The 144179-nt window shown below is 40.8% G+C and overlaps 1 protein-coding gene, 2 long non-coding RNA genes and 1 other non-coding gene across 13 annotated transcripts in view; 2 read left to right on the top strand and 2 right to left on the bottom strand.

Annotated features, from left to right (window-relative positions):
* Nucleotides 1-23938: 23938 nt before the first annotated feature.
* LOC114808323 lies at nt 23939-24076 on the bottom strand. The gene has a single exon (XR_003756169.1). It is a non-coding gene; the product is annotated as a small nucleolar RNA SNORA7 (small nucleolar RNA).
* Nucleotides 24077-32839: 8763 nt separating this feature from the next.
* On the top strand, nt 32840-63756 carry LOC120638171. Its single transcript, XR_005659677.1, has 3 exons — nt 32840-33110; nt 59938-60056; nt 63083-63756. It is a non-coding gene; the product is annotated as an uncharacterized LOC120638171 (long non-coding RNA).
* An 832-nt stretch (nt 63757-64588) lies between these two features.
* LOC120638167 lies at nt 64589-84781 on the bottom strand. The gene is made up of 2 exons (XR_005659670.1): nt 84662-84781; nt 64589-64929 (listed from the first exon to the last, which is right to left on the bottom strand). It is a non-coding gene; the product is annotated as an uncharacterized LOC120638167 (long non-coding RNA).
* Nucleotides 84782-89753: 4972 nt separating this feature from the next.
* The window catches only part of ELAVL2 (ELAV like RNA binding protein 2), a 151515-nt gene continuing 97089 nt past the window's right edge, over nt 89754-144179 (top strand). For 8 of the 10 annotated variants that reach the window (XM_029055790.1, XM_039910828.1, XM_039910827.1 and 5 more), the window contains exon 1: nt 95048-95141. The gene's annotated coding sequence lies outside the window, so the exon portion shown is untranslated. Of the gene's footprint in view, nt 90249-95047; nt 95142-144179 lie in introns of those variants that run through there. The other 2 variants (XM_029055793.2, XM_029055786.2) reach the window with 1 other exon arrangement.

Raw genomic sequence — 144179 nt, 5'->3', positions numbered from 1 at the left:
TCACTCCCTTGGTGAACTCATTCGCTGTCACGGCTTGGACTACCATCTCTACGCAGATGACACGCAGAACTACATCTCCGCTCCTGTCCTCTCCCCCTCCCTTCAGGCTCGCATCTCCTCCTGCCTCCAGGATGTCTCCACCTGGATGTCGGCCCGCCACCTAAAACTCAACATGAGCAAGACTGAGCTCCTCATCTTCCCTCCCAAACCCGGTCCTCTCCAGACTTCCCTATCACTGTGGATGGCACGACCATTCTTCCTGTCTCTCAGGCCCGCAATCTCGGTGTCATCCTTGACTCGTCTCTCTCGTTCACCCCACACATCCTATCCGTTACCAAGACCTGCCGGTTTCACCTTTACAATATCGCCAAGATCCGCCCTTTCCTCTCCACCCAAACGGCTACCTTACTGCTACGGGCTCTCGTTATATCCCGGCTAGACTACTGTGTCAGCCTTCTCTCTGATCTCCCTTCCTCCTCTCTCGCCCCGCTCCAGTCTATTCTTCACTCCGCTGCCCGGCTCATCTTCCTGCAGAAACGCTCTGGGCATGTCACTCCCCTTCTTAAACACCTCCAGTGGTTGCCTATCAACCTCCGCTCCAAACAAAAACTCTTCACTCTAGGCTTCAAGGCTCTCCATCACCTCGCCCCTTCCTACCTCTCCTCCCTTCTCTCTTTCTACTGCCCACCCCGCACGCTCCGCTCCTCTGCCACCCACCTCCTCACCGTCCCTCGGTCTCGCCTATCCCGCTGTTGACCCCTGGGCCACATCCTCCCGCGGTCCTGGAATGCCCTCCCTCCTCACCTCCGCCAAACTAATTCTCTTCCCCTCTTCAAAACCCTACTTAAACTCACCTCCTCCAAGAGGCCTTCCCAGACTGAGCTCCCCTTTTCTCTCTACTCCCTCTACCGCCCCCCCTTCACCTCTCCTCAGCTTAACCCTCTTTTCCCCCCATCTCCCTCTGCTCCTCCCCCTCTACCTTCCCATCCCCTCAGCACTGTACTCGTCTGCTCAACTGTATATATTTTCATTACCCTATTTATTTTGTTAATGAAATGTACATCACCTTGATTCTATTTAGTTGCCATTGTTTTTACGAGATGTTCTTCCCCTTGACTCTATTCAATGCCAATGTTCTTGTATGTCTGTCTCCCCCGATTAGACTGTAAACCTGTCAAACGGCAGGAACTGTCTCTATCTGTTGCCGACTTGTTCATTCCAAGCGCTTAGTACAGTGCTCTGCACATAGTAAGCGCTCAATAAATATGAATGAATGAATGAATGAATGAATGAATGAATGAATGAATGAATGAATGAATGAAAGATCAGAAAGGAGACTGATGCAGTATTCTAGTCAGGATATGATGAGAGATTGTACCAACAAGGTAGCTGTTTGGATGGAGAGGAAAGGGCAGATCTTGGCAATGTTGTGAAGGTGAGACAGGCAGGTTTGGTTGATGGATTGGATGTGTGGGGTGAATGAGAGAGCAGAGTCAAGAATGACATCAAGGTTGCAGACTTGTGTGACGGGAAATATGGTAGTTCCGTCTACAATGATGGGAGAGTCAGGGAGTTAATCAGGTTAGACACAGTCCCTGTCCTACTTGGAGCTCACAGTCTAAGTAGGAGGGAAAACAGTAATATTTGTTAATCATTTACTATGGGCCAGCACTGTACTAAGTGCTGGGGTAGATACAAGATAATCAGGTCCCACATGGGGATCACAGTCCAAGTAGGAGGGAGAACAGGTATTGAATCTCCATTTTGCAGATGAGGGAATTGAGGCACAAAGAAGTGAAGTGACTTGCCCAAGGTCACGCAGCAGACAAGTGGAGGAACCATAATTAGAATCCAGGTACTTAACTCCCAGGAATGTGGTCTATTCTCTAGGCCACACCTCTGCTCTCTAAACTATTCCTGTAGCTGTCTAGCAGCAAATATCACATTAGTAGCACCACACCTGCATCAAAAGCCCCTCTGCCTTTCAGGATTTTTTTTTCATCAGCTGGACAGTGAGTTCTGACTAGAATTTCCACTCAGTGGCCAGGAGAGATAGCCCACAATGGTTGTAACATGAGGCACAATTGCCATCCCCTATAGATGGATAACATGAACATCTGTGAACACCTGTAGCATTTCTTTCCCAGTGGTGCCCAGCAGAAAGGTAAGCTTGTACCCGCCATACTGGTGCACCTCCACAGAAATGCCAATGTCTTCTCTGTCTGAAACTTGATTTATGGCTTTCAGTACTTTTGACATGACCGTGAGGCTGAGCATCTTCCGGAAACCATGCTTAGTCAATAGCAAACATGGATCAATGACAGGATCTCTGTTGAGGAAAAAGTGGTCTACCAGCACACTAAGCAGCTGGCACAAGCCTGACTCCACCAGATGAAGGAGAAGTGGTGGATAGCAAAATCTGTGAAACTGCAAGAAGCAGCTGGCCACAAGGACAAGAAGTTTTTCCAAGAGCTCTCTGTGGTCTATGGGCTGAAGTTCCATGGTGCTAATTCTATCCCAAATGATGAGGATGAGTCACAACTGCTGACAGATTGTGTTACTGTCCTGTAGTTCAAACTTCTCAATCGTCCATCAACAATCTTAGATCCAGCTATAGGTTATCTGCAGCAGTTTCCTATTATTAACCATTTTGCATTTCCTTCAGCCATATATACCTTATTTATTAGCATGATTGCCTCCACAGCATAATCCACCCCACCCACCCCTGCCCTGGCTGTCAATTGATTTTTGAGGAAGAAATAAGATATTTTTGTAAACAGTCATAGCAGGGTACAACCGGGTAGGGAAAGGCGAAAGATCAGAACATGCTAATGTTTGCACATACAAGCTCAAGCCGGGGAGGGAGTTTCTTCATTGAGACATAGAAATTCAAGGTTAAGAAGAGGAGAAAGGATGGGTGTGGGTTAATTTGTTGAGTGCCTATTGTATGCAACACTTGGGAAAGTCAAGTGAAAGGGACTCAGTTTCAAGTGCCCTCTTACCTTTCTCCACTTTCTCTCCTTTCCTCTTCTTTTTTTGCTTCTATTTTTCCTCCTGCTCCTTTCATTGCTACACTTAATTCTTAAATGAGTTTATGTAATAGTATTTCCCATGTTTGGGTGTTGCAAAAATTATGTTTAAAAGTTGGGCAACTATGGGAGCAAATACGGTACTCTTTAACATTTTTATCTATGATTTGGATGAAGGAATAAGGACTCAGTCAATCAATCATATTTATTAAGCACTTACTGTGTGCAGAGCACTGTACTAAATGCTTGGAAAGGGACAATATAACAGAGTTGGTAGACACATTCCCTTCCCAGAACGAGTTTACAGTCTAGAGGGGGAGAATACATAAGCACTGTGGGGCAGAGGGAGGGGTGAATAAAGAGTGAAAATCCAAGTGCAAGGGCGATGTAGAAGGGAGTGGGAGAAGAGAAAATGAGGGCTAAGTTGGGGAAGGCCTCTTGGAGGAGATGTGCTGTTAATAAGGTTTTGAAGGTGGGGAAAGTGATTGTCTATCAAATATGAAGAGGGTGGGCAAGTGGTAGGTGGCTAGCTAGACAAGATCGAGGTACAGTGAGTAGGTTGACATTAGAGGACCCAAGTGTGTGGTCTGGGTTGTAATAGCAAAGCAGCAAACTAAGGTAGGAGCGGGCAAGGGGATTAGATTAGGGTGGCCAGAGGTAAGACGTGGGCAAGGGGTCAGCAGTGATATAGATAAGATGGAGGCACAGTGAGTAAGCTGGCATCAGAGAAGTGAAATGTGCAGGCTGGGTTATAGTAGGAAAGCAGAGAGGTAAGATAGGAGGGGGAAAGGCTATTGAAGGCTTTAAAGGTGAGGGTAAGGAGTTTCTGCTTGATGCAGAGAAGAATGGAAAACCATTGGTGGTTCTTGTGGAGTGGGGAAACATGGCCTGAAAGGTTTGGTAGATCTTTTCATCTGGGTAACAGAGTGAAGTATGGACTGAAGTGAGGAGAGACAGGAGGCAGGGAGGTCAGTAAGGAGGCTGATGCAATAATCAAGGCAAGATAGGATAAGTGCTTGCATTAACATGGTAACAGTTTGGATAGAGAGCAAAGGAAGGATTTTAATGATGTGAGTTTTGAATCAACAGGATTTGGTGACAGATTGAATATATGGGTTGAATGAGAGAGATGAGTCCAGATTAATGCCAAGGTTATGGGCTTGTTATGCAGAGAGGATGGTGGTGCTTTCTACAGTGACAGGAAAGTCATGGGGGAGGAGAGGGTTTGGGTGGGAAGATAAGAACATCTGTTTTGGACATGTGACGTTTCAGTTGTCTGGGGAACATCTGAATAGAGATGTCTGAAGGCAGGAGGAAATGTGGGATTGCAAAGTAGGACAGAGGTAGGGGCTGGAGAAGTAGATTTGGGAATCATCCACACAGAGATGGTAATTGAAGCCATGGTAGTGAATGAGTTCTCTGAGGGAGTGAGTGGAGATGTAGAATAGAAGGGGACCCAGAACTGAGCCTTGAGGGACTCCCACATTTAAGGGGTGGGAGGCAAAGGAGGAGCCCACGAAAGAGACTAAGAAGGAGTGGCCAGAGAGATAGGAGGAGAATCAGGTGAGTGAATCCATGTCAATGAATAAATGTCACAAATGATCTCCTTGCAAAATCCACTGGCCTCTACTCCATCCTAATCCTCCTCCATCTCTCAGATGCCTTTGACACTGTCAACCACCCTCTTCTCCTGAAGGATTATCCAACCTTGGCTTCAGTGACATTGCCCTCTCCTGGATTCATCTGTCTCATTCAACCCACTGAATCCAGTTAGTTCAACCTTCACAACATCACTAAAATCCTCCCTTTTCTCTCCACCCAAACTGCTACCACTTTAATCCAAGCACTTATCCTATCATGTCTTGATCGCTAAATCACCCTCTACGCTGATCTCCCTGCCTCCTGTCTCCCCACTCTAGTCCATACTTCACTCTGCTGCCCAGATCATTTTTCTACCAAACATTTCAGTCCATGTTTCCCCACTCCCCAAGAACTACCTATGCATCAAACAGAAACTCCTTACCATTGGCTTCAAAGCACTCTAATCCCCTTGCCCGCTCCTACCTTAGTTTGCTGCTTTGCTATTACAACCCAGACCACACACTTGGGTCCTCTAATGCCAACCTACTCACTGTACCTCGATCTTGTCTAGCTAGCCACCTACCACTTGCCCCCATCCTGCCTCTGGCCTGGGACACCCTCCCTCTTCATATCTGATAAATGATCACTATCGCCACTTAGAAAATCTTATGAAAAGCACATCTCCTCCAAGAGACCTTCCCCGACTAAGCCCTCATTTCCTCTTCTTCCACTTCCTTCTGCGTCACCCTTACACTTGGATTTTCACCCTTTATTCATCCTTCCCTCAGTCCCTCAGCATTTACATATATATAACTATAATTTATTTATTTATATGAATGTCTGCCTCCTCCTCTGGACTCTAATCTCGTTGTAGGCAGGGAACATGGCTACCAACTCTGTTATACTGTACTCTCCCAAGTGCTTAGTACAGTGCTCTGCACATAGTAAGTGCTCAATCAATGTGATTGATGGATGGATTGACTGAATAAGCTCATTAAGTTGCATTTGACCCTAGAGTAGGACTATAACTAAAAACAACCTAAAAACAAGTGAGTTATAAAGTATAAAAAGAAAGAAGGACCAAGTACAAGGTGGTATACACTTAGGGAGGAATGAATGAGAGAAGGGGGCTTGAGAACTTGGAAATTTTGCAGGAGGGATAGGATCAATCCAGTCAACAGTTTGACCATTCACAGGGGCGGTATATATGGTGTGCCTTGCATAAATACTCAGCCCTTGCCATTGATTGATTAATTGCCCCTGATGGCTCACACTGCCATTTATGGGGACAGTGGTAAGCTGTGACGGGGCAGGGATCTCATCACCCAGCCTTAAAGAGAACAATTAAGTTTAACAGTCCCATTTTACATATAAAGGGAAAGGAAAAAAAGTTACTTCACATCATGAAAGGTTGCAAAACTTGTAAGAGAGCCCAGGTCTCCTGACTTCCAGCTAAGTGTTCAGTCCATCATGACTACTCTTTCCCTCTTCTCTAGGATCCATATCTACTAGGATCATTCACTTCAATTTGCATTCAATTCATTCAGTCTTGGAAGCAAAGAGCAATTTTTTGGATTGTGAAATGCGCTCCAGACTCACTTCATTTCATGAGAAAGAATTTTTGTAAGTGGGAAATGTTGAATTAAATCTCGTTTTGAAGGAAAATCAGAGGACATTGCTATTGGACAAATTCTCTAGTACCTCAGTCTCATCTATACTGCCCCCATTTTCCCTTGGGCCTGGGATTCCCTGCCTCTTTATATCCAACAGTCCACCACTCTCATCACCTTCAAAACCCTGATAAATTAACATCTCCAAGAGGCCTTTCCCGACTAAGCTCTTTACTACCTCTATTCGCTCTCCCCTCTGCATTGACTATGCACTTGGCAGTATAATCCTTAATCACTTCGATACTCATCCCATATTCTTATACACTACTATTTCTCCTGTCCCTAATCTATTTTAATGTCTGTCAACTCCTGTAGACTATAAGCTCCTTGTAAGCAGAGATCACCTCTACCAACTCAGTTGTATTGTTCTTTCCCCAATGTTTATTTTGGTCCTCTGCACACAATAGTTCCCAATAAAGACCATTGATTGATTGACTGGAGGGATCCATGGGGTCAAGGGAGAGTTTTATTTTCTTTTTTTAAGAATAGGGATATATGGGTATGTTTGAAAAGCAGTGGGGAAAGAGCCTTTAGAGAGTGAGTAGTATTCATTAAATCTACTTTCCCTGACAATACCGAAACTTTCTACAACCATGTTCTTCACAGCTGGGCTAATGAAATCCACCCACAGCTTCCAAAGCACAGCATATTCTACATCTATCCAACCATGTAGGACAGCACTAGTGACTAGGGTTATAAAGTTATTGAACAAATTTACCCATCAAATACTGAGGTTCAGTTACAAGGAATGAATAAATACAAATTAAATGATTGTGCTTCCCTAGTAAAAAAGAATATGAGGACTGAATTGAAATTTTAAGTAAGTTTTAATATAAAATTCTGTTCTTCAGTGTGAGAAAATGATACTATTGACAGTGAGCTTTTCAGTGTAAGAATGTAGTTGGAAAGGCCAATGTGTGACAAATAATTCCTTTTTTTAATGGTATATGTTAAGTGCTTACTAAATGTCAAGCACTGTTCTAAGCACTGGGGTAGAGGCAAGCTAACTAGGTTGAATACAGTCCCTTTCCTACATGGGGTTTACAGTATAAGTAGGAGGAGAACAGGTATTGAATCCCATTGTACAGTTGAGGAAACTGAGGCCCAGAGAAGTTAAGTGACTTGCCCAAGGTGGCACAGCAGGCAAGTGGCAGAGTCAGTATTAAAAACCAGGTCTTCTGGCTCTGAGGCCTGTGCTTTATCCACTAGGCCATGCTACTTCTGAACTAGGCCAAGCTGCTCCTTTCTTACCACATGCACAAAGAGTGCCCCTTGTTGAACTGTAACATTTGCTATGCTCAGTACTTAAACTGTTTTGATTGCAATTTTCTGAGTGCTCCTAAACTCAAAGAGTCACCCTATTCTTAATTATTGCCATTACAATTCCACATCATTTTAGATTTTCCTTCACTGCATCTTTAAAACAATTTTTCTTCCTTTCTGTTTACTGTCCCCCTCTTTTCTCACCATTTTGATAACCTCATCTAATCCATTTTCCTGGTAATAATAATGAGGAAAATAATAATAATAATTTTGGTATTTGTTAAGTACTTGCTACTGTACTAAGCACTGTTCTGTACTGTAATTCTATCAAATCAGACACAACCCTGTCCTACATGGGCTTTACAGACTAAGTAGGAGGGAGAACAGGCATTGGATCCCCATTTTACAGATGAGGAAACCAAGGTGCAGAGAAGTTAAGAGACTTACCTGAGGATATACAGCAGGCAAGTTGCAGAGTTGAGCTTAGAACCCAAGTCCTCTGATTCCCAGGCCCACGTTCTTTTCACTAGGCCACGTTTCTTCTGATGCATCTCTTCCAGAGAAGGAGAAAAGTGATAGCATAGCATCAATACTGGTGATATGATGATGATACAGGACTTCATTGTTTGTGATCCTGTCTTACTAGTCAATGTTTAGTATAGTGCATATAGGTGGCATTGGCTAATTCCAAGTTTCTGAACCATAAAGAGGTTTGACCATTCTGGTTGATCTCTGTATTTCAATTTAATCTAAATGCATACCTTACGGATGCTACATTCTACCTGGGAATCTCCCCAAGGACACACTAACTACAGCTATATTCTTGTAAATACATTCAATTCATTGACACTGATGGAGTTTCTGGGCTGTGTGCAAGGTTTTCCAGGTGCAGGCTGGTAAAGTAACCTGTTTCCCTCCAGCTGGTTATCAGTTCACAGCATGTTTCTGGTCTAAAAAAACATTTCCTAATCATCTGCATAGTTTCAGAAGCCTAAATGAAGGCACATCTCCACCAAAAGGCATTCTCTGACTAAGCCCTCCTTTCATTTTCTTCAACTCCCTTCTGCATCATCCTGACTTGTTCCCTTTATTCATTCCCCCTCCCAGTCCCACAGCACTTATGCACATATCTGTAATTTATTTATTGATATTAATGTCTGTCTCTCCCTCTAGACTGTAAGCTCAATGTGGGCAGGAAATGTGTCTGTTATATTGTTATATTGGACTCTCCTGAGTGCTTAGTACAATACTCGGCAAACAGTAAGTACTCAATAAACCGGACTAACTGATTTACAGAAGTTTTTGCATGAAGATGTTCTTTGCTTATTGAGTTGGAAGTTGCCCAGGGAATCAGAATCACCTGGCTTCCAGTTTTTTTTTTAATTACAGCCTAGTCAAAGGCTGCAAAGAATGCATTTAGCAAAGATGGACACATTATACAACCTTGCTTGAAATGTTCAAATGCTGTTGCCCATCTGTAATCTTTTGTGGTTCTGTAGCAGTATTAATGGGCCCATATGTACTCTCCACAGATGCATGGGAGTCCTGGGTTTGATGGATTAGTAGTAGAGGGACACCTCCATTTGCAATTGCCGCTAAGAAAATAGCAATCATATGAGGTTGTGCTAAGTTTCTTGCAGATTTCTTCATTCTCCAGTTTAGCATTCAGCCACTCCTCTTTGACTTTATCTTTCATGAATGCTTGGAGCATAGTAAGTGATGGTTAATTAAAAAAAAAAAAACAAGTCACACTACTGGGTGATGATGATATGGTCCAATATTTGGATCTTGGATGCAGCCAAGATGTCTTATTCTCTTTCAGTAAGCAAAATACTGTGTTGGTGATTACAAGCTGGTGCTCAACACTTTCACGGAACAGGAATGGGCCGTTGTTATTTACCTTTTCAATAATATTTGGTCCAAGCAGTTTTCTCTATTCAACATCATTGGAACATGTGAAATAGTAAAATAATTGACATTGGTGAGTCAATAAAAATTCTTGTACAAACCTCATTTTTCCCTATGGTATCAGTGATGGTGGGATATACACACTGATTACTGTAACACGACTTTTCTGTTTTAGAGGAAGAAATCAGGACAGTAGATGCCCACCAAGGCCACTGGAAAAGTTAGGAAAGCTTGAAAAAAATGTGATTATCTGCTTGTAACCAATACCTTCACCTGTGAACCTTCCTTCAGAGGTGGGAAGACTTCTCCATAGAAATTTGTATCTTCCATCTCTTTAGTTGTATTATGCTTGGTGCTGAGATGGACTGACATGTCAAATCCATTTCTGGTTAGCTCACATTCAGGAACTGCTATTCTCCTTATTAGATGACTGCTGTTTTCATTGCCACATACTGCCCTGATGTTCCGATAGGGGACTGTTATTTTCTTCATGTTCGGATGTCTGTTTGCTTCTATCCCATAAAAAGGAAAAAGAAAACACTTATGCACGATTCACTCACCCATGGGCTTGTTTTTTGTTTTTGTTTATTTTACCATTTATTGGACTAGGCACCACTACAAAGAGGGAGAAGTTGTTTTCACTACCCTTTTGGGCAAAAATTCTAATATTGGAAACTACAAAGAAGGAAACAACTTTGACATTTAAATGTTATTGCCATGCAGAGCTGACTTCTGCTGTTAAACTGAAAGACAGCCTTCTAATGAAAAGGCACATTTGTCTGTTGAAGTTCAAGATGATTTCAATGCCGATTATTTGTTCATTTACTAAATAACATAAGGAAAAACCAACCAAGTGATTGTTCTAGGGTAGCAATTCCAATGATAAAACAAATTTCAGCATAAACCTCAAGTAGAAAAGATAAATACTGCATTAAAGCACCCCAACCACTATTCAACGTTTTTTTTTGCACTTTCAAAAAACAACATGAAGGATCTTGTAATAAAACATTTTGAGAAAAAGGTAACTACAAAACATTTGATGAAACACAGAATGAAGCATGAAATGATTTTGTACTAGCATTTCATTAAAATGTCCATATGCTATTTGAGCATCCTACAATATATGCAAGTTTTTGAAGGTTATAAGCTCCTTTTGGGCAGGGATTGCATCTGTGATATTGTACTTTCCCAAGCTTTCAGTACAGTGCTCTCCACAAAGAAAGCATTGGCTGATTTATTGATCACTCAATTGATCACCTGAGTTGGGGTGTGAATGAAAGAGGAGGGCGGAGGGCATAAGGCTTACTGACTGAATTAATCAAACAATTTATAGTATTTGAGTACTTATTCTGTGCAAAGTACAGTATTCAGTGCTTGAGAGAATACAATATCATTAATAGACAGGATTCTTGACCTCAGTCTGTACCTTTTAAGCATTTGTTATTCATTGCTTCCAAGCCCCAGAGCACACATGTGCATGTCCTTGTACTTTCCCATTTCCTTGTACTCTCCCATTTCCTTGTACTCTCCCATTTCCCCTAACTGTAATTTATTTTAATATCTGTCTCCCTTTCTAGTCTGTAAGTTCCTTGTGGGTAGATATAGTGTCTACCAACCTCTCCCAAGTGCTTAATAGAGTGCTCTGCACATAGGAAGTGATTAATAAATGCCATTGATTATTAGAGTGAAGTAAATGGGCTGGGTTTTAGTGAAGGAAGACGAACGTTGATTCAGTGCCTTAAAGCCAAGGGTAAGGAATTTCTGTTTTATGCAGAGATGGATAGACAACCATTGGAGGTTTATAATGAGTGGGGAGACATGCACAGAATGATTTTTTAGAAAAAATGATCTGGGCAGCAGAGTAAAGTATGGACTGGAGAGGGGAAAGTCTGAAGGTGGGGAGATCAGCAAGGAGATTAATGCACTAGTTGAGGTTGCAGTTTGGGTGGAGAGGAAAGAGCAAATTCTAGAGATGCTGTGAAGGTAGAACTGACAGGATTTGGTGAGTGATTGAATATGCAGATTGAATGAAAGAGAGAGATAAATTGAGGATAATGCCAAGGTTTATGGGCTTGTGAGACAGGGAAGATGGTGGTGTTGTCTACAGAGATGGGAAAGTCATAGGTGGGACGGTTTTGGGTGGGAAGATGAGGAGTTCTGTTTTGGATATGTGAAGTCTGAGGTGTCAAAGGGTCATTCAAGTAGAAATGACCTGAGGAAATCAGAAGTTCCAGACTAGAAATTGTAGGGATTAGTGAGGAATGCCTCCTCGAGGAGGAAGTGGCTTTTCCATAGGGTTTGGAAAGTAAGGAGGTTATTTCTCCCAAGATCTTCAAAGAATGTGAATTTTAAAAAATCACAAACTGAATCATCAACACGTTTTTTATATATTGCTATTGAAAGTATATGCTCAGTATAAAAAGTTTGTCATTTAGTCATTCTCATTTGCTCATTTGATACCTCTGATATGAGCTGTATTTATTTCTTTGCTCTGAAACTTCTTTGTTGACTGAGTATCCCAATCTAGTGCACAATTCTCCCACTGCCAGAAGTTAGGTACTTTGGGGGAGCATTAACTCTTTCAAAACTAGAAGGGGACAGTTTGTCTGGGGGTGTGTATATAGCTACCTTTTCTACTTGAAGATGATGTTGCTAACCATCAGATCCTATTAATCAATCAATGGTATTTATTGAGTAGGTACTGTGTGCAGAGCAACGTACTAAGCGCTTGGGAGAGTACAAAATAAAGATTTGGTAGACACAATCCCTGCCCTCTACATGCGCGGATGAGTCTAAAAAGACCTGTGCTTGGCCAATAGTTCCCCACCATGCTGATGCTTTGCCACATAGCTCCCTCTCTCTTTTCTAATCTTTCCATAATCTCTATCAAAAAAAACCTCCTCTCCTGATTTTTCATTCAATAGTATTTATTGAGCGCTTACTATATGCAGAACTTTCTATATGCCCGGCTGATAAATCAGCTGCAGTTTTTTTTAATAATATCTAAGTGCTTACTATGTTCCAGGCACTGAACTAAGCACTGGGGTAGATACAAGATAATCAGGATGGACACAATCCATGTCCCACAGGGTGTTCACAGTCTTAATCCCCAATTTACAGATGATATAACTGTGGCACAGAGAAGTGAAGTGAGTTGCCCAAGGTCACACAGCAGATAAGTGGTGGATTAGAACCCTTGTCCTCTGATTCCCAGGTCCAATGCTCTTTCCACTAGGCCATGCTGTTTCTAACAATTAGTTTCTAACAGTCAGCTGTTATACCATATGGTTTTTAGCTGTGCTTCCTACATCTTTAAAATATTTGCTCCATCCTCTCTATTTGCATATGCCCAACGTCAGACAGCTCACTATACAACAGCTGCTTGGGTATTCCCATATCATCCATTCTCCTCACATGTCTCACCCAGTGCTGAACATTGCATCAATGCTAGTGAACTAATTTCAATCAAGTATGCCACAGTTCATAGTTCTGCATACCATTTGATGTGGATTATGGCTCACAGGTGTAATATTGGACACACACACAAGCATGACAAGTGGCAATATGAAAAATTTAATGAGGCCCAGTCTCAAAGTGATCTAGCAACTAACTGATCCATAGAGGAACAAACAGTGCAAAATTTCTGTCAAGGCAGATCTCCAGAACCTGTTCTGGAGAGTGGGTATCTTCGGGGAAAACACTGGGTCCTCTTAGTTCTAGGAAGGGTACAGACAACGAGGCCTGCAACAAGTAGGTTCCTAGTCACAGCAGAAACTTTGGAGCAATTAGAGAGCCCTGAAGCTGCATCATAGCTGAGGTGAATGGAACTGTTGAGGATTACACATCAACTCCCCAATCCTCAACTCCCATGCTATCATAACTTACATAAAGTCTTTATGAACCCATTTGCGCACAGAGATAATAGAGTCCCCCATCAGAAATGACAGATGAGCCTCAGTCTGGAGACTTCAGGACAAAGAACATGCACAGGGGAATTGATTATAATGCTAGTGGTTTAAGCAGTGCCACTCACACTCTCATTTTTTATGGTATTTTTAAGTGCTTACTATGGGCAGGATTAGAACCCAGATCCTTCTGACTCCTAAGCCCATGCTCTATCTACTAGGCAACACAGCTTCTCATTCCTGCCACTAATGTTCCCACTGGGGTACAGAGTGCAACAAGCAAGTAAGCAGGCAAGGGTACAGCTTGTTGTAAAGTACAAGTGGAGTCTTCATTTATGTAATGTAGCCACAGGCTGAATGAGGCCTAGAATCCAGGTCTCCTGATTCCCAGAGCAGCTATGGGCCAATGGCAAGTTTCTTTTACACACAGAGAAAGGATTTTGCTGTCAGTGGTGTCATTTTCAAAAGCCAAGGGCAGTCCCATAGCTGGCACCTGTTGATAAATATTACATTATCAGGCATTTTATCAACTAGAGAGTTCTAGTAGCCAGAATTTCTGACATTTTCCCAGTGCAAGAGCAATCTTAGCAAATTGATTCCTTGTGGAGATTACCCCCATCCAGCAAGAGGCATTACAATAAGTATTATATAATTGAGGCTCGGTGTGCGCGCGCGCACACACACACACACACACACACACACACACACACACACACACACGCACTGCCCTCGGGCATTCTGCATAATCACTCCCTGGGGAGATTTATTTAAGACCAGGTTGTCAAGCAATCAGGTGAACTTGCTAATAGGACTGGCTAACAACTTGTCTTTCAACAAAAGCTTCAGGACCTGATTGGGGAACTAGACATCCAGAAGCTTGTTTCCGCCAAATATTTGAACTTCACTTGGCTAAGTTAAGAACTGAACTTCTCAGAGTCCCTCCCAAACTATTCCCTCCCCCAACTTCCCTAGCACTGTACACAACTCCATCCTCCCTGTCTCATGCAGCAAACCTGATGATATCTGTGATTCATCTCTCTCCAACCCACACATTAAATCAATTACTAAAACTTGTCAATTCTACTTTCCTAACAACACCAGAATTCATCCTTCCTCTCAATCCAAATGGCTACCATGCTAGTCCAAGCACTTGTTTCATCATGACTCAATCAATACATGGAACTTATTGAGCTAAAACCATGTGCAATGCATTGTACTGTTTTGGGGAGAGAAAAATACAAATAGATTTGGTAGACATGATGCCTTATCATAAGAAGCTTACAGTCTAGCAGGGGAGACAGATATTAAAATGAATTACAGATATGGGAAATGGAGAGTATAAAAATACATACATATGTCTTGTGAGGCTTGGATGAATATCAAGTGCTTAGGAGATACAGCTAAAAGTGCATAAGTGATGCAGAGGGGAGGAAAAATAGGGGAAAAACTTGCTGTGGGCAGGGAACATGTCTAACCTATATTGTACTCCCCCAAGTGTTTAGTACAGTGCTCTGCTCATGGTAAGTGCTCAATGAATATGATTGATTGACTGATTGAAAAGAGCATCTAGTTAGAGAAGTGATGGGGTCAGATGTGCAGGTGGAGGGGATGGATTTTTGAGAGAAGGCAGGAGATCTCTTGAGACACTGCTGGGAAAAATGAGTTGAAGAAGGGGCAGGAAGAAGGAGGAACTGGAGAGGAGCATGGGTGATTTTAAGGAAATTATGCCTGATAGTTTCAATTTTCTCAATACTAATAATAATTATGGTATTTGTTAAGTGTTGACAATGTACCAAGCACTGTTCTAAGCACTGGGGTAGATACAAGGCAATCTGGTTTTATACAGTCCCTGTCCCACATGGGGCTCACAGTCTCAATCCCCATTTCACAGATTAGGTAACTGAGGCACAGAGAAGTTAAATGACCTGCCCAGTGTTACACTGCAGGCAAGTTATGGAGTCAGGATTACAATCCAGGTCCTCTGACTTGTAGGTTCCCCAAGGTCAAGCTGCTTCCCTAGCCAAAGAAACTGTAAATGCACACAAATACATGGCAAATATATAATCACAAACTCAGATGAATGTCCCTATATATCAGTCTCATTCAAGATGAACAATATTCATTCTAGTCTTCCGTGTCACCTTTGGGAAAAAGAACTAACTTCAGCTTGTTTTTAGCTCAATTTGTACATGAAAGGAACATATATTATTCTATTTTTTGACAATTTAAAGAGATTACTGTTTGATTTTAATATAGTGGAAGAGAAGGCAACTTCCATTGTGTGATCTCATCTGGGTATGAGCAGCATTGACCATTCTGCAAGACCTTACAGATTCTAAATGTGGTAGAAAACACAAAGTTGCATCCTTGTGCAGGTTTTAATCATCTTTTTAATCACCTTCAACATCCACCAGACTTTTTTTATTATTCCAAAAGTACTGCCATTTTTAGCATGGCCCCAAGAGGTAGGTACAATACACAAGATGCTTGGCACCATGATTCCTTTCTACTGATGGTCTTCAATTTAATGATTGGAGAAGCAGCGTGGCTCAGTGGAAAGAGCATGGGCTTTGGAGTCAGGGCTCATGAGTTCGAATCCCAGCTCTGCCACTTGTCGGCTGTGTGACGGTGGGCAAGTCACTTAACTTCTCTGGGCCTCACTTCCCTCATCTGTAAAATGGGGATTAAGACTGTGAGCCCCACGTGGGACAACCTGATTCCCCTATGTCTACCCCAGCGCTTAGAACAGTGCTCGGCACATAGTAAGCGCTTAACAAATACCAACATTATTATTATTATGATGCCACTGCCTGGCTTGACTGAGATCAAATGGGGTTTTCTCCTCTCCCCTCCAATTTATTCAATAGCACACCACCACAGGGGTAATGAAGTCCTAAAGATTTTTCTAGCAATTCCTGAAATCAAAACAGCACAGGAAAGAACTTAAAAATATATTCAAAGAGTACATTGTATTAGAAGATGATGAAATTGCAGAATAGCCAACTCTCATAAAGCCACAAATAATATAGTACTTATTAAGCACTTACCATGTGCCAAGCACTATGCCAGGCACCAAGGTAGATACATGATCATTAGATCAGACGCAGTCCCTGTCCTAAATGGGGCTTACAGTCTAGGAAGAGGGAGAATATGTATTTCATCCCCATTTTACAGATGAGGAAACTAAGGCACAGAGCATTTAAGTGACTTGCCTAAACTCATACAGCAGGAGAGTGGCAGATCCAGGATTACAACCCAGCTCTCCTGTGCTCTATCCACTAGGCAATGCTGCTTCACTAAAGAAGCACAGAGTACTATGTGTGTGTGTGTAGGATATTTCAAGTAAGTATAAAGTTGTTTCTGTTACACAGTCTGTGAAGAGCGACAAATGGGAAACAGTTTGGAGTTCAGGTAGTTTAATGTGTGTGTCCTAATGGATTTTGATTTAGACTAAATCCTCCCTAAGTATCTTGATAATCCAAGTCTAAATAATCGATTGCTTTTGATTTCACTTCCTTTCTACCAACATTTGGTTATTCTCCTAGTTACTTGGTCTCACCATTTGAGCCAAAATCAATAAAGGAGTTATTCATCCATTGGATTCTGTAGTAGTAGAATGTTTTGCTGTAAACTAAATTTAAGATCCTCTAGAATGTCATTTGCTCAATGTGGAATTTTAATGCCTGCAACAAATTCTAGAAAATTGTATAATACTTTGTGTATACTTAAAAAGAAATTGTTTCTGAGACTGAAATATTTTTGTGGAAGATGAGTTATTTAACATGATAAAAGCATGATTTACTTTTGTCTCCATAGAGCATGGTGGAAATTATTTAGTTGTATGAGATGATAATGAAAAATCAATTCACAAGGACTATTTCCTTCAGCCAAATTTCATTAGAGAATTGACTTGTTAAATATGAACCTATATGGCACTCAGCTGTTTTACCTCTCAACTTGAATTTTAGTCATTCAGTGTATATCTACAAATAGATCCTGAAGGCTCACACAGATACTATAGCTTCCCTCCAGGAGCTTTAAGTTGAGGGTGAGGGTGGGAGGATGAGGTAAAGATCATTGATTGTGCTGACTGGTTGAAGAGTAATAATAATGTTGGTATTTGTTAAGTGCTTACTATGTGCAGAGCACTGTTCTAAGCGCTGGGGTAGACACAGGGGAATTAGGTTGTCCCACATGGGGCTCACAGTCTTAATCCCCATTTTACAGATGAGGCAACTGCGGCACAGAGAAGTTAAGTGACTTGCCCACAGTCACACAGCTGACAAGTGGCAGAGCTGGGATTCGAACCCGTGACCTTTGACTCCAAAGCCCGTGCTCTTTCCATAGATTCGGTTAATTAGGTAAAGCTTTCTGGAAAGGTATGTCTTGACTTGTGATTTAAGGGAAGAAGAACAGAAAGTATGCAAAGTGGACACTTCAGATTAGACTCAGGTTGGGGGAAGAACACCTTACTCTAAGGGACCATAATGTTTATCATGGCTTTAAATAGGAAAAAAAAATGGTGTTTTCTACAAATCATCATTATTTTGGCAATTTGCTAACCATCTCAAGTATTTGAAATTTTAAACATTTTTATTTTATGTACACACACTCCTAAAACTGACAAGCTGCAACTGAGGTTTCTAAATATAACCATTAAACTGATATCTCCTGGATAATTAAATATAAAAAAATTGAAACATGCAAATAGCAGAATTTTGCTCAAGAATTGCTACCTTCCTTAAATCATTAGAAAGCATCACATATGTTTCCAAATTCAACATGCATATCTCAATCTCCATAGCATATCTTTTTAAATGATTCTTTCTGGATAATTTTGTCTTTTATACACTAAGCAATTTCTATATTAAGACTGATATTTTATATCATGAGATTATAACATATTTTTAAAGGTTAAAAAATTAAATGATTGACTATCTCAACATTTTCATTTTATAAATCCAAAATGTAGATTTCTCAGATTCAACAGTGATCTTTGTGATGCTAAATGGTATTTTCTTTCTGCTTTTTCAAAACAGTAAAAAAAAATTAAGTGGAGGGGGGAATTGTGTGGCACACACAAGTGAGCACAATTAAGTAAACTCTTATTGTTGTCTACTGAATAGACTTGTCACATTACCATTCACAGTTTTGTCTAGTGACAGTGGAATATCAAAAAGATACTGAATAATATAGCAAAAAATCTATTGTGCCACTGAGATCTAATCTTTGAATATAATTGCCTTATTAAAAGATTTGCAAGCTTACTTTTTCTGTGATTCTAAAATAAGCCAAGAAAAGCCATACTGTAAAACTGCAGCCGCCATCCTTATGATGTAACAAAGTAACGTAACTCAAACTGAAAATTAAAACTGTAGTTCTCTAACAATTGCATAGATATTTCCAGTCCAGCAATTATCCTTTGTGGAATGAATGGCATTTGGTAGACTTTTCTGAATTTAGCTTGGAGTGCCTGAGGATCTGCTTATGTAAATATGGATATCCCATTTAGATTGTAATTTATGTTATATGGCATCACATCTAGCTCTCCTTAGTACCTGTTCTTTATAGTTAATAGATTCAGCAGAGATTCCTTTGTCCTTTCTCTCCCCCTCAACCAGTTTGCTGTAAGGCTTCCTAGAGGGAAAACAGTTCCATGATTCAGTGCAAGGGAAAATGTAATTGAGTGATGCTGTTGCCAGTACTTGTTACAAATTGTCAGCTTTAGTAAATAATATAAGTGCATGAAAAATGTCATTGTTACTTTTAGCCTATTGCTTTTTTATTTATTGTCATGGGTTGCTTTTTCACTGTGAAGGAGATAGGGGATTGCTAGCCTTAATAGTCAAAATGGTTGCTTTTGCCCACAGATAATATAATATGAGCTTCCCTGTAATGACTGTGGTATTTGTTAAGTGCTTACTATGTGCCAAGCACTGTGGTAACTACAAGATGAAGAGGTCAGACATGGTCCCTGTCCCACATGGGGATCACAGTCTTAAGTAGGAGGGAGAACAGGTATTTCATCCCCATTTCTCAGGTGATAAAACTGAGGCATAGAGAAGTTAAGTGGCTTGTTCAAGGTCACTCAGCAAAAAAGTGGTGGAGCTGGCATTAGAACCCAGGTTCTCTGATTCTCAGAGCCATACTCTTCCCACTTGACCAGGCTGCTCAATAAAGAAGCGTTAATTCACCTCAGTCTTAGGTTGAGCACACTACTCTTTTCAGAGACCAAATTAATATCCAATTTCATTGTTCTGCAATTTCTAAGTGTCAACAAATACCTTCTGTCTTAAGGGGGATTGTGAAATCTTTAGAGTTTCATCCGGCTTTTAGTACCATACAAGTCAAAGGGATCATTCTGCTACTGAATTCAGGATACCCTCGCTCAGTATTAAATAGCTACAGTTTCCCTTTTCAGATCATTGATTTAATAGTAATCTGGCCATGGAACATACGACTACAACTTTAACCAAATATCATTTTAAAATAACTCTATATAAAGTCTTGCCATTTGATTGACCATCATCCTGATTTATTTATTGAGTGTCAACAATGACCTCTATCTACCCATTTGGGTCCAAATGTAAAGTTCTTGAAACTTCAAATCTTTTGTACCCAATCCAAGACAGATTTATACCCAAGGATTTGAATATACAATTGTAATTTTATCCTTTGCAACAGGAGCAAAGGTACCCCTGGCTACACATTTGCATTTCTGAGTTTGACTAGACTATGCTGGAATAGAAAGAATATTATCAGATTGCAAAGCAGTGGTCCACACTAGGATTTTTTCAAGGGCTATGTCCAGGTATATTGATAGTTCCGAGGGCTGGAGTAATATTTACATAGCTGCCTACACATTACTGCCTCTACATTAATTCCTACACATAGGATGTCCATAATGAGGAAGGGAACATTTGCTTTGGCACATGAATGCTTTTATAACCCACAGTCACTTTAAGGCATGTTTTGAAAGAAATTTAGATGTCTAAATAAATATTCACTGTCTGCATGTATTTATAAACTATATTTAATAAATATTATTTCCTGAGCACCTACTGTAAGCACTGCACTAAGCACTTGGGAAAGTATGATCAAGAGCAAAGATATGGCCCCTACCTTCAAGGAGTTTACAATCTAATAGGGTAGATAGAAACAAAATATTTTTAAAGTACAGCTTTCTCTAGTAAAAATGCTCTTCTTTTAGCACTTCATGATAGTGCAATTGAATTTTAATACTGGAATTTCTGTCTCGTTTTGAGATAATGGTGCAAAGTTTACCTTGGCTTAAGGACCTCCCTTCCTCTTCCCTTCAACCTTTTGAAATGTTTTGACTGACTAGAATAGAGTGATTGAGCTTTGGATAAATAATAGATCTATTTGTTACAGAGAATGACAGGCTCTCCAGTGTGTTAGCACAGGTGTCTTTTGCTGAATAGGATGCAAAAGATAATTCTTTGAAATTTAAGTATTTATATATGAAAATCTAATTCAAAATATTTAATTACTGATCATATTTACGTTGCTATTTCATCAAGTAATAATTGTGTGTTTTAGTCACTATTTCTTAGTATTGATATCATCATCCTCCTTTCTGATCTCCCATCCTCCTGTCTCTCCTCGCTTCAGTCTATACTTCACTCTGCTGCCCAGATTATCTTTCTACAGAAATGCATAGGGCATGCCACTCCCCTCCTCAAAAACCTCCAGTGGTTGCCTATTAACCTTCTCATGAAGCAAGAACTCCTCACTATGGGCTTCAAAGCTCTCCATCACTTTACCCCTTCCTACCTCATCTCCCTTCTCTCCTTCTACAGCCCACCCTGTACACTCCGCTCCTCTACCACTAACCTCCTCACAGTGCCTCGTTCTCGCCTGTCCCACCGTCGACCCCTGGCCCACGTCCAACCTCTGGCCTGGAATGCCCTCCCTCCTCACATCCGCCAAACTAGCTCTCCTCCCCTCTTCAAAGCCCTACTGAGAGCCCATCTTCTCCAGGAGGCCCTCCCAAACTGAGCCCCCCTTTTTCCTCTACTCCTCCTCCCCTCCCCATCGCCCCTACTCCCTCCCTCTTCTCTACCCCCTTTCCCTCCCGAGAGCACTTGTGTATACTTGTACATATTTATTACTCTATTTTATTAATGATGTGTATATATCTATAATTCTATTTATCTATTTTGATGGTATTGATGCCTATCTACTTGTTTTGTTTTGTTGTCTGTCTCCCCCTTCTAGACTGTGAGCCCATTGTTGGGTAGGGATTGTCACTATTTGTTGCCGAATTGTACTTTTCAAGTGCTTAATACAGTGCTATGCACACAGTAAGTGCTCAATAAATATGACTGAATGAATGAATGCATTTGGGGCAGTTATTTGGCTCTTGAGAACACACTGATGCACTTTACATTATTTACTTTAAGAAAGTAGAATTTCATTCAGTACTCTTTCACTTAAGACTTTTTCTTGGAACCAATTTAGAGCACTAACCAGGGTATCCTTGTAGTGAGAGGAGTAGAAGTTAAAACACAAATTTGATAATAGCAAGAATGAAGAAAGATGTATAGGTGAATTAATAACTAGAGTATAGATAAGCCCCTCTTTTCCTCATTTCCCCCTCCCTTCTGCATCACTTTGACTCATTCCCTTTGCCCTCCTCCCCTGCCCCACAGCATTTATGTATATAGGTATATACCTATAATTCTATTTATTTATACTGATGCCTGTTTACTTGTTTTGATGTGTGCATATATCTGTAATTCTATTTGTATTGATGCCTGTTAACTTGTTTTGATGTCTATCTCCCCCTTTCTAGACTGTAAGGCTGGTGTGGGCAGGGACTGTCTCTCTTTATTGCTGAATTGTACTTTCCAAGCACTTAGTACAGTGCTCTGCACACAGTAAGTTCTTAATACATATGATTGAATGAATAAATACACGCCAAGGATACAGCCTTCACTATTTGCTGACATATCTCATTTTATGTAAGATCAGTCCAGACATTTCATCTGATTGCCAAATATGTCAATTATCCCCTGGCCCAACTTCATTGCCCATCCACCCATCTTATTGCTTTCCAGTATTTTTTCACCTGTTACAACTTTAATCCTAGCAAGATCTGCTTGTGTGAGCTGCCACCATATCTCTTCCCACTTGTAGCCCCACCTCCCCCTTTAGCCAAAACCAGGTGGGGTGACAACAGAGGTAAAGACTTAGGGTCGACTACACACTCCCATCCTATCTCGGTTCATCCCTGCCCCCTTTCTTCAGCTTTATCTGGGGCCAGGTGAGTGGATGCTTCCCTGAGATAGTAGATGCATAGCTAGTAGAATAGGAGACGTAATATGAGAGCCTTGTGGGGGACAGTCCAGTTAAGGAATGGGGGGGGGGGCAGAGAAAGAGCTGAGGAGGCTGAGAGAAATAGTGAGAGAGAAAGTGGAGAACTAAATTGACTATTTCATTCTTACTGAAGGCAAAAGCATGAAATGAGCTAAGTTCAAATCTGGATGGTGTTTGAACTGGTTGATCATACTGATTTGGCCAGTGAGTCCACCAATTCAGCCAGTGTTTTCTTCAATATTTACTTTTCTGAATTATGTTTTTTTTAATTGGATCATCTTTTTGAACTAGTGTTTGAACTGGAAAAACATTTTATTACTTTAACATATACTTCTCAGTCATCATGGCCTTGATAGTTTCAAGGTATAATGGCCCTTTACTAGATGAGGCAGGGAGTGACTACAAATCTAACATGAATGGTCACATTCTCAAATAAAATATTTTTCACCTGAAATAGAATTTTTCATCCATCACTCTGATTTTTTCTTTCAAGATAAGATTTCAAGCAGGTGAATGCCCCCAAATAGTATCTTTGTTAAATAACAGTGACTTTGGTGTGGCTGTTTTTAACAGTATCTAAATTGTCAATATCACTATTTTCAATGTAAGTTAATGTGGCATCTATTACTACACTGTGCTATAATAGCCATCAAGCCATCAAAAGAGTTCGATATTGCTGCTTATATTTCACAGAGAAGCAATTAATTAGAATATGGTGAAAATTAAAAGCATTGACTATAACTTTAAAATATGTGACCTATTAGCAACTCAACACCTGGTTAAGACACTAGTTATTGGTTAAGTATTAAGGCCTCTGTCCTAGACCAGTCAGAATGCCTGAGCACTCTATTTCACAATATTTTATCCCTCCAATCTTCAACTTGCTTGCTTTTGCTCTTTGCTGTTTCTTTTCACCCCCTCATGACAGCCCTTAAAGACTGCATTCTAGATGGAGAAGGCAAAATAGGGCTGTGACACCTGGGGTGGGCCAGGGTTGGGGAGGGGATCTGTCTGTATCTGTCTTATGCTGTTGAGTTGTTTCTGACCCATAGCAACACCATGGAAACATCTTTCCCAGAATGCCCCGCCTCCATCAGCAATTGTTCTGGGAGTGTATCCATAGAGTTTTCCTGGTAAAAATATGGAAGTGGTTTACCATTGCCTCCTTCTGCGCAGTAAACCTGTAAACTCTCCACCCTTAACTCTTCTCATTTGCTGCTGCTGCCTGGCATGGGGGAGTTTGACTTGTAGCAGATTTCCTTTCACTCGCTAGCCACTGGCTAAACTAGGAATGGAATGAGCATGCCTCTGCTTGACTCTCCCTCCCATAGTTGAGACTGGTAGAGTACTGGAAACTCTCCAGGTGCAACCCTGAGAGGGATGGGGAGGGGATGCTACTTTGATATTTTTTCAACATCTTTGTTGAAATACTTGGGTAAATTCTGGGCCAATGGCAGTATAGACTAAGTCAGATTACCCTCATGCCCTACTTCTCTTCTGGTCCAGTCATTTTCCTCTTATTATCAATTACTCCCTCCTCCCTTTCTTCTCTTGCTGTTTTTTGTTGTTGTTGTTTTTTCCCAACCTGTCCTAGAACAGTCCAGAAAGGAAAATGACAAGAGCTGAGCACACCACATGCCATCATGGTCAAATGTAATCTTTGGGCAAAATGGGCCAGAGCCAACCCCACCAAGGGTTCACTGTACATTTTTGCTTGAATTGTGCCCTTTAGGACTGACTCAATACCCCCATTTCTCCCTGGTCCTTAATAATAATAAAATTGTGGTATTTATTAAGTACTTACTATGTGCTAAGCACTGGAGACAATCAGTTCAGACACAGTCCCTGTCCCATATGGGGCTCAAGCCCAAGTAGAAGGGAGAACTGGTATTGACACCCCATTTAACAGATGAGGAAACTGAGGCACAGAGAAGTTTAGTTACTTGCCCAAGGTCACACAGCAGGCAAGTGGCAGAGCCAGGATTAATACCCAGTCTGACTTCCAGACCCATGCTCTTTCCAATAGGCCACAGAGCTTCCTTGCTCTGAACACTCTCCTATGTCACAGGCCTGTCTAAAAAAAAAGAAAGAGCCAGAACTGTGGAAGAGAGGAAGGTGTGGAAGGTGCTGCAGGTGTGTGTGTGCTTGCATGTGTAAACATGCACTCTGGCAAGCAACTGGCTACTAATTTAGGTAGATTTACACTGCCCAGGGTCTTAAACAGAACCTATATGACATAGAGACTCCAAGTAGGATCTTAGGACTGTGAAAGTATGGAGTCAATTCTTTTTAATGAATTTTATTTCAAAAAATGATCATGCATCTAGAAACTGCCAGAATGTGTGTTTTCACTACATATTTTGACTAGAATGTTATTCTAGAAATAGGAAATGTTCTTCAGACATAATGAGCCTGTTGGGAATCAGGATGCCAGAGTGATGGAAAAAACAACCTGTGTACATGTCCACAGCATCAGAACCATGAGGACTGTAGAGTTTTTCTTAATGCGAGGGTCAACAAAAACACATCCACTGTGTTATGAATCAATCAATCATTGGTATTTATTTAGTGTTTACAGTGTCCAGGGCATTGTCCTAAGCACGTGAAAAAGTACAACAGAGTTGGAGTACATGTTCCCTGCCCAAGAAGAGGTTGTTGTCTAGAGGGGGAGACAGTATAGAATTGTAAAACTGGGTGCACAGCCAATTCAAACTGCAAAATGCAAATGTTTGGCTGTTCCATTTTCTGGCTTGAAACTTTGCCCTGCTGTCTTCAGTTCTGGCCCTGCACTCCCTTACTTCCTTGGGTTCAATTGAGTTATTCAGTTTTCTGGGTTTTGCCCAAACCAGAATGGTATCTTTTAATGATCAAATTAAGAGCATTGCTATATAGCTTTCTTAAGAGTTTTTTCTTTTTTGTAATGTTTACATGTTTGGTTTGTGAGGTACCAATTAAAGTATCTAAATCAACAATGGTTAGGATTCTGGAAATTGTTAGTCTCTCCTTTCTAATAAATCCATTTTTGCTTTCTCTTTGGAGAGTTTGTGTTTTTAGGGTGTCTTGTAAACCCAACATCAATTTTGACATCCAACCTTGACTCCCAAAATGCCACTTGGATAATTTTATTCATTCTATCTCTGAGAATCCTAAAACACCAAATTTGACAATCCACCAAATAGAGACAATGGATCGTATAGATTACTGGTAATTAAAATCCTTTGATAATCTAAAACCTCATTTCACACTCCTCAACCAGACCTGTAAAAAAAAAAACACCCTATCAAAATGTACTGATTTGAATTTCACCTTTTCCTTCTCCCTAGCATACTCTGGTGGAGGTGCTAAAGCCCAGTAAAATCATCAAAAGACAGAATGCAGGAGTGCAGAAAGATAAGCAAAAGACCTGGATAATCAGATCCAAATTACTCAAAATCTGGCTGTAGTCGCTAGGAAAAAAATAAATTGATGGGTAATGTTTATGTTATTCCCTTTGGATGGAATGCTCCCATTTCATCTTCACAGCATCACATCCCTCGCCTCTTTTGTGACTAAGATTAAAAACTCATCTCCTAAATGAGTCTCAAATTAACCCTGCTTGACTATGAGCATTCCAGTCATTTCCACTACTCCCCAAAACACTTATTGATCTTAACCTCATATGTATGCTTCTATCCTCATGCAATTTTTGAATGTTCCCTGGTCCATTAAACTTATTTCTCATGAGAGATTATAAACTCCTTGAGGACAACTGTGCTTTGCTTTTCCTCATTTAACTTCCTTATTGTCTAAAACAGCACTGTGCCCACAGTGATTGCTCAGTAAATATTGGTGAATGGATGAATGACCCCTGTTTATACTTAAACTTCAGTTGAAAGGATTAATCGGGTGACAGTACAGCTAAACCTTGGTGAGCACTCTTAATTGGTTCCATGAAAATGGAATGTTAAATGAAAGAGAGATAAATGAAGTATTGTTTCCCAAGGGAAACTATGTAATGTTCATTAATGTGTTCCCCAGATCCAAAACATTAACCAAAACAATATAAATGTATAGTAAGAAGCACAAGTGTGTTACATGGTCAAATATCACAACTCCTCCAAGAGGCTTTCCCTGATTTAACTTCTAATTTCTCCAGATTATATATCCCCACCTGCCACTTCAGCACATTTGCACCAACTATGCATGGACTTGAGTATTCACAACCACCTGTAGCATTTCTGTACCTATCAACAATCTATTATCTGAATACTAATTCATGTACTCTATTGTACTCTTCCAAGGGGGTTTAAGAGGGGAGTGACTTGCCCACAGTCACACAGCTGACAAGGGGCAGAGCTGGGATACAAACCCATGACCTCTGACTCCCAAGCCCGGGCTCTTTCCACTAAGCCACGCTGCTTCTCTGAGCAAAGACTGGGTCTGATTATCTGGTATTTACCTCAGAGTTTAGTACAGTGCTTGGTACACAGTAAGTGCTTAACAAATTCGGCAGTTACAATTATTATAGTTGCCCTGAAGGTAAATGGAGATGTGAGATTGTGTTAGGTGAGACAGGTATATTGGGGAATCATATGTGGTGGTTAGTTGAAGTCATAGTAGCAGATGAGCTCCCCAATGAAGTGAGTTTGAGTGAATGAGATGAGAGAACCCAGAACTGAGCCCTGAGAGACATCCACCATTAGGGGGTAGGAGGCAGAGAAAGAGAAAGTGAATGACTGAGAAAGAGTAGCCAGAGAGATAAGAAGATACCAAGAGGAGAGCTGGGCTAGTAAAACCAAGATTGGGCAATCTGTCTAGGGGATAATAATAATTATGGTATTTGTTAAGCACTAACTGTGTGCCAGGCACTCTACTAAGTGCTGGGGTGGATACATGTCAAGTGGGAGGGACACAATCCCTCCCTGTCCCTGTCCCATGTGGGGCTCATAGTCTCAATCCCCATTTTACAGATGAGGTAACCGAGGCATAGAGAAGTGAAGTGATTTGCTCCAGGACACACAGCAGACAAGTGGCGGAGATTAGAACCCATGACCTTTTGACTCCCAGGCCCGTGCTCTATCCACTACACCATGCTACTTCTCAGTGGTCTAGAATAAAAGGCAGCCATGAGGTTGAGGAGATTAGGATAGAGTCCATTAGACTTGACAAGGAGGAGGTCATTGGTGACCTTGAGGAAATTGGTCTCAATGGAGTGAAGGGGAGGGTCAAGAAAGGAGTTGGATGGGAGGAAATGGAGGCAGTGGATGTATACAACCTATTCTACTAGGATGCTGAGCCAAGCCCAGCAGTGTGGTAGGAACCCAACCTGAGTGACAGGAGGAGTAGCTACATAAGGAATCAGGAGTAAAAGATGGAGGTGGTAGTTGGAAAGTTCAGTGGAATCCAGGAAAGGCTCTTTTAGAATAGGCAAGATACGAGCATGTCTGCAAACAGAGGGGAAAGAGCCATCAGAGAATGAGCAAATGAGAATGTCTGTCAGGGAAGTAAGAAAAATGATGCAATTGCTTTTAGAAAGTGAGTATGGCTGGAGTTAGAGACACTGATGGGTGGGGAAGAGAAGCAGTGTGGCTTAGTGGCAAGAGCATGGGCTTGGGAGACAGAGGACATAGGTTCTAATCCCGGCTTTGCCACTTGTCTGCTGTGTGACCTTGGGCAAGCCACTTAACTTCTCTGTGCCTCAGTGACCTCATCTGTAAAATAGAGATTAAGACTGTGAGCCCCACGTGAGACAAACTGATTGCCCTGTATCTACCCCAGCATTTAGAACAGTGATTGGCACATAGTAAACACTGAACAAATACCACAATTATCATTATTATTAATTTGAAAGCAGAAGGGAGATAGATCTCCATGAGAGAACAGAAGTTGGGGTAGGAGAAGAGGAAGTTGTGGCTCAGTGGAAAGAGCACGGGCTTTGGACTCAGAGGTCATGGGTTCGAATCCCGCTCTGCCACTTGTCAGCTGTATGACTGTGGGCAAGTCACTTCACTTCTCGGTGCCTCAGTTCCCTCATCTGTAAAATGGGAATGAAGACTGTGAGCCCCACGTGGGACAACCTGATTCCCCTGTGTCTACCCCAGCGCTTAGAACAGTGCTCTGCACATAGTAAGCGCTTAATAAATACCAACATTATTGTGGAAATGACAGAGAGATTGGGGAACTCATGCCTTATGGTTTTAATTTTGTCAACAAAGTAGTAAGATCATCAAGAGCAAGCAAGTGGGAGGTGAGAGCACTGAGGGCTTCAGGAAGGAGTTAAAGGTCTGGAAAATATGGTGGGGACCATTAATATAGGAGTCATTGAGGAAAGAGAAGGGATGTTGTTGAGAGGGAGAGCAGGAAGACTTAAAGCAAGTAAAGATGAATTTGAAGTTGTTAGAGTTGGCCTTGCATCTAAATTTCTTACAACAGCACTCTGCAGCATGAGTACAGGAACAGAGGAAGCATATTATAGAAGTAATCCTGAGTTGGGGGCTGGCAATATGAGATCAACAGAGGAACAGGGGTGCAAAGGAGTTGAGTTAGGTTGAGGGGGCAGTGTTGAGGCACGGATCTATGAGTGAAAAGAGAGATGTTTGATTAGGGAGCCCAAATGGGGCAGGGTGGCCTAGGATAAGCAAAGAAAATACAGAGCTGTGGTGCACTCTCCCAGGGTTGAGGACAGTGCTCTGCACACAGTAAGTACTCAATAAATACCACTGATTGCTATGAAATTGGTTCCATATCTGTCAGGTTCATATGCTCTAAGTGCTTTTCTGAGTGAGGAATGTTCTCATTCTCATGTAGATTCCTGACCTTCCATGTAAGGATGGTTATTTTCTTAGTGTTATGCCTTGAATGAAGTTAAGGGACTCCAGTTTGGTTTGGATGAATCAGGCATTTTTAGGAATACTTCTTATACTTCTTTTCCTCAGTTGGAGTGAGCAGTGCATTCTAAATAGAGTGGCTCAGACACCGAAGGTACTGCTCCTTCAGTAACTAAATGGCCAATATCCTGAATCCTCTACTAGAGTATAACTTTTGTTTAGGATATGGTATGGTAGAAGGCATCCCAAATCATCAGAACTTTGGCTACAGTTTTGTTTTGTTCAGAAGTGGTAATGGGTTGCACTGAAACATCCCCACTTTCTCACCTAGGGTCTCATCACCAACACCATGCACTGCAAAATGGTTGGTTGGGCTAAAGTTGCATCCTGTAGCCATAGAACCGAGTGTCTCCGCGGGTCCTTGCTAGCAGAAGTCCCTTCTGCACCCTGTCCTATTTATGCACTGTGATTGAGTGAGCTACCCACATCCACTGTAAAGAGTGTGGTGTTTTCTCTGGGAAACCAGGAATGGTCTGTGGTCATAGAGAACAAGCTGGGGCAGTGAGCCTGACTACCAACTCTTATGAACTGTACTCTCCTAAGCACTTAAATAAAGTGTTCTTCACATAGTGCACAGTAAATAAATACCATCTCTTGACACATTCCCTCTCCTCAACAGTAGACCCTACTATATCCTCATCCAATTTAGATAGCATCATCGAATAAAACATTCACATCCCCTGTAGAAAACATATGCGATCAGAAGGAATACAGTGTGGAAGTGGCTGTTCTAAATGATAAAGGAGTAGGAAAGAAAAAATAAAACTCCCACTCCATACCACGTTAGCCAGGAAGCAGAGTCAGAGGATCCACACTTCCCCAGAGGCCTCCGTTTCTTAGTCAGTATACTTAAGTCAATCTTGACCTTTGAGTCCATCCTCCTGTGATGAAAATGCCACAGAACCAATTCCATTCTTCTTTCTGTCAGCATTCCAGTATCAGTTTTTTTAGTTTTGTCTGCATGTGTGAGAGAAAAAGGATGATAGGGAGGAATCATCTTTGTACCTGTTAGCAATCATCATATCCACCACTCATGCAGTATGCATATCGGCACAGCAGGGGTGAGGGGAAGAATAGAGACCCACGAGTCACTGCCATTGCTACCCAAAGCCATTAGAGACTAGGAAGTTGAACCAAGCCAGACAGCATGGTGGGGTTGCAACCTGGGGGACAGGAGGAGCAGTTACATAAAGAGTCAAGAGTAGAAGGAAATGAGACCAAGACTGGGACTGGAGGAGAGGAGAGGGGCCATGGTGAAGAGGGCTGAGGACAGCAAGACCCTTGAAACAGGCAATGAAAAGGGGAACAATAGGCCAGGGACACTGAGCTGCAGAGACAGAGCCCAGCTTGGAGGGAAAGGCAGGAGCAGGAGGCAGCAGGTCATAAAAGGAAATTGAGAGCAGAAGATGATGTTGAAGGGAGAGCGAAAGTTGAGAGTCAGGAGTGGGGTCTGGGCAAAAGAGAAAGGAAAAATGGAAGGCAATAAGTGGAAGAACTTATGGAAGAAAGGTGGAGGAGAAAGGAAAGAACTAGGTGACCTTGGGCAAGTCACTTAACCTCTCTGTGCCTCAGTTTCCTCATCTGTAAAATGAAAATTAAATACCTGTTCACTCATCACCTTACACCATGAGCCCCATGTGGGATAGGGACTGTGTGCAACGTGATCATCTTCTATCTACTCAGTCACTTAATACAGTGCTTGGCACAAAGTAAGCACTTAATAAATGCCAGAATCATCATTATTGTTGAGAGGAGCACCTCAGAAGGGTAGAGAAAAAGAGAGAAATCCCGGCAAATACTGTAAAATATAGGAAGAAAGCCAAACAAAGAAATAGAATACAAATGCATAGAGAGGCAAACAGGAGAGAGAAACAGACAAACATCATTAGTTAATTGGCAAGACTGAGGCTTTTAAAAATAACTGCAATGTGATAAACTTGACCCACGGTTGGGTAAGGTGGTGTTTCCTTACTCATCTTTCCCATTCCTTGCCCACGCCCCACAAGCCGGCAGTGACAAATAGGATCTGGAGATAATGCAAAGGAAAACACCTAGGCTCTACAATAGGGGAGTAACAATTGTTTTAGAAAAAAAAAAACCTGTGGTCTGACAATTTTAAGATATCATCTTATAATTCATGTTTTAGAATCATTACCACACCCTCCCGCTATCACAAAGCAGTTTGGGCTGGAGGTAACCGTGGCAAGAGGCAGTTATAGTGCTTCAGAAAACGTGCTTTCCAACAACTCAAAAGCAGCAAGGGTGGAAAGCTACCAGGGGAAGCGAGTAAGATAATGAGCCTAGATTCTAGTGATAATTGCTATTAACAATGATACCCAGCAATTGCAAGACTTCTCCTCCAGAAGGGCATGACTCCCTTTATCCTTTTCTTCGTTGTAGTATATTTAAAGACTATTTTTCAATTTCTTTTTATGTCCCTTTCAACTTGCATCTAGATTCTTGCTTTGGCTTTTCTGATTTTACCCCTACTGACCTTTTCTTTGTATTTCTCTTTGGTATTCTGACAGAGTTCTACTTTCAGTGGCATTCCCATTTGTATTTCTGTGTTTTCCCTGTTCTTTGTTCCATCAGCTAAGTTTCCTCCTACTCTCTCCCATCATTTTTAAACATGGAGATAATTGTTTCATGTATCCTTAATATTGTTTCTTTATGGACCATTAAACTTTCTTGTAGCATCTTTTGCCACTTATCCTATACCTCCTTCATAAAGGCTCTTTCCTACTACTTTCCTAATCCTGTTGAATGCTCACTTCCCTTCTTTGGTGGGCAACTCTATTCTTTATTTCATTACTTTATGGCCACTGTTCAAAGTTGTCCTCTAACTTTAAATCTTCAGATAATTCAAGAAGGCAACCATCTTACTTAATCTCCTGCCCTATATGTACCCCAAAATGTCCTTTGTGGTACTTCTAAGTATGTCCAGCAGTCCAGATACAATCTAAAATATTGGGGCTTGGACTGACCTCAGTCAGATCTGGCTGGAGGAGAGGGATTCAAGAGAAAGGAAATTTGCTAAGTGGGGTGAGCATAAAAGAACCTGCCTTATTAGTGACTGTTTGTGATCTTGTGAACAACAAGGAAGAGACTGGCGAATGCACTGATGGACTCAACCTTAGACAGGTGGTTGTGGGCCAGTGGGGGTGGAGCATGGAGGGAGGCGTGGCCTTCTCACCCTGCTCTACCTGGTAACGGGCCTGGACCAATCAATGACTGCTACATAGAGCCACAGCTGTGACACCTAAGGTAGATAAAAGGTGCTCATTTTAAATTGTGAGGAGGTATATACAGAGGGTTTGCACAGAAGTAGTAGCACTGAGGCTTGTAGAGAAGTAGAGGGAATCACCTGCAGCAGAATCAACCAGCAGAAGCAGCAAGAGAGCGGCACTTGGCAACAGCAGAATGAAGAAACATTGGCAGAATGGCTTCCCTTGACCAGCAGGCTGGTATTGGACCCTTAGTTGTGTGTGTGCTGTTCCCTTGCACACTGGTAAAATTAAGAACTTTCCACAATAGTCTTGATGATGAGAGGTATGGCTTGACTTCTTACTTCATATCACTGAGTCTTCCCTGGTCCAGGAAAGTCCTGGGTGGTATGAGCTGGGGGCTTGTGAGAGTAAGAAATCATTCTAGTCTAGGCATGAGAAAACAGTCATTATTGTAGTATTTGTTAAGCACTTATGTGCCAAGTATTGTTTTAAGGGCATAGATACAAGATAATCAGGTTGTCCCACATGGGGCTCACAATCTTAATTCCCATTTTACAGATGAGGTAACTGAGGCATAGAGAAGTTGTGACTTGCACAAGATCACACAGCAAACAAGTGGCAGAGCCAATATTAGATTTATCTGACCTCTTATCTTACTTTGACTATGAGTCCCATGTGGGACAGACTGTCTGGCCTGGTTAGATTATATCTACCTCAGTGCTTAGATTAGTGCTGGACACATAGTAAATGCTTAACAAATATAATAATTGTCTGTGCCTGATACAGGGCTCTGCAAACAAAGGTCTGTAAATACCACTGGAGCTAAATTGTCAAGATACTGGAGAGGAAGAAGCCAAAGTGAATGTGGGGAGAGGACAACAGTGAAGAGTTGAAAACTCTTCTGAGATTTAAAATACAGATGGGATTAAGGTGCTCCTCATCAGTAGCAGTCACCAGCATAACTGGAAGAGGGTCCTGGATTCAGAAGAGCTCAGGATTGGTTCCTTTGGGTGTGAGAGGGCAGTAGGATTTACAGAGTGATTAAGAGAATATACCTAACTGTAGTGGGGGAAGCTGCCAGGTGGGGCAAATGAAATCTGAACAAATCCAAGACTTCAGTCTTGATTCCATCACTGACAACTGACTGTAAATCATGTAACATTTCTGGGCTTCATTTTCTTCCATCTGTAAAATGAGATCAATCTCTGCCTTTCCATCTTACTAAAATGTGAGTAAATGAAGGCTAAAGCTCTTGCAACTTCTTTTGGAGAAAAGATACTGAAATAATGCCCCTTTCCTCATTCATTCAGTAGTATTTATTGAGCATTTACTATGCGCAGAGCACTGTACTAAGCGCTTGGAATGTACAAATCGGCAACAGATACAGTCTCTGCCCTTTGACGTGACCCCCTCCAGTGTTAACGTTACAATATCACTGGCTGCACTGTATCATTTAGGAGAGGAATGGAAGTAGCCTCTTTTTTAACCTCCCTGAACAGTTTATTCAGTGATATCTCTAAAGCCAGAACCCTAAGGAAGAAAGTGTTTGGATCTTGCAGGTGGTCTGACAAAAGCAATGGAACTTTCTCTCTAAGGCTGTTCCTCCACTCACCAATGGATAGGAAATGTAAGGAATAGAGGGCTGTGTGGCAAACTGAATTTGCACAACTGGAAGCAAAGAGGGCAGAGGAAGTGTTTTAAGGATATGGTTAAAAAATCCTCAGACAATGCTGAGTCTGAAAACTGGCAGTCATCTGAGACAGACCAACATGATATACTAAAATCAAGAAAGGAGTAATTTTAATAGTAGCATCAAGAAGCAATGTGGCTCAGTGAAAAGAGTGGGGGCTTGGGAGTCAGAGGATGTAGGTTCTAATCCTGCCTCCACTTGTTTGCTGTGTGACCTTGGGCAAGTCACTTAACTTCTCTGTGCCTCAGTTACCTCATCTGTAAAATGGGGATTAAGACTGTGAGCCCCATGTGGGATAACCTGATTACCCTGTATCTACCCAAGTGGTTAGAACAGTGCTTGGCAAATAGCACTTAACAAATACCATCATCATTATTATTTAAAGGATTGTGAAATAAGGATGCAAAAATGAAAATGGCACCAGCTATTACAAACAGCACAGCAAAGACAGTCTTGAGGACACTGTATGTATGACCCCCAAAAATCTAAAAATGTGGCTATATTGCTATTCTGAGATTGCCATTCAGTTAACAAATGGCATTTAGTGAGCACTTACCATGTGCAGAGCACTGTACTAAGTGCTTGAGGAAGTACAGTGCAACAAGGTTGGTAGATGCAATCCTTGCCAATGCCCAGTTTACATTCTACAGGGGGAGATGGACATTTAAAATAGATTAGCAACAGGGAAAGCAATAGAGTGTAAGAATATTTACTTGAGTACTGTGGGGCTGTGGTATCAAAGTGCTTAAGGGTTACAAAGCCAAGTTCATAGCTCTAAGAGGGGAGGGCAGATATGGAAAATAAATAGCTTAGTCTGGGAAGGCCTCTTGGAGGAGATGTAATTTTAATAATGTTGGTATTTAAGAGCTTACTAAGTACCAAGCACTGTTAAGTGCTGGGGTAGATACAAGGTAATCAGGTCATCCCACATAAGGCTCACAGTCTTCATCCCCGTTTTACAGATGAGGTAACTGAGGCACAGAGAATCTAAGTGACTTGCCCAAGGTAGGATGGTTTTGAAGGTTGGGAGAGTGGTGGTGTCAGATATGAAGAGGGAGGAAGTTCCAGGCCAGAGGGAGAATGTGTGCAAGGGATCTGTGGTGGAAGAGATAAAATCGAGATACTGAGTAGACTGGTGCTAGAGGAGCAGAGTATACAGGTTGGCTTTGTAGTAGGAAACCAGGGAGGTAGTAGGAGGGTGAGAGCAGATTGAGTGCCTTAAAGTTGATAGTGAAGAGTTTGTTTAATGCAGAAGTGGATGGGCAATGACCTGGAGTTTTTTGAGGAGTGGCAAAATGCATACTGAATGGATTTTTCAGACATGATCTGGGCAGCAGAGTGAAGAGGTAGGATGCAGAGAGGTCAGCTGTGAGGCTAATGCAGTAGCCAAGGCAGAAAATGTTGAGTGTTTGGATCAGCATGGTAGAAGTTTGGATTGAGAGAAACAGGTGGATTCTAAAGCTGTTGGGAAGATAGAACTGACAGGATTTCATGATAGAATGAATGGGTGAGTTGAATTAGAGAGTGAGTCAAGCATAATGAGAAGCAACATGGCACAGTGGATAAAGCACAGGCCTGGGAGTCAGAAGGTCATAGGTTCTAATCCTGTTTCTGCCACTTGTCTGCTGTGATGTTGGGCAAGTCCCTTCACTTCTGTGTGCCTCAGTTCCCTCATCTGTAAAATGGGGACTAATACTGTGAGCCTCATGTGGGATATGGACTATGTCCAACCTGATTTGCTTGTATCTACCCCAGCACTTAGTACAGTGCCTGGCACATAGTAAGCCCTTAACAAATACTATTATTATTAATGCCAAAGTTATGAGCATGTAACACAAGGAGGATGATAGTGCTGTGTATTCTACAGGGATGAGAAAGTCAGGGGAAGGACAAGGTTTGGGTGGGGAAATTAGGAGTTCTGTTTTCACTTGTTTGAGGTGTCAGTGGGACATCCAAGTAGAGATGTCTTGGAGGCAAGAGGATTGCAACATTGCACAGAGTAGGGGAGAGGTTGGGGCTGGAATGGTAGATTTGGAAATCATCCATGAAGAGATGGTAGTCTGAAGCTATGGGAGTGAATGAGTTCTCCAAGACAGTGGGTGTAGATGGAGAATAGAAGAGGAATCAGAAGTGAGCCATGAAAGACCCCCACAGAGGGTGGGAAACAGAGGATATTTCTGGGGGGGGAAAAAAAGATTGAGTGGCCAGAAAGATAGGAGAATCAGGAGAGGACAGTGTCAGTGAAGCCAAGGTTAGATAATGTTTCCAGAAGGGGATATCCCACAGTTCTGGAGGATAAAGTGGATTAGGATTGAGTAGTAGTCATTGGATTTGGCAAGAAGAAGCCCAATTCAACATGTCTTTGCTCTCTGTTTTAGTATTAACTAATCAGAGCTGTAGTCCACTAGCTGAATAGTTTGTGAAATACTTTGAAAATTACATTGCTATTTGATCATATCACTACCATTTATGAACTTATTTACCCTCCTTCAAATGTATCTGTACATATCCACTCAATGTATTTTTTGTGACAGTGCTGTAAGTATTTTTATGTCTGCAGTCCCCATCAGTGTAAACTCTGTGTGGTCTGGAATCATGTCAATTCTTTATTCTGTACTTCCCTAGAGCCTAGTACCAAGTGGGAGCTCAAATGCTGCTGCTGCTGCTACTACTATTACACTATATAGTGTTATCTCTGTTTTTTCATACATTTATATTGTTTCGGATCTTGGGAACACACTAATGGGCTTTACATTATTTCCTGTGGGAAACTCTACTTCATTTAGCACATTGGGCATAGCACTATACTTTCATGGAAACAACTGAGTGCTAAGCAAGGTGTAATAGTATGCTAAAATGTCTATTTTTTATAACGCACACTGACTGGGCTTAGTTTCTCTGGGATAACACAGTGCAAGTATGCCATGCCATCTGAGTTCAAAATGAAATTCCAATGCTTCCAACACTGCCTCTTTGTGTATGTTCTCTCAAAGCCACACCTTAGAAATATAGCTCAGGTCATGCTGTGTTTTAAAATAGTGCATACATGGACACTGGGGAGGATGACCAGAGAGAAGGGTTAATGCCTTGTGGGCAGGAGGAGCCTGGCATTCTGCAACTTCTAACTACTCTTAAAGAACTCCTGGTTTAGAGGAGCACTCAGGGTAACAGGGAGGGTGATTAGTAAGGAATGAAAATGAGACTGCAACAGTTGCAGCCAACATCCTTAGATCAACAATAGAGATAATGGCTGCTGATACTGGTCTTATTTTCATTTTTTCTAAGGGATGCTACAGATGAGTTTGGCTTTTGTTTTATTTAAAATCCTGGATGACATCCTGGAATTCTTATTGCAGCACTTACTTTAAAATCCAATGCACCCCCCTGCCCTCCTGACAAGTCCTGGCTGTTGCTGGGGCAAGAGGTGGGGAGCAAAGAAAGGCTGCTGCCAGGCTCTACAACCCACACTGGATGCATAGCCAATTGAGTAGCCTTTAGCTTAGCTATTCTGCCTAATTCTTTTAAGACTTTGATCCCTAATTATTCATTGTCAGACCACAGACTAGATGTAGACTGAATTGGGCCCAGAATACCTGCCATTATTAAACTATGTGTTAAGCACTGTACTAAATGCTAATCAGGTCGGATACCATCCCTGGCCCACATAGGGTTTACAGTCTAAGTAGAAAGGAGAATGGCAGAATTACATTATTGTCTATTAAATACAGTAGTAAACAAATCAATCCTGGGGAGTTGCCTGGACTGGGGATGACACAGGACCAGGTAGAACCTCTCAGGTCCATTTGAGTCTGGGCCCCACAAAAGACTGTGTTTAGCTTGATATTCACTTGATTTTTTTTATGGCATTTGTTAAGCGCTTACTATGTGCCAGGCACTGTACTAAGAGCTGGGGTAGATACAAGCAAATCAGGTTGGACATAGTCCATATCCCACATGGGGCTCACCATATTAATCCCCATTTTACAGATTAAATAACAGAGGCACAGAGAAATTAAGTGACTTGCCCAAGGTCACAGCAGACAATGGCAGAGCTGGGATTAGAAACCAGGTCCTTCTGATTCACAGATTAAAAAAAAATAATAATTATGCCACATTAAGTACTCACTACCTGCTAAACACTGGGGTAGTTGGAACGGCAGGGATTTTCTCTATCTGTTGCCGACTTGTTCATTCCAAGCGCTTAGTACAGTGCTCTGCACATAGTAAGCGCTCAATAAATACTATTGAATGAATGAATGAAAGATTATCAGATCAGACACAGCAGCTGCTACTGGCTCTACTTTCTCAAAGAACCAGTCATTACAGACCAGAACTGAAACCTCACCAGGGTGAGCATTAGTACTGTAGCAAAAGTGCCATGACTTACTGTATAACCAATTTCTCTCTTGAACAGAAAACTGATTTCTAAACCAATTGCTAATCAAGCTTGAAGTCTGAGTTGAAAAGAAGATGCCAGCTCTCCAGCTTTAAATGACACATTGTAAATGAAGGCACATAAATTTTAAATATGTTTTTTAGTTGTTGTTTTGCATTACTATCAGTTTGGATAGCAGTTAGGATACAAGTGCCAAAATAAAAACAGTGGGTAGAAGTGATGCAAACAGGTTGTCATCTGCCAGATTAAAGATGCTGAAGTTTGCTAGAAACCACCCTATTGTGGTAATGATATAACACATTTCTAGTGATGTATTTAAAAACAGAGGTTACAGATAAAAACTCCTTTTAGAATGCTGCAAACCCTCTACTTAAAAACTATACATGAATTCCTTTGACTGCTTTTCTTCCCTATTGTTTCCTCCCTGAAATCAATATTGCTGGCTCTAAACTTGCAGTAATTGTTGAAGAGGGAATCAAGAAAGCTTGAACTTCTGACCCTATCACTAGGTCTATTTTAGCCAAGTAAAATGGAGAATTAAGACAATTATCCAGATGATTCAGGCCAAAATAAAATGCTTTCCGCTGAAATACCCAGATAATTTAGGCAAATTAGAGGGAATTCTTTCTCACTGAATAATCAGTTCTCCACTTCAGTTCTTCACTCCACTAGTGCTGACCTGGCCTCTGTTAAAGCTGATTGTAAGCACCTAGTTAGAGTGTCTCTAAATTAAGAGGTGGATTGACTGCACTGAAATGTTTATGGCAGAAACTATTTTAAATAACCTTATATCCAGCTGGCTAACTTCAATTTCAAATGGTCATTAATCCATTTATGTTTGCAATGAAAAGTAGAAAGGCTTAATTTCTATTCTTTGGAATTTTGTCTGTTCAGCTCCTCACTCCAAAAACCTGAAGGACATATTTTATTTCTGAGCTGAGGTACCACAGTCTCTGCTTACACTGTCTCATGGGTACATTACAAGTTGCATGTCTACTATTTTGATGCCAAAACATTTGACAACATCAGTAGACAGTGAGTCTGACATCTACTGAGCAAATTTGGCTGTCCTGGGAACTTGACTGAGATCTAGGTTACTTCTCAGTGGGCTCAGCTGTGTCAAGGTTGATACTGTTCTGATTGGACACTTCCCCATCACAATCAATAATTGATCCCAATCAGAGGAAGGCAGGGGTTGTGTGGTAGATCCAGTCTGGTTCAACCTATTCTATGTGACTAAGCTGGCGAATACTAAAGACGAACTAGACTCTAAATGCATTTCCACTCTGGGAAATGATTTATTGGCTTTTGTGGGGAGATGTACAGAACTTGGCAACAGTAAGGTTGAATCTTGAAGATTTCAAAAGCCGTAGTAGTGCTCCACCTTCTTTATGGCCTGACCCTACCACAGAAGGCACATCCAGCTTCTTGAGTAGTTTTACCGGTATCCCCTGTCACCCATTCTCAACCTGGGTCGATTAGCAGGATGGGATTACGATGAGGTCCAGGAATGGTCAGCTCAGCAGGATTGAGGCATCCCAAGAAACTTCTGAATTATGAAATGAAAGGGGATGTAAGCATGTAGAAGGGCAAAGCAAGCAGTTTAACGATATGGTGAAGCACAGTTTCAAGCCACTGATGTTGCAGTGAACTTGGTGAGGAGTAACAGCACTAAGGACGAGGCAACAATCAAGATAGAAGGGTGGCTCTTCTGAACAGGAGGTTTTAGGAAGATCAGGAAAACCAACAAACAGATTTAAAAACAGTACTTGGCCTTACATGTGGCAAATCAGAGCAGCAGGAAACTATCATTAGAATGAGGAATAGATTATTGGTCAAGCATTTAGTTTTTTCAGCCACACCTGCACACACAGTCTGTAGCCTCATCTTCATTATTGTATTTCAGGCTGCATTATATGGCTGAAAATAAAGTGAATCACTGAACTGTAATTCTATCTCAATGAGGTCAAATTTCACACAGTCAAATAAATTCCAGATAGACTTGCTATCCTACTGTCACACAGGATCAGACCAGCTCCATAAAACAAAAGGGAATGAGAGCCCACAAATGCCAACTAGGTTAATCTTAGAATAGCCAACTGAATGTGCAAAAGCAATCAGAACAAGACATGATTGAAAGCCAATTGGGGGTATGCCCTGCACTGCACCTAATATTCCTTTTATTGTGAATGGTAATAACTGAGAGTACCGGCTAAGAAATAGAATAAAGCAACTGCACCATTAAGTGAATGGTTTATTTTTCTGTATTCATAGTTTTCTATATTCTGTAAATGAAAAATTAACTGCATTCTCCTTGCCAAATAATATAAAAAGTGTAAAGACCTAAACTGAGTAGTTCAGAATCCAAGTGTATGAGTGCCAACATTTCAGAGAGTAAATGTGCTTGAAAGACTTCCATTTGAATTACTGATAGAATGGAATAGTCAGAGAAACCAAGACCTCAAACCTACCTTTAAGTAGGATCTCTGTTCTGGAACTTTAGAAAATGCTCACAGCATCTCTCCATCAACAGCACTACTTTTGCTATCCTTCTCATAGTCCCTCAGATAAAGAGATCAGAACATTCAGACTTAATACTCACATGGCAGCTGCCATCAATGAGATCTCAAAACATTCTCTAGACTGTAATCTTGCTGTGGACAGGGAGCATGTCTACCAACTTCCCTCATTACCTCTTCTCCTTTCTGCATCACCTTTGCACTTGGATCTGCACCCTTTAGTAACCACTCCCTCAGCCCCCACAGCACTTATGTACACAGCTGTAATTTACCTTGTATCTTCCCCAGTGCTTAGAACAGTGCTTTGCACATAGTAAACACTTAAATGCCATCATTATTATTATTTATTTATATTAATGTCTGTCTTCTCCTCTAAACTGAAAGCTCACAGTGGACAGGGATCATGCCTACCAACTCCGTTGCATTCTTCCCCAGTCCCTAGTACAGCACTCTGCACACAGTAAGTGCTCAATAAATACCATTAGTTTCTTGATTGATTCACAGATGACTTTTGGGTGCTAACTCCCCTGCCTTTTTTCCCAAGTAGTGTGTACATTTCATGACCCAATTGTTAGGTTTTTTTTTTGCATTGGGTAGGTTTTTGTTTGTTTTTTGCATTTGCCAGTTTGACTCACTAATCACATGCCTCTGGGAAGCTATTTGGGTTTAGGTGAGGCAGGAAATATTTGGGGGGGCTCTCAAAAAGTAGGGTGTTGTCAAACAGTTGCTGCAGCCACAACAGAACTGAGTGACCCATGTCCTGGCTTACCTCTTCACAAAGGACTTTTGGATTGATTAGGGTATTAAGTGCTTGCTATGTACAGAGCTCTATGCTCTGCACTGGAACAGATACAAAATAATGCCCATGCAGTTGTCATCCCAGAAAGGGTTCACAATCCAAATGGAATAGGAGGGTAGTTACTGGAAGAAGTTATGAACAAGAGGATCAATTCAAAATATAGAATTCAGGCATTCAACTACATTGCAGTTCTTGGAGAAGGGTAGGGAGAAGTTCCTCTGGAACCTCATAGCTCCAGGCCACAGACCTAGGATATGAATAGCTCATCCTCTCCCTCATTGCCAGTTGGGTGGGTAGGCTATCAGTGACTCGGTTCCTTCTGTAGGGGGTTGGAGCTGGTCTCCCAAGGAGGTGGTTGGAAGGGGTAGCTGATCAAAACTTTGGGTAACCTGCCGCAGAACTCAGAGCTTGTGATGGTGAGGCAGCTCTGTGCACTTGGAACTCCACTAGTGTTAGCTTCATTCTTAGCCCCCCAAGGGACAGGGGACCATGTCTAATTCCCGGCACCTTGCACTGTTCTAGTGCTCTGCACACAGTAAGTGCTTAGTAAATACTATTACTACTACTGCAGTAAAGGTTGGGGAAGGGGGGAATGCATGGACCCTGGAGCTGGTGATGATGCAGTGGCTATAGGCATATGGGATCCCACTGCTGATGACTCTGTTCCTTCAGTGGGTGGGGGCCGATTAGGTTTTCCCACTGTCAATAGGCCATGCACTTGACTTCTTTTGCCAGTAGTAGTGATAAGTTGCACTAAGCCATTCATACTCTCTCCCCATTCTTCCTGCCACTAGGCCTTTGGATTGTGAGACAGCTGGAAGGGTTAAGGACATTGTCCTGTGGCCCTGAAGCAGAATCTCTCTAAACACGCTCAATGTACCTGCCCAATGCAATTCAGCCCCTGCCTCTGGGCAGGCAGCTGCAAGTAGCCTGCTCTCCCCAGAATTTGTTCCTAGGTACTGACCTAACCTGCCCTCCCAGTCTTGTGCTCTTTCCATTAGGCCATACTGCTTCTGTAAGGCTATGCTGCTTCTATAATAGTATCGATCAATCAATGGTATTTATTGAGAGCTTACTATATGCAGAGCACTGTACTAGGTGCCTGGGAGAGTACAATACAACAGAGTTGGTGGAAACATTATGCTCTTTTACTGCTCTGCCATGATAGCACTACTGAATTTTAATGCAGGACTTTCTTAGAGCACTCTCTCACTTAAAGATAATGTTCTATTTTACTTTGGCTTAAACACCTCCCTTCCTCTCCTCCTCAACCTATGAAGTATTTTGACTGACATGAATAATAATTTAGTTTTGTATAGTGCTTTATTCCCAAAGTACTCTCACATTTACTTGTCTCATTTTTGCCCTCACAGCAACCATGTGAACTAGGTAGAAAGGTAGTGATTCTCACCCCCATGTTGCACGTGAGGAAACTGGGGTACAGAGAGGTGAAGCGATTTGTGTATAGTCACACAGCAGGTTGGTGGCATCGTTCAAACTCAAATCCATGTCCTCTGGCTTCAAGATCTGCACTCTTTCACTACACCAGGCTACCTCCCCTATACCACGCTGCCTCAGCTCATTTCAACTTAGCATTAGGAAATAGCAACAGATCTATTCAACATACCCATCCTATTTCTGATGGATCAAAAATCAATCTGAATCATTTATTGAGCACCTACTATATGCAGAGCACTGTAGTAAACACTTGTGAGAGAGGAATCAGAGTTGGGAGACACATTTCTGGCCCATATGAGCTTACAGTTTAGAGGGGGGACAGACATTCATATAAATGAATTGTGGCTACATAAGTACTGTGGGGCTGAGGGAGGGATGAATAAAGGGGGCAAATTCAAGTGCAAGGGTGACCCAGAAGGGAGAGGAAGAGGAGGAAATGAGGGCTTAGTTAGGGGAGACATCTTGGAGGAGAAGTGTTTCTAATAAGGATTTGAAAGTGGAGAGAGTGATTGTCTGTTGATATGAAGAGAGAGGGCATTCCAGACCAGAGGCAGGATGTGGGCGAGAAGTCAGCAGACAAGATCTAGGTATGGTGAATAGGTTGGCATTAGAGGAGCGAAATGTGAGGGCTGAGTTATAGTAGGAAAGCAGCAAGGTAAAAGGATGGGGCAAGGTGAATAAATACCTTAAAGCCTATGGTAAGGGGTTTCTGCTTGATGGAGAGGTGGATGGGCAATGACTGGAGGTTTTTGAGGAATGGGGAAAACAGTTTTGTAGAAAAATGATCCAGGCAGCAAAATGAAGTATGCACTGGAGTGGGGAGAAACAGGAGGCAGGAGGAGTATTGCTCTGATGTGATAGTTTTGACTGTGTTCCACAACTTCATTGTTTGTTGTTATTGTTGTCATTATTAGTATTACTGTACTTGTAGAGCACACAATAGTATGCAAAGAGCATTACAGTAAGTGCTGGGGAAAGGCACAAGGATAGTAATGATATTTAGTAAACATTTACTCTATGCAAACTCTGGGCTAAATATTGGAGAAGATAAAAGAGAATAGGATTAGACATGCTCCCTAGCCCACCGGAGGCCCACTGTCTATTAGGGGAAGGTACTGGTGACAGATAAAGAAGGAAAGACATAACCTAATAGAACAGAACTAAAAAATTAACCAAGGATAAGAACAAAAACAACAAAAACCATAAGGCAAGCAGGATGTACATTTTCAGGCTCTTTATGTCTTCTTCAAGGTTGCCCCTAATCTAACAGCTACAACCTCCTCAACAGTCCAACAGTTAGGAAGATGAACAACATTTTTTGTCTATATGTGGTATTTCTTAAGTGCTGACTATGTGCCAGGCATTCCAGTAAACATGGGTAGATACAACCTAATCAGGTTAGACACAGTCCCTGTCCAACATGGAGCTAACAGTCATAACCCATTTCATAGATGAGATAACTGAGGCACAATCAAATTAAATGACTTAATCAAGGTCACAGCAAATGACAGAGCCAGGGTTAGAACTCAGGTCCTTCTGACTCCCAGGCCCGTGCTCTATCCACTAGGCCACTCTAGGTAACTGGTGCAACTCCAGTTTCCACTTGTCCTGCTACAACAGGGCAGGGTTCAACACCATGTGGGGACAGGGAGGTGCTGGTAAGGAGGACATGTTGTCATGGACCTCAAGGCTCAGGTGGATGTAAGACCCTTTTGCTCTATGTAACCATATCTGCTTCTCCACCTCCTGCCTGTGTTCCATGACTTGCCATTCAAAGTTAAATATTGTGCATTGTGGAACTACCCTAGGACTCTTGATGATGCTCTCATTTATAATGGAACATAATCCCCAAAACAAAAACAAAATTCTCTAATAGAAACAAACTTCCATGGATTTTACATCTGATGATTCTGAAATCATTCTCACTCTAACAAAATAAGAGTCAACTAACAGACAAAAAAATAATGACCCCCTTCAACTTCAATGTGGGAAGTAACCCAGCCTAGTCCAGTTTGACAAAACCATCCCAGATATAACTTCTGAGTTTATAGTCCATGAGTTTCATACAAAACCTAATAGCCAAGATTCTTCTCCTTAAATGCTATGGAGATCCAAGAGCAACTGACAGGGACTAAAACCGCGTAATTTCATTTTGATCTGAAAAATCCCCTGAAAGGCTCATGGTGGAAATTCATTCAATAGTATTTGAGTGCTTACTATGTGCAGAGCACTGTACTAAGCACTTGGAATGTACAAATCGGTAACAGATAGAGACAGTCCCTGCCCTTTGATGGGCTTACAGTCTAATCGGGGGAGACAGACAGACAAGAACAATGGCAATAAATAGAATCAAGAATCAAGAAATTAACTGCAAATACTGTAACAGATGCTGACATCCATCCCTGATGACTATCTTAAGAAAATGGCTTCCCTGAGAAATGTGATGAAAAGAAAATGTCGGTCCTTTTTTATTTTCTAAAAACTAGTTTTAAATGTGAATGCAATCAGAGATGGACCAGAATGTCATTAGACTATTGATTTGAGGAGGTGAAGAAAAATCTACTCTACAGGGAACAATACAATATTTCATTATGTTAACATGAAACCTGTAGACGTTAGTGAATAAGGCCTACCGTGTATGCATGCCATGCACATTGTCTTGCAAATTAGGCCATTTTTATGACCTACTGTGAAGAGTGCTCTTTCTGAGTGTGTTATTAGTTAAGCTTCCAAGCTTAGGAAGGCATTCTCATAGTATATAGAAGACTAATTGATTCCCCCCTTCCTCTTTGTTTTACCTCTGTGAATATGCTCTTTGCATTAAATATAATCAGAAACTTGATGTCTGATGTGAGGCTGGATATTAACAGTTCTAAGTATTGATTCTCCCCGTTTTGTAACTATTTATTAGATTATTCCCACTATTTTTGCCTGACTCGAAAATATAGTGTTCCATTTCAGCCAGCTATCACAAAAATAATTTTTTAAGAGACCAGCTCTGCCTGTTGCTTTTTTTAATGTTGCCGTTCAATAATAATTCTCACTGAGTCACAGAATATATAAATGATAGTTAATAAACTATTACTCTTTCTGAACTTTGTGACTCTGGGTTCCTCCTATTTCAGAGTCTGTTTTTTTTCAAAAGCTTCTGTTATTCATAGCATTTGTAAAATATATTTAGCAGTAATTGCTGATCATTTTTGTCAGATATTTTAATTTTTATTAGAGTTTCATGGTGACTATTAAAACTGTTTTGTATTTTCTTCAGGAACATTCATTTTAGAATTAAATAAAATACAGGGTCTGACATTAAAGGAGACCCATTTAATACAATGGTACTATTTTTGAATGGACCACCCTACATTTAAATGTCATTAGTAAACAATGTGTTTAGTCACATAATCACAATGAATTCATACATTCTAAAGCACTTTAATAATTATGGTATTTGTTAGGCGCTTACTATGTGCCAATCTGTTATGCCAGCTGCACCCTTATATGATGACACAACCTAACAATAGTGGCTTATATAATCACATTAATAATAGGTGAAAAAGTTACTCACACAGGTTCTGACAGTACTATAGCTATCCTAAGACACTCTCAAAGACAGAGGCTTAGTAATAGGCCTTTTTTTTGGTAGATTGGGAGATTACTTTCTCTTGCACACATCTTCATGGAATTCCAGAGGGCTGGGTCTGTGTTGGCTTTTCATAAATACACATGTCAAATTTCAAAATAAGTCTTTCTTTAAAAGATCCAAGTACACATTTTCAAAAATTCTAGAGATTAAATAACAGAAAACACTTTGTTAGGACTATACCAACTGTGTGCTCGGTATGTGTCCACCAGGGAATGGGCAGGGGAAGGAATCTGAGTGAGCACAGTACCCCTCAAGTGCCAATGCTGGCTGTTGACTGTGGAAAAGCAGAATATAAAGTTACAGTGGGCTAGGCAAGTCACCTTGGTAGCCAGCACAAATACCCTTGTCATCCAGCTGTAATAGGATGGCCAAAGGAAAATACACTAGTGGGAGATGAGGCATATATGAAGTCACCAATGCCTACACCTCTCTCTCCCCATCTCCACCTCCGCCTAACCAGAGTAGGGTTTGGCTGTTTGGGTTTGGCTTCTTTGATTACTTCACAACACAAGTCGAGTCAACCTATTATCCTGATAATGATGATAATAATAATATAAATCATATATAAGATAATTAGGTCCCACAAGGAGCTCATAGTCTAATTAGGAGGGAGAACAGATATTGAAGACCCATTTTGCTGATACAGGAACTGAGACACAGGGAAGTTAAGTGACTTACCCAAGGTCACACAGCAGGGACATGAAAGAGCTGGGATTAGAACCCAGGTCCTCTGACTCACAGGCCCATGCTCTTTCCACTAGGACACACTGCTTCCCTAACACACTTATAGCTAACAAAATGTACTGAAGGGCTAACAAGAAAAGGTGGCCTATTTCCCAGAAGTTGGCAGGGATGCAAAAGGAATAATAAGAGAATACTATAGTAGAAGGAATAAGGGAACTGGGATTGACTAGAAATGACCAACTAGAAGGACCAAAGGCCAGGAAGCATGTTGCTAATTTCTCTGGTACTCTCCCAAGAGCTTAGAACAGTGCTCTGCACACAGTAAGTGCTCAATAAATACCATTGATTAATTGATTGAGAGGCTCTACTGGTGTAACATATGAGGGGGAACCATACTCAACTCTTTTTTTTAATAGTATTTGTTAAGCACTTACTTTGTGCCAGGCATTGTACTAAGCACTGGGTTAGATACAAACTAATCAAATTGGACACAGTCCATGTCCCATGTAGGGCTCACAGTCTTAATCTCCGTTTTCCAGATGAGATAACTGAGGTTATAGAAGTGAAGTGACTTGCCCAAGGTCACACAGCAGACAGGTGGCAGAGCCAGGATTAGAACCTGGGTCCTTATGACTCCCAGGCCCATGCTCTAGCCAGTCTTCCAGAGTGTCTAGTGACTGCAGAGACTGGCGACAAGATCAGGATCTGTACCACTGGCCCAAGGGTTACAGCAGCTTCCAAGTAGTGATCTAGCACCCTGAACCACCAGCAGTCCCTAGGTGTCCCTGTGCCTTGTGGGCAGAGACTTAGAAAATTCATTCATTCAATCGTATTTATTGAGCACTTACTGTGTGCAGAGCACTGTACTAAGTGTTTGGAAAGAAGATTGTAAAGCTTAGGTTATCTTGTCTGAAGTGTTTCCAGGGGCACCTGGGTGGGCCAGTACCTTAGTGATCCCCCAAATTTCCGATTAACCAGAAACTCAAAAAAAAAAGTTGGCACTTATCCATGTTGCACAAAATTTGCACAATGCTTCATTCATTCATTCAATAATATTTATTGAGTGCTTACTATGTGCAGAGCACTCTACTAAGCGCTTGGAATGTACAATTCGGCAACAGATAGAGACAATTCCTGCCCAATGATGGGCTCACAGTCTAAACAGGGGAGACAGACAGCAAAGCAAAACAGAACTAAACAAAAACAAGACAACATCATCAAGATAAATAGAATTAAGGAGATATACACCTTATTATTATTATAAAAGAACAAACTTTTCAATATCCTTGGGCCAACCTATGGCGAGGTAAGAGTTCCAGTTTTGCATGAAGCAAGTAGGCAGTTTCACATTAATTGTAGTATTAGAAATTCTGTCTTTTTCTGATATGCATTACCATGTTATTTTACCACTTCACTCATTCAATCATATTTGAGTGCTTTGTGCAGAGCACTGTACTAAGCAGTTGAGAGAGTACAATATACCAATAAGCAGACACATTCCCTGCCCACAACAAGCTTACAGTCTTGATGTAAGCCTGCCAGAACATGACATTCTCACCAGTGTCACGTGTTCCAAATATTATATACTTTGTTGGATGTAGGGCAATCTAGCTTAAGGCCCTCACACAAATCTCTAACTACAGGTCTTCTTCACGATTTACAACCACATTAAGTTCCTTGAAAATACAGTTCTATCATGAATGGTTGCATCATCCCTTAGACTGACTTGTCAGAAATTAGGATCCATTCTGGAGCCTCTGGAAAAACGATATAACATGCCTTTACCTGCTTTATACTGTAATGATCAATATCACTAAACTCTTGTTCAATTTTTATTGAAGTAATTCTAAGAATAGCATCCCAATATTAAAGGAAGAGTTGTAATATGATTATGAGTCTTTGTAAGAGACTGTACAAGTAGAAGTTTGTTCTGCTGAACAGAGTAATGGTTTATGAACTTCAGTAAAGAAATTGAACTTGTCCAATTTAGGTGGAACAGCAGCCTTCTTCCTATCTTTGTGAAGGACTAAGGTAATTCCTTCAAAACATTTCTGCCTACCTTTGAATTCCTCTCTCCATTAGGGTCATTTTCTTCAGTCCTATTTATAAATTTATCCACTCCTTGAAAACTGATGGAAGGCATTTTAATACCCATTTTTTTAACTGATGATATAGAGACCATAATTTATTTTGCATCTTTTTTGGCATTTGAAATGCAATTAACCCATCGACATCTATATAATCCAATTTTAAATTAAGTTGCCTCCCCAGTTCAACAACTTCTTTGTTTATCTACTCAGGGGGTTTCTTTGCCATTCATTGTAAATTTCTTAATCTTAATCCTGGGTGGTGGGGGTAATGGATTACTTACCTATAGGATTGGCCTATCAGGCCATTTCAGGGGCAGTTAGGCATATGCATAAATCATAAATTAGGACACTAATACAGGTTTTCTTTCCAGGGTAATTTTATCATGGGGCAGTTGTAACCTGGAGTGTTCCTGTAGGGCCCCATGAAAAATGCTTATCTGCTGGGCTCACTGAGATGTATTCTGTAAACAAACTTTGTCAGTTTCACAAAATACTTCTGGGAGTTTCCAGTGAAAACTAATGAGGCATAATTACAGCAACCTTTATGCCAAACAAATTTCATAGTGCACCAATCCCACTCCACTGTAAGAATTTAAATAGTGACTCACTATGTTTTTATTTTTAAGACACCAGTACTATTTCAGTTGTTCCAATTCAGATTTCACTGTCTCCAAGTGTTCCTTAACTTTTATTTCTAGACATCTATTAATAATGATGATAATAGTAATATTTATTAAGTGCTTACTATGTGCCAAGCACTCTACTAAGCATTGGAGTAGAAACAAAATAATCAGGTCCCAAGTGGGGCTCATATTCTAAGTAAGAGGGAGCATAGGAATTGAATCCCCATTTTGCAGATGAGGGAACTGAGGTGCAGAGAAGTTAAGTGACTTGCCCAAGGTCACACCGCAGAGATGTGGCAGAGCTGGTATTAAAAGTCAGGTCCTCTGACTCCCAGACCCAGGTTCTTTCTATTAGGTCATGCTGCTTCTCTAAAACTCCGATATAGTGAGCTCTTTCAAGGGCAACACTGTGAGCTTCATTAAATGTAACTAAACATAAACCTTAGCAATTTAAACCACATAAATATATCTCAAATAAGCATGTAAAGGAATAGATACTTGTGAAGAACCTTCTTGGGTCTCTTCTTTATGCATATACCTGGTTAGCAACACTTGCTATATGGTTGCAGTTGTTTTAAAAGTGCCATATGTATTGACTTGTACAATATTTTTTCTGAATAAACCTTTTTTTTTCCATTTAGCAAAGCCCACGTTCTTCATTAAGCATTTCTTACTGTGACAGGTTTAAGTTGGAAATGTGTTACTCTCCAAAAAAACCTTTTTATTTTAAAACAAACCTACAAAACAATTTCTCTTTTCTGAGGGCATCTCCTCAACACATATGCTGTAATATGATTCTTTAAAAATAAATCAAAGATAATTTTTTCCAAATTCCAAGGACTGCCCCCCCTCCCTTCAGTGCTTCAGTTACCTAAATACTATATAAAAATTATGGCATTCATTATGTCCAAGCATTGTCCTGAGCACTGGGGTAAGTGCCAGATCAGATCAATAAATCAATGATTAGTATTTATTGAGCACTTACTGTGTGCAGAGTACTGAACCAAGTGCTTGGGGAAGCACAATGTAACAACATATTGGTAGACATGTTCCCTGCCCACTACAAGCTTACAGTCTAGAGGGATGGGACACTGTTCCAAGCACTTAGTACAGTGCTCTGCACATAGTAAGCACTCAATAAATATGATTGACTGACTGTTTCTGTTCTATACAAGGCTAGTTGCCTTTCAGCCTCAAGGAAGATGCTACTGGTGGGAAATTAATCTCTGGGAGGGACTAAAAGACCTATAGCTAATTGGCCCATTGTAAGCACTTAATACATATTGTAATTAATTAGGACCACATTAAGGCACTGGCAGGCCTTAGACTAAGTTGAAAGTAGTGCATTTACCCCACATGACAAGTTCAGGGTCTTCCCCTGCATAGGGAAGCAGCGTGGCTCAGTGGAAAGAGCCTGGGCTTTGGACTCAGAGGTCATGGGTTCGACTCCCGGCTGTGCCACTTGTCAGCTGTGTGACTGTGAGCAAGTCATTTAACTTCTCTGTGCCTCAGTTACCTCATCTGTAAAATTGTCTACACTCACTGCTTCTACAGTCTCTGCTTAGAATTCCTTAACTCCCATTCTCTCCTGGACCCCCTCCAATCTGGCTTCCATCCCCTCCACTCTACCGAGACTGCTCTCTCTAAGGTCACCCATGACCTCCTTCTTGCCAAATCCAATGGCTCCTACTCCATTCTAATCCTCCTTGACCTCTCAGCTGCCTTTGACACTGTCGACCATCCCCTCCTCCTCCACATCTTATCTCACCTTGACTTCACGGACTCCGTCCTCTCCTGGTTCTCCTCTTACCTCTCTGGCCGGTCATTCTCGGTCTCCTTCGCAGGCACCTCCTCCCCCTCCCATCCTTTAACTGTTGGAGTTCCTCAAGGGTCAGTTCTTGGACCTCTTCTGTTCTCCATTTACACTCACTCCCTTGGTGAACTCATTCGCTCTCACGGCTTTGACTACCATCTCTACGCAGATGACACACAGATCTACATCTCTTCCCCTGTCCTCTCCCCCTCCCTTCAGGCTCGCATCTCCTCCTGCCTCCAGGATGTCTCCACCTGGATGTCTGCCCGCCACCTAAAACTCAACATGAGCAAGACTGAGCTCCTCATCTTCCCTCCCAAGCCCGGTCCTCTCCCAGACTTCCCTATCACCGTGGATGGCACGACCATCCTTCCCGTCTCTCAGGCCCGCAATCTCGGTGTCATCCTTGACTCGTCTCTCTCGTTCACCCCACACATCCTATCCGTTACCAAGACCTGCCGGTTTCACCTTTACAATATCGCCAAGATCCGCCCTTTCCTCTCCACCCAAACGGCTACCTTACTGCTACGGGCTCTTGTTATATCCCGGCTAGACTACTGTGTCAGCCTTCTCTCTGATCTCCCTTCCTCCTCTCTCTCCCTGCTCCAGTCTATTCTTCACTCCACTGCCCGGCTCATCTTCCTGCAGAAATGATCTGGGCATGTCACTCCCCTTCTTAAACACCTCCAGTGGTTGCCTATCAACCTCCGCTCCAAACAAAAACTCCTCACTCTAGGCTTCAAGGCTCTCCATCACCTCGCCCCTTCATCCCTCTCCTCCCTTCTCTCTTTCTACCGCCCACCTCCTCATCATCCCACGGTCTCGCCTATCCCACCGTCGATCCCTGGGCCACGTCCTCCCGCGGTCCTGGAATGCCCTCCCTCCTCACCTCCAACAATCTAATTCTCTTCCCCTCTTCAAATCCCTACTTAAAGCTCACCTCCTCCGAGAGGCCTTCCCAGACTGAGCTCCCCCCTTTTTCCCTCTGCTCCCTCTACCCCCCCTCTTCACCTCTCCGCAGCTAAACCCTCTTCTCCCCACTTTCCCTCTCCTCCTCCCCCTCTCCCGTCCCACCCTCTCAGCACTGTACTCGTCCGCTCAACTGTATATATTTTCATCACCCTATTTATTTTGTTTATTTTGTTTAATGAGATGTACATCACCCTGATTCCATTTATTTGCCATTGTTTTTATGAGATGTTCTTCCCCTTGACTCTATTTATTGTCACTGTTCTTGTCTGCCTGTCTCCCCTGATTAGACTGTAAGCCCATCAAAGGGCAGGGACTGTCTCTATCTGTTGCCGATTTGTACATTCCAAGCACTTAGTACAGTGCTCTGCACATAGTAAGTACTCAATAAATACTATTGAATGAATGAATAAAATGGGGATTAACTGTGAGCCTCACGTGGGATGACCTGATTACCCTGTATCTCCCCCAGCGCTTAGAACAGTGCTCTGCACATAGTAGGTGCTTAACAAATACCAACATTATTATTATTATTATTATATCTATAGGCTTGGCTTATTCTTATATATGAGAAGTGTTGTTTGGCAGCAAACTGAAAGATGAGGAAAGTGTGAGGGCTAAGGATGGAAAATGCAATGCACATATTTTTCTAATTTCACCATATTTTATGATAAAATTAACAAATCTGTAGGTAAGAAGAATTTAATGATTTACTCTTACATGTCTCTTCCTCCCCCTCACCAGAAAATAAAGAAAACAAAATACTACCAAGGACACCAAGGATGTTTCTGGAGTCCAAAGTATTATAGTAGAGTGCCCTCCTCTTGTTTGTAAATTTGGGGAAATAGACTATGCTAAAGCTTTTCATGCTTCCTTTCACTCATTCATTTTCATTTGTTCACACATGGAATTTACTTGTCTCTTGAGAACGTATTTCAAGGTAGCATCCAATGTATATAAATAGCTGCCTATATTACTCGTTAAAAAGAGTTTATTTCACAAGGGTGAAACTACTGTAGAAATGGCTTAACCATTTTTAGTTTGACCATTGTGAAATTTCATTGCTTTTTTTATTCCAGAGGCACCTTTACAAGTGCTGGGAGGGAGACTGGAGTTGTACAAGCATCTGGTTCAACTTTGGGTTGGAAGAAAAAAGAACTTAGACCCTTAGCAGAAGAGAAAAGCACAAGAAGGAAGGTAGAGGCACTAAGGTCAAGTATCACCAACCCAGATTCTATTCTCCTCTAGTTTCCACACAGGCAAGTATCCTGGGTTCAAGTATCAGTTCAAGAGGTAATTCTTAGAAGCACCAAGAATTCATTGAAAATGTTCCAGGCAAGCCATACCTCGGAGCTGTTTTAACCTGCTGGGGAAAATGAACAGTTGCCCAGTGCCTACCATAATGAGGCACTCCCTATGTAAGTCCCTTCAGCACTGCCCTCATACATAGCTCATCTTTCAGCTTGCTGCCAAACCACACTTCTCATATATAAGAATAAGCCAAGCCTATCGATATGCAGGGGAAGACCCAGCACTCATCATGTGGGGCAAATCCACTACTTTCAACTTAGTCTAGTGCCTGCCAGTGCCTTAACATGGTCCTAATTAATTATAATATTTATTAAGTGCTTACAATGTGCCAAACATTGCACTAAGCCCTGGAGTTAGATACAAGATAAGCAGGTTGGATACAGTCCCTGTAACTTATGGTTCTCACAGTCTAAGTAGGAGGGGAAGGCCCCAGGCCAAATAACTCTAAGGAAAAAAAAATCTTTAACCACACCTAACCTTAAGCCTTAGCTTGGTGGTCCAGGTTGTTTGCTGTCTCTGAATCTAGCCTTCCTTCCAGAAGCTAGTAGTCAGTGCTCAGCATTCATTTCTGTCAAGGTAAGGCACTCTAGCAGCAAAACAGTTTTTGGATGCATGCAGCAAGTCAGGGCTTTTTCATTCAGGAATTTCAAAAAGTAGTTGGCTTCGTTGGCAGTGACTGCCACGGCTTCAAGACAACTGTATGGAAGCACAGTGGTCTGAGCTTTGCATTAGCCCCTTCTCATCCAACCTTCCCCTCTGAGCTCTTGTTTTTAGGCCTGTTTGATAGTCTCCTGACCACCTTATTTTATGTGAACAAGGCTAACCCCAGTGACTATAGATCCTAGGAGAGGTAGACTATTAAGGGATGGAAAGTGATGGGCCTTTAGGCCTGGACTCCATTTTTTCTGGCCAAGCTGTCATTTACTCAAAACCAGAGCTTCACATTGCCTCCTCTCTCCTGTTGTTCTGTCCCATCTAGGTATCTATCTGTGTAACAGGAAGTTTGCTTTGTCAAGGTCTTGAGACAGGATGAAGTCTGGTTAAGGTTCTTAACCTATTTATCGGTAATGTTTCCCACCAGATCCCTATAATGGAGAGATCCAAGCAAGGCCTAATAATTACCCCAAGTAAAATTTAATGCTGTTAGTCTTAAGGTATATATATTGTATTTTTGTTCTTCCATCACTTGGAAAGCTAAGATGTTGTACCAACTATATATAAACTGTATTGCTTGAAGTTTTTAGGAGGTTTTTGACTAGCTGGCCTTGACTAGCAGAGGAAACTCTGCCCCTCAACTACCGCTCCCTACTAGTCTCTGACATACCCGCTCAAACATTATGCAGAGTCCATGAAGTTTCCTTCGACAACTCCTGCAGCATTTTAGTGCTGCCACACAGTATCTCTTAGACTAAGAGCCCCATATGGAACAGTATCTGGCCTGTCTTGTATCAACCCCAGTGCTTAGTACAGTGCTTGGCACACAGTAAACACATAATACCACAGGTCTCATTATCATTACTATTGTCATCAACACTCTGCTGTGGTCACTTTGGCTACAGAGGGATCCTGCACATAAAATACCGTTGCATGTTTAGCATCCCTGCTCACCTACCTGCTCATTGCACTCCATGCCCTGGGGGTATCATGACTGGCAGAGCTGAGAGAGAAGGATAGGTGCTATGCAAGCATAAGCACTTGAATCATTTCTCCTGCACAGGTTTTCAGTCCCTAAGTTTCAGGACCGAGGCTCTCCAATCAGTCTCCCTGAAAGACTCCATTAACACCATGATCATTGTGACTGTAGAATGTGTGATTGATGCATGGTAAGCTTCCTTTAATAGTATATGAAGTTAGCTTACCAAGTCAAATTATGTCTTATCCTATGTGGAAGCAAACCCTTCTAATCCTACAGTGCATATTAACACAGGGCTCCACACTCAAGACCTAAATGAAATCAGACATGTTGAGAATTTTAATGAAAATAGAAAATGTGATTTTCCTTCTTTTGTCAGACCTATCATCACTAGGATACAATGTTGTATTTCCTCCTGCTCCAGGATACCTCCACTGAATTCTCATTTTCCCTCTTACAGCCTCTCCTCTTCCTAACTTTCCCAACACAGTCAACAATGCCATCCCACATGCTACATTGGTGCCATTTTTTATGCCTCTGTCTTTTACCTTCCACATTCTGTCTCTGTGTTTGCCAGTTCTTCCTATATCATATTTCACATAATTTGCCCCTTTTTCTCTCTGCCCTTACTGACGCTATCACCACTAGTACAGGCGCTCATCAACTTCTAGCTAAACTACAGTAGCAGTCTCCTTTGTGGTCTCCCTTTCAATCAATCCTACATATATAGCTATATCTATGTGTCTCCATAAATAGATAGATATAGCTATATTCTTTCTAAAATCTAATCCGACTAGAACACTCTCCTCCCCTCAAATCTCCAAAGACTCCCCTTTGTTTCCCTTATAAAGCAAAAAATCTTGACCACTCACTTCTGTCTCCCCTGCCAAACATGACTTAGTGGATAGAGCATGGGCCTGAGAGTCAGAAGGATCTAGGTTCTAATCCTGGTTCCACCACTTGTCTGCTGTGTGACCTGCAGCAAGTCACTTAACTTCTCTGGGCCTCAGATACCTGATCTGTAAAATGGGGATTAAGAGCATTAGTCCAGTGTGGGACAGGGACTGTGTCCAACCTGATTTGCTTGTATCTATCCTACCACTTAAAACAGTGTTTTTGGTACACAGTAAATGCTTAAGTACCATTATTATTATTATTGTTGTAAAGCTTCTTGAAGCCAGAGACCATGTCTACTAATTCCACTGTACTCTCCCAAGTGCTTAATACAGTACTCTGCTCACACAGTAGGCACTCAATAAATACTACTGATGACTTGATTGGCTGGTTCCTTCTTATCTAACTGACCTCTTCTGTTATACCCCAACTCATGCTCTTTCTTTCTCTCAAATCAACCTCTTAACTATCCCTGGCCTCCACCCTCTCATTTCCAACACTGATTGTAACAATTTTCCCCTTCAGCTTCACAAAATCAGGTCACTCCTCTCCTTCAAAAACCTCCTAAAAATTCACTTCCTTACAATATTCCCTGATAGACTGTAAACTAGCTCACCGGGACAGGGAACGTGTCTACCAACCCTGTTATATTATACTCTTCCATGCACTTAGTACAGTGCTCTGCATATAAGTGCTCAATAAATACCACTATAAATAAATAAAATAAATAAATACTAAATACCATTATATTAATGGTATAATACATTAATACCATTAATTAATCCCTCAACTTTATGGATCATACTTTCCCATCAGCTACTCCACCATTCATGGATTTATCCATTATTCAGTCACACATTGCTTATTTTTGCCTATTCTTTTGGTCTTTTCATTAACATACTCAGCCATTTATGCCATGGACTCTCCCTTAGCTTGAAAACTCCTGAATGTCAAGTACTGCATACTTTACTTTTGTATGCTCCCCAAACACATAGTAAAATATAGTAAGTGTTCATTAAATACTATGGATACCAATTACACAGTTCATTGTGGGAATGGCTAATGACATTTTATGGGCTGGCAAAACTTGTTGGAGGACTGATTTATTTTTCTGAGCATTCACTACATCCTTACACCACTCTTCATTTTGTTTTTGTTTTATTAATGGTATTTGTTAATAATAATAATAATGATAATGTTGGTATTTGTTAAGCACTTACTGTGTGCCAGGCACTGTACTAAGCACTGGGATAGATACAAGATAATCCAGTTGGACACAGGCCCTGTCCCACATGGGGTTCACAGTCTTAATCTCCATTTTACAGATGAGGTAAGTGAGGCACAGAGAAGTTAAATCACTTGCCCAAGGCAAACAGCAGACAAGTGGCAGAACTGGGGTTAGAATCCAGGTCCTTCTGACTCCCAGGCCCATGCTCTTTCCACTAAGCCACACTGCTTCTCAAAGAAGTTTTTCCACTTCTCTGCACAAAAGTGATTTGATTCCTACCAATTGGCCAACAGGTTCCAGTTTCCTTAATTATTGTTGTTGGCTGCTAGTCTTAATAATCTCCAGCTGTGTTAACTTCACTCAGGTGCAATCTTATGGTTTTCAAGTTAGGCACACTTAATATGTACATTCCTTTCCCACCCAAAAGTTAAATTTGTTTAAAATAATCTCTAAGTCTTACATCCAAATTTATGATGTGCTTGTATTTGGAGGTATCACAGAAAAGATGTGTTCAGTCAGTTTGCCTACCCCCATATTAATTTGTTCCTTAAAAGAGTTAGGCTCCACGTCTGTGGGAAAATAAAGTAGAGAGAGCATAGTAAAATATACAGGCAGAAAAATGTTTTGAAGAACTGCAGGAAACTGTTTTGGACATTTTCAACTCGAACGAAAGTTCCCCTCACACCATTTCTGCAAATGGCCCTTTTTTGTATGTATTCCTTGAACTTGCTGCTGAAGAAAATCTTTCATCCAGTGAAAAAGCGATTAGCTTTGTGTTCACCTGTTGAGAACATAGTGAGATTTCAGACTATTATATAGTTATATTGTGTATATGTTAGGAATTCATACTATACATATCTATGCATATATGTGCAAGAAAGTTGGTGTGTCTGCCCCTGCCTCTATTTTTTTGCTGTTGTACTGTTTGAAAAAAAATCTGTCCTTTGTGTTTGAAGATGTTGCTACTGACGATGAGATCTTATCAATGTTTGAAGAATATGTGTGGCTGAAAAGCAGTGCTCTGAACTCCTTGGAGGAAAAGCACTGTATAAAATTTAATAAATAAATTGCTTCCTGGTTCTGACAATCTTTTTTTAAACTGTAATAGCTATGAAGCCAGAGTCCTGTGTATACTCTAGCATCATATTAGGTAGAAAATGAACAGTTTAGTGTGAAATAATAAAGAGTCTATTTTCCACATGGGGAAGTAAAGTGCCCAGCTAGGCTTTCCTATAAATGAAATAATGGCTCTTCTGAACTGTGCTCTTCAGGCTATCAACAAAGTTAAAAAAAAAGATGTCAGTAAATTTTGTTGGCTGTGTTTGGGGGAGATTTCCCCTCTCCTTCCCTACCTAAAGGGTTTAAGGTTGTTGTTTTTTAATTGTTGTTTTCTTGTCAGCTATCTGAATAGAAAAGATCAAAAAGAACACTGAGATGAAATGAAACAGATAAGGAGACAAGGGGTCAAAAAGAGGGAAGAACTGGAGAGAGGAAGTTGGTCTGGAAGGCGAACAAAGGGTAAGACAAGGAATCCCACTTCTCACTACTTCAGGAGAAATGCATCCATCTGTTGCAGCTCATGTATACCTGTGCCTTGCTCATCCTGTGCACCCCACCTGCGGCAGCCTGTCTGGAATGCTCACCTGAGAGCGGTCGATCCACAGTTCATATTGCTGAGAGCAGAGAGAGGGGCTGCTCCCAAAGTGAAAGCAAGTCACCTCTCCCAAAGCCCCCTGGGGAGGAGAGATGGGGGCTGGGGGGGCGGGGAGGAGTGAGAAGAAAGAGGCAAAAGGTGAGAGGAAACCGGAAGCACCTGATCAAAGCTTGTAACATGGAGGTGGGGAGAAACAAGTTTAATGCTCCATGCTATTTATGATGTTGGTCACTTTTGTACCAACCCAGTCTCTTCCTCTCTTTCACTTTATCCTGCTCCACCCTATCCTCTTCCTTCTCCTCCCCTCACCCTTTCTCTTCTCACCCCTTCTCTTCTCTACCATTCATCCCCTCCTCTCTTCTAGAACAAGTAGTAATAATGCTATTTATTAGGCACCTACTAAATGTAATGCAAGTGATTAGGAAGTGAAATAGAAGTACAGGACATGCATGTTTCCTGATCACAAAAAGCTTGCAGTCTAAAGAGGGAGACAAATATGCACAAGCAGTGAATAAATAAAATTAAATGTTCAGTTGAGTAGAGCTATATCTACAGTGTGGCTCAGTGGAAAGAGCCTGGGCTTTGGAGTCAGAGGTCATGGGTTCGATTCCTGGCTCTATCACTTGTCAGCTGTGTGACTGTGGGCAAGTCACTTAACTCTCTGTGCCTCAGTTACCTCATCTGTAAAATGGGGATTAACTGTGAGCCTCACGTGGGACATCCTGTTTACGCTGTATCTCCCCCGGTGCTTAGAACACATAGTAAGTGCTTAACAAATACCAACATTATTATTATTATTACAGTTGCTGAGAATGAGAATATATAAGTGTAAGAGCACCTGTAGGATTGATAATGTTAGGATAGGCTGTTGGGAGGAGATGGGATTTTAGAAGGGTTTTGAAGGTAGGGAAGCATAAGTTCTGATGGATTTTGTGGGGTTGGAGTTTGAGGTCCAGAGGATGAACATGAATAAGGGGCAGGGGTGATCATGATGTGAGTGGGGTGCAGCCAGAAGGTGAGCTTAGGAGGAGCAAAGAGTGCAAGCAGTGAAGTAACAGGAGAGGAGAGTTGATAGGTATCAGAGAGAGAGCTGGTGAAACACCTTAAAGTCAATGGTAAGGAGTCTTTTTTAAGGTATTTGTTACGTGCTTACTATGTGCTAGGTACTGTATTAAATTCTGGGGGTAGATAAAAGCTAATCAGAGTGGACACAGTCCATGTCCCACATGAGGCTTAAAGTCTTAATCCTTTTCACAGATAAAATTAACCAAGGCACAGAGAAGTGAAGTGACTTGTCCAAGGTCACACAGCAGACAAGTGGCAGAGTCAGGATTAGAATGCAGGCCCTTCTGACTCCCAGGCCCCACGGGCAACCATTGGAAAATTTTAGAGAAATGGGTGTGGAATGACATTTCAGGAAGATGATCCGGGCAGCAAAGTGAAGTATGAACTGAAATGAGGGGAAGGGGAAGAGCCTGAAAGCAAGGCAATAGGACACTAGATCTCTAGTGCTACAGCTGTAGATGTTTGAATATCCTTCCATATGTAAAAGTCCTTACTTTGTGGTTAGCTCCATACTGAGCTCTGGTTAAAGGTACCAGCTTATTGATTCAGATAAGGTCCCAGTGCACATATTCTTAACAGTTTTGTGTTTCATCTGTGTGTGTCAGGCTGTAGCAGGAGGGCAGGAGAGAGAGGGAGGGAAAAATGGCACACACACCCCCTCCCCCCACGACAAGGAAATAGTCATATAACTTCAGTTAAAACAATTCAACAAGAAAAGCTGCAGTATATTAGTCCCAAAAGGAATTATCCACTAGCTCCTCAAATGCTTCGGGTAGGCCTTCCTAGATCCAAATTGCCCCGCTCTTCCTCTGTTTTCTTCTCTTTTTTCTTTCTCCCTATCCTCCCCCCAACCTCCTTCATCCTTAGAGAAGCAGCATGGTGTAGTGGATAGAGCACAGGCCTCAGACTCAGAAGGTCATGGGTTTTTATTCTTGGCTCTGCCACATGTCTGCTGTATGACCTCGGGCAAGTCACTTCACTTCTCTGCCTCAGTTACCTCATTTGTAAAATGGGGATTGAGACAGTGAGCCCCATGTGGGACAGGGACTGTCTCCAACCTGATTTGCTTGTATCTACCTTAGCGCTTAGTACAGTGCTTGGCACATAGTAAGTGCTTAACAAATACCACGATTATTATTATTGTCCTCCCCACCTTCTCTCATTCCCCATCCTTCCTCTCCTCCTTCCTTTCTCCCTCCTTCCCTTCCAGCCCCACCCGTTCCCTCTGCTTTCCTCCTCTCCTTTTCCCTTCTCATCTCTCCTTCCTCCCCAACTCCACTTTCTCTAGTACCCAGATTTCCACCCCACCCACCTCATATTCTTTTCACCCCACCCACCTCATATTCTTAACGGCCCCTCTCCCTTACGCAGGTCCTCCGGCGCTCTCTGTCTTCCCCCACAGGAATGTTAATAGAGAAACAGAATCTCACTGGGAACAGCTGCTCCCCGGCATGACAAAGCCTTGTTTATTTTGTGGTTCATGTTTATATACAGCTTAAAACTATTTGCCAACTCCCCCGATCTTCCTCTTTCTCTTCCTCTCTTGGCTCCTTTAGGTGTATCTCTCACTCTCATGAATTCACCGTAAATAATCAGCTCAGTCTAAAACGACCCGTTTGTTTTCAGACTTGGAGGGCTATATTTCTACTGCAGAGAATGTAATAACGAATGGAGGGGGAGGGGGGAGAGAGAGAGAGAAATGTGGGATTGGGGTGGGGGAAGGGTAAAGGGATTTCCTCTGTTCGTGAACAGATAGATATATACTATCATTATCACAATTTTATACATACACCCTTTGATTGCATCCGTCATATATCTGTTACAGAGAGGGCAGCGCTGTCACAGTCTTGCCCTGCTTCCAGGTCTCTGGCTGGCTTAACGAGGTGCTTCCAGCCCCGACTATTGTGCTGCACGAAAAGGGAAGAAAGGGACGGTACCAATATTAGCAAACTGCGAGACTCAGCAGCAGCAGCAATAGCAGCAGCAGCACCACCAATCTACAGACATGGTTTCAAGTGGATATGTGCCTTTGGAAGTCTTTTCCTGAAAGAAAGCATCAATCACTGGAAGATTGTGGTAGGGCTAGTGAAGTTAGATGGGGCTTTTCTTCACGGCTGCTCAACTTCGGGTCTGGAGGCAAGTGCCGTCAGTTGGGCTATCACGGTGTTTGGCGGCGGTGATTTTTAAGGCAGTCATTTCCTCTAATCAGATGGAAGCTCGGATCAATTCCCCTCCATCCACCCACCCCTTTTACCTTTGTTTTATGGGGGTGGGTTTCCCCCTCTCCCTCCTCCCCCTCCTCTTTGTCCGGTCTGAATCGTGCATTTTTGCTCGGGGCTTTCATTGTACAGTTAAATGTATTTCTGATTGGTTAACGGTCTCTCCTTTTTGTTGTGATTACTAGAGATACTTTAGTCCTGCCTTTCCCAGTGGTGCGCCCTGTACTAGCAGTTTTGAAAAATCATAAATGCAAAAAAGCATGACAAAGCAATATGAGGTTCAGTGGTAAGTGGACTTTTTTTTAAACCAAATTGCAATTTCTTCTTGTATTCTCTGTTTGTTGTGGGGAGGGCCGAAGGGGGGTGGTTAAAGAGGGTCTATCACACACAAAGGGATTGGGATTTTGCCGAGGAGCGGGGGAGGAAAACGAAAACCAATTGGATTTTCGTTTTCCATTTTAGTACTACTAGCCGAAAACTTTCATCATTGTCTAGTTTTATATTCTTGGGGTGGTGATTGGCTTGAGGCTTGGTTAGGAGGAGGATCGGGGAAAAAACGTGTGTGTGTGTGGTGCGGGGTAGGCGGGAAGGGTGACTGTGTGATTTCCAATGAACTTTGTAGCTCAGATTTATTGAATTCAATCCCATGTTTGGGTCATTTCTGGTCCAAATTATTAGGGAAGAGAAAGGACAATCGAGTTCATTACTGCCTAGTTCAAACATTCCCCCTTCATGCACCTACAACTAGGGTTACTCTTCTACCAGCCCCTCTTTCATCGACATTACGTGGTTATATAAACCGTCACACGCAGGCACTTTTTTTTAACCCTTCAAGATGCACTAAATATTAAGTTTAAAAAGGAGTGGGAAAGATGGGGCGGAAGGAAGAGGAAATACTCTGGCGGAAGAAAGACGCACATTACAAGACGGTGCTTTCAAACTCCCCTCTTGCCGCCTTCCTCCCCGCTTTCGGGAGGAATTTGCCTGGCACTTTGGGGAGAAGTTTCTTGTTTGGGGGCCCTGTACCCTAGTCTCCTTCCCCGCATCTATACAGCTTAGATCAACTAGCTGAAACTTGCAATATCAAGCATAATGAATGACCGGATCATTTCTCAGTCCTGCATTTTCAATCGACTCGCCGCCTCTGCACATTTTTCAAAGAATTAATTGTGCCCAGTATTCTTCAAACTTTTTTTTTTTTTCTGTTCGGGGATCTAGTTGCCTTCTAAGTCGTCACCGGCCGTTGCCATGGAGATGACTGGGATGCACTATGTTGTAAGGGACCTGCATAATCACGTTTGGGGCAGGGTCATCTGCTCTTTCACTTCAGAAGGGTGGGAAAGGAAGGAAAAAGATAAGTGCCCCCGAGGACTTTGTTTTCGGTTGAAACCATTTCTAATTACTGTACCAGTGACTGGAAATGGGTCTTTGGATCCAGCTATATCATCATAACCTGAAACAAATGCACAAAAATATGGCAGTAAGTAAGGATCCCTAGTTTGAGCTCAAGAATTGGATTTAAGAAGCTACTCTATAACATACAACCGGAAAACTTTTGCCTGAACACTGGCACTGTCTGAGAAGACATCTGAAGTAGCTTTTTCTAGATTATGTACTTCAATAAAGATAAACGAATTTCATTTGTTTGGTATTTATTGTAACAACACTTACCACACCTGACTGATTTTATGTGTCTGTTGATAGCCAACAGATTCTAAAGGAAGCTACTGTAATTTACCACTAACCTCTCCATTGTAAATTGATCCTATTAGCAATTACCTTCCAAGCTAATCATGATTTCTTTTAATACTACTACTTACAACTTCTGTGGAATATAGCACCCTTTTATCTGGAAGCTTTATAAAGCCTGAATAGCTAACCCCTCCCCCCCCCAAAAAAAAACTATTAATCCATTGCTGCAAGCGACCCATCGCCAGGTACTTATCTTAAATTGTGTAAATAGTTGAGGACAGTGTTCTGAAAGCAGGCACTAAATATGTAAGGTAGCCACAATCACCATTTAAAAGTTTGGTCACCCAACTATGGTAGAAATTCAACAAATTTTCTGTTGGATCATAATGATAGACAATGGGAAAGTATTGTGTCTTTACGGAACATATTTAAATCAATTAAGTAATGAGGTCCATATTTGATGTTATCATGTCAAATCAGCTAATCAAGGTTCTATTAGGTGGAGGGTCCTGACAGCATGAATAAGAACACCTTTAATTATGGAAGAACTAAAGCATATATGGTACATGAATATTTTCTCATAGTAATGTATTCCATTACAAAAAATGAATTTAAGTATATTTAAAGTGCTTAAATTCATTATGCACTTATCTCCATGGGCTTGCCAAATAAATTCATTTAAACTGAAGGCAATGAACAAAGAAACAGTTTTAATTATTCCTAGCCAACCAAAGTCATTCAATTTTAGATAATGATGGGATTTTTTTTCTGAAGAAATATATGAATGACATTATTTGAATGCCAATAAATACATGAATTTATGGACTGTTGGCTTGTTTCTACTACCACCCTAATTACCACCCTAATTTTGGGAGACTATTAAATTTGGCATATGTTCTCCTTCTAGAGTTTTCTCGAATGGAATGGCATAACCCATCATTTAATGTGATAGCATGGCCTAGTGGAAAGAACAACGGCCTGGGCGTCAGAGGGCCTGGATTCTAATCCCAGCTCTGCCACTTACTTCCTGTGTGACCTTGGCCAAGTCACTTAACTTCTTTGTGCCTCAGTTTACCACATCTGTAATATAGGGATTAAGACTGTGAGCCCCATGTGGGACATGGACTGTGCCCAACCTGATTAGCTTGTATCTACCCCCTTCGTAAAGTGCCTGGCACATAGTAAGTGCTTAAATATCATAAAAAGATCATAATAATGTTCCCCTTATCTGTCTTTTTTCTTAAAAGTGCCAATTGTAGATTCACAATGCCAGGCAATAGAGACTGTGGCTAACATCTGACCTCCCATCCAGAAGAGGTAATCTCACAAATGATAGGATGTTTTTGGAAACCCAATCCTAAATGGGATTATGTATCCTCTGCTAGTGAAATCTTGTAGTAGCAGTGATGGCAGTTTTTAACATATCCAGTATTCACCATCTGAGTGAGCTCTGTTGTATATTCAGAAACAGAAAATGGAGGGAAAAACTAGGCTCAGTTCATGCAGGAGAAAGGCATTTTATTTAACACAGCAGGTTCTAACCTTTGTACTAATGCCTAAGGCAGTCAGTAGAAGTGATAAGCAAAAGCAATTATATTGAAAAATGAAAATCAAAATATTTCTCTTATTTTCTAATGTATACAATTTACATCCTTCGGTGCCCTTTATCATAGACCTTCACAAATCAATAGGATACTTGTTGCTACAGCAAGCACATTCTAAACTAAAGCACTAAGAAGTGGTCTTTGCTTCACACGGAGAGTAAGAGCAGTATTAGAAAAGCTGTGATTTATCATCAATTACTGTGAGAGACGATTTAATAAATTACAGAGTTTGGCAAAAATGGAATTGTGTTGATGGCATGTTTTGCTTCATCTCTTCCAAAGCTGAAGTTGTAGGCTATTTTCTTCCCTATGAAATGTGCATTTATTGTGTGAAGGGAAAACTGCATTGAATGATCATTCAGAAATATACTTAGAAACTCATTTGAGAAGCATGAATATTGTAAAAGGGTGACTTTCCCCTTTGGGGATTTATGTTTGACATCTATTTATCAAGTTTGCCTTAGTTCATAGTAAACATAATGGAAAGGATGAAAGAGCAAAACAATTGTCAATATAGCTAGATATAAAATATACAGGACATGCATTATAACCTTTCCATTAAATGGAAAAAGCGGTCTCCTTATCTTTTCGAAGTGGCGGATGTTAAAATAAACTTAATTGGTTCTTTAACATCTTAACTTGCTTTTCCTTTCACCACTATTTCAAAGGTTATTGCTTTAAAATAATTATACTAGGGTAAGACTTATGGGGATAAATTTCCACTGTCTGATTTTGGTACCTGCTAAAGCATGTTTGATTCTGGGGTCCAGGATTTATTTCTTTCATAGGTTTGCCAAATTAAATGTAGCCTAAAATCAATGAAATCAACTTCATAACAAAATTACAGAGTGACAAATTGTTGACACAAGCCTTTGGATGACAATTCCCTCATTTCAAGTTAAAAAGCACGCTGTTATTTAAACTATATGAATCATAAAGTTTTAAATGAAAATCAGTTGAACAATCTCATAAAAAAGACACATGAAGAAGACACAAATCTAAACAACATGAAATGCTGTGTCTTTCTAAAAAAAAAAAAAACAGTTTTAACAATGTTTCTAAATAAGGAGATAAAGAGACTTTCTTTGAGAACATTTTTTCTAAATATCCCATAAAATAGCAAGGATTAAATAAACTGAGATTTCATAAAATCTCATCTCTTTTGATGAGTTTTTAAGACGGTGATAGGGAGTGTTTCTTTATGGGAAAGAGATTTATTTACTATTAGGCAGAGTCTACCCCAAAAAAGATTAAGTAGAGCTCTGAAGAACATAGGGTAATTTGAGGGGGAAAAGCCTGTTGTTGAAGAAGAGATTGCTTTGACAGGAGTTTCCCAGATTGGCTAAATGCACAATTTAGAACCATCTGAAAATTAGATTTTGAAATTAAATTTAGGATGCTTGAAAGTGATGTATACTCTGCCTTCTATTCAATATAGATGTATATATCATTCTAACAGGCTAATTAACTGTAAATTTAAGAAAAAAAAAAAGGTGTGACTGGAGGCAAAACTTGATAGGCCTTCTAGTTGCTTTCTGAGTTCTGATGACGATGCTCCATTCTCCAATCCCTACAATTGTTGGGGTTTTTTTAGTCTCAGAGAAGCAGCGTGGCTCAGTAGAAACAGCACAGGCTTGGGAGTCAGAGGTCATGGGTTCAAATCCCGGCTCTTCCGCTTGTCAGCTATGTGACTTTGGGCAAGTCACTTAACTTCTCTGTGCCTCAGTTACCTCAGCTGTAAAATGGGGATTAAGACTGTGAGCCCCATGTGGGACTGATCACCTTATATCCTCGCCAGTGCTTAGAACAGTGCTTTGCACATAATAAGCACTTAACAAATGCCATAATTTATTTTTATTTAGTCTTTTTTTGTTTTGTTTTTAATATCAAGCCATTACACTGCACATTCAATGAACGTTATGCATTCTGGAGGTTTTGCACTGTTAATTGCCCAATGCCTTTCAGTGCATGCAACATTTGGAACAGATGGCTAGAATGAAAGACACCTCACTTACTGGATACCATTCTCACAACTGTGGGGTTGGGTCTGTGAGTGTGTGTGTGTGTTAATAAAGATATCAGGGGAAAAGCAAACTGAGGATTGTGATATATTATTAACCTACAGTGAGATTGCTGATACTTTAAGACATAAATTGACATTACGATCATTTGGCAGAGCAAAACCCCAGATATTTTTAACATTATCCTGTAATGTTGATATTGAAGAATAGGTATAAAAAAGTACTTTAGAATTTTTGATTTTATTTTTTTGCTCCTAAAATCCCTACTCTCAATCAACATGGGGACATAATTTGCATTAATCAAACATTTTCAAGATATTTTCTTAACAGAGAATAAACCAATTTATTGGATTGTTACACAACAATGATTTCTAATCTCCACAGATAACAAATCCACAATCTGTTCTTTAATTATGTGCCCTATGGAAGAATAATAATGCAGTGTGAAGTAATGTGCATGAATACAACACTAAATGTGATTTGACATATGATGAAAGGGAGCAAACCTTCAGTTTGTTGAATACTTAGGATTTAGAGGGTTCTATGATTAGTGTGTTACTCACAGATAGTGCTTTTGATACCTGTTAACTAGTGGTACAAAATCTTTAACGCATTGATTATGTGAATACCTGTTGTGGGCAAAGTGGATGGAGTAAAAGATCTTTGTATTATAGTCTATTTCATGTAAGAAGGATATGTGTTTGTTTAGTGAAAGCATATATAAAAATGCAGAAGTGAGTCAATTACCAGAGTGATTCTAAAATCTGCTTTTGAACTGCAGTAGTATTATCTTATGAACATGTATAAATTTTATTATTTGCCAAGAATAATATGGGAATGAAATATAGAAAAATATTGGTTCCCCTAAGCATAAATTGATATTTTCCATTGTTGCAAGTGTGCTTATTGATCCAAGCAACTGTATTCTTCTACATAACATTACATTCTTACTCATTAATTTTTTGTTATATTTGTTTTGTCATTGCCACAACATCTAATCAACCTGAAAAAGTCAATTAAGCACTTAACCCAGTGATTTTTTTACTTTTGAAACGAAGTTAAAATAAGAAACCTGCCCTAGTTCTTTTTTCAATCTCAAAAGTATATAGTGCCACTTAGAAAAACCTTTAATTCAAAATCTTAAGAGTTTACTTCCAAATTAGGATATTATTATGATTCTGGTGCCCGTTATTCCAACAATGAAATTTAGCCTATTTCCATTCACTGGAGTCTCAAATTTTTGTCTCTGCTCGATTTTAGGAAAAAACCTCTGGATGTTGTTACATGTACTATTTTTTAGGAAGGAAGCATGTAAAATACTCTTGAACTCATTTTACTTGTGATTTTGAATAGCATTTAGATTAGAATGATTTCCCCAGAATTTTATAGGCTTGCCCAATCCAGCTGTATATTTTATATGCTAATGGAAATTCTATTTTTGTTCTCCTTGGGGATTTAAGTGATTATAATTGTTGCTCTTCAAAAGCCAAACAGATGATGATTGCTGCTTCAGGAATATACCAAAAGAAACTGGCTTTCATTAAACCTGCGCATCCACTTCATAATTATCTCCATTTTATGTAGCTAAGAAGCAGGAAAATGGCAAGTACAGTTCATTGAAGCCAGTTCAGTTATTTAAACATTGCTTTATTGAGCTAGCAGGAGGTGTTAACGAGGGAGTGTTTTCTTTATAACCCTGATATGTAGCCAGTAGACCAATAGTACTGCCATCTGGGATACCAGAGACTTGAATCTTATTAGAATTGAATGCTGCAGGGCCTTAGAAAGCATAGTACAGGAGTAATGTGATGAGTTACTCTGAAGAGAGTCAGACTACCTTTAGTGGATGTGATGAACAAGAGTGCCCTAGCAGATGTCTTCCCAACAACCTACTAGCCTGCCCCCAACTCAGGAAGTATGTACCATGGTACACCATGGTGAGCGAGACAATTGGTACCCACCCAATAAGAAGAGTTATACAATGTAAATTTAAAGTTTGAAATTCTGAAAATGGAATAATTATATGGGCAAGCCATTAAAGCATATTAAAAGGTAAATCTAGAGACTTGCAATTGAACAATTAAAATAAGTTTGTTGTTGATTCTGAGCACTTATCGATTTACAGTTAACCTGGACGGGAAAAGGTGGAAGATATCAGAAACTGCTTAACTGAATTATCTCAAATGGTCATTTAATGGATCTCTGTTCTTCGATTTCCCTACCTGACAATTGGGTAAAATAATACCCACTCAGAATAATACCTACACTTGCAAATTAGGCAAGTGAATACTTAACTTGATTCTTCTGTTTTAACTTCTGAGGGCTCAACAGCATACCCTCAGGAATTGTGGAGGGGGGTTGGGGGGGGAGAAACCTCTCCATGCTTCTCCCTTATTCTCTCCACCTTTTTCCAGAGAATCACTTCTCAGGACCTGGTGGTCTGCAATGTGCCTCTCAGATGTGAAACTTTTGAGCTCAAGGGAACACAGCAACCATTGCAGTGTCTCCCTTCCCCCACAAATTGTATGTAAGGAGGTTATTCACCTTCATTTATGTTAGCTAGGAAGACAAACAGTTCTCTGCTTTCAGCATAAGAGATATTTTAAGGCCACCGAGTTAACCTGCAGAAAGACATGATTGTGTCCCTTCAAAGTTTTACTACAGCCTATTTTCCCTCTACATGGGGGAAGAATAGGTCCTTCATTGTAGAAAATACCTAAATGGTAAAAAATAAAATACATAGGTTTGTTTTTTGGCTTTGAGGTTAATTACAGTTCAAAAATTCTAGGTTTGCTATATAATCATCACAGAAGTTGTTTCTCAATTAAAAATTGAAGCAATATCTTTTGTAGTATTTATTGAAAGTCTACAGATTTTAGCACTAAAAAGAATGTAATTTTGAAGGTTATTAGTACATCATCAAGTCACCATTAATCTCCTATTAGATCAATATTTTTTCCAAGAACACATCGATAATTAATCAAAATCCTCCCTGATTAGTTGGTATTCATATGACTTGTTCTTTCTGACTTGGGACTGACCCAAACATTTAGAAAAATTATGATTTGTGTCTAGAAACAAAATCTCTCTTTCAAGGGTTTACACATTTTCCCCCCTTTCATTGAACCAAAAATGATTTTTTTTAATTGGCTTTAACTCAGGCCCACAAAATTGAACTGAAATGGATTGCAGCACTCATGTTTGGTTTAAGATCTGTATCACAATTCAAAAAGTAAATAGTTGAGAGCACATTCACTTTCTGTCTTTTGAGACAAAAAATAAATAAAATAAACATCAGCCAATGGTGATCTTTACTGTAAATGAAAAGGTTTTTTTAAGTGTCGCTCGTAAAAGTCAGTAGTATCATGATATTTTTAAAATGACAAAAAAATGCCTAAATTTCTGATCTTTTGCTACATTAGTAACATTGTTCAACATTATAATAAAATGCATGCAGAGCTATTACTGAGCCTTTGGTACTTCTTTCCTTTTTGGATTTTTTTTATATCACAAACAGATAGGACCTAGGTGTAATTTTAATAAAGCAGTATTTACACTTAATGAGCAAGATAATCAGAGAGTGTACCAACTCCCATGGAATAAGAAATTCAGAAAAAGGTATTCACTTTGGAAAGCTACATTAACTCTTGCAGATGAGTTACGTCCTACTCAATAAATTACACTATAAGTGTACTAAATGGTGCCCTACTCCCTTGAGAAAGGTAATGCTTCTCAACGTGCCTTCTCAAAGTGTTTCTCAAAGTCAGTTATGCATTGGCTGCTAGATCCCTGTGTCAGACAAAACTCAGAAGCCGAAGTCAAGGAGTCTGGGACCTGAACCTGACCCAACACCTTGCTAGGTACAACCTAAAGGTTAGAAAAGAAGGATTGACCATGGTAAATAAATTCCCCAAGGGCTGTTGGGACTTGCACTCCCAGTGGCTGGCCACGAATTTCCCCGGCATGTGTGATGATGTGGTCAGCTGCTGAGAACCAAAATAAAGAAGGCACAGGCCATCCCAGTTTAAGCTTACCCTGCTTATCCACAGTTCAGCCTAATATAAGGTCCTCTCTCCAGGCCCAGTGGGGAGACTTCCTCAAAAAATACTAAACAGTAACCTGCTGATTCTTTGGCAGTTCCAATCAGCTTTTCATTTTGCCTTCCAATTTTCATTCCACATAAATGTTGATTGTCTTTAGCCAAATATCAAATATAAACACGGGACCCTAAGTCTCTTTACTGAATCAACTAAGTTCCAAGGTTTGCAATAGACTCAACTCATTGTTTTGACTCAGAGAGAGAAAAATGGAAGCTGACTGCAAAATACCTTTCAGATTAAAACCCAACGCATGAATTGGTCAGGAACTAATTTAGAAGAACATGGATTCATCTGTGTGTTACCAATATCAGTGGCTGACCCATTCACATATATATATATATGTATAAAATATATATAGATATGTATGTATATATATGTATCTTTGTTGTGTGCCTGACAGAGGTGATGCTGGCAAGTAAAACAATGGATTTCATCTAGGTTAAAGTTTCTAACTCTTATCCAAAAGCCCATTGAAGTGGTCTGACTGGGAATTCACAGAAGTTTTGTTGAAAAGAATTGAGCTTTATTTTTGTATATATGTATACAAAAGGTTATACAATAATTTTCATTCCATATATTTCAAATGGCACTATTAGAAAAGTTGATATTTTTATCATTAGTTTATAGATTACAAAACTGCAACAAAAGGAGGGCACATGAATCGTTCAAGGTCACACAGTGACTCAGCAGTAGAATAAAAATTTGAACTAGTGTTGCCGTAGATTCTAATGTGTTGCTTAGTCATTGAGCTTAACTAACTTCTAGCCAAACACAGATGGAAAAAAGGCATTTGGGGAAATTCTGAAGCATTGGGGGATCTAGAAAATGCTCCCCAGCAAGAGTCATAAAGCCTAACTCCTAATGAAGGCAGAAAAAAACATCTGGGTCAAATATTCCTCATGGTCATTCAGCTGCAAACAGCAATTCCAGAAAAGGTTTATGTGACTACTTATACGTAAACTCAGTTGAGGGAAATGAAATTTGGCATTCAAACTGAGCAGTATAATTTCCCTATTTTGAAATTCATGGAAAAAGCAGAAAAGAACAATACCTTTCATAAAAAGACAGCTAAAAACCAAAATATACTAATAAATTATTTGTTCCAAGTGACAAAAGGAAAAAGGTAGGATTTTTTATTTCACTTAGTTTGTAATTAAAGATGCATTTGGGATTTTATTTCTGTTTGTAATCATTCTGTGAGTAAGGGGTGGTCTTTTACATTTGATCCTATTTGACTAATTTTCTACATATGCATATTCCAAAGGTTCATGCACACTGTAAAAGTAAATGTCATGCTTCAAGGACAAACCCTCCATATTAGCAGTTTCTCTTCTTATGATAACTTGTGATCAAACCAAAAACATTGATGTACCTTTTGCAGTCTACCAATACGGAGCATTGTATGGACTGCACAGTCATTCCCAAATGGTGATGAATTTAAAGAATAGGTTATGGGATTCAATTTTTTCTCCTAAAGTTTAAAGTTAATTCTTAGTGATTTTCCCTGAAGGGAGGTGGTTTTTTCATAGGCCAGGTTCCCCTCTGGGCAGTGGCCCCATTTAGAAAAATGTAGTAACTCTCAGCCTCTCTTTTCCTCACTTCCCTCTCTTCTTGCCTTCCTCGGCAGTTGCCACCACCCAGAGATAACAGAGTGTCAGTCATAGCTCCAATGCCACAATTTCTCAGGGATCTATTTCTAAGCATCTGTTTTCTGTAGTCTAGGACAAAAAGCAGTTGTCTTAAGAGTGAAAAGAGCAAGCATTGACATAAAAGCATGATTTTTTTCCACACAAAATCAAAAGACTCAGCAAGAAAAAATATTTCACAGTAAATTGTCCAAATCATTGAAGAAAATATCTGTTATTCCAAAGTTTGAATGTTCTTTAAAAATATTCACTTATGTTAAAGCAACCAAATTCTGTTTACAAAACTGACATTTGAAAAGCCACTATATTATTGAATTTACAATGTCAGGTAAAGGTGACCAACTGAATTGGATTTCATTCACCTACCAACACTTCTTCAAAAACATGCACTGTTCACATCTGAAAAACAGATTGTACTATTAGACACAAAGTCAGCCTGAGGAGTTAAAATAATTTTGTGGATTTCAGTGCTCTGGAAAATAGTTATCTGTTGCACAGCCTTGAACTTCAGATTGTTTTATATTTTGATAATCAGGCTTCCTCACATAGCTCTGATATTCATCCTCCTAGACTTCACCTTGAGTGGGTTAATCATAACATACTGTAGAGTTCTTTTGTAATATAGATGGATGTCCATTATAGAATAGGATAAAATAAAAACAGGAAACTAGTCTTCCCTTCTGGCTCACAAAAATTACACCAAGAGCACCCCAAAATAAAAGGTTAACTCTATTAACTGTCCACACTGTCTCCTTTTTCTTCCACTTTAACCATTACTTTAAAGTCGTTTTCTAGATAGACCAATCTACAATGTATTAAATTCAAGGAAGGATAACTTCCAGGTTAAACATTTATAATTTTCAGTGCTCATTATCAAAACAGGAAAAGGTATTTGCCATTGTATCATTCAAATTGGTGGACATAGTTGTATCTATTACATAGTGCATCATTTTATTTGCATAACCATTATAATGAAGACTTTACATATCTAAATAACAGCGCTCAGAAATAGAAAATCATAGTATAATTGTTGTTAATCTGTCAACAGATATCTATCCATATTAATAAACCACCAATGAACAATAAAATGTAATTACTGGCATGTAAAACCAAAATATTTTTATTTGATTATCAGGGAGCTATAGAACATAGTCTACTCTTCTTGATCTCATTAGTAGCACTGAAATGAATTTAATTAAAAGGTTTTATGAAATGCTTAATGTTATAAACTTAAGATGGACGAAGTATGCATATTTATAGACACATAGACATAATGCCTGTCCTTTGATTTCAAAGATGACACTACTAAAGGTAAAATGAGCCATTCATGCAAGTGTGTTTGAAGAGGCTGATGTGTGACTGACAGTCATTTCCATACTGTATGCATAAACACCATAGACACTTGATATGTTTGCCTTTTGCTGCTCTACTGTTTTCTAACCTGTCTCTCTGTATTCTAATCTTTCCAAAGGTTCTGTTTGAGCAGAACAACCGTTGGAAGAGTTATTTGAATGCTTGACACCATCAGGAAGGGGATAGAAAGCCAATCCAAAGACATAGGCTTACCAACCTGTGAAACCATCCGATGCCCACACTTGGAATACTAGTGCAGTTCTGGTCACTGCTTCTTAGGAAAGACATTATAGAGTTGGAGAATCTATAAAGAAGGATGACCAAAATAACCAGGGAAATTGATAAACTTCCTTATGAGGACAGGCTGAATGAATTAGGTCTTTTCAGTATGGAAAGGGGCAGGCTGAGCAGGGACATAATTAATGGTTGCAAAATCATGGAGGGTGTGGACAGGAATGTAATGGGAAAAACTGGGGTTGTTTCAAGTTACATCCTTTACATTAAGGTGAATGAATGTGCAGAAGGGCAACCATCACATGGTTCCTGTTGGAGATAGAAGATTACATTGAATGGACCATTTGACTAATGGAATCTTTTATGCTCTTCTGGTAGGTTCTCTCTTGATTGCCACTGTTTTTGCCCAACAGTCTGGTGCTATGCCATATTGTTTACAACTCTGCTTCACTATTGCACACAGATTCTGTCCTCCTTGCTTGCATGTGCCCTGTTTTAAGCTTGTCATACTGCAGCTGCTTAGATTTTCTTCTGTCATCTATTATCCTAATATTTCCCATGCACCAAAGCTGTTCTGCAGTAAGTATTGTCTTGGTGCTGGTCACCTGACCTCATCACAGAATCTCATTGCTGGTAATCCTTGCCATTTGATATTGAATATGACTCATGTGTGGCGCTGACAAAATTGCTTATGAACTCAACGTGTCGTGTTAAGGTGCATCTAGACCTTGCAGCCATATCAGAGATTGGACACCACCTAGATCTGTCAGCCTTTAGTTGAATATGAAGCTTGGTAGCCACTGCCTCCAAACTCTGTCAATCTTACAAATGATTTTTTTAAATGGTATTTGTAAAGCGCTTACTATGTGCCAGGTATTGTACTAAGCTGGAGTGTAGATACAAGTTAATCAGGTTGGGTACAGTCCCTGTCCCACATAGGACTCCCAGTCTTAATCCCCATTTTACAGGTCAGGAAACTGAGATGCAGAGAAGTTAAGTGACTTAAGGTTTTTATTTCTTTGTCTATCCATGCATTATTTCCATGCATAAGCTGCAGTCTGAGGAGTAAACATTCCTTTACTTCCACCATGCCACTGCTCTCCTACCTGGCTCTGAGGTAAAGCCTAGCTCTGAGACAATTAACTTCAAGACAATTAGAGCAGTGCAGTTTGGGCTCAGAGCCAGATAGGAGAACCCTAGTGCAGTAAAGGTAAGAGAACTGTAAACCACTCAGCTCAGCACATCCAATGTGATCAAGCAACTGCCCACCAGAGAACCTGAGAATGGCACATGTTGGCAGGGCCCTGTATTTCTTAAGACCTCATATTCAAATATGAACCTGTGTCCAGAATGACATGGTGATGGTAATAGCATGCATTAAGCACCAATTGTGTGCCAAGAACTGTGCTAAGAATGAGGATAGATACCCTATACTCAGAATGGACACAGGAGACTCAGATCCTGAGAGGTAGGGCAGGGATATTACCCCTACTTTAAAGATTAGAAAACTGAGATCTAGAGAGGTCAAGTGACCCACTCAAGGTCATTCAGCAGGCCAGTTGCAGAGCTGGGACTGATTCCCCAGTCTCCTGACTCCTATTCCCAAGCTCATTCCACTAGGCCATGAAGAGTCAGGTAGCTGTGGATAGGCAGACACTCAGCCTCTTTGGCTCCTGTGATTTGTACAATCAATAGTATTTTTTGAACACCTACTGTTTGCAGGGTCCTGTATTAAATGATTGGGAAGAGTACGGTAGAATTAATATAAGTGATCCCTGCCCTCAAGGGTCTTACATTAAAGCAGGGGAAGAAGTGTAGACATCATCTCTTCAGGATTCCTTCCTTATCTGTGATGAAGGTGGAGGCATCTGTACTCTTCAAAGTTGTCAGGATCATATCCTAGACCATACAGTTTTTCACAGCTAAGACTAATAATAATGGTATTAGGCCTTTCTCTGTGCCACACTAGAACACTAGGCTGGGGCCCGGTCTACATGAGGCAACCAATTCAAAACTCTGTTCCAACTCTATGTTGTTTGGATGTTTTATCTCCCTTTTTTAGGGTTTGCCTATTTAGAGATAGAGATACTATTAAAGATAAAAGAGAGGGCTGAACCTCCCTAGAAGTGACCCTTTGACTGGTTTTATGCTATGAAATTATTCATAATACATTTTGATTTCGATTATCTGGCTCTTTCAGCCCCTCCCCACCCACCCCCCAATCACTTTCATAAGAAATATTTGAACCCAGCTATAGTACTAGTAAAGATGTTTATTGAGTACCAACTGGGTGCAATGCACTGTACTAAAAGACAGGAAAAGAACAACAGAAGCATGAGATGCATTCCCTGTCCTCAAGGAGATTTCACTCTAATTGGAGAGACAGACTTAAAAATATTTACAAATAGGGTAATCAAAATTAATAAACTGACTGCACAGTTGATTATATATATATAATCAATACATAAGTATTGAGGGATACTTACAATTTACATACTTAAATATGTTAGGGCTATGATTAGCTATAGAAAGCTAATCATAAGGCTTTAGTCATCATCATCCACAAAAACAACATCTAAGGAATACCTACTGTGTGCAGGGCGCTATATTAGGTCATTGAGGAAAGCATCAGGTCCTACTGGAAAGAGAGCATAGACCTGGAAGTCAGAGGACCTAGGTTCTAGGTTCCAGTTGCCTATGTGAACACAGGCATAACACTTAACTTCTCTGTGCCTCAGTTTCCTCATCTGTAAAAATGGGAATTAAATACTGATTCTCTTCCCCTTAGACTGTGAGTGCCATGAAGGACATAGCCTGTATTCTATCTGATTGCCTTGTATCTACCCCAGTGCTTGGTACAGTGTTTGGCAAGCACTTAACAAATACCACAATTATTCCTTATTTATTCTAATCCAAATTAGCTGCACCAAGTCACTTAATTTCACTGTGCCTTCACATGCAAAACAAATGTACCATTATCTGCCTCTCCTAGCCTCCCAGGGATTTTGAACAGATAAAATATGAAAAGTGTTTTGAGGGGGTTTTTTGGAGGAAATCCACCCTATAAATCTAAGGTACAATCAAGCAGTAACTCAAATTTGGTAACATTTTTAGAGAACTGGGGCTTTTACGGGTGGACATGATGAAATCATGGTGGGAAATATGCCCTTAAAGCCTATGATTGGAGGGAGACAGTTTTTTTTTTAATCATTAATAGCCTAACTAGAATTAATAATAATGTTGGTATTTTTTAAGTGCTTACTATGTGCATAGCACTGTTCTAAGCACTGGGGGAGATACAGGGTCATCGGGTTGTCCCACGGGAGGCTCACAGTTAATCCCCATTTTACAGATGAGGGAACTGAGGCACAGAGAAGTTAAGTGACTCACCCACAGTCACACAGCTGCCAAGTGGCAGAGCTGGGATTAGGAATAGACCAGCAACACATTTTTAAAACCTTTTATAACCTCATGAATGTGACTGTCACAATTCCCTTTATACTAAAGAGATGAAAATAAGTATTCAAACCTCTATCCCATTGATCCAGTATGCTAAATCACCATTTTTGAACTTATCTCTATAGGAAGGTAATTTCTATCTACCAAGCAGTTTCATTTTTATAGACAAATATCAAAAAAATCGTGGAAAGGTAAAATAGATTTAGGAAGAGAAACAGCATGGGGAAGCAGCATCGCCTAGTGGAAAGAGTATGGAGTCAAAGGACCTGGATTCTAATCCCAGCTCTGCCACTGATCTGTTGTGTGACTTTGGGCAAATCATTTAACTTCTCTATGCCTTGGTTTCTTCATCTGTAAAATGGGGATTAAATCCTACTCCCTCCTACATAGACTGTGAGCCCCATGTGGAATAGGGACAGTGGTCACCTAATTATCTTGTAACCACTATGTGCTTGGCACATAGTAAGTGCTTAACAAGTACCATAATTACCCTAATTCAACATTTTAGGAAATCAGGGGCCCAGTTAGTAAGTGAACTCTTATGTGTTCCTTAGAAACTTCTACTACTTCTGGGATTTCCTGAGAATAATTAGAAGAAGGATTTAAAGACCAAGTAAACATATTTGTAAAGCTTACCAATGGCTGAAGTTGAGACAAAATTTTTTATTATTTTTATTATTAATAGTAATAATAATAGCGATATTTGTTAAGCCCTTAAGTGCCAAGGGCAAAGCACTATGCAATAAACCCTGGGCTAGACACAAGATAATCAGGTCCCCCATGGGTCTCACAGTCTAAATAGGAAGGAGATAGAAATTCAATCCTCTTTCTGCAGATGGCGAAACTGAAGCACAGAAAAGTTAAGTGACTTGCTCAGGATCACAAAACAGACAAGTAGCAGAATTGGATTAGAATCCAGGTCCTCTGAGTTCCAGGCCCATGCTTTTTCCACTAGACCACTCTGCCTTTTTCCTTTTACTTAGTGTTTTTGATTGGGAAGCATCGTGGCTCAGTGGAAAGAGCACGGGCTTGGGAGTCAGAGGTCATGGGTTTCAATCCCGGCTCTGCCACTTGGCAGCTGTGTGACTGTGGGCAAGTCACTTAACTTCTCTGTGACTCAGTTACCTCATCTGGAAAATGGGGATTAAGGCTGTGAGCCTCATGTGGGACAATCTGATTATGCTCTATCTACCCCAGTGCTTAGAACAGTGCTCTGCACATAGTAAGTGCTTAACAAATACCAACATTAATAATAATAATAATAATAATGGTATTTGTTAAGCGCTTACAATGTGCAAAGCACTGTTCTAAGCGCTGGGAGGATACAAGGTGATCAGGTTGTCCCACGTGGGGCTCACAGTTTTCATCCCCATTTTCCAGATGAGGTAACTGAGGCACAGAGAAGTGAAGTGACTTGCCCAAAGTCACACAGCTGGCAAGTGGAGGAGGCAGGATTAGAACCCACGACCTCTGACTCCCAAGCCCGGGCTCTTGCCACTGAGCCACACTGCTTCTCTTTTATTATTATTATCATTATTTCAAGAAGTTGGCCTTCAGACTTCTTCCATAGCATTACTATAAGTCTCCTCTCAGGATCGTATCTGGTGAGTTTCCAGTACTTTACCAGTCTTGGCTATGGGAGGGAGAGTCAAGCAGAGGCATACCCATTACATTCTTAAGCTTGGGCTGGGGCTAGCGTGTGGGAAGGTAATCTGCTACAAATCAAAACTCACCTGTGCTGGGCAGCAGCAGCATGGGAGAGAGTCGAGGTTGGACACAAGTTTACTGTGCTAAAGGAGGCAATGGTAAACCACTTCCATACTTTTACCAAGAAAAGTCTATGGATACACTACCAGAACGATTGCAGATGGAGGTGGGGTATTCTGGGAAAGATGTGTTCACGGAGTTGCTTTGGGTCAGAGGTGACTCGACAGCATAAGAGAAGACATTACTATAAGTAGATCAGATACTGTGTGGCTCAGTTGAAAGAGCACGGGCTTGGGAGTCAGAGGTCATGGGTTCGAATCCTGGCTCTGCCGCTTGTCAGCTGTGTGACTTTGGGCAAGTCACTTAACTTCTCTGTGCCTCAGTTACCTCATCTGTAAATTGGGGATTAAGACTGTGAGCCTCATGTGGGACAACCTGATTACCCTGTATACCCCAGTGCTTAGAACAGTGCTCTGCACATAGTAAGCGCTTAACAAATACCAACACCACCATACTGTGATATTTATTCTCACAGGTAGTGGAAATTTAAAAATCCCCATCAATCCCTCTAGAGGAACAAAATTTAAAGTGTAGAATCCTATTAGAAGGATAAATCCTCCTTTTGAATAATGATCTGGATAATTTGTATGTGTAGATCCCTGAACACTGAGACCAGATTACTTCTGGTTTTAAATGGAGTATTTTAAATAATAGGAACATTACTTTTAAAAGTGGCAACATTTTCCATTCCTTCCTAACATCAGAGAGTTCAGTCTGAGTTACAAGACCCATTGGAAATATCAACCTCAAGGTTAATTTATTTATGGAAAACTAAATTTGACTTTTTTTAAGAAGTTACTCCTTAATATAAATGATAACCATTCAAACTGAGTTTAGCATCCGGGTTTAGGTTCATGTTTGAAAACCTGAAAAACACACCTCAAAGTTAAAAAACGGTTGAGGCATGAAAATGTCTTTATTGACATTATACCAAGTCAGAGATGCCATTTCTCCTTTCAATATTTGAACACTTTTGTTGCTAAAATTGTTTTAAATGTATGTAGTGCCATTCCTCCACATAAATCAAACCACTTAAATGAGCGAAAGTAAAGCTTTTCACTCTCAAAGTTAAGGTACATATATATATATATATATATATATATATATATATATAAGATTATGTATATACATAAGGAAGCCATGTTCCCCAGGGGAAAGAACATGGTTAGTAGGAAGAGTATGGGCCTGGGAGTGAGTCGACTGCGGTTCTAGTCTAGGGTCCACCTTGTGCTTGCTGTGTAACCCTAGACAAATCACTTAACCTCTCTGTGCCTCATTTTCCTCATCTGCAAAATGGAGATTAAGTACCTAATCTTTCTCCCCTTTAGGACTCTTAGCCCCATCTAGGACAGTGTTGGTGTCCTACCTGGTTATCTTGTATCTAACCCATCATTTAGTACCATGTTTAACAAATACCAAAGTTATTGTCATTATTGATAATAGTAAGATTCTCATAGGAAAACTACATATTTATACTACATACTACATGCTTATTGGAAGCATACATTTATATGCAAAAAAATCTGCAATTTCCTATTAGGCTGGAATTTTCTGAAACAGTTTTCCTTAAAATATTTCTGCAGTAGCAATAGCTACTATTTTATTTCTGTACAATGTCAGAAAGGCAAATCTGTCTTAGTGTAATGTCCACTTTTCTCTCATTAAATATTACAGACCTAACCTGGAAATTTTTTAAAAAAAAAATGTTATTTGTAAAGCAAGACAGATGCCAGTAACAAAAGGTAACCTATTGTTCTACAGAGAAGAAAACAACAACTCTGAGTGTGATATTAATCTTATTTTGGACTGTAGAATTTTAGCTATAACATTGTGAGAGGTAAGGGGAGAGCTAACAGAATTAAAACTTCTTTTAAAATGTATAATAGAATTTCTAAATGTCTCATGTTTGCTTTTCATGAACTTCATTTTAATCCCCAGTGTCCATTTCAACTCCCAAAGTGACAAGAAATTGTCAGCTAAGTGCACTCACACATTGATCAGAGTTTTCTGGTTAAGCAAAATAAAAACTAATCAATTTTAAAATGCTGGGTAAGAGTGTGTTTGTCAAGCAAAGAGGCCTTTTCTGGTGGAAATGCTTTCAGCTTGATTATGAGATTATAGAAATTGTAATGTTTCCTTCTCAACTGTCCTCTCTCCTTTCTCCCCCATATTCCTGTAAATTAGGAATATCTTCTAATGTACTTTTGACCTCAAATATCAAAAGATAATGTAATAAGTCATGAAAATAAACATTGTAGCACATGCAATCCAAGATTGTACACTTGATCATGTGCATATTAAGAAACTATATTTTCTATCGGATATTTTCTCAGAGGAAGTATAAATTTTCAAACATATACACTGAGTTCATGACAGAGAGAACCTGAAGTTCTAGTCTGGTACTAGATTGAAAAAAAGATGTGCAGAGCTGCATTTCAAGAAGATGAGCCAGGCAGCAATGTGTAGTAGAGGCAAACAGAACAAATTTACATATCTACAATAATTATTTGGAAAATTATCCCTAAGAATTGTCTAGGTAATTATGCCTTGAAATTATCTCAAAAATCAAGGCAGAAGACATCTTTTCTGGGATAAGTATGACTTTGTAAACCCAGAGTTTTATAGAAAGATATCTTGCCATATACACAGTTTAACTACTACACTGCAGTTGCCATTTTCTTGTACTAAGCCAAAAATCTTCTGAAATTTCATTAAATCTCCCAGTAAGCTTTGGATTAACTAATTTACTAAAACTCCCTTGGTGGTTTATTTACATGTAGTGAAAATCAAGACTTGAAACGTTGTTTTCACTAAAGTAGAATGCATCCCTTTTCTTTTAAAGAGAAAACAAAGAGCATTAAAGTTAAAAACAAACTGTATTTTTAAGCATCACCTCAGTATTTATTGCAATAAGCTTCTCAAAGCTTTACAATTTCTATACGTATCTTTTAGTCAATCCCTCGGCTGAATAGACTAAGGCAACAGGTCAAAGATGATTCCCCTCTCGCATCCTACCTTCCCACCTCTTGCTCTTCCCCGGAAGTCATTTTAAGACAGGTAAGCTTTTAAAAAACAAAACAACAACAACCAAAAAAAAAACCCCATCCAATTATAGAAACCCATTCCTCTGCCTGCCGAAAGCATTCTAATGACAGTTTACTTTAGTGGTCTATCAGGAACATGCTGCCTGTGCCACCTGAATTTCAATTTCTTAATTTACAGCGCAGATAAAATAGAATGGAGCTGGGTCTGTGCTGCTCTCTACATTGGGTTGGTCTTATCAAGCGTGAAGTTTGGCGCATTGCAAACCTATTCAAGTGATTATCTGTTGAGGACCTCTTGAGCCATCTCCATCTCTGCAGTGTGCTGATAAGACAGCTGTTTCTCTAGCTCCTATGTCTCTCCGGGCCTCAGTCTTCTTCTGGTACTAACTATGGCTTTGTTACTGTGCCCCGCTGGCGTCACTTTCTCTGTTGTGCAAGCGTTTGATCTGAACACACACACACACACACACACACACACGAATGGGGGAGGAAGAAAGCGAGGAAAAGACTGGAGGAGGGCGGGGGAGTCTGAAGACCTGATTGACTGGTTGGTATGCCCGATCTTATTATTCTTAATTAAATGTGTATTGCACAGAAGTGGAAACATAAATCTTTAGAGCTAGAAACCATCCGGAAGCAGGAGCTCTGGAGCAGAAAGATGCTTCTTCCCAGTTCACTATAAAATGGTCAGCGAAATGATTGATTTCCAGAAGCTGACAGATGGTTTTGTTAACTTCTTTTTGTTTTTTATTGTTATTCACATTCTTATTAATAATGATCTTGAATGAAATTTATTGTATATAGCAGAAAGCTCAATCACTGCTATTACCTTTGCTGAGAAAAATTGATCCTCTCTCACTTCCCCCTTCCTCATCTCCATCCTTCACTCCCCTGAACTCCCGCTGCTCCCACGCCTCTTTTCATGGAAATGCTTGCAAAAGTAAACGAGTAAAGAAAAGCATAGGAAGGTTAATGTCAATGTTTACATTAACTTCGAGCCACTGTGTATGCTAAGTTATAGATGAATGGCTTCTATCTGCTCTCCTACATGCATAACAACCCTGCTTCCGAACGCTGGCAGGCAAATCTTAAAAAAAAAAAACAACCAAAAAAAAAAACCCAAAACACCTTCCCAGCGCAGGTATTTTCTAAATCTAAAGCGATTTATACCCGGAGTCAGCCTTAACGGTTTACTCTGAAAGTTATTCATTTTTTTCATTTATTCATTTTTCATGTTTTAAAGCGACGATTTTCTAACTGTGAACTCGCCTTTCTTCACGTCTCCCTCCCCATCCCCAATTTAGACCAAGAGTTAAAAAAGAAAAAATAAAAACTATGGTGTTACCACTTGATCCAGCTCCATATATGACGTCATTATTAAGGGGAAAGGATAGTGATATTAAGGCCCTATACAGAACACTCTCTCGTAGTCGTATAGTTTATGTAAGAGTTTTCTGGAGGGGCGGGGTGTGGGAAGCTGGATTTGGGGGAGTGGGGAGGTAATTTTATTGCTTTGTTGTGATGTCTACTGAGAACTGCTTTGGATAAAGACATGTAAATTACTTGCATAAGCCTTTCTTTCCTAAAGATACTGCATTTAAATTCATTTTACATGGGTACTTTGGGAGCCGAAGGCAACATTTTCTTTATTCTTTAAGAGTATGCAAAGAGAGTGTTGAATAAGATACACGGATGCTTTCATGGTTGTCCACGACTATCAGCAGCTAGGAAACTAAACCTAATTGAAATCGGTTGTGTTTCCTTCTCCTACTGCACCTTTCTTCATCCGTAATCTTGTTTAGGAAAGATTCCGAAGAGCTGCTGTTGCGTGTCTAACCTAGAGATGTGCTGAAAGCCCAGGTCCTTCTTGCTTGTCTCTGTCCATGGTCCTACCTCCTTAACTAGCCAGTCGGGTCGTGATTTTCAACGTTTGTGACCATTGAAAACTCGCTGAAACTTTTTTTCTCCGCTTTTTAAATGCAAAAATCTACAATGAAGTTGGTGCGCCATGGTACTAAGAAGAATGGGTAAAACCACCAAAAACTAATCTGAAAGCCATTTTCGGTCCACCTGTTTTCAATAGGGAATTAAAATAGAAATTTCCAGCACCCATACACCTACACACAAACACACAAAACACAAATGCAGCATATAACTCTTCCTTCCTAAGCCGAGGGTAGTGGTATTTGGTCCAGTAGCCTCAAATTATACCCTGTAAAATAATTTACATAGCTAAAGCGAAAAGGTTTATTGGTCTTCAGAATTAAAAGGCGGTTTTCAAGACACTTCAATCTAATGCTAAGGTTTAAAGCAAAAGAAGAAGAAAAAAAGGAGGATAGCTTTCCAAAAGATCAGAGCTTGCAATAGTATATGGGTAATATATTATTTAGCAATAAATCACGAGTGTCTTATCAATAACTTGGAAAAAATATGTCAGGTGGTATTCATGGGCTTGCCTGGTCTAAAGAATCTAAGATTTTTTTTCCTTCCTTCAACCTATCCTCCCTTACGCTCCCTCTCCACCCCCCTGCTGCCAGTTCTCATCCCCTCTTTCTCTTCCTCTCTGCTGCCGTTCCCCACAGCAGAGGATTCTAAAGACGAATCAGAGATAGGAGGGTTCAATGACGACACAACTTTCTTAATCATGTACTAATGCAATTTCATTTTAACGTAAAAGAGGACAATAAAAAAAGTTCTGGCATTACCGATCGTGATTTTAAACCCATTTAAATGTGAATGGAGAATTTTATGTAACTTGGTATATTCCCATTTAATTAGAAACATGCTGTTTTTATTTAACAGTGCACTTTATTGGTTGTAGGAAAGGTTTATCCTGTATTTCATGCCTATATAAGTTGAGAATTTCCAAATGAAAGAAGACATCCAGGTTGCACCTATTTTAAGAAGATTTATTAAACTTTAATTTAAAAGTTGGGAAAATTATATGTGTACAAATTACTGTTCACTTAGAAACATGCTTATTGATGAGGTGAAATCGTAGTTTAAAATGACTGTCAATACGATTTTGCTCAGGGGTTTCAGAGGGTGTATGTACTTTTGACATTCTGATGAAGAATGATAATTCCAAAAGAAAAGCAAACTGGATTTAATTGAAAATAAAATAATAAAATCTAAGTTGAGTGGATGACATTCAAAGTGAATACCTTCAGAATTGTTCTGTTTAGCTGCTATGCTTATGTTTCTGACCCCCCCCCCCAAAAAAAAAGCTTTTGGGAAACGAATTCCTATTATGTTCTATCTCTATTACCGACCTTCTCTCCCTCCCCAGTAAATGTATATGTATATATAAACACAGGTGTTCAACAAAGTTTAAAGTTCTTCATCTTTAGAAGTAGTTACACAATTACAGGCTTATATAATTGCAAAAACTATCTACAACTGATGAACAATTGCTAAGAAAAAAAAAATCTTAGATAAAACTAGTCCTAATCCAGGGAAATTTAAAAGAATGAAGTTTTAACACATTGGAAAACAATTCCTTCATAACTAGACTATAAATAGCCTTCACTTTTCACAACATTAAACTTTGATTGAGTAGAGTATTTATCACAATAACTGTGACTTTCTCTGCAGTGGATTGTGAAAGAATTATTCCATTGTTTGTTGACAGTTGGCGTTTTGAGTGTTTTTTTCTCTCCCAGTCCTCTGCACCTCCCTTGTCCTTCACTTTTCCCTTCTTCCCCCTTTTGTTCCTCTATCGAGTTGTAACCTTGTCAAAAAAAGTTGAAAATCCAATGTGAAGACAACTAAAAGCTGTTATAAAAAGGATCAAGTGATTTTTAAATAATCATTTTAAATGCAAAGCATTAGATAAAATGTAAATCCAGGCCCCAAGCCCTACTCCTAGTTGTCATACCGAATGATAGAATGTAGAAGTTGTTATATGGACCAGACAAGAGATAAATAAGTGGGTTTCTTTTCTTTCACATTAATCATTCATAAACATTCAAGGCCACTCTCAAGAAAAACTGATTTACTTTACGTGTCTCTTTCAAATGATTATGGTGTACGTCGTTCTTTCCCTCCTTTCCGCACCCCTCCTCTCAATTTCTCTTCTCCCCCCCCCCCAACCCCCTCCATAATAATCGACTGTACGAAATAAGCATCTAAAGAAATTACTTTCCGAAGGCTATGGGCTCTTTGCTAGAGAGGTATATATTTATCCTTTGAGAAAAAGGAAGAATTCTAGTAAGTTGTATTTTTGTTTCGAGATTGAAAGTAAATCTGATTTTCTTTAAGGGTAATGTCAGAAAAGAACATAGGCCGAGTAAGCTACATTTCTACTATATATAAGGCAGCCTTGAGAATTATGTATTGCCATGGAGCAGCAAATTAATGCTAGTGTGAAAAGATGTGTTTTTCGGCTTACTGAGCGTTCCTGATATTAATATGCGGTAGTATTGTCGCTGTCTTCACCTTAGAAAAAAAACGTCGGCAGTAATTGGTCAATAGTTCATCTTCATTAAGAGAGATATTGAGAGATTCTAACATTTACTGACAGCGATACTCATATATAGTTCACGAACAATTAGGGTAGCAAATGTGGAAATGTACTAGTTCTGTAAACAGCTATTCTTTTAAGTGTCATCATAAACTTAATAAAGCAGATGCCTAAACTCCGTACCTTGGCGCTCTCTCTCCGGACAGGACTGTTCTACGAGAAAATTTGAACTATTCTTTTCACAACATATCTGTTTTCCAATCTCTCCCTGTGGTTATTTTCCTAACAACAAGATATCTACAATATTTTTAGGAGGTAGAGGAAAAAATAGCAGATTGCTACACTAATATCCTTCATAGACACTAGAGAAGAAATTGTAAAAGGCACGAGAGGAAGTCGCGGATGTAAATCTATTCTTTTCGCTAAGATCAAAGAGAAGTAGCTTCCAACGACACACATAGAAAGCGGATATTTTAATATTTAAAAAGAAAGATGCAATAAATGCGGCAGTAATTTCAAGGAAATGAATCTGTGGTAGAACGGTTTAAAAGAAAAGATCATGTCACGTAGCAAACTATGATAGTACAGTTCCAACCCGCCCACGTTACTTTCCTCTCATTTCTTCTTGCATTACCCTTCGCCGCCAGGGTTAAGTGTGTACTTCACCGCACAACTTACCTTGAAACGGCACTCCGTTGAGTGTCCGAGACTGACAAGGTCTCGCAGCCAATAGAATCTAGGTTTCTCCTGGAGGCAGTGCAGAAGAATACATCCCCACCAATCAGAAATACAAAGCCCCGAGCAGGTTACGTTGTAGCAAGATTTGGTGTATACTTCCGCGCGTGCCGCCCGGGATAGGGATAAGGCTGCCACAGCAGCTGCACACACGCTAGTGCGGAGGCAGAGCAGGGCTTGGTGATACGGTTGCTATAAATCTGTGGTCCAGTCCGCCTCCCTTTTAAGACATCCTCCCCCCTTTATTTCTGTTCTCACTTAGAGATGCAGCATCTTACTTCTGTAGCGAGCTTCTGAAAAGCAATAAGGAGAAAGACATCTTCCTTTCAAAATAACGTTCTTTCATCCCTTTCTTTTCTTTGTTCCTTCATTAGTTTCTCGTCCCCCCTTTTTTGTTTAGTTGAACTGCTATAAGAGCATAGTATTGGTTTTTCCCCCTACTTTCCCCCTTTTTTTTAAGTTTTCCCTTTTCTTTCATTATTCTCATTGCTTTTAGTGTTGGACTTCGGGAAAAGCGTTTCATTTTATTTGCTTCTGCTAAGCTGTTCACAGTTTAGATTTCGTGTTGTTTTAAGAGAACTATCCAGCTCCTTCTTGCTCATCCTTATTGGGAGAACAGCGCCGTTACTTTTAAAAAAAATCTTAAGGGAGAAAGGTAAGTTGCGATTTGGTTTCTTTAATGGTTTCTTGCAGCTAAAGGCTGACAAACACAGTAAGTGAATGGAGTACAGGATACTAAGTTAACCGCCCATACTTGTCTTTCGTTTCAAAGCAATTGCTCTGCATTATATGATAGAGACATAAATACTTGAAGGATTTTTTAATATACCGAATTTTCACAGGTGTCACTAGGAGAAACTAAGAGGCAAATGTGGGGAAAAGGCATACAAATGTGAGACTAGACACTGAGATTGCATATCCAGATTGATTTTTTGAAGTTCATTTCATAAGAATGTATTTTACAGGATAACTTGGTAGTAGTGAATGCATGCTTATATCATGCGTAAAGACTCTGTAAGATTAAAGATCTAGAAGAATGAAAAAGTATCATTCCGAAAAGATAAGCTTACATTTACAGATTATCAGATAACCCCCCCAAGTTAATTGCATTACCCAAAGAGCATTTTATGAAGTCGATAGGATCGCTAAATGGAATTTAGATGCTGCACCAAAGAACGAGTTGTAGTTGACTGGAGCAAGTGCATGCAGCCTGTCTTCTGAAGCGGGGGATGGGGATGGGAGGGGGGCGGAGGCTGTCAAAAACTGATGAATAGCTGGATTGCAAGAACCGATTTGGGGAAGCTAATTACTGTAATTTGGGATAGACCGAAGAGACTTTACATTTGACCCTCCCTAGTACAAAAAAAAAAATAGGACTATTATGGGCCGAATTCTCCACTCTGTTCAAAATTTGAGATTCCCTTTGTTCTGAAAAGCATAAATAAGATCTTGCGTGCTGTGTCAGTAAAACGGCATTTATCTCATGAGGCTATTTGACACTGCTCAGGGACACAGAGGTAGACTCCAATCTCTGTCCTTGGTCCTCTGCATTTGACTTCATCTTCGGAGAAGGGCGGAGAGGAAGAGGGAACCCAGTCTCAATTTTGTGGGTCACGGATTCGTTGCAACTACAACTGTTAGTCTTGCCTGACGGACTACGTAACCCCCCTCCCCCCCCCGCCCACACACACAACACACACACCCGCTCTCCTCCTTTCTCCAAATAGCTATTGTTAAAACTGCCACAAGAGAAAAATGGTAGCATGTGAGACGTTTGGCAGGACCGTGCCTCCTGCCTTAACTCCAGCTTCATTTTAACTTGTGTAGTTTCTCAGCATTCTGGAAACACCAGTTTGCTTTCTGCTGCGTAAAGGAAAACCTGTGTCTGAGGGGGCGAAGGGAGCGGAATCCCCACCGCGAGGCTCGGTTTGCCTATGAGAAGTTTAAAATCATTGGCAAAAGAGAAATTTGGAGTTAAGCGCGCGGGTACGGGGAAAATACTAAGAGCTCAAGCCGAGCAAGGAATTGATCTCCCCGGATCCTCTTCACCCAACCCATGCTCTAACTGAAACTCACTCCCAATCCTCCTCTCGGTACGCAGCGATCTGATGAGGCACGGGTAGTTAAAACTGCAAACTGGCTGGGCTACGTGGACAGGACCCGGCGTTGCCTTTTGTTGTTTAATTTATGCCCAGCACGTTGCTACGTACCCACCTATTTCACTTCTGAAAAGAATTAATACAAGAGCTATACCACTGTGGTAAATTGGTAGTTGGACATGTTTCCTGTTCCTATTTTCACGTATTGGTTAGTGAAACTGGTGTTGAGACTGTATTTTAACTCGTAATTATACGTTGCAAATCTAGCATTATTGTGATGACGGTGAAAGAAATATTAAGCCATTTAGTATTCTTCACATTCTCGGAGAATGGTTGGGATGTGATTGCACTTTGTCATTTAACAACCAAGACACTTGGGTAAAATTTCTCTCTTTCTCCTATCCCCTTTACGCCCATACTCTTAGTGAAAATTTAAGTGTGAAAGACTTTATAAATGGGGCAGCAGGCCAGTCTATTTTAAACTGAAGTTCTGAATTTTAGAAGCTAGAGGGAAAACAATAGTACTCGAAAAAATCCTGCTCAGAATTTGGCTGTTAGATTCCTAAAGAGGAAGGGTGTTGAATCTTTGTGGAGACTGATTCAGGGCCCCAACCCATCTTAAAAAAGATCTTTAAATACAGTCATCCCAGATTTTCACCAGTCTGTTCACTTTGTTTCTTTCCAGAATTTCATTTTTTGGCTTGCCACCTTTTCTTATTTGTGCTTTACTTAATAAAATGCTTTTCTTCTTCGTTGGTTCCTAACCACTCCTCTTTTTACTTACCCTCCCTCCCCCCCCCACACACACCACTTTGCCTTCAGAATAAGGGCATAAATAGATAAGTTTATCATAAGGGGCAACTTCCACTCGCCAGAGAGTGTTCATCAAGAAGCAGACATCACCTAGTCTCACTTCTTCAAACCAGGACATAAAAGCTTTTTGGCTCAAAGATTTATTAGGTTCACCATAAACCATGGTCACCTATGGGAGTTGCTGTTGCACCTGAACTCAGTATATTACAAACAGCTGTTGAAAGGAGGCCAACACCGACCATCAAGTGGGTGGTTAAGCAGTTATCCTTTGAAGTTGGAACAGTATTATCCACTTCGTGAGATCTTTCAAGCCCATTGAGGCCTTGTGGTGTTTTGAAATTGCTATGTACAATGTCAGGTTGAGATAATCGCTCAACCCTCTTCCCCTTCCCTTGTATTATGATCACTATCCTTGTTTGTAAGTTAACCAGATAATCTAAAGCAAGTATAGGGCCTTAATTATTCAGATCTTGTTTTGGCAAAACTAAAAATTCACTTTTGGCCTCCCCTAGGTAAACTGCACTCATAGCATTATTTTGCTCTGAAATAGACAATTGAGTTGAAATTTAGCTTCTATTGGAGAATAGAGGAAAGACAAGGTCTTACCCACCCCGCCCCCCGAAAACCCCCCACCACTCCTTCGCTCAAACTTGAGTCAAAAATGGATTTTGGGGTGGTTTGTTGCAGCACTAGGGCGTGCCCAGGAGTGCCTCATCTGCACCTCTTTTCGTGGTAGACGCGGCACTACAGGCTTAATTTAAAGGGAACGGGAAGGCGCAGATGTTTTGTGGTAACTAAAATGCAATTACAAACCATCTGGGTGTTTCGGGTGTCGTGCGTTTCGGCGTCTGGCCGTAGGGCCCGAATTGCAAGCAGGTCTGGGTTTTCCGTGGGAGACGTAACAGAAGAAGGCGAGGTCACGCGCGGGAGGAGAACGTGGAAGGACAAGCCGTTACTTGGCAGGCGTCTGTTGAGGACGTTTGAAGGATACGGCGTATTGCTTTCAGTCGAATAGCAGTTCCACCATTCATTTGAAACCTGTACACCTCATGCAGGTGTATGTAGATTCAAGGGCGTTCTCCAGTTCATATGAGAGGAAAATGCCATTTAGAATAAATGCACTAAGAGCAATCTTGATTTACCTCGAAAGAACAAAAAGCGAGCAACATTCTGCTGTTTCCTATGCAATTTATATAAGTATATATAGTCTATACATGAGCCTATACGTGTATAGACTATATATAGACCACACTAGTCCTCAGGTACTTGATGGGGAGTTGACCTGCGCTAGCCGCACTTATACGGCACAGCGAGAAAATGGCCTCAGGCGCCTTTTGCAGGGGAAAAGGGTGAAGCAGCAACTTCTTAACTCCGATCCGGTAGCGATTCTAGGGGGCCCCAAGCCGTTCCCCTCTAGGTTGCCCCTTGACTCTTTAACCAGCCTGTTAATTGTATTAGCTCTATCCAAAGGCTCCGCCCTTCGGCGCTTTCTCAAGCAAGCCCCTCCCTCCGGTCCTGGTAAAAACAGCGGGAGTCGGCGAGGTCATATAGACGCGAGCGAGGAGAGCAGGGCTGCCTGCTGACCTGAGGCTGGCACACCCCTGACCTCCTCTCCGTCTTCCCGCCACCGGATAGGAGCTGTTGCTAATCGGCTTCAAATTCTACTCTACCGTGACTACGGCTGCAGAAGTGGCAACAGCGGGAGTCAAAGAAGGCAAGTGAGGTGGTGGGAGTGGGGCGTGGGTGAGTGGGTTGGGGTGGGGTCGTGGTTTGAGAGGAGAACAGACGACAGCGGGGCCGAGCGCTCTTTCCAGGTGCCGCAGCCCGGGCATTTAGGAGCGAACAGTTGCTTAGAGCTTGAAGCTCGCTCCGGAGGAGAGGTTGCTCCTGTGGTAAGCCAGACGGGGGAGTGTTTGGACTCAGATGAGTATGTTGGAGGCGAATGGGGGAGTTCTGGGTATACTCCCTACCCCGAAAGCGCGTCTTGTGTTTTAGAGGTGACTTCTGAATCCCAAAAGGCGCGGTATGCACATTGAGTTCTTCAAATGGAGCTGCTCCGCTTTTATCTATGCGCTTCCGCGAAGTATGGGGTCTTCAGCAACCAAACTCCCCAACCACGGGTGTCTGGCGGCTTCCCTCTAAATAGTCTATCGTGGCGTTAGCCTTCTGTGCCCCCCGCCACCCCCCGGACAGGGACGGGGTAGGGGAAAAGAAACCAAGCAGTCTTAACCAAACATCTGCATTTACTATAGGCGTTGAGGGTAGATTATGAGATTATGCTGCTCATATTGGGACGAAAAGAAAAATCCCTGGGGGGGGGGGGGGGGGAGAGAGAGAGAGAGGAATACACTCCGCTGAGCCTCCTTGCCCCTATTCTGAATAATTTTCGACCAGGCCACGAGTCTGCCCCCATAAATCTGGAGACGGAGTAGGGAGGGCGTGAGGATGGGTGCATTTGAGGTGGTGGCGGGGAGGTGCGCTGGGGGGAAACATCTGCGGAACCACTCCATCCAACACTTCTTTTTTCCCCGCCGACAGGTGCTTTTTAGCGTTGCATTTATAACAACCAACATACCAAGTCTTTTCACGGAGCACCCATAGTGAATCTTATCAGCTGCAAAACTCGAAACCAATAGGTACGGCTCTGAGTTACTTAACCCCGTGACTACCAGTTCTCTCTGTCGTATTTCGGGGTAAATGCTAATACATTTAAATCCATGCGTGCGTGTCTTGCAATTTAGCTTCCGCGTCTCATGGCATTTATGGAACGACTTTATGGAACAGCAGAATCACTTTTCAATGATCCCTTCGTCTTAAGAATAGTATTTAGACGTAACTTAGAGACTCGTATAGACTCACGGTTTATCTTGAACTCTGTGCATCTTATTTAAAGAATATCCTTGGATTCAAGGGTGATGTTATGTTGTTGAGTGAAATTCTATTTCTACGTGTCCATGAAAGGATCCAGGGGCGACTGAGTTCCGTTTCACGCTGCTTTCCTGAAAAGTATTCCCTACTGCCCTGAAGGATTCGCATTTGCAGTGCCTGGTAACGTTTTCAAGGTCACCTCTCCGTCTCCACTATATCTCTTATTGAAACCTCTTGTCCACGTATTGAAGCTGTAATGTTCTGACTTCTGTGTTTTTTGCTAAGTGAAAATAAACATTACTTAAGAGCATACTCTCTCAGGAACGGAAGCCTACTGGAAAAAAACTCTGCATAGTGCTCCTAATTACTTCCGTGAACATGCTGTTAGGCAAAAGAATGCTGAACGAAATATAATTTCCCATAGGAAATAATGCAAAACGTATTAGTGCCTTTCCACGACCACCAAAATTGACTAAAGCAGTATGTAGAAAGAGAGATTAACCTAATTTATTCATTTGCACGATTAAACAGTAATGTTGATATCTAGCAATAACAGATCATAAATTTTAAACAAGTTTTACATATACATTAAAAGTTGTCCTCAAATTCTGTAAACATCGATTTGGCCCTCACCAGAATCAAGGCACTTAGCATATCTAATTGTCAGACTTAACTCTTTTGATATGCTAACTGGTGGCACTTGACTCTGCTGAGAAGCAACAGGAATATGTAGCAATTAGGCCTGCTCTTGGAGCAAAATGTTACCATATTTGCATTATTTTAGATGTACTCTGAAGTCACTGTTTTGTTTTTTTTTTGTCCCTTGGAGGGGTAGCTGAAGTAATCTTCCTGCAAAACGTAGTGCTTGTGTGTTGGGCCTAAACAGGCTGACTGCTCAGGACCAACATACAAGGCATGTATGCTGGGAGGCAGTGTGACCTAGGGGATAGATCATGGGACTGGGAGTCCGGAGACCTGGGTTCTAGTGCCTGACCTGCCATTTTACTGCTTTGTGACCATGGGAAATGCCCAGGAAGGTTGTGATTCAGTTTCCTCATCTTTTAAAATAGAGGAAAAGATACCTGTTCTCCCTCCTACTTAGATTGTGAGTCCCTTGTGGGATGGGACTATGGGTGATTATCTACCACAGTGCTTTGGCACATAGAAAATACCATTTTAAAAACTTCATTCAATTTAATAGTATTTGAGCGCTTACTATGTGTAGAGCACTGTACTAAGCGCTTGGAATGTACAATTCGGCAAAAGATAGAGACAATTCCTGCCCAGTGACGGGCTCACGGTGTAAACACACACAGACTAAAACTTAATACATGACAAAACCGAAGAGCTATTGTGAAGTGAGGGCACCGAAAGGAATACTGGCATTAAAATTTAATAGTGTTATCCTTAAAAAAAAAAAACACACTAAAAGTGTTATAATGGGTGACTGCTATAATTTTATTTTTCCTCTTGGTAAACTGCTTTCACAAAGCATGTTAGAGTGCTTGTGAGAGCAATTTTTTGAGGCATTCTTTTCTAATAGCCTCTGTTTTGGTGGGTAGAGGAAGAGCATAAATAAGCCGTTACTATTAGAAGCCTTTGGGTGTAATTACGGTGGTAACTGTGGCCTTAAATTTTTAGAAAATCACTGCTCCATTTGACCAATTAATTTTTCTGAGTGCTGACATCTTGCTTAGTGCTCTGCTACGGCTGGGTTGTAAATGCTTGGTGGAGAAGTTACAGCTGGTATGTTTTGGAAGAAGATGAGATCTGTGAATTAAGTCTGGTCTGAAAAATAGGAAAGAGATGGATGTTGGCTCAGATTTAAAAAAAAAAAAAATCAAGTTTGATATTTTGTCTCTAACTCTAGTTTATACTGTTCAGTTTTTCTCCCTTAGCACCACCAAAAAATTATCAGGCACTCATCTTGCCCTGATTTTTTCTGAATATCTTTAATTTTATTAAATTTACCTAAAACAAGATTTTTCCTCTGATCACAACCAAAATAGTATTAGTCACGGCTTTGACTTGCCTTTAGTTGGTGTTCTAAGTAGCTAGCGTGCCTTGGTCCATAAATGATTGCATCCTTTTCATAGAAATGGTGTGTGGCAGATGTGCAGAACACAAATGAACATTGATTGACGTTGGACCGGAGCTAGGTACAGGAGTTAGTGACTCCAGTCAAGTCATTCGTTTACCTGACCTGGAATAGTTCTCCCCCCTGTGGAGAACAGGGCCTTAGCACTCAATCCTATGCCCCTTAGGAGACCTAGTTATTCAGTCCAAGAAAACTGAATGAACTGGAAGCGCTGAGTCACAGCTCATCTGCTCTTTTAAGCAGAGATTGGGTCTTAGAGATAACATTTTTGTCTAGCTTCTTTATTGATTGCCTTCTGTTGCCAAACTAGTAGCACTATATGCCTATATCAGGGAAGCCCAAAATATAATCCAGGTATCACACTGGATCCCCCAATTGTCTGGCCTACAATTGACTAGCAACAGGGCGTGATGAGACACTGTATCAGGCTTATTGGCCAGTTGTCACTATGAAAATGTTATGAAACTTTCTTAATGCATGGAATGGCCAAAGATTTTTGCCATACTTCATTGTCATGTTTATTGAACACTTACTGTGTGCAAAGCACTGTACTAAGAGCTTGGGAGAGTACAACAGCATACACATTCCCTGCCCACAATGATACTTCATGATTGTGGCTGTCTTAAGGGCCAGTAATTGCCCATCCCACTCTCCTAATCATACTGATGTTTGTGTTGAGATTGAGGGACTATTGTTGAAAGAGCTTTACACCTATTGGGATTTCCTTCATATCTTTAATTACATGAAGGTGGTTAATTTTAAAATCAAATGTCTCTTGCAAACTTTTGGTTTTGATAACATATTTTCCTCATTGGATTCAAATACTCAGTAGCCACATATGAACATAACTTTCTTGATTTATGGAGAGAGCATGCATGTGGAGATGGTAAATCTAAGTTGCATTAAGCATAATAAAATATTACTACATCCTTTCAGAGTTTTCCATTGATTCCATGAAAAAAGTGAGTGCTAAAGGAAGTGCAGCTTCCCATAGATAACAATATAAAGCACATTAATGCATTCCTGAAGCCTTAAAAGCACAATGGCTACACAATTCAATACCAATAGAAATATGAACTTATAATGAGTCTTTGAATTAGTTGTTTTTTGTATGTGTGGCTACTTCTAAGTGTTTTTTTCACATCCTATTCAGAAGACACCTTGTGCTAACAGATCTGCCACTATGTTAAATTGATCTATTTTTAATTGTACATTAGATGGACTTTGATCCATTCTATCAAGTCCAACTGCTTTAAAGGGAAGGAAAAGGAAATGCTTAACTCAAGGTAAATTTGCAGCATTAACTCAAAGTGAATAATAGCAGTAGATTTCAATAGAGTTGTTGGGGAAGAATTTATAATGGGATGGTTGTTCCAACCTTCTGTGTTAGCTGAGGAATTAGTGCATGTGATTTCTGCAGTAGTTTGTTTTTAGTAAACAGGTGTCTTAGGTTAGTCTCTTCATTCTGCAGCTCTAGAGACCAATTCAATTAGATGTGATAGAAGTGGGAGAAACGTGTTTCAATTTTTTTTATCAACTTCTACTGTCTGGTATCCATCAGAAGATAGTATTTCAGTGTCACAGGACAAATGTTGCATTTTGGGGAGATGGAATGAGTTTAAGAAAGTTTCTTCCATGAACAATTTAATCTAATAGATTGCTGCATCCCTGGTTCTGTGGATAAAGTAGAGGCAGTACAAATAGTCCAAGGGCAGCAGGAAATGCTATCAAGATAACACTGAAGTTTGTCAACCCAAGGCCCACTCTCTTCCTTTTTAAAGTAACGTATTTCAATACTTTGAAGGAAACATGGGCCAGTCAACTTCATTGTGGACTATTCAAGTTAAGTTCATGATGCTTGAATATGGACTTTGAGTCCTGCACTTGCTCTTTACTTGTATAAATACTTTGTCATTACTAATTTAAGCATTGATTTACTGCCCCGGCTTTTTCCTCCGTGTAAATGTGAAAGCAGGACCATCTTTCCCATGAGATCTTGAAACAATTTATTCACCTCCTCCATGGCCATAAATGGTTTCCTAAGCAATATCCATCCATATAATTGGGTAAAAATCATAGGCACATGAAGTGGTCACCATTGAAATGGGGCAGAGGTTTTCCAACCTTCCACCTTTTCTAGTAAAAGTTCACAATTTTTCTAGTACTACCAACTCTGATCTCCCTCTTGAACTCACAGAAAATCGTGGGAGTAAACCCACAACTGGAAGATACAATTTTTATCTTATTCAAATAACACTGTTAAAGAGCTTTCTTAAAGCTCAGTGACTCTGGACTGAGGCCCCTCTCCTCCCTCCTCCCTCTCTTTTCTCTCCCCCACACCCCCTATAGAGTTCTACACTTGCCAGAAACCTGGGCCCTGGCTCAACCCCAGTTTGTGCCTGGCAAGATATTTGCTTTGGCTCCCAGGGATGAACTGCAAGTGAGCCTTGGCCAAACCAGAAGTTATTGTAACTGTCATCTAGTTGCTTATAGGAGTTATAGTCCCAGCCGTTCAGGGGACAAAATTTCCCACCATTGTGCCATGTTCTTTCTGGCAGCTGTTTTAGAATAAGAAAATCCTATTTGCCTCTACCAAGTTGAACAATGACAGAACAGCTCTACAGGGTACACACTAAGGTGGGCTTTAAGACTCCTGGTGCTTCTGGAGGGTGGGGAACACTATTATTGGCTTGAGAAGTATTTTCAGGTTAAGGGCCTAAACTGTAGCAAAACTAGCTATATATTAACACTACCTTGTAGATCCTCAGAACTTTGACCAAAGGGATCGTCGTGGAAAGCTTTCATCACCAAATAAGAAAAAGCAAGGAAGCATGAGTGACCAGTGATGGGATGCTAAGACCGAAGAGACAACTAGCAGAAGATACTGGGGCCAGGTTGCGGGGGGAGAATATTCTTGTTTTTAATTGCTTTCAAGAGTCTAGTTAGAGTCCTCTTGGACTGACTACTGGGAAAAAAAGTAATTAACCACATGCTCCCAGAATTTCTAAGGAGCTTCAGACCACATTGGGGCACAGCTTACATGATCTTTGCCATGTGTAAAATACAAGAAAAATTTATGAATGCTTTTCAGTGGTGTTTGCAGTTCTTACCAAAACATTTGGCATTAGACCTGGTGACTGCTGGAAAAAGTTTGGTTCCTCTTCACATACACCTTTCCTGGGTGGGGCATGTAAAGAGAATAGGTAACTGCAGGATATTCAAACTACTCCATGTTGGGCTGAATTAAGAAAACTAGAAAGGGTGGACAGAAGAAACTTTAAAAACAGAATGAGACAAAACCTCGAATAGAGTGGCAGATGAGTAGACACTGGGGACAAATTGAAGATATTTCCAGCTGGTGTAGAGCAATTTAAAAATGTGGTAACCATCCTTAAAGCAGAGGCTTTGGGAAGATCAAGGCCCCAAGAAACAGAAACAAACCGCACTATGGATAAGGAACAATGCAACAAAAGACAGAGGTTATGTATGTACAGTGCAAAAGTGATTGCCTGTGGGACTAATCTTCACCACATAGATTTTTTTTTTAAATGGACACTATTAATTTAAAAAAAAATCAGTTTATAGTATCATCAAACTCAAAGCACATTATAGGCATACATGTGCACATATAAAGCCATTTCTGGTAGTAACACTATTCTAGAACACTTTCAAGTTAGTGCTTTTGAATTTTTAGTGTGGGTTTTCTTGTGGAGTTCTCCCTTTGGAAAAAATCTTGCAAAGTTTACTTTTGCCTTACTCTCCCCCTCAAACTTGAAATATTTTGTGGAACTTGATTAGAGTTATGAAACCAGTTCAATTTTCATTAAGTTCTGTAAGGTCTATTGAACAGAGTGAAATCTGTAGAGGGTTAACCTGAAGTATGCTTTGGGTGAAAAATAACACTTTGAAAACTTTGTACTACATTTATAGTTTTATTGGGTACATATTTCTGTTGCTGGTTCCGCTGTTCAGTGGAAAGAGCACTGCTCTAGGGATGAAGAGACCTGGGACGTAGTCCTAGTTCTTCCCGTGGATAGATAATGTGGGGGAAGACCGTAAATGTACTTTAGTGTGCCATATCACTGCCTATTCCCCTCTATGCCCCAGCAGGAATTCAGCTGGCTGGGATGAGGCAACTTATCTGTTGTTTGCAACAGAAGACTCCATCATGCTTCGTAGTGCACTTTTTTTTTTTTACATTTTTCCTATGGGAAACTGTACTTTGTTTTAACACTTCTTTGTGGGAAAGCTATTTTCATGGAACCAGTTGAGAATACCTACTGGAACATAGCATTGTGTGTGATCTTTTTATATGTAGCCAAGCATCATATTCAAAGGTGCTGCTGACCAAGATTCACCTGTGTTGCTGTAAAGGCCAACAAAGGACCGACAGTTCCAACTGCACTATGCCTATTCAGACTGTTCTGCTAACAGTTTAATTGCAGTACCTGGTGCTTTTGCTTCTGTGTCTCATGTTGGCTGATTGCCTATGTTTTGAAGAGCCTCCTCTTCAATAGTAGAAAATAGGTTGAGAATATTGAAATGTTGTAGCCACCCCTTGAGGATTCCCTCCTTGTTTTGCTGAGTCCAAAGTCATCCTCACTTTGAGATGACATGATGGTGTGTACAGGGCTGAATACTGAGTAGGTGTTCTTGCGGGTTTGATTCTGGTCTGCATTGTTCACAACCTTTTGTCACAACTCTGTACATGGTATGTACTCTATTACTGAAATGCTCCCCCTTTCACCTATAACTGCTGTCTTTCCCCTCCCGCCCCCACCAACACTAGACTAAATTATTTGAGGCAGGTATAGTGTCATCTCTTCTCCCAAGTGCTTAATACAGTGCTCAACTTAAGACATTCAATAGACAATTAACCAATCACCATGGATCGCTTTGGCACCCACCACCTTGAATCCTGCTCTGCCACTTGTCAGCTGTGTGACTATGGGCAAGTCACTTAACTTCTCTGTGCCTCAGTTATCTCATCTGTAAAATGGGGATTGACTGTGAGCCTCAGGTGGGACAACCTGATTACCCTGTATCTACCCCAGCACTTAGAACAGTGCTCTGCACAAAAGCGCTTAACAAATACCAACATTATTATTGTGTGCATGTTCCCTTAACTTGATTTCTGCATGTCATGACAGATTTCTTGTAAGCCTTGCTTTTGTCTGAGACCCGTGGTGCTGTTGGTGCAGTAGTTGTTTTGCTATGAGTAGAATTTATATTAGGCATTTTCTTTGAACCAATCTTGGTGACTTTGCTTGGCTTTGCCCAGTATCCTGACCCTGCCTGATATATAATCATAGAGAAATGTTTGTTGATATTGGAGGTTGTGGTTTTTCCCACTTCAACAGAACCACTGTGATATTGCTGCAGGACTCCTAGCTGCCTTGGTGGCTTGGAGGTCACTTTTCTTGAAGCATTGACTGCACAGTCAGCATGAACTTGGCACATGACAAGATGATTTGTTGAACTTTCTATTCCTTGCATGTAAACTCGTTATGGGCAGGGAACATGCCTGCTAATTCTGTTGTACTCTCCCAAGTTCTTATTACAGTGTTCTGTAAGTAGTAAGTACTCAATAAATACAATTGATTGCATGGCTGCTTTTGGTCCATGCATTCTTGCAGCCCCTCTGATATGCTATGATCTAATCTAATTGAGCCTTGATGCATCCAGGAAGGTGTTTCATTGTTGGCTTGGCAGGCGGAAGATGAAGGTTGCCACACTTGGCAAAAACAGACCATTGCTGTTGCCAATCCCATGCAGGGCTGACTTTTTTTTTTTTTAAATTCCATGTGTGAACAGAATTTCCAATTATAGCATTAAAGCCCATATTATAACTAGTATATCCAATTGTTGATACTCAAGTGATGCTAGTACTGAGTTAGGCCATGTATGAACTCAATTAAAAAAAAAAAAGGAGAAACTAAACCACTGAAGCTCTGCATTTGCTATTTGGATTGTAAACACCTTGTGGAATGGGGATTGTCAGAAATCATCATGTATTTCTCTCAACATATAGTAAACATTTAATAAATACTCTAAAGTGTTCAGTTTGTGGGATTCATTTAACTGATCACTGACTTGTTGCAAATGAAGCATTTCTAAAGATTTAGTAAATCATGATTAGCTTTTTCTGAGTTTCTCAGGCTGGTTAAACTCAATTTTATATTTAAAGTGCCTAACTTCACATGCAGGAAACTAAGAAATCTAGCTTTGGAAACTTAAAAAAACAAACCAAAACAAAACAGATGCTTCACTTAATATAATCCTAATTTACGATTAACCGTGTTGGGGGGGGAGGGGTGTGGGTGGTGACGAGAGGAAGAGGCTGGCGAGAGAGAGGAATTTTAGTTGACCTCAACTCCAAGGAATTGGTAATTGAAATACTGTGTAGCATCAACTCTCTGCAAGTATAATTTGTTTTGCCCCAGCTGGTAATGTGGGTTGGTAGATGTTACTGGCATGTAGGAGATGTAGTCAGTAGAAAGAGCAGTGGACTGGGAGTCAGGAACTGTGTGTTCTAGTTCTGGCAGTGCTATGGTCTGTGACTCTTTTGGTAAATCATTAAACCCTTCCGAGCCTATCTCTTTCATCTGTAAAATAGGGATAATCTTACCTCAACTAATAGTTTGAGGATAAACAAGCAATAGATGTGGAAGTATTTGGAGGCTTACAAAAAGTGATTTCTGTGTATTTAGGTTGCCACCATACATAGCTCTAGTGACTTTTTCCCCCCCCAAACATGCTAAACTTAAGATCCTACCTCTTGGTAAATTTCAAAATCCTTTCCTGCAAAACAATGGCATGCATGTTTGTGTCTGGGCATGTTTAAGGCCTTGTCACTAGGCATTTAGGTGCCAGGCATCCCCCTTCTAGACTGTAAGCTCATTGTGGGCAGGGAATGTCTGTTGTGTTAGTCTCCCAGGTGCTTAGAGCAGTGCTCTGCACACAGTAAGCACTCAAATGCAATTGAATGAATTTCCCTGAAAAACCTAAGGATTTAGGTATTAAGGGGCAACACTCCATAAATTTGTATCTACCCCAGTGCTTAGAACAGTGCTCTGCACATAGCGCTTAACAAATAGCAACATTATCATTATTATTAAATGCTTTCTGCCATATTCCTGGATGACTTCAAAAAGGAATCCTTTAGCATAGTATTTTTTTTTAATTTAAAAGATGAGGGAATACCAACAAGCTAACTTCTGAATAAAGTGTTGGGAGGCGACCCTTAATTTGAGGCAACCCTATTACTGGAAGTCCTAATTTTAACTCAAACTTGAGAAACACTCCTTTTATTTCTACTCTCCAGCTCACCCTCTTATCCTCACTCAGTGAAAAGCCAGCAAAGCTCTTAATACTGGTGAGACATTAAGTTTTGCTTTGAATTGTCAATTAAATTTGCATATTTCTGGCTGAGCAAAGATTCAAGAAGTATTTCTTTGCTGGAAATGAACTGAAACACATTTAGAGAACAAGATTATGATCACTTTGAGGAAATTGAGAAAACAGATCGCAAGACTCTTGTTTTTGTTTTTTTTTTAAAAAAAAAATCCTAAATCATCTTTTACAAGGAACTGGAATAATCTGTTTTTAAACTGAAGCCTTTTTCAGGTTTTACTGACTTGATTGTGGTGTCTATGACTTTATATAATCTAACTGTATGATCTTCCTGCATGAAGCTGATAATGACATTTCAGGTAAAGAAAAGAATTCAAGTTCAGTGAAGAAAAGCAATTCAGAAACTCCCTTAAGGTGTTCTTGCTAATGAGAGTTTACTCAAACTCTCACTTGCACTCTACAAGTGTTCAAAAATCAACACTAAACCCAAGTATTCGACAGAAGGAACCACGAGGCCCGTAAAATTTTAAGGAGTAGCTTCTCATGTCATTAGGTATATTTTTGTCTCTTAGATGTATTTCATTCTAAATAAGCCTCATTATGTGTAGAACTGCGCTTAAAACTGTTGCTTAGTTATTTCAATGATCTATTTCTAACATCAATTCATATACATTCAGCCTTCTGCATGGTAAAAACACACTGGAATTATTATACTTGCTGTATTACTACCATTTTATTCTTAAATCTGAATGCTCATCTACTCCTTCCTGTTCTGACTTAATTAACTCTCTCCCTTTGCCTCCTTTTTCTTCCTCTTCCACCCTCCTTGTCCCCTCCCAGGCACATGACACTGAATACAATAAAAGGAAGACATTGTCCCTGCTCTTAGATCTTGCAGTCTGACAGGCTTCCTATAGTTACCTGAAATACTCAAGTATACTCAGTTCTTCTATAAAGTTTATTCACTATATATTTTGACTAGAACACTGTTAGAGAATTAGGGACTGTTCTCCTGAAAATTCGAGCCTATTTGAATAGAGTGACGTAGTGTTGGAAGAAACTGCCATAAGTGCACAGCATCGGACACAGTGAGTATTCCAATCCAAGTTTTTTCCTTAGTATTTTCTAGAAATGTAATCCTGTTAGAACAGGGTGGATTTCAACTTCAGCTCTGAATACTTCAAATACCAGAAAGTCTGTTCTATTTCATTTAACTCAAAATTTAAATGAAAATGGATGTGAAATTTCAGAATTGTAGATTAAAGTTTCACTGACGGGCTATCATATCTCTTACCTCATGATTGCACCCTTCACAATGCCACCCCAATATCTTTGTTGCCACTGGATACTGGGAATATTTCCAAAGTCTTTATTAATTGCAAAAACACACATCTCTCCCCCCCACCCCCGAAAAAACCCTCTATTCTATCTTTTCCTTGCTGAAAGCCTCAACTTGTTGCTGCCTTTGAAATGTCAGTTAAATTGGTTGCTCTAAGGACTGTTTAGGTAACCAGTTGCTGCATTTTTTTTTCTTCTTTCCATTCCCCCATCCATTTTTCTCTTTCTCCAGAATATAAATTTGTTTTGGAAACAGCACATCTTCAACCAACTTTGCAGCAACACCTGAAGGAATGGGTGTGTGTATGTGAATAGATATTGCTCCGAATTTGAAGATACCACTAACCAGCAAAATTCATGTGTGTAGGGGGGAAAGAGGGTAAATTCCAATTTGGGATCCACAGTCCCAGACACATTTTGCACGTAGGTGTAGTATAATAGATTATATAGGAAGATCAACGAATCCCACTTGCAATAAAATTCCTTTGCTTTACTAATAAGGCTTCTGATACAGTGGACAAGCAGTTGTTCAGATTTGTTGGGGGTTTTTTTGTGGAGGAGGGTATTGATGTATGTATTCAGCTCAATGCTGTATTTAGTGTAAAACTTGGAGGCATATCGTACTGTGCAAATTCACTTTCTCTAGAAGTATTATTGCACCTAACCCAGATTGGTAATAGCCAATACCATATTTTTAAAATGTAGTGACATAAGGAATAAAAATCGGTATAATGTTTCTCACTACAAGAGAATAGTTACTATGGGGAATAACTAGTTTAGCCTTGGGGGATGAGGGAAATCCTACAGATTGGCAAAATTTTCAGAAGTCACATGCCACTAAGCTCTTGGCATTCTGTAATTAGGTTGAACATACTGATGCACTGCTACTCCTTTATATATATATACTAGATTGCACCTAAACGTCTCCCAGACCCACAAATCACAACCTTTTCTTTTTAACTAATCTTTAACCAAAACTCAGTAACTTTAACTGTTAGGATTGGTTGCTCTGGGTTTAATTTTAAGTGACTAAATGCACATGCTTTTTATTTAGTAGCTGGTATTTGAGGTTTTTTTTTCCCCCATCTACACTTACATTTTTCTTTGCAGCCTTGCTTAACTCTTGTATAAATTTGTTTTGCTAAATGTCTTGTAGTTTTGTTTAGTATTAAAGCTTTCATTTCTCAGTTTTTTAAAAATTAGATGCCTGTATTCTTCATTATGTGAACAGTCTGCATTGCAAATACATGAGAGGGAATAGTTAAATCATTTTTTATCAACATTGTATTGAGGCCTCCGACTTAATTCACTGTTTCTGATTTAAAGTAAAGCTGCTTCAAAGAAAAACAGCAGTTGTTAATGCTTCTGCACTAATATGATACTAAACTATGTGAATTTTTTTTTTGCAAAGCTTTAAGTGGCTGAGATGTCCTAGCAGTATCAGCCTTCTTTATTCCTCTTTGTAGCTGGATTACTTCATTCACCATGTTGTCACTCTCTTCCTCAAGATAGATATACATTTCCCACTTTTGCTAGCAGTTTACAGGTAAGGTATATGTAATAAGTGTTAGAGCTATGGCAGCTAAGATCTTGCTTCAGGATTAATTCTGACTTTCATAGGTGCTTGTGCCTTAAGGAGACTGGATTGAGGCTATATGTTCTCTTTAAAAAATAAAGCCATAACCTATAAACAACTTTCAAGGGTTTTTACTTACTCTGCAGAGTTAGGTTCTTACTGTCCTCTAAGTACAAATATCAAGTTCATTCTCGATAACACTTCAAAAGTGGAGTAAGATATGTACATTTCCTTCCCTCTAGAGCCTCTTTCTGGATAATTAAAAAAGTTGTCAAAGAGCAAAAGGCAAGAGGTCAGATGGGCATCAAGCCAATCTGACTCGTCTATCAGAATCACACTCTGGGTAGGTAATTTCTATTCCTGAATCCACACTGCTGAAATGTGAGTCAGAAAGGTTGGGTAATAGTCAATAAAAGCTCCATGTTTCTGAACCTATATCCAGGAGTATTTCTACTTATGACATGGTCATCTGAACTTGCATCTGATTGTGCAAGACCCCAGGCTGTCTTTGAGTTTTGGCAGTAACCCTGCTTTGGCAATACGGGAGCTTGAGCCTGCTAGACCTCTGAGGGTTAATATTCTGTCTATCCAAGTACTAATATGTCTGGAACATGTGGAATGTAAAATCTAAACTGTTCTTTTAATGCTTGGAAACCTTTTTGGTCAGGCAGGTGCAAAGATAATATTGGCTGACTAGCCAAGGGAGGGAGTTTGGGTGTGTGTGTGTATGTGTGTGTGAAGTCTTCTAAATCCTATCTGCCACAGAGGCAAATAGTACTCCAAATGATTAATATGCTTTTTTGTTTGGGGCCGGGGGGGTGACAGGTGGGAGAGATGGGAAGCTTTGTTATGGAATGGTGATGGCAGTATACCAAAATAATCTTGGGATTATCTACCTGCAAAACACTCTCTCAGGGGTGTGGAAGGCTGGGGACCTAGAGATTACATTAAAATTTGATAGTTTGGGTTGAGATTTACACCTGCTGCAGGCAAGTCCTTGTTGGGGATTTTAGCAAAGAATCTTAAACTAATTCTTGAACTGTCAGAAGATCCCACCTTGGCACCACAATTGTAATAAAGCTCCTTTCTGTGGCCATCAGTCTTTTACCCTAAATGTATCTTGTAATATGAAGATCTAGAAATTTGGTCTGTTGCCTAGATAGCACTATCAGATTACATATCCCAATTGATAGTCTGCTTGTGGCTTCACATCTTTCCCCCCTCGACTGTAATAATCCTAACTACCCTGTATTTTGTAGACAAGGTTCTAAGCCCCAAAACTCAGGTTGGGTTGGCATAAAGTTGAACTTGAACAGCTGAGAACAATCATGTGTAGAACACTGTACTAAGCACTTGAGAGTACAGTATAACAGTTGGTAGACATGTTCCCTGTCCACAAAGAGTTTACATTCTAAAGGATGGCCCCTCTCTCCCCATGTCAGGTAAGAGACTATGGAAGTTTGAACTGGATGGTCAGAAACTTGCTTCTAGGAGGCTTCTGACATTTCAGTCCTTAGGCAGATGGTACAAGTCCTCCTTGGGAGGGAGTTTCAGGTGCAGAAGTTGGGTTGGACTATCTCTGATAGGAGCCAAGCATGGTCAGAAATTTTGTTAGCATGGGAAAAGGGACAGGCAGCTCCATACAAGGCTTTAGCTGAATTCTCCTAGTTGTTCTAATTAGGTTTGAACTTGTCCATGTGCTAATCTTTAGTCCTCCATCAATTAGTTTTCCCCTCTCCTTCCTTAGGAAAGAGTTAATGATAATGGTCAAGGAAGTCTTATTTTCTGGGACTTAGGTGAAAGAGAAATAAAATCTATCTTCAGCCTCTAGAATAAACTATTTTCAGTTTCATCTTGCTGAAAAAGCAGAGGGTGGGGGGAATGCAGTGAGTGCACCTAAATAAGTGTTGGGCATCCATTTACTATCATAGTAACTTTAAAATGTTATATGCATTCCATCTTGATGAAGTTGGTGGCTTTGATTCTGAAACTTTTTGTTCAGTTATCTGAATGTTTTTTGATTATTAATTTTCTTGCTTCTCAGAAGCAATTTAGTAGTGACTGTTTAACATAACTTAGAAAAAGTCTTGAGGCCTATTAAAATTTTCAGTTCACAAGAATTTACTGTCCATTTAATAATAATGTTGGTATTTGTTAAGCGCTTACTATGTGCAGAGTTCTAAGTGCTGGGGTAGATACAGGGTCATCAGGTTGTCCCACGTGAGGCTCACATTTAATCCCCATTTTACAGATGAGGTAACTGAGGCACAGAGAAGTTAAATGACTTGCCCACAGTCACACAGCTGACAAGTGGCAGAGCTGGGATTTGAACTCATGACCTCTGACTCCCAAGCCCTGGCTCTTTCCACTAAGCCATGCTGCTTCAATCTTTTCCTCTTTCTTCCATTTCTTCCTCTTTTCACCCTTCCCCTTCTCTTTTTTTTCCCTCCCACCCCCCCAACACACACAGGTAGTTAAATGCAGAATGTGGCCCAGTATGACTATATCATGCCCCTGCTCTTTTCCTTTTTAGGAAAGTGAAGCAGCTGAAACAACAGTGGTATTTAAGTGCTTACTATGTATTTAGTGCTGGGAAAAAATATAAGGATGATATATGAACATGGTCCCCAATAGTCTCATAATCTAAGAATAAGGAGGGAGGGGATTAGTGAAAGACACATTCTAATTTGCTATTTATAAACTACAGACCAGTGTGATGTGGAAATTGGCTTCTTAAAAGCCTCATCCAAATCTTGATGTCTTAAAAGAAGCAGTAGGTAAATCTAGTTCTGGTGATTTATGTTCAAATTGGTTTAAATCCAGCCTATGTACTATAATTTGATTTGTTAAAAATTAAAATCTCTCATTAATATATCAAAACAGTATCCATCACCTTAATTTTTTCCCCCTCAAATATAGGATGAGGTGTCCTTTAGCCAAATACACTACAACTGCCTGATGTCTTTCTCTCTCTTGGTGGGCCCATCTCTTTGCCCTGTTGGTTTAAAAATTTGAATAAAGCTATTTCCACAAAGCCTTGACTTCAGCAAAAACACAAGGTTCTTGAAGTATTGAATATCTGATTAAACATAATGCTAAATGAAAGAAGCCCTAAAGACTTGATCTAGTTTATTGTGAAACTACTTCAGAAAGAAGCTCTTAGCCTACCTTATTTCAATTGCCGTTCATTTGTTTGGCTCTAGGGCTTCCTTAAGTATCTTGTTTTGTGTACTACTTGTAGAGATGTTGGTGAATTAATTCTCCCTAGTCTTAAAACGAGAGTATGTGAGTGGAAGGGAAAAGGGTAGAAAATCAAAGAACTCTAGTAAAAAAAAATTTTCTGTATAACAGACCTAGGCAGCAATCTAAAATGCTCTAAAATGAGATTAATATACAGTATTACATAGAAGGGATGGAGAGGACTGGAAAATGGGGACCAGATGAGAAGTTGTATTCAGAGCTATCTTAACAGGAAAAATCTAGTTCTTAAGATTTTAAAATATAAATGCAAAAAATCCTTTGATTATAGGTGTTATCTGTAAAGGCATTTTCCTTTTTGCATTGTACAATGTTTTTCACAGTTTTTGTAGGCAGTTTTGAGTCCAAGAGCTTGGTAGGATATCAACATGGACACTTCTTCAAGAACATTATAGTTGGCCCCTTTTTTTCCCTCTAGATAATCTACCATTATTATGAGCAGAAGGAGATTTGCAGTGGTTTGGACAGCCTAGTTTCTTTAGGCTATATGGCTGGGGATGGTGAATCAATAGTACTGAGTGCCTGTTATGTGCAGAGTACTATATTAAATGCCTGAAAGTACAATAGTTAAGCATCCTTGCCCTCAAGGCCTTTACAATCTAACATTTTTGATTTTTATCTTTGGGGAGTATAGATAACTTAGTTCAGAACCTCTAAGCTAATTGCCAGCCTCTGGAAGAAACTCTCAACATTGCCAGAGTAGTCTAATATTGCTTCTTCCTGTGTCCATTCATAATGCCAAGGTCTACTTTAAAGATGTCAACAGTCTTTTCTCATTCCAGAGGTGGAGTTTATTCTAACTGGGAACCTTAGATCCTTCAATTTAATGAAGTAAACAGCCAGCCTATACATATGTTTTCCCCTTTAAATTTAGACATTAGATTAAAAAAATGGGAAATGGATTGAAGACAGAATGCAAGAGCCCATTTTCTCTCTTCACAATGGCCACATCACCTTTTTATGATATTTAAGCACTTACTATCAGGCACTGTTCTAAACACTGGGGTAAATACAAAATAATCAGATTGGACACCGTCCATGACCCACATGGGGCTCCACAGACTTAATCCCCATTTTACAGATAACTTTTCTATGCTTCAGTTACCTTAAGTGACTTGCCCAAAGTCCCACAGTAGACAAGTAGCAGAGCTGGGATTAGAACCTGTCCTTCTTACTCCCAGGCCCATGCTCTATCCACTTGGCCATGCTGCTTCCTTGGGATTATTCACAATGATCCCTTGGCTTGAACTCTTGGAGGCTGTTAGGAAGTAGTTTGTAAAGATGGGAACCTGAAGGTGAGATGGCAAAGTACTCAATTGACTGTTACATCAGTCACAAACACTATTTGAATGCAAAAAAATAACAGATGGAATGCGGAGAAAGGCCATATTAAAAGCCATTCCTTTAAAACCTATTGCAAAAGTGTAGCAGTGCACACACTTATGAGAACTGATTGATAGTCCAATTTCCTTAATTTTAGTAGCATTCTAAATTTAAACATCTAACCATGCCCAAGATATCTGTGTGTTGAGCCAACTTTAAAATAGAACAGTTTCTCATGTGTAAAAAATGGCAATTGGTGAAATAATTCTCAAGACTGTCTGGCCCCCAGCATTTAAACAAACACCTTCAGAGTAATGAATGTGCTCTGGGATCCTTGCTGGCCTAATGTGGAAAATAGTGGACATCAATGGGTAGCATATGCACACCAGCATCATGGCATGGATGGTGGTAGAATGTGGGACCCAGAGCAATGGCATACTACTTGGATGAAATTTTAAAATAGACATTGAAGTTAAATGTTAATTTTAATATTTCTCGTTAAAAAAGTACTACCTACAAGCTGCAATGTCCCAAAGGTAAGAAAGAGGCTGTTCTTCCCTTAAACACCTAAAGGGATCATTATTTCATTTCACTAAAATTAGGCTAAAACTGGGCTTAAACTTAAAGAATATTTTGGATTTCAAGTACTCTGATTCCCTGGTCCCAAGAGTTCCTTCCAATAGGATCAGAGGGAAGGAACAGCAGCACCAGTGCCACATATGAGTTGGGAATAATGGTGTAAATGACAGTTGGAAGTGGGGTGATGGTCTTTGAAGTGGCAACTTGGACTCTCCCATTGGAGCGGTAGATGTGGGAAGGGATCTAGGTGAAAAAAGTAGACATTCTGCACTTTGCAACTGCAGCAGCAAGAGAGTTCAACTTTCTTGCCCTGGGAGCTGAATTTATCATCTGTCTGAGATGGAGAGAGTGTGTGTGTGTGTGTGTTGGGGGGGGTGGGAGATGGAGAGGGCAGGGTTGCCCAAAGTTGGTGGGCGAGGAGTGGTGAGTGTTTTGGGAGGTAAACCTGAAATTTAAAAATTAAGGGAGGGAAAGGGTAGAATTTGGAGGAAAAACTCATACCTTTCAATTACAGATTTCCATCCAAATTCAAGATACAATCTGTCGGGTCTTTCCTTCAGAAATATTGACCAATTGGCTTTACATGGTGTTTGAACACTTGGTACTATTGGATTTTGTACTTTAGGGAATTAACTGTGAGGAACCCCAATCATCAAAATCATCCCCCAACCTCTCCCTCCCCAACCCTACACACACCCTTGCCTGGATCTTCTAAACAGTTACAGGAATATATGAAAGGCAGATTATTCAATCTCTTGTGGTAGTGTGCTCCAGTGATTCAGCAGCCTTAGTCAGGAAGTTCTTTATTATGGCTAACCTAATTTTCCTCCTTGTTTAATTTGAGCTAATTTCCTTCTTGTTATAGCCTCTCTGGAAATGGAGAACATCTGGTCACCATCCTCCTTAAAAATGTTCTTTTTTATATCTGAAGACAGTTAACCTCCTTTTTCTCTAGTCTAAATCAGAAATTTTAGCATCATCTCCCCCTCCCCGAGTTTATCCACATCTCCAATTGTATTTTCAAAAATTAGACTTTCTGTCCTGACATTAGCCTGATCATTGCTAAAATACTTCTGAATATAACAAAGCTTACATGGAAATATAATAAATTGCAATGACAAGTATCAAGCTCACAGTTCTAAATTTACAGAACTTTATTGTGAATTTCTCATCATACTCCACCATATTCAATTCATTCAATTGTATTTATTAAGCACTCACTTTGTGCAGAGCACTGTACTAAGTGCTTGGGAAAGTAGAACAATAAACAGTGATATTCCCGGCCCACAGTGAGCATTCAATGACTCTCCTTCCCCCTCATACCAAATTTTCTTTGTGCAACCCTGTTCTTGAACTCTAATCTTTCTTTTATTGACTCCTCCCAAATGTCAGTCATTTTGAATGCTAATATCTCTTCAAGCACTGTCATCCCATCCAAATAGGACATCTGTAAATTTAGTATGTCTTTCACCATCTAAGTCATTAGTGAAAATCCCATTAAATTTATCTAACACCAGTTTATATCCCTAGCTAACACTTTAAATAACAGTACTAATGAGTCTCTGCCTATGCCTTTGTTCATCTCCTGCAAATTCTTTATGGCTGATCCTGAATTACCACACAAGTTAACTTCTGGCCAAAGTTTGTCCATTTAATTGACAGCATCACTCACTTTCTTTAGCCTTCAGGCACAGACCAATTAAAACATTTAAACATAAGTGTTTCAGCTTTTTTTTAGAATTGAATATGTGTTAAAGGTGGAACTGAATCTATGTGGGTGAAGGAAAAGGGTCAGGCAGTAGAATGGGGAAGATGGGTTGCTTTTCTTTTGGAATACAGATGCCTCTTGAGGAAAATAAAATTTTTTTTTCCCAAATCCTCTTTCCTCTATGGAAACTTGCCCTTGAAGGAGTATTCCTTTAGATAGAATCTTTCTTCCCTTCTCAACTAAAATGTAGTAGAATGTAAGGGTCACATGTAGTAGTTGATAGTCAAATTGTGTTTCTTCAATCATGTCCAGATAACTAATCCGCACTATTAAGCTGTGGCACCTTTTGGTGAGTTGGTCAGTCAGTTGTATTTGAGCGTTTACTGTGTGCAGAACACTGTACTAAGCACTTGGGAGAGTACCATATAACAGACACCTTGCCAGTCCATAATGAGCCTAGTCTAGATCCAGTGTAGAAGAGCTATCTTTTCACCACTGCAGTGCATCTATGTAGTAATATGTACATGGGATGGGACATAGCATTAACTTTGAAAGAACCCAGACCACCATCTAGATGAATCAGTTATTTTAGAAATTGGGTAATTAGGAAGTCATCAAAATTGAAGAGACCTATATGTTTGATTTAGAAAGGACAGTAGCTAGAGACTTGCCTCTGACCGGGTAGCTTTTCCTATTCCATCGGGATCCCAACAACTCTAAAGTTACCTGGGATACTTCCTGTGGAGGGCTTAAAATATAAGGTTCATGCCACTCCTCACATATAAAACATAACAATGGGTCTGGAAAGTATGTTTGTGCTCCAGGGTTCTCATCACAATTGATATGTGAACACAGGATTCCTAACCTATGAACACTGATTGTAAGACTAAGTAAAAGAAAATTTAGGCGGCAGCACTGAAATATTGAGTGTGGAAGCAGATATCTGAGGCTCACAATAAGCAGATCGTGTGTGATTTCATGTATAGTTATACATACACTTTTCCCCTGCTTATTGGATTTGAAAATAGACTAATAAAAACCAGCTTGCCTAGGATTAGTTGAGGTGCCTGTGAACTTGTCGAGTGACTGAGAGGACATAATAATGGAGGTGGCTTTGGTCTGGCAGCCATTCCTGGAGGAGTGCAATTTCTCTCAGTTTGATACCTACTCTTTTACATTTGGTTGAATGCTCTACTTCCCTCTTGTCAAGCAGATAGTGTGCCTTCTATCTCAAATAGGATATAGGGAATAGAAATTCTAAACAGGCTTGCCTAGTGACTTCTCCCAGTCAGGAAAGAGTGGAAGGATGGGTGTAAACCATGCTAGCCAAGGGCGAACATGGTGTTTTGTTTTGGGGGGGCGGGGGCGGTGGGTGGGTGTGTGTGTGTGTGAGAGAGAGAGAGAGAATCACCACAGGAAGTTGTTCAGGCACAAGATCTCACCAAACTAGAGAGGGACTGAATAAAGTGAGGTTGGGTAGATTTACTAGAGGTAAAGTTGATGGAGAGAAGATTAAGAAGGTTTGATCCATCTCTAGCTAGGAGGATGTATCTCAAGAAGCGAAGCTATCACCTGATCCTTCTAGATATTCTGATGCAGCTGTCAGGAAACCTGGGCTAGCTGAACCTGTAACAATACCTGTAACCTGAAACAGCAAGGCCTAGTGGAAAGAGCATGGGCCTGGGAGTCAGGTCATGGGTTCTCATTCCAGTTCTGTGACTTGTCTGCTATGTGACTTGGGCAAGTCACTTCAGTTCTCTGTGCCTCAGTTACCTCATCTCTGAAGTGGGGATTAGGACTATGAACCCTATGTGGAACAGGGACTGTGTCCAACCTAATTAGCTTGTGTCTGCACCAGCACTTAGAACAGTGTCTGGCACCTAATAAGCACTTAAATACCATTTAAAAAAAAAAAGCTGCATTTCTGAGATGTGCCTTACCTCTCCACCTAAATAGCTACCAATCTGGTACAGATTGTCATCACCTTGAATAGAGAACTGTATTAGCCTCCTTCCTGACTCCCTGCCTAGTGTGTTCTACACTCTGTGGTCCAGGTCATTTCTTTTATTTCTTTGTGGGGAGAATCTCTCTATCTCCCCTCCCCCCCCCCCAAACCCTCCCAGTGGTATTTAAGTGCTTACTATGTGCCAGACAGTATACTAAGCACTGATGCAGATACAAGATAAGCCATTTGGAAAGGTTCAAGTTCCACATGGGGTTCACAATCAAAATTCCCCATCTTACAGATAAGGTAACTGAGGCATAGTGAAGTGACTTGCCCAAGGTCACAGCAGCCAAGTGGAAGAGCTGGGATTAGATCCCAGGTCCTCTGACTCCTAGGCCTGTGCTTTTTCTACTAGGCCATGCTGCTTCTCTATTTGCATGTTCAATTCAGTTATTTCATCCTGATATATTTGTATTACCTGCTGTATTCTCATTCCTCCTCTGCACCCACTATTGGTAATTTTTTGTCTTTATATCTTTCCCCTTAGACTGAAAGATAATTGAGGGGAGGGAATGTGTCTTGCTTTTATTGTACTCTCCCAAGCACTTGTGCACAGTAAATTTCACTGAAGAAGTAATTGGAGACCTTGGTGAGTTCAATCTCAGAAGAGCAAAAGCTGTAAACCAGATTACATATACAATGCACTGCACAGAGTAAGCACTCAGTAAATACTGTTGACAGAGATTTACAGTGGGTTCAAGAAGTTTAAAAGGTAATAAGGAGATGGGAGTGATAACTGGAGGATGTGAAAGTGTATTTTAGTTTTTGGGTGAGATGACCATGTTTGAAGGAGAGGTGGAGCCGGACAGAGAGGATGCTGAAGATAACAGCCTTGAGCATAGTGGTGGAATAGGTGGATCAGACTCATTCCCCTTAATTGTGAAAGCCAACCATGTAATCAATCAATGGTATTTGTTGAGTGCTTACTCTGTGCAGAGCAGTATACTAAGCATTTGGGAGAGTTCAATACAACAGCATTGGCAGACACATTCCTTGTCCATGAGGAATTTTAGTCTTGAATCTACAATCAGAGAATAGTCTTAAGATTTTGATTAAAAACTTTAGGTGGAGAAGTTTTAGTAATTGCCAAAGCCCAGGCCTTCTGATGTTCTGCTTTTCTATGGTCCATAAATACTATATAGATCTTGATACCATTTTCTACATTTCTCCTCCTGTAACTGATATGCAGCAAAAATGGTTGGAGCCACATTGAGGTTCTGGGAGCATGTGGTGATTAATGCTTTGACAGGTTGACCTTTGGGAATCATGTGTTCAGTGTCCCCCGTCCCCCCATGCCCCCGGACACAACCTTATCTAATTCATTAATCCTTTTTGCAGATTGTGGTTTTTGGATAAGTAAACAAAAATACTTTGTTTCATCCTTCAAATGTCCTATTTTAGGATAATCTTAAATTCTGTAAATATCATTAAACCTGTCTCAATATGTAGAAAAGTGTTTATGTGGGGTATATAACTTTCTGGAGTCTAAATTGACATGTGACCATAAGATTTTTTTTTTTAGTCTATTTAATCATTTGAGTGCATACTGTGTGTGGAGCACTGAACTAAGTGCTTGGGAGAGTACAATACAGGTGTGAATGTGGCTGGGAAGACTCACAAAAAAACAGGCCTTTGGATTGCTAGAGGGGTTTTTTTAGTATCTGTAATGACCTGAACAGATTTCAGTTCAGTGCCTTGCTATTTTTTCTACCTTGATTGTATTCTCCCAAATAGTACAATGCTCTGTACACAATAAGGTGCTCAGTAAATACTACTCAGTTTTTTTAATCTTCCTAAATCCTTTGCTCTAAAAGAACCATCCAATTCCTGGTAATAACACATTAATAATAGTAACAACTGTGGCATTAGTTATGCATTTAGTATGTATTAAGTGCTGTGGTAGATGCAAGATAATCAGGTCGACACATTAAGCTGGCTTGCCTTCTGCTGTTACCCAGTGGTCCCGAGCTATGCCACATGGGGTAAAGTCTTGCTTCCCTTTAGCTCATATATTCAGCCTACTTAACTTGTGGCCTCATTTCAGCTAACCATAGAGTATATGCTTAGGAAAACTGCTTTCCTCATGTTCCACCCAGTGCAATCATCACTTTGCTCGTAGACCAAATGCTTGCCACCTCTGGTGTTTACTGTCTGATCTTTTCCTGGCCTAGAAATGGGGCCAGAGAACATGGAGAAAAAATTGGACGGTAGCAGAAGTTCAGAACTATTCTCTAGTGACTGTAAGTGCTAACTTGAAAGCAAACCAAGGACAGGATACAGATTATATCTACCCCCTGCCAAAAACATGAAAATTCCATCTGTGAGTTTCCCTTATGCACCCAGCAGGTATAGCATCCATAAATATTTTTCAGAAAACCTTTTGCATGGACGATAGCTTAACATTAGTCCTACAATCACATTTTAGAAAAGGAATGCATTGAGCCAATGAAATACAAATTTGATAATGATTTTACCAGTATTCTGGTAAAGGTTAGGTGTGATTTCAGTGCAGCAGTAGTCCATGAGCACAGCATGGCAAACTCATTTTTCTTTTCTTTTATAAGCATAATACTTTAAAAATAGTATTTGGGTGCCTACTGTACTAAGTGCTGGGGAAAATACACAAGTATCAGGCAGTTCTTGGTCTTCTAGGGGCTCAATCTAAGAATGAGGGAGTTAGGGGACAGATTTGGACAAACAAGGATGATTGAAATGATGAAAATGGAAAAACATCATAGGACAAGGACTATAATCAACAGCTGCAATGAGCTGCAGAGCATTTCAAGTAATGTAGCAGAGATTCAGGCTCCTTAACTGCTCAGGTAGGGCTTGTTGAGAGTCCCACTACCTTAGACTCCCAACATTTTAAACGTTGAGAAGATCTCAATCTGGAACTATCAGTCGTATTGAGTGTTTACTAGGTACAGAACACTGTACTAAGCCTTTGGGAGAGTACAATATGATAGACATTCCCTGCCCATAAGGAGTTCACCAAGTGAAACGGAAGCCCCCGATGAAGGGGGACGTAGGCAACTGCAGCTAGTCTCCTGGGTGGCACACAGCTTCCATGTCAGAGCAATTTCAAAACTTTAAAAATCCAGGATAAGATTGTGTAGATCGGTTCAGCCTTCCCTTAGCAATTGGCTCTCTGAACTCCAGTTTATCTAATCTGTAATCTGTAAAAGCACCATGATGTGAGTACTATTTTACCATGAGAAATAGCTAACAAAAAAAATCAAACATACCACAAATGTAATAAATTAACCCTGAGTAGAAAAGTTAAACATGTCTTCTTGCCTGCTTTGAAATGAACAAAGGGGTGTTGTTTCCAAAATGTAAATGGAAAATCGGGTTTAACTGTAGCTTTTGAAAGGAATGCTATTAACACTCAGTGTTTCAGGGGCTGAGTTGCTTCTGTCATTTTGTGCACTTTGAGACCATTTTGCTTTCTAGCACCCTCTTCAGAACACAGAGGGGAGAAAAGTTGAAATCAAAGTCCTACCAGATGCTACTCTTTAACAGTAGGACTTTTTTATGAATCCCTAATCTCTGCTTCCCACTTTACAAGGGATGAGGAATAATGTCTAAGTACAAACACCTATCTCTTGCCAGGATATTGCTTCAGAACATGATATCCTAACCATGCATGCAAGTATGGCTTTAAAGCCTGTTTGATTGTATTTCCTTCCCACTGTTGCACATAGGGATAGTTCCTTACTGCCCTAATAAGTTTAATATAGGATCACTCCCTGGTGTGTGTGTGTTGTTTTGGGGCGGGGGGGGCGAGGGGGAGCGGGCTTCACATGGACTATCCAAGAACCACTGCTGGGCCACCTCTTAAATTATCTTCACAGAATCAGGGAAGCAGCATAGCCTAGTGGATAGAGCACAGGCCTGAGAGTCAGAAAAACCTGGGTTCTAATCCTGGCTCTGACACTTTTCTGCTGTGGGACCTTGGGCAATTGATCTAACTTCTCTGTGCCTCAATTACAGTATCTGTAAAATGGGGATTAAGACTGTGAGCCCCATGTGGGACATGGACTGTGTCTAACCTGATCACTTTATATCTTCCTCAGTGCTTAGGACTGAGGTTTTTTTTTTTTTTAATGGAATTTAAGCACTTATGTGCTAGGCACCGTTCTAGGAGAAAAATATCCTAGGTTCTAATCCAAGCTCTGCCAATTGTCTGTGTGACCTTGGGCAAGTAACTTGTGTGTGTAAAATGGAGATCCAATACCTGTTCTCATTCCACTTTGGAATATGAGTTCCATGTGGAACAGGTACTGTGTCCAACCTGATTAACTTGTGTCTGCCCCAGGGCTTAGAACAGTGTTTGACAAATAGTGCTTAACAAATAAATCCTCTAGACTGTAAAATCGTTGTGGGCAGGGAATGTGTGTTACCTTGTACTCTCTCAAGCACTTAGTACAGTGCCCTACTCACAGTATGTGCTAAATCAATATGATTGAATGAATGAAATGCTGTAATAAAGCAGTCAAATAAACACCTGAAGGAAGTTTGTCCCTAAAAGAAATCTAGATGGAGGTATAAGGAGCTATGGCTTTAATCTATAAGACAAGCCCCATAATATTTCTTGAGGCAAATATGCAAGCATGAGACATAATAGCCTATTATTTTTGTAACTCAAAATGTAAATGTGAGTCTCTATCTCCTGATTCCCTTAAATTTGGGAATACCTATCTGAAAGCTTAGAGTTTAGGTCAGTGAAGGTCATTATTTGTTAAGCACTTACTCTGTGTCAAGCACTGTTTCAAGTATTGTTACTTGTTGCTTAGGCAGTGGAGTAGAATGAAGACAATCAGGCTGGACACAGACAAAGCTCCATGTGGGACAGGGACTAAGTAGGAAGGAGAAAGGTATTGAATCCACATTTTACAGATAAGAAAACTGAGGCACAGAGAAGTGAAGTGACTTACCCAAGATCACACAGCAAAGTGGCAGCGCTGGGATTAGAACTGAGGTTTTTTGATGTCCAGATCTATGTTTTATCCAATAGACCATGCTGCTTCCATAGCATCTGAATCCTTGCATATTTCAGCATTTTAAATAAAGCTTTTTACTGCTGTACCCCAGTTAGCAATCTTAATTGGTTCTGTGAAACTGTTACGCAAAAGAGTGCTGAATGAAGTATAGTTTCCCATAGGAAATAATGTAAAGCACATTAATACATTCCCAAGATACCAAAAAAATTGTTGAAGTGATGTGCACGAGTTACATGATCAAATAGCACAGTAGGTATGTACCAATACTGAAATGTTTTTAAATTGGTGTGTTTTGTGTAAATTTTTAGTTTCACATTCTAATTCCCAGATAGGCACCTCATGCTAACATTCTAAAGATCTGTCATTATCTTTGTTAAATAGATCTGTTATCACTGTGGAATGCAAAATGGGCTTTAATCATTCTATCACTTCAAAGGAAGTTACTTTAGACCAGAGTACTGTGAAAACAGCACTAATAAATTTTGAGAGCACTTGTTAGAAGCATTATAATGGCCAATGGTAGTTGTCGCCTTAGAATGAAGGCTATGTTGGCTTTCTCTGAAAATGCTGCATCTTTTGGTTTCTGCAGATTACTCCTTTTTATAGTAAAATGTTGTGTTTTACAGTAATGCAAAAGAGCTTCATACTTAAGAATAGAAGCTATGTTTCTGTGGCTAAGGCTATGGGTGGAGATTGGGAGAACCCCTAGTGAGAGAAGGGTTTCTATGAGAATAGTGTTGTCTTATATTTTTGGTATAGGTGTATGTGAATGCTATATCATCAAGTACAGGTCTTTTTTTTTTTCCTGCTGAGTTCCATTTCAGGATGTGGCCTATTGAAGGGGAGAACAACTTATGAGAGTGCTCTACAACCTACCAGGAATTCCTAGGGCTAAATCAGGACTACACCAATCTTGGCAGTGAGTTATTTTCTCTCTCCAGGCATAATCACTCCAGTTATCAGGGTGATGGGTTGGATTTTTAAGATTGTGTACTTCTCCTCACAGTGGTTCCTCAAAGCCTTTTCCCAGTTCTTTTTGGGGAAGGATTAGACAGGAAATAAAACTGGAAAGAGATGCATGCAACCCACAAGAATACTACTTCCAAGGTGACTTGTGAGCTTTTTCTAATATGGCAAAAACACATCAGAACTGGAGAAGCTTTGGTTGCATCATTTCCATATCTTCAATGAAGTAAAACAGGACTGGGTACTAAATCCAGTTTTATTCAACCTCTTCTACACACTCATATTCAAGGATGCACTGGGGATCTGGAAATAGAATTCATAAGATTCTGATTCTTTGGGGAAGCTTTCAATTCAGTCTGTGAATCACTCATTGAGGAGTGTCTGTACTCTGAGCTTCACATGTGTATGCACACAAGATGTGTGGGAAAACCAACTAATCCTCAGATTCAGCAAAGCACTGTACTATGTGCTTGGGAGAGTACAATTCCCTGCCCAAAAGGATCTTACAGTCCGAGAGAGGGAGACAAATATTTAAATTACAGGTATGTACAAAAAGTGCTGTGGATGGGGGTGAATATCAAGTGATTCAAGGGTACAGATCCAAGTGTGTGGGTGACCCAGAAGGGAGAGGGAGTAGGGAAAATGACAGCTTTGTTGGGGAAGACCTCTTAGAGATGTGTTTTTTTTTTTTTGGCTTTGAATAAGGCTTTGAAGGTGGGGAGAATGGTGGTCTGTCAAATGTGATGGGGCAGGGAGTTCCAGGCCAGAGGAAGTACATGGTCACAGGATTAGTGACAAGATAGATGAGGCTGAGGCACAGTGAGTAGGTTAGTATTAGAGCAGAGTGTGTGGGCTGAGTTGTTAGTTTGAAGAAGTCCACATCGGGCATAGTCTACCACATAGCAACACAGAACTGAATGCTGTTACTTGGCAGTATGCCATCCAGGTAATATAATAATGGTATTAAGCACTCATTGTATGCCAAGCACTGGGGTGGATGCAAGATCAGACTGCACAGAGTCCCCGTCCCACACAGTGTTCACAGTCTGAAGGAGGGAGAACAGGTTTTGCATTTCCACTTTACAGATGAGGAAACAGGCAGACAGCAGTTGTTGCCCAAGGTCACAAAGGAGGCACATAGTGGAGCTAGAACTAGAATTCAGGACTCCTGATTCAGTCCTTGACTCTTTCTACTAGGCAGTGCTGCCTCATAGCATTCAAGGATTGAGCAGCAGCATGGTCTAGTGGATAGGGATGGGGCCTGGGAGTCAGAAGGACCTGAGTTCTGTTCTGGGCTCTACCACATGTCTCCAGTGTGACCTTGGGCAAGTCATTTCACTTCTCTGTACCTGTTACCTCATCTGTAAAATGGGGATTAATACTGTTAGCCCCACATGGGACATAGTGCCCAACCTGATTAGCTTATATCTACCCTAGCTTTTAGTATGATGCCTGGCACATACATTCATTCAATTATATTTATTGAGCACTTATTGTGTGCAGAGCACTTTATTAAGTGCTTGGAAAAAGTACAGTTCAGCAACAGATAGACAATCCCTACCCAGTAGTGAGCTCAGTCTAGAAGGGGGAGACAGACATCAAAGCAAGTAAACAGGCATCAATAGCATCAAAATAGAATTATAGATATATACACATCATTAATAAAATAGAACATATAGTAAGCACTTATCAAATTCCATAAAAAATAAAATGAGGTAGAAAATCAAATCAAGAAGATTAATATGAGCCATGTCCACATGACATCAAAATTCAGACACAATGAAAATACAAGGCAGTTGTGTCCAACCTTCTTTATGGCTGAGAGACTTGGACTATCATATTTATTCTAAAGCAGTGGTACCACTACTATGTGAGATGACAATACAAGGTCAGAAACAATGACCACAGTCAGGCCACTAGTATTGAAGTAATGCCCACTGTATTATACCTTACCTGGGTGGAACACACCTACCTTGGGCAGGAAATGGATGATGACAGCAGGATATCCAGAGCTGCTCCATGTTGAGTTCTTTCATTCAATCATATTTATTGAGTGCTTACTGAGTGCAGAGCACTCTGGTAAGTGCTTGGAAAGTACAATTCAGCAATGAGACAATCCCTGCCCACACTGGGCTTTAGGGTAGTGGTAGAAAGATGGGCAGAAGAAACTCTTTAATAATACAGAAGTGCACATGATGTGGCCTAGCAATGGATAGTTGTGAGTAGAAGACAGATCAGCTTGGCAGGTAAGTCAGAAATGTGGTAACTATCTTAAAGCAGAGGCTTCAGAAAAATTGTGAAACCCTGAGGAACAAAAACAGCATCAGGCACATTGCCTCTTTGAGTAGCCATTTCACTACTCAATCTTTAAGTGTGCACAATCCAAAATGATTGGCAGTCACACCTTTGTACACTGATAAAAATCTCACTTGTCCTATTTGAACTTGTATAGATATCAGTGTAGCCACCATTTATTGCATTCACTGCATGAACCCATGAAAGCCCACTATTGAGGACTTTATTTGGCAGGTCTCTTTTGTGAAGATGATTTTTCAAAATATTGGTGGCACTTGATGAATCAGTGGTTCTGGATGAAATTATTTTGGATCTCCATTATCTCTCTTCCACATGCCCCCCCCCCCCACATAACACACATTCTAAACTGTGATTATAACTAAATATGTGGCAGAGATTCACAAATGGCTGTTCTCTTTTTAAAAAGATTGTCAGTTAACATTTATATTTGCAGCTCAGCATGGAAAAAAGAAATTGATTGTGTTAAGTCCTTTCCTTTGTGTTTGATTCTTGAAAAGTTATCTTTTAGACAGTAACTTGAATTTTTCTTCCTTTTCAAACTTTTTTCTCTTTAAATTTCTCTTTTCATCTCAGTTGGAATAGATTTTGTATTCTTAAATAGGGAAAAGGTAGTTGTTATAAGGAGAATTATTTTGCAGTTCTGTAAGTCACCTGGCATTTGAAGCTATGCTCATCTTAACACAGTTATTCTGGGTGGAACATGTGTAGAGAATGACAGCTTATTCCCAAACAGCTGCTGTATGGAGATCTGAATTTGGGCAAACTGAAAGCAAGGAGGGCAGAGGAAACCTTTTAAGGAAATGGTGAAACACAACCTCATACAATGCTGCATCCCAGCTGAACACTGGGAGTCAATTGCAGAGAATTAGACCAGAATAAAGCACTTGTATCAAGAAAGGAGTGGCTGTTTTTGGAGCAAAATTTCAGAAGGAAAATGAGACAAGGAGACAGAGAAACCAGCGTGGCTCAGTGGAAAAGAGCACGGGCTTTGGAGTCGGAGGTCATGGGTTCGAACCCCGTCTCTGTCACTTGTCAGCTATGTGACTTTGGGCAAGTCACTTCACTTCTCAGTGCCTCAGTTACCTCATCTGTAAAATGGGGATTAAAAGTGTGTGAGCCCCACGTGGGACAACGTGATTCCCCTGTGTCTACCCCAGCGCTTAGAACAGTGCTCAGCACATAGTAAGCGCTTAACAAATACCAACATTATTACCCCAGTACTTAGTACAGTGCCTGGAATATAGCAAGTGCTTAGATTCCATTTAAAATAAACAAAATCGTGAGTTACACAGTGATTGGCCTTTTTTTCTCTAACTCACACACTCACTTTAATACTAACAGTTTTAGTATTTAAGTGTTTTCTATGTTACAAGCACTGTACTAAGCACTGGGGTAGATCATCAGGTAGGACACAGTCCCTTGTCCCATATGGAACTCACATGTGAATTTAGGTCAGCAATGTCATCTTCACATACAGTTGTCTTTGTGTTCGTTCTTCTTCTGAAAATATGTTCAGAAGCCACCAAGGTAAACTATGTTGCAGGTATCAATTAGGTGTAGTTTACAATTTGGGAGGGGGGGTGGTGGCAGAGAGAAACCTTGACCCTATCACTTTATTTTTGAATTGCAGTCTCTGGCCCTGGTGAATTTATACTTGCATGTGTGTGTGGCTGGGACTGCATTCATATGAAAATTGTTTGATTTTTATTTAAGCAGTTACTATGTGGCAGGAACTGTACTAAGCACTGGGGTTGATACACGATCAGGAAAGACACAATCCATGGGGTTCACATTATTCATTCCCATTTTACAGATGAAGTAACTGGAGCACAGAGAAGCTAAGACTTGGCCAAGGTTACACTGCAGACATGTGGCAGAGTGGGTATTAGAACCCTGGTCCTTCAGACTCCCAGGCCTGTGCCCTATCCTCTATGCCACGCTATTAGTCTATCTCATGAGCCATTTGCCCCCTTTGATCAAAACAAGCTACTCGCACTGATTACTGCAGGCCAGGTCTGTTGTTTTCCCAGCGTTCCTTGGCTTTCCCACATCACCTGAAGCTGTTTCATTGTGTCTACTAATCACACTTCTTGAGGTAGTCCCACTGTAGAGAAGCAGCATGGCTTAGTGGCAAGAGTATGGGTTTGGGAGTCAGAGGTTGTGGGTTCTAATGCTGACTGCCACTTATCAGCTGTGTGACTTTGGGCAAGTCACTTAACTTCTCTGTGCCTCTCTACTGCCTCATCTGTAAAATAGGGATTAAGACTGTGAGTCCCACGTGGGAACCTGATTACCTTGTGTCTGCCCCAGGGCTTAGAACAGTGCTTGGCACATAAGGCTTAACAAATACCATTATTATTACTACTCATTGCCAATACCCTGGTGTCATCCCTTCATGTATACCCATCCCACTTGTATAGCCACGGATGTCACATCAGCGTTGTGGATTCACCTTAATTTGCCACTGCAAAGCTTGTCTATTGAGTACTTACTTTGTGCAGAGCACTGTACTAAGTATATGGCACACTACAATGAGGCACTGTCAACTTGTATCGCACGTGCTTTCATAGTAGCACAGGCGTCCTTGCAATACGGCCTGATTGTGTTCCCTGAAATGTGGCTGTTATGGGGTCCGTTTTCCCATTGGCTTAAATGGAAATGAGGTTTTGTTCCAGAACTAGCCCCAACCTGAGTCCTACATCTAAGTACACTACAACATGCCCCAATATCTTTTTTTTCTTTGTTTTGCATTTTAATCATAGCAACAACTCTTGCTGCAGGCGCACTGCCCCACCCCTCTCCCTTCTCAGCATGTAAACCCACCTTTCCACCCTAAAAGGAATGGCGTTGGTGGTTAAGGAGGGGACTTTATCATGTTGCCCCCCCCCCCCCCCAACACACACACACTCCCCGCCCAAATAAAAATCCCTGGTTTGCCCCTGTTTCCGGGATTGAGGCACGGAATTGGGGCTACAAACTGGAAGTGCTTTGCACACAGTAAACGCTCAGTAAATACGATTGAATGAATTGAATGAGAGGCAAGGTGGTGCCCGACGACAGCTGATACTGTGAAAATATACTGGCGCATGGGGTGTGAGATAAAGAGGCGAGCTGGGAACATGGAAGAGCAAGGATGGGGTGAAAGGAATCGATTTCACCGTTCATAAGCCTCCCTGGCAATGTTACATCCCATCGCTTCAGGGAAATTAGTAAATATTTGTACATTTTGTGGGGTGGCCATAACTACCATACACCTGTTAGAAATTTTGGCTGAAGGTAGTACACTCCATTCTGTCATAACACGTGCCCTCGCTCTATGCTTCACTAAGACTCTTAGGAAGTTAGGGAACATTCTTTTAGCAACATGAGTCTGTTTCAATGCCATGGAATATGGTGTCGGGGGGCAGCGGGAGGGAGGTAAAGTATGCTCGTATGTAGTTTTGGATCCGGTGAATGGTATAATGCGGATTTTCTGTAACGTGGGATTTTGCAAGAACGCGTAGTGCCTTCCTCTCCGTCCCGTTGCCAATCGCTTACCCATCTGAAACTGCTGTTTATCGGTGGCAGTAAAATAGGGAGAAGGACCAGAGTTCAGTGTATTGAAGTCCGGATACCTTTGTCACAGATAATCTGTAAAACGGCCTCTAGCGCAATAGCTGTTAGGTTTCGGTTGACAGTTCTTCCCTGGCTACTTCTAGATGAACAGAATTTTTTTTTTTGAAGTGACGGAAGTCTGACTCATCTAATCTGTTTTAATGTGATCTCAAGTTCTTGTTTTTAACTTGATTATTTAGGTAATTATGGTTGGGTGAATTATAATTTAGGGTGGGGTGAAAGTGTAAAATGCCTAAAAGAGGGGGAAAATAATTAAAAGGCTGTCAACCCACACGCTCATTGGATTGGTGAGGGAACCTCTATAAAACGCATGTAGATTAGATTGGTATTCTTGTACTCACTTGCTCTTTGATTCCCTGCTTCAGGTTTTTCCTCTGCGATTATTTTACTCTTAGTGCGATTTCCTTTTTTGCATTCTTATTAGTATTTAAGTGACTATGATCTAGGGCAAGGGTCTGCACCTTTTCATACAGAAGGACTAACCAAAAGGAAATCCTCGAATAGTTGGTGCACAGAGCCAGCCTTACTAATTGAACACATGAAATCAAATTAAATGTAGCCCACTTGATTGTGGAGGTGTAATTATGTAATGATAAGAAAAGGGAGGAAAGAAAAGCAACCAGTTCCTGGTTTTTTGTGGGGTTTTGTTTTTGTTTTGTCTGTCTAGGTGTCTCTCCCTCACTTTCTCTCTGCGGGAGAAGGGCGGGGTGGATGCCAGAGTTGCAAAGCACCATGTTGACACATAAAAGAGATGAGTTAAAAGGTGTTGATCTGGGTTCAAGTGGTAGAGGTAATGTCTTTGCTGCCCCGAAGTGGTGTTAGGAACAGGGTTTCTAAGGCTCATGGGGAGGGGAAGAGGAAGAGAATGTGCAAGGGCATAGACGCAGTGAAGAGGAAGACCCTGTGGAACTAAAACAAATCAAAGCAGTTGTGCATGTAAATGGGTGGGGGAGGCAGGCAGGCAGGCAAGCAACTACTTGGAATTCAAACCTTCCTAACCCTCTCCAGACAAGAGAAAGAGACTGCATAATTCTTGCCGCTCCTCCGGGCCCCTACCCCATCACGCCTGCGCTCGGCGGCCCCGTAGGAGACCCGCCGCAGCGGCAGCTGTAGTGCCGTTAAGCAATTAAACAGATCTCACTCGCCCTCCTCGTGTGTCGACGATTCACTTGGCTTCTCCCCACCTGGCGCCTTTGGGAGTCAGAGCGTCCTCTTGCACGGGCTCGTGGCGACCGCAAGCCGTGCCCACGGGTTCCCGGCACGGCCCCATGCTTTCGGCCCCATGCTTCAGCGCCTGTCGGGGTGAGTGGGTCCCTTTTTTGGCTGCTCACATCTGGGGAAGGGGGTGGGTCACCCCTTTTGGGGGTCGGGGAGGGAGAGAGCTATTGTCGCCCTCACAGTGGTGATGGTGCTTGTTGGCAAATTATACCTTCAGACGGTTAGCATTGAACTCGTTACAGTGCTCACTTGTAAGAATACGATCGGTTTGGGAGGTGCATTACTAGCAAGCCTAGAGCATTAGCCGATAGATTTAGCATACGAATAACTCTTCTTGGAAATTCGCTGAAATCTTTCCTAACTAAATAAATGACTTGAACTATTACACTCTCTTATAGGAGTCATGATTCAAAAATGCTTTTCCGAGGTCCTTTAGGACCGATACAATAAACTGCGTTAGGGGTCAAAGTAATTAAGAATATTCCTTATTCATTCATTTTGCATTGCATAATTTTATGGAAGCTGCGTGGCTTAGTGGGAAGAATACGGGTCTGGGAGTCAGAGGACCTGGGTTCTAATCCTCCAGCCCGCACGCTTCGCTCCTCTAGCGCCACTTTACTCACTACCCCACTCTAGTCTATCTCGTTGCCGACCTCTTTGCCATGTCCTCCCCCTCCGTATACACCAGACCACCAGTCTATGTCCACCTTCAGAACATTATTAAGGTCACGGGCTTGGGAGTCAGGTCGTGGGTTCTGATCCCAGGCCTGCTGCTTGCCGGCTGTGTGACTTTGGGCAAGTCACTTAACTTCTCTGTGCCAGTTACCTCATCTGTAAAATGGGGATTAAGACTGTGAGCCCCACATGGGACAACATGATCACCTCCCCCCCCCCAGGGTTATAACAGTGCTTTGCACATAGTCACCACTTAACAAATATCTCATCCAAGAGTGTGGCCTAATGGATAGAGCATGGGCCTAAAGGTCAGAAGGACCTGGGTTCTAATCCCGACTCTGCCACATGTCTGCTGTGTGACCTTGGGTAAGTCATTTAACTTCTCTGTGCCTGTTTGCTCATCTGTAAGATGGGGAGTAAGACTGAGAGCCTTATGTGGGACAGAGAGTGCATCCAACCCGATTTGCTTGTATCCACCCTAGTACTTAAAACAGTGCCTGGCACATAGTGCTTAACAAATACCATTATTATTACTACTATTCTCTCGAGTGCTTAGTACGGTGCTCTGCGCATTAGCGCTCGTGCCATTTTTTTATGGTATTAAGAATTTACTATGCATCGAACATTGTTCGAAGTGCTGGGGTAGGTACATGCTAGATTGGACACAGTCCCTGTTCTGCATGAGACTTATAGTACAGTCTAAGTAGGAGAGAGAACAGGTATTTAATCACCATTATATACGTGAGGAAAGTGAGGCACAGGGAAGTTAAGTGACTTGCTTAAGGTCACATAGCAAGCAATTGGCAGAGCTGGGATTAGAATTCAGGTCCTTTGACTCCCAGGCCTGTGCTCTTTTCACTAGGCTATGCTGCTTTCATTGACTGATAGGCTCCACCACTTATCTGCTGTCACTTTAGGCAAATTCCTTATCTTTGCCTGTTACCTCATCTTTAAAATGGGCATTAAGACTGTGAGGTAGGACATGGACTGTGTCCAACCTGATTACCTTGTGTGTACCCCAGCATTTAGTACAGTGCCTGGCACATAATAAAGGTTTAATAAATAACTTTAGAAAAAGTTAAACTAATGGTATTTATTGAGCGCTTACTGCTTCCAGAGAGCACTGTACTAAATGCTTGGGTAAGTATAATACAACTGAGTTTGGTAGATACATTCCCTGCCCACAAGGAGTTTATAGTCTACAGGGGGAGACCGACATTAAAATAGATTAGAGATAGGGGAAATAGCAGAGATTAAGAACATTTACCCAAGTACTGTGAGGCTGGGGTGTGTATCAGTGTGCAAAGGGTACATAGCCAAGTTCTAGTCGGCACAGATGGAGTGGTGGATATGGGGAGTGAAGGGCTTAGAGAAGGCTTCTATACCGGAGTGTTCAGGGCACATCTAAAGAATTTTAGAAAATAAACATTTAGAAACAAGCATTCCCTGTTATAATATTAAGCAGCCAATAAAAATAACCCTAAAAATCAGAATGTCTTGGTTCTGAATTGTTTGTTTTTGTTTAGGGTGTGTTTTGCATTGGGGTGGAGAAAATAAGCCTTAACAGTGTGCAGTTTCACTGAAATATATTTGTCCCCTTGATTAAAGTAATTGGAGTGTTCCACAATATACACTAGAAAACACTTTAAAAAAAACACTGTGTTCGCATTTAGAAACTTGAAAAATTAGGAGTAATAAAAATTGTTACTCTACTACTCACCAAATTTATAGGTATACAACAGAGAACATTGTTTCTCCTTAATTAGCAATTCCTCTTTTCCTTAACTGAAACGGAACACCCTGGCAATCTCCATTGTAGCAGTCGCCAGTTTGCTGAACTCTCTATTCCAGAGATCCTTTTTTAGGAGCTTATTGCAGTTGCCATTATGGAATAAATGGACTATTTGTGCACAACCTATGTTCATAACTTTCTTTTTTCAGTAGCCTCTGATTTGGAAAGAGTGGAGAAAAGTAACGTTTAACCTAACAGTAGTGTTGATGGGTTTTGTAACACTGAAAAGGGCATTTATCTTGGAATACTTTGAAAAGTATTACAGAGAATGAAAATCACAGCACAGCTGTGCTTTCTTTCGACTCGAGGTATGCAATTGCTATACCACACTGAAACAGTAAGGCAAGTGAGAACAAAGATCAAGGTTGTGGGAGGAGCATAGAGAAAATAGAATAAGCATTTTACACATCTTGCATTACCCTCCTGGATTCAGTTCCTGAACATAGTTCACTCTGCAACAAGTCTACAGGGGGAGACAGGCATGAAAATAGATTATGGATATGGGAAATAGAGTAGGGATTGGATTCAGGGCCTGCTAATCAAGTTACTAACAAGTGTCTATGAGATGCATTGAAGTTTCATGGAAATTGAGGGACACGTGAAGTATAGGCATGAATACGAGTGCTCTGCACTTTTACTTGGGAAGTAGTGAACAAAATTTGGCTGTCAAGAAAGGTTGAGCATCATAATAATGGTATTTAAGCTCTTTCTATGTGCCAAGCACTGTACTAAACTGGAGACAGCCCCTATCCCATTTGGGGCTCACAGTCTAAGAAGGGAGTAGGTTTTAATCTCCATTTTACAGATGAGGAAACCAAAGCACAGAGAAGTTAAGTGACTTACCCAAGGTCACACAGCAGGCAAGTGGCAGAGTTGGGATTAGAACCTAGGTCTTCTGGCTCCCAGGCCCGGGCTCTTTCCACTAGGCCATGGTGCTGCTTTTATCAATATTTTAACACAATTCCCTTATTGTTAAGCTGGGAGTGGAAGGTGTTTTGTTGTCTTCCCTGCATGTGTGTGCACCCTCCCCCACCTGATCCTTGTCTCTCTATAAATCATGAATGTCAAATTTCTTAAGATTGTCATTTTGTGACTGATCTCTAGTTTCTTATTCTTAGAATAGCTAGCTTGAAAGCATGTTAATTGAAGAAAGGTAAGTGCTTGAGGTTGTGTCCTTCAAAGAGGACAAGTGTTATGTACATCTCAAGGAGAAACCAAAAAGTTCAAGAGCTTAACCAATTGATATATTCCAATGCTCTTACAATTCTGCACTTTGGTCAGATTGTGGTAAGAATAATCAGTAATGGTGAGTAGCAGCAAATGCCATTAAAAACTGTACTCTTTTTGGCTCTGTTGGCATCTGAAAAAGTTGTGTTCTTGGTGGTAGCTGGTTCTAGTTGGGATGCTCTTTCCTAAGTTTGGAGTATTCCATTCCAGAGATCTTAGTTTCAAAATCCTGAAGGGGGGAAGAGTTATTTAATTGCTTACTTGATATCAGTCAGGAAAGATTGATGTACCTACCTTTTTTTTGCTCCCCAGTTCTTGATTTTAATAGCTGAGTAAAGTTGAATATTTTTGGAGTGGTTCTTAGTGACTTATGGGGTGTTACTGTAGGAAGGGCTTTGTACAGTTAGCATGTGAGGCAGTTCAGACCCTCTGGAGTTTATATGCTAAATTAGGTTTAATTAGGGATAATTAGCTTTTAGACTTTTGAGAAAGTAACATTAGTGCTGTGCCTATGGGAAAACAAACTGGTAAGCATGAAAGCAGTAGTGCAACAAAAACTTAAGAAAATTATTAGGTTTTGTGGCTTGCCGAAAGAAATGCTATCCTCAGTTATTTCCATATTGAACAACAGAAGATCAACTAATGGATTAGAATTGGAAGGGGCACTAATAGGTTAGGAATGTAACCTCTTACTTTTCTAATGAAATGTGGTATCCATGCAATATTCATAAAAGCACAGATATTACCAAAAATACAATAGCTTCTCTTGATTTTGTGTGTGTGTGTGTGTGTGATGCCTTGGATAGCTTGTTAGAATCTCTTTGAACAACTTCAGTTTTCTGGGCTTAAAACTGAAAGTTGTCTCAAACTTACTGTTGCTGTTAATGATGGCATTTAAGTGCTTATTATGTGCAAAGCACTGTTCTAAGCGCTGGGGAGGATACAAGGTGATCAGGTTGTCCCACGTGGGGCTCACAGTCTTAATGCCCATTTTGCAGATGAGGTAACTGTGGCCCAGAGAAGTTAAGTGACTTGCCCACAATCACATAGATGACAAGTGGCAGAGCTGGGATTTGAACCCATGACCTCTGACTCCCCAGCCCGTGCTCTTTCCACTGAGCCTCACTGCAGTTTTTATAATCACAAAACATTGTTAGGATGGGCTTGGTTCCTATTCTTAGTCTTCAGTGCTATAGAGAAGCTTATGTATTTAATACCTGCAGTTTTTATATCTACTAGCAAACTCTATTTCCATCACTTTATGGTTGTGAGCTGTAACGGAGGAAGGTAAAGTTTTAAGGAGAGAAATGATAAAATGAGGAGGTGGGGGGTTTAGGAGACAAGTTTTGGGGAAGTTGAGGTGCTTGCAGGCCTCGATATTATGGAAGCAAGAGGAAATGCAAGACTGAATAGTTGGGGGGAGCTTGGAGCTGTAGAGGTTGATTGGGGTCTTATGCATAGAGGGTGGAGCTGAAGGGGCTAAGATCCTGTAGAGTGCAGAGAACAGGTGACCAAGAACAGAGCATTTTGGAGCACCCACGGTTAGGGGATGAGGAGGCAGTGGGTGAGACTGTAAAAGAGTGGTTTGAGAAGTAGGGAAAGCAGGTGAATACCACGTTGGCAAAGCCATGAACTGATACTTAATGGGGAAGGAAAAATTAATTAGCCAACCACGCAGATGAATTCCTGTTTCCAGAGTATTTCTTCTTTGTAGATGGTTAAATTCAGTATATAACTGTCCTTCATTTTGAAGATGACCCCAGTGATATTTCTTTCCATGTGAAAGTGTGACTGTAAACACCAATGCAAGACTAGCAACTTTCCTCGTTATTTATTTACACAGAAGTCCATGTTGTGCTAATGGGTTAGTCCCATACAGAGTTTGTCTGTTTTTGAGCCTGCCTCTCATCTACTGTTTGCAGTAAACACATCAGCCCAGAGGGAAGCATTGATTCCCCAAACAGTTTACTGCTATGTTGCATTGTTTGAGACTCTGTTTCTTTATCTTTAAACCATTTATTCTGCCCTCTGGCTGGCATGTGCCCTGTTTCAGTTTCCCATACAGCAGCTGCTTGAGAATATTGCTATCATCCATTCACCCCAAATCCCATCTTAGAGGACCTGTGTGGCTTTGAGTGTATCTACAATGCTGGCAAGCTGATTCATTCTTGTAGTAGTTCTGCAGTCTTTTTATCTCAAGATAAAATGTATTCACAAAGGTGGGGAAAAATTGTTTTATGGTAAAATAATTAACTTGTCTTGCACATAAGCCATATTGCCTCCTCTCCTCTGGTGACTAAGCCCAAGATCCAGGAGAAGCTTTTTCAAAGATTCTGGACCTCTCTACTGCACATCATTGCCCCTCGCTCTGCAAGTGGATTGTGAGGACTCTTCTCTGGTAACTGTTAGTAGGTTGCTCCACTATACCTGAAACTGAAGTTCACCTGTCAGCATTGGAGAGCCTGGACAAGTGGGTTTCCCCCCCGCCCCCTTAGATATATTGATACTTTCCATATATGTTCTCATAATAATTGCCAGGTTAATGATAAAGAAAATGTCAGTTGCAACTTATTTCTGCTTGCTCATTAGATAGTAACTAATATCTGGAACTGTTTGGAACAGGTGACTAATTTATAGAACCTTGGAACATAAAGCCTTAGTACTGGATATAATTTAACAATCCAACATTGGCTCTAATGTTGGTAAGTCTGTCTAAAAGGATCTCTCTCAACCCCTAACTCAATTACTGCTGCCCTCAGTTGGGAGCTCTACCTAAATTGATCAACCAATATAAATTGCCAACATCACCTTAATTTAGGCTTCCCATATTTACTGATATTCTATATGTCAGTGCACCTGATGTCAATGCATATGAATATCCTGAAAGTGTCATCGGCCACAATTTCCATTTTAATGAGATTCTTATTTGACCACCCATCGCTTGATTTCCTGGCCAGTCTTTCAGGCTTAGGGTTAGGCTGATGGGAGTGGATTATTTGGTATGTTTCAACAAAGGGTATTTAAATCTGTCCTAGACTTTAGTGGAGTTTTTTAACCAAGTAAGTTTTATTCTACTGTATTGATATCTTATTTTTGAGACTAGTATCACAAAGAAGTAAATACTTTAGCTGATATTGAGCAGAATTGGAATTAAAAGCAACTTTTTTTTTTAGCACTGACAAATGTAATGGTTCTGGTTATGGGGTGCAAGAAATGCAAAGCTTTGAATAAGGGGAAAGTTGTGAATTTTTGAAGGGGCAGGAACCAGAGAAGGTAGAAAATCCATTGCCATGAGATGGTTAGTTTGGGAAGAATGAAGAGGGTGAACGCTGGTGTACTGGGAGGAGAGTTGATAAGTAGGAGCTAATGGAATGCCTTAAAGCCAACGATCAGGAATTTAAGGTTGATATGGAGAGAGATGAAAGTAACCTCTGAAAAACTTCTGAGGGAATAGGCTAGAGATCTGGAGAAAAATGAAGAGGCTTTTGGGGTGGGGCAGAAAGTAGATAGGGAAAAGTTGTGGAAAGACTAAACAAGCAGTATTTAGAGAATATTAGAGTTGAAGAGAGCGAACATTTGAATGATATAAAGGTTGTGGCATTATGGCATACGAAGTGGTGTCAACTACTGGAGGAATACTAATTCAATAGTGAGCACAGGAACTGTCCAACCTGGTTATCTTATATCTACCCTAGCACTTAATACGGAGCTTGGCACATAAGTGCCTAACAAATACTGCAATTAGTATTCGGAGTAGATTTGGGAAGAAAGATGAATTCAGTTTTTGCCATACGGAGCTTCACTTGCCTGATGGACACCCGTGTGGCAGTGTTTTGAGGGCAGAAGGAAATGCAAAATTGCAGATGAGGTCATGGCTAGTGAGATTTGGAAATCATCCATATGGAACTATGGGGCTAAATGAGCTCTCTGAGCAAATGAGAAAAAGCAAGAAGAGTAGGGAAGCACAAGAGAGCTTTGAGACATGCCCTCAATTAAGGAATGTGGGGCCAGTGAATGAGACTGAGTGTACAAAGTAGGAAGAGTACCAGTTGAGAAAGATGCTGTTAAAAACCAAAGCTGGTTGGTATTGTACACTGGGTTATTTTGACTACTCTTTTTTGACAATATTTGTCACCCCTCTTATTTTTAAGCTTCTTGTGGGCAGCTTTTCTTTGGAAGGGATAGGGAAGCAGCACATATTGCCCTACTGTCCTATTACCCTAGCAAATAGGAACTCACGTGATCAGCATTCATTTCTCTAAAAAAAGTAGTTCTTCATTAGCAGCAGGTTAAAATTATGGACAACATCTGTTGAAGTTATGCTTGACAAGTAATTGACTTTTTTCCTCCTCCCTTTTTACTTCCTCAATTAGAATACATTTTTGTAGCCATCAGGAATGCTTCCAGAAAATATTGGCAAGGCAATTTTCTTTGGAGGCTTCTTCTAATGAAATAAAGCAATTTTGAGCAGTGAAATAGTATAAACTCTAATCCTTGCTGCTTTATCATACTGTCTATTTGTGGCATTGTTTTGCTGCTTCATCAGAGTTTATGTAATCTCCATGTATCTCATGTGTGAATTGGTTTAGATTGCTCATCTATTGGTACAAGATGCCATGGATGTGAAGACAAGAGAATAGTGTTTTTGCAGTAGGAAAATTAGCATCATTCCAGGACTTAGGGAACAATTAGGAAGTGAAATGAAGCAAAGACAGCTTGGGGAGGATCCCATGGCATTTTCTATTTTAGAGAACAAGCATGCTGGCAGAATGACATTAGAGTGCAATTTGGATAGAATATGATGGAAGAATAGGGGAACACAATGAGCCTGCCATAGCTATGGATTGGTTATAATTTGATGTGGCTGTGCCGGGAATGCTGCTTCAGACACTTGACAGGACTGTAAGGCAACCTTGTTATAAATAGTGCATTAGCCTTCAAAAGGGGTTCAATTGCATTCAGCTATGCAATTGGGAAGCAGCATGGCTTAGTGGAAAAAGCACAGGTTTGGGAATCAGAGGACCTGGGTTCTTATCCCGGATCTGCCAAATGCTTGCTGTGTGACCTTGAGCAAGTCACTTAACATCTCTGTGCCTTGGTTCTCCTGCTCTCCCTCCTAAACTGTAAGCCCTATGAAGGACAGGGACTTTGTCCAACCTAATTCACTTGTATCTACCCCAGTGATTAGAAGTTTGACACCTAGGAAAGTGCTTAAGTACTTTAAAAAAAAAAAAACATGAAAAATTTGCAACTATTGGAGAAGTAGCATGGCCTAGTGGATGGAGTAGGGCCCTGGGAGTCATGATCTGGGTTCTAATCCCAGCTCCATCACCTAAGTGCTGTGAGACCTTGGGGAAAGTCACTTAACTTCTCTGTGCTTAAAATGGGGTATACGAACTCCCCCTGCCCAAAGCGGCATAGGGCCTGTCTGACCCAATTATCTTGTACTTACCCCAGTACTTAGTACAGTGCTTAACAAATACCACAAATAGAATTATTTGAAATGCATTATTTACTAGAAATTTTAAGCAGATGTAAATTGGGTCTTTTGTGAGCTGACCACCGATTTAAATTGTCAGGTGTCAGAGAAACAAATGAAATAGTTCACTTCAAAGTTTAGTCCTCTAAAGCTTTAAACCGGCATTATAAGTTTATTTTATTGCCTTCCACAGCCTTCAGCTCCACCCAAGATGATAAAAACCAGGTATTCACTTGTTTTTGTTTTTTTAAAATCTTTAATCTAGCCCCTTGTTTCCAACAGTAGTTGAAAAAACACAGTTTTTGGATAGCACTATTGTTTGCAGGAATACAACCGTGTTGCAGGAGGAATGCCTGTAATTCTGCAAATATTTTTCTTACCCTGAAGCTCCCATACCTGCACTCTAATTTTCAATGCCATACAATATTACTGCTACCTCTTAATATCTAGCTTTTGAGTTTTAAAATAATAGGACTCCCCATCAGTACCTATAGTACCTCTGGTTACTTTCAGAATAACTTTTTGGGGTTCTGAGAGACTTGTTTTCCATTTTTCTCCTGAAGAACCAGACAAATCTTTTTATAAAATATCCTAAAAATAAGAAACCCCCAATGTTTACCAAAATATAATTATAGAAGAGATTTGTTGTGAATAACCTTTTTTTTTCCCCTATGCTATTGGGTGCAAGAAGGTCACTTGGATGAAAAATCTTGAGGGAAGGTTGTAAGTAAAAGCTCTAAGTAACTTTTTCTGTTGTAAACATTGTAAATGCTGTTATGGAGCAGGAAATGTCTAGTGCAACACAGTGCTAGGTAAATTTGCCACTTGCCACAGGTGGCAGATTCATGTCCTTCTAAAGTTTTAATATTGCTTTTCCATTTTTTAATGACCTTTGGCAAGAAATTACTATGTGCCAGGTACTGTACTAAGTGCTGGGGGGTAGATTCAAGTTAATCAGGTTAGACACAGTCCGTGTCTCACATGGGGTTCACAGTCTTAATCCCCATTTTACAGATGAGGGAACTGAGGCACAGAGAAGTTAAGCGACTTGCCCAAGGTCACACAGCAGACAAGTGGCAGAGCTGGGATTAGAACTCAGGTTCTAATTTTGAAGTCATAAAACTGTCAGTCTGCAAATTCACAATACTTTGAAATGAAGTGAGGTCGGTCCTGGAGAGAAGCAGGGCAAGATGGGGAGGGAGAGTGGTTATTCAATCTCCATTTCACAGATGATGAAACAGGCACAGATAAGTGAAGATTTAGGATTAGAACACAGGTCACCTAACTCCCAGTCCCATGATCTTTCCACTAAGCCATTCTCCTTTCAGCTCTCTCTTTGCCCACTACCTCTGCTCATGCTCACATGATATTCTCACCAGAGCTCAGCCATTCTGATGAAGATGAGAGCATGAGTATCTAGACCAAGTGTGAAGAGAAAAATAGATCTTCCCTCATACAGTAGGGTGCTGATCTTAATAATAATGGTATTTGCTAAGCACTTCTTACTATGTGCCAAGCACTGTTCTAAGTGCTGAGAAAGATAGAAGGTAATCAGGTTGTCCCACGTGGGGCTTCGTCTTAATCCCTATTTTAAAGATGAGGTAACTGAGGCACAGAGATGTAAAGTGACTTGCCCAAGGTCACACAGCAGACTAATGGTGGAGACCAGGCTTAGAACTTATGTCCTCTGACTCCAAAGCCTGTGGTCTTGCCACTAAACCATGCTGCTTCTTGAATTTAATAAACCAGGAACTGAAACTCACTTGCTACCTAATTGGAAGGAAATATAGCAAACATTTATTCCTTACCAAAGTGGTATGTGAGAGTTCTCCACTTAATTTTTCTGGCCTATTCTTCTTGGAATAAGGCAGTATTTTTAAAAATGCTTCCATTTTATGATCCTCTGTGTAAGGCACTAAAATGATAGTGGTCTCATGCAAGAAAGAGAAGCAGCATGGCCTAGTGGATAGAGCACAGACTTGGGAGTCAGCACAGCACTCGTCTGCTGTGTGACCTTGGGTAAATATCTTAGCTTCTTTGTGCCTCAGTCACATCATATGAAAAATGGGAATTAAGACTGTGGAGCCCACAGGGACTATGTCCAACCCGATTGACTTGTACCTACCCCAGAGTTTACACCGCCTAGTATGTAGTAAGTGCTTAAATACCACAACTAATATTAGTAATAAAGCACTGCTGCTCATTAAAATCACTCATCTTAGCCATTTAGCTGTAGCATGGAACATGAGCATACTGACACTATTAGCTTGGTAGAGGAGGCAGGATGGTTTAGTGAAAAGAACCCAGGACTGGGGGTTGAGACCAGAGTTCTAGTTCCCAGCTTTGCCCCTGAACTCAGAGGGCTATGTGACTGACTGATTGTGGGCAGGTCTCTTTTAAACTCTGAGCCTTCAAGTTTACAATATCGCCAAGATCCGCCCTTTCCTCTCCACCCAAACGGCTACCTTATTGCTACGGGCTCTCGTTATATCCCGGCTAGACTACTGTGTCAGCCTTCTCTCCGATCTCCCTTCCTCCTCTCTCGCCCTGCTCCAGTCTATTCTTCACTCCACTGCCCGGTTCATCTTCCTGCAGAAACGTTCTGGGCATGTCACTCCCCTTCTTAAACATCTCCAGTGGTTGCCTATCAACCTCCGCTCCAAACAAAAACTCCTCACTCTAGGCTTCAAGGCTCTCCATCACCTTGCCCCTTCCTACTTCTCCTCTCATCTCTCTTTCTACTGGCCACCCCGCACGCTCCGCGCCTCTGCCGCCCACCTCCTCACTGTCCCTCGGTCTCGCCTATCCCACTGTCGATCCCTGGGCCACGTCCTCCCACGGTCCTGGAATGCCCTCCCTCCTGACCTCAGACAATCTAATTCTCTTCCCCTCTTCAAATCCCTACTTAAAGCGCACCTCCAAGAGGCCTTCCCAGACTGAGCTCCTCCCTTTTTCCCTCTGCTCCCTCTAACCCCCCCCTTCACCTCTCTGCAGCTAAACCCTCTTCTCCCCCCTTTCCCACTCCTCCCCCTCTCCCGTCCCACCCCCTCGGCACTGTACTCGTCCGCTCAACTGTATATATTTTCATCACCCTATTTATTTTGTTTTGTTTTGTTTAATGAGATGTACATCACCCTGATTCTATTTATTTGCCATTGTTTTTATGAGATCTTCTTCCCCTTGACTCTACTTATTGCCATTCTTCTTGTCTGCCTGTCTCCCCCGATTAGACTGTAAGCCCGTCAAAGGGCAGGGACTGTATCTGTTGCCGATTTGTACATTCCAAGCGCTTAGTACAGTGCTCTGCACATAGTAAGCGCTCAAATACTAAAGAATGAATGAATAAAATGTGGTAAGCACTTAAGACCATAGTGGATATGGAGAAGCAGTGTGACTTAGTGGAAAGATCCCGGGCTTGGGAGTCAGAGGTCGTGGGTTCTAATCCTGCTTCTGCCACTTGACAGTTGTGTGACTTTGGGCAAGTCACTTAACAAATACCAACATTATTATTATTAAGCGCTTACTAGGGGCCGAGCACTGTTCTAAGCGCTGGGGGAGATACAGGGTAATCAGGTTGTCCCACGTGGGGCTCACACACCTTTAATCCCCATTTTACAGATGAGGGAACTGAGGCACAGAGAAGTTAAGTGACTTGCCCACAGTCACAAAGCTGACAAGTGGCAGAGCTGGGAGTCGAACTCATGACCTCTGACTCCAAAGCCCAGGCGCTTTCCACTGAGCCACGCTGCTTCTCCAATCTTAATCTCTCTGGGCCTCATTTCCCTCGTGTGTAAAATGGGGATGAAGCCTTGTTTCTACCCCAGCGCTTAGAACAGTGCTTTGCACATGGAAAGTGCTTAACAACTGTTGTTGTTGTTATACACAACATTTAAGACTACAGGTGTATAACACCACCTGTAGTCTTAAATGTTTGAGGAAGGAGGGAGTGCAGTATCCTCAGAGGAGATCTCCTCCCTCCTCGCAAGTGCCACCCCCTCCACCTGCGCCTCGGACCCCATTCCCTCTCACCTTCTTAAAACCATCGCCCCTGCCCTCCTCCCTGCCTTAACTTCTATTTTTAACCACTCAATCTCCAAGGGCTCCTTCCCCTCTGCCTTCAAACACGCCCACGTCTCCCCCATCCTAAAAAAACCCGCTCTTGACCCCACTTCCCCCTCCAGTTATCGTCCTATCTCCCTACTACCCTTCCTTTCCAAAATCTTAGAACGAGTCGTCTACAATCGATGCCTAGAATTCCTTAACTCCCATTCTCTCCTAGACCCCCTCCAATCTGGCTTCTGTCCCCTCCACTCTACCGAGACTGCTCTCTCTAAGGTCACCCATGACCTCCTTCTTGCCAAATCCAATGGCTCCTACTCCATTCTGATCCTCCTTGACCTCTCTGCTGCCTTTGACACTGTCGACCATCCCCTCCTCCTCCATACCTTATCTCACCTTGGCTTCACGGACTCTGTCCTCTCCTGGTTCTCCTCTTACCTCTCTGGCCGATCATTCTCGGTCTCCTACGCTGGAGCCTCCTCCCCCTCCCATCCTTTAACTGTTGGAGTTCCTCAAGGGTCAGTTCTTGGCCCTCTTCTGTTCTCCATTTACACTCACTCCCTCGGTGAACTCATCCGCTCTCACGGCTTTGACTACCATCTCTACGCAGATGACACGCAGATCTACATCTCCGCCCCTGTCCTCTCCCCCTCCCTTCAGGCTCGCATCTCCTCCTGCCTCCGGGACGTCTCCACCTGGATGTCGGCCCGCCACCTAAAACTCAACATGAGCAAGACTGAGCTCCTCATCTTCCCTCCCAAGCCCGGTCCGCTCCCAGACTTCTCCATCACCGTGGATGGCACGACCATCCTTCCCGTCCCGCAGGCCCGCAATCTCGGTGTCATCCTTGACTCGTCCCTCTCGTTCACCCCACACATCCTATCCGTTACCAAGACCTGCCGGTTTCACCTCTACAATATCGCCAAGATCCGCCCTTTCCTCTCCACCCAAACGGCTACCTTACTGTTACAGGCTCTCGTTATATCCCGGCTAGACTACTGTGTCAGCCTTCTCTCTGACCTCCCTTCCTCCTCTCTCGCCCCGCTCCGGTCTATTCTTCACTCCGCTGCCCGGCTCATCTTCCTGCAGAAACGATCTGGGCATGTCACTCCCCTTCTTAAACAACTCCAGTGGTTGCCTATCGACCTCCGCTCCAAACAAAAACTCCTCACTCTAGGCTTCGAGGCTCTCCATCACCTTGCCCCTTCCTACCTCTCC

Source organism: Ornithorhynchus anatinus, chromosome X5 (assembly GCF_004115215.2).
Source record: "Ornithorhynchus anatinus isolate Pmale09 chromosome X5, mOrnAna1.pri.v4, whole genome shotgun sequence".
NCBI classification, from domain to species: Eukaryota; Metazoa; Chordata; class Mammalia; order Monotremata; family Ornithorhynchidae; genus Ornithorhynchus; species Ornithorhynchus anatinus.
Note: the sequence above shows the minus strand (reverse complement) of the source record. Positions and strands in the feature narration are given on the sequence as shown.